We start from the raw sequence: 144179 nt of genomic DNA on the forward strand, positions 1-144179 counted from the left end.
CGCTGCAAGGGTTGACCAAATAACCCAGAGACCTTAAACCACTTGAAAAATTACAAGTTTATTGTTGAATTTTGCGGTTGTTGCAACGTTGACTTGTACACCCAATAGGCTATAACGATTTTGCTGGGAAACCTCAAGCCCTATCAAAATGGAACTAAAATAAGGAGGGGATACAGCCAGTACAATGTCCCAATTTCAAGTTCTATATCTTAAAACTGGTAAAACCTACGAAAATATCATAAAGGTCAATCTTGTAGAGAATTTTCACAGCTACAATATTTTCTTTAATCCCATTTCGATAGACCTTGCGGTATCCAAACAAAATCGTAAAAACCTAAAGAAACCCTAAAAATCTGAACTATGATCGCGATTTATTTAAAAAGCGCTCCGCCGATTTTTTTTATTTTTCTCATCTATAAACATTGTAGTTTCAGAATCCGCAAAAACTTCCGAGGTGTAAGCACCTTCCATTTAAAGTTGGTTCAAGAGCATCGTGTACATCGATATTCTAATTTTTATACCCTCAGCATTTATAATTTGGAGTCGATTTAGCATTGTCCTCCGTCTGTCTGTCTGTCCTGCTGGTTGGAGCGCACGATAACTCTCGAACGGGTTAACCGATTTGTTTCAAATTTTGGCTTTCGTAAAGTTCAAAAGTTCAAAATTCCTACCACAGATAATTCAAGTTCGAGTATGGACTATATCGATCCACTCCTTTAGGTACCCCCACACAAAATTGCGGAAAAGTGCAGTGTAGCACCTCCTCTCGAATCGTTAATTTTTGTTGTAGCAACTTGTATTCGCTGCCTCCATTACGACGGTACAAGTTTTTTCAGGGGCAATTTCATACTTCCTGTGGAAATGGCCCGAAAGATTAAAACAAGTTCTAAGATGGGCCACATCGGTCAATTCTTCTGGTATCTCCCCCACAAAAGTTCAAAACTTTTCCTTAGAATGGTGCGTACGATAAAACTCGAAGGCACATCGTAACATTTCTACGAGACATATCCGTTTAAAATATGGACTATATATGTTAACGCCTTCGGGTAGCTCCCACACAAAATTTCGGAAAAGTGCAGTAGGACCTCCTCTCGAATCGTTTCGATTTTTCTTGCAACATATTGAGAGATAGTACAAGTTTTATTGGGTGGCAAGACCATACTTCTTAAGAAAATGACACGAAAGCTGTAAAGAAATCCTAAGACCAGCATCGCACGACAACTCTCGAACCGCAATCCCACGGCAGCAGGTTCTTTCGTACCGAATTGACCCGGAACCATAGTGTTTCGGCCAGCGGCTGCCAACCCAGCATCTCAATTCTATGCTTCTACATAGGTTTTTATGCTGCTACAACAACAAAAACTCTCGAACCGAATACTGCGTTGGTCCATACTTCACATGTCGTAATATTTCTTCGAATATTAGATGAAATTTAAAGATGGTGCTTATAGGTTCAGTAAAACTAAAAGCGAATGAATTTTGTGGGTCATTAAATTGGTCTTTTCGGCCATATTTTCAAAAATGTGTCAAAAATCTCCTATAAACCGTGATCGTATCAGATCAGAATATTCTACAAGTTTGTTCGCCATAAAATTTGACTATAGATTCTAGAATAGAATCAAAACTCTATATCTTGATTTAACTCCAAGATTATGTAAAAATTAAAAACACCTTTTTGGGTTAAAGTCGTACCGTAAAGTCGGTATTAAATTATTTAGAAAACCAATAAATTTTCAATTAAATTTTGAAAATAGATTCCAGATTCCATTACATTTCTGACCATTTAAAAAACTATAAATAAGAACACCGTTGATGTTTGTTTAGTTTTATTTATTTATTATTTATTCTTTTGGCTTTCTTTGGTCTTGTTGTTCGTCATGGTTTGGGCGAGCGCAAGGATGACCGTGTGTGTTAAATGCCAAAATCAGGCAGTCTAACGCCTTTTATTCTTGTTTCTTCGTAACCTATTTTTTACACACAACACTCATTCTTGCCGATGCTTAAACGTGGTTAAATACAATTGAGTGGCTTAACTTATGTATAATGGTTTAGTGTTTAGAGATTCGACATTCGATGAGTTACACTCGCTTACAAACTATGAGTGGAATAATATAATAATGTACTACAAAATTAATAATTATGTTGTAAATGGCACTACATATACACAGTTTAGTTCAATGCAAAAAAATCACTTTTATACATTCGATATGAAAAATTTTAAAACAAATATTCATTCCATAGGCGATTTTTAAAAATATTTTAAGGAACAATATATTTTAAGCAATCAATTTAAAAACTCTCATTATTTTTGAATACATATTATAATAGTTTTATAAACGATTAAAATTTGAGATCACGAAACGTTTCAGGTAAATTTCCAATTAAACCGAATTACTGACAAAAATTATGTTTTTCTTTTATACATTCGACATGAAGAATTTAAAAAAAAAATATTCATAATTTTTAAAAATATTTTAAGGAACAATATATTTTAAGCAACATATTTAAAAACTCTTATCATTTTTGGATTTTTAAATAGGTTTATAAAGGACTAAAATTTGAGATCACTAAACCTTGCAAGTAAATTTCCAACGGTCTTTGGCCTGTTATTAAACCGAATTACTGACAAAAAATATATTTTTTCTTTTAAAACTCTACGCAGCGGGCTATTTATTATGAACAACATTTAAAAGCATTTAGTGTAAATTTAATTTTTTCGATTATTGGCAGGGTTTTTTCGGGAAATTTGGCAATGTGCGGTACAGCCTTATATACAGTACAACATGGACATATTAAGGAATGCGTTGTCAATTTTAACCTAAAATTCAAAAAGTTCCCGCACCGATGGAATATAAGTTGTCCATTACAGCTGTTTCCTTTAATTTGTCATTACGACGCAAAACCATTCTTATATAAGATATTTTTTAAAATAATTTTCCCCAACTCGGGATATTTTAGGCGTTTATCTAAATTTAAACGTTTGTTAAAAAGATTAAAATCAATTTTTTATAAAGCAAAAAAGATTATTAAAAAAGGCCTTATGAAACGCTTCGGTGCGGGAAGCACCCTGCTATACAGGTGCCATAGAATTCGAAATTTTTACATTCCAAACATTGATCTGGACCAGAACCCCAACAACCTGAGCTGTTACATTGATCGGAACAAACAAAGCCATATTTTTCTGTAACGAGAAATAGAGAGAGATAGAGAGTTTAGTTATTATACTCAAGGAGGATTTGGGTAATATACTTACTGCAATCTTCCTTGTTACGATTCATTTCCACCACAAATCCGCGTCCCTCTGATTTCTGCAGCTTAGTCCAATCAATGTCGTTAACGTAACACATCCTATAATTGTACCTTATGACCACAGAACCAGCATTGATTCTCTTTAGGGACTTCAATTCCAAACTTTGCAGCGAAGTCTTGACGATGGACAAGGAGGCGTAATAAAAGTCCATGACCTGGCGTCCATGTATCACCTCCAGATTACGGAAATATGAAAGATTTTTGAAATCCGAATGTGCCCCCTCAATGTCCAAGTAACCGGTGATTTCTTTAACTGTGGAAAATACCTCCATGCGATCAGGATGCATGCTTCTGTAGCGGGGACCCAAAGTATAATTTTTGTAAATATCTTGATATCCCGAAAAGGTTTGGTAGAGTACTCTTATGGAGCCATCAATGACAGTGCAACCTTTGTAGGAGTCGATGTTGCCGGAATTCAGAACTGAATGGCCTGGACAAGTTTTAGGACACGATCCATTACAGGGTATGCATTCTCCATCTTTGGCCATTTTGTAAACGGGACAGCGGCGAACACAGCCTCCATTCTCTTTGATTAGATGGTCGGGACACTCCTTGACACAGGTGGCACCATACGCATATTTGCCCTCAGGATTGGCCTCCCAAAGGTAGTTGGTGGGATTGTATTTCTGCATGGGTGGACATTCTTCTTTGCACACGCCATCATCATAGAAATTTTTACAGGCAATGCATTCTTTTTGTGTTGGTCCTGTACAACCTCCGGCACAAAACAAATGACAACATTCATGTGACCCGGGACCAAAACATCTACCCTGGGCACATTGGGTTGAACAATTGATTTTACTAAATTTCTGGCAATTATGGGGTCCTTCGCCCCAACAACCACCTTCGCAAGACTCGTGGCATTTGGGACATTGTCGCTCGGGCACGGTAAAGTTGTAGCCATGATGGTACTTGTACTTGTCTGGAGGTCCTGAAATTATTTCATTCCAGTCCAAGGTCTTGATCTGACACAAATTGAAGTTGTTGAAGAAGCCCACAGAACCCTGTAGAATATCACGCAAGGCTGGCATTTCCAGTGAAAAAGTTTTCGAATAGGTTACAAACAGGGCGAATTGTTCGTCCTGGTCATTGAGATTGAATAGGGTGCGACCGCGTATGATTTGGAGTCTGCAAAGTAGAAAATAACAGAAATTAGTTTTGTAGCTTGTTGTGGAAACTTGAATGTGTGTGGAAACTTACTTTGGAAACACAACTTGTTCAGTGTCCACATGACCGATCAATATATAACCGGTAACTTCTCGTATATTTTCCAAAAAACTCAAATCCAAATAGGGATCCTGCAGCCAGGTCAATTCTAAATTGCCATCCACATAGGTGCAGTTATTGTAACGATCCCTTAGATTGCGATAATGATGATTACGAATTGAAGGTAGGGATAAGCCGGATTCGGTACCAATACAAACTAAAATGAAAAGAAGGGAAATATATGAAAATTATTAAAATGCTGAAAAAACAAATCAAATGTTTTAATGAAGGTTTAATTAACTCTGAAATATGGTCTTGCCCCCGAATAAAATTTGTACCGCTTTAATATGGACCTAAAGACAAACTGTTGCAAAAAAATCCACAACTATCCAAGAGCAGGTTATAAACTGCACTTTTTTTGAATGTGCGGAAGATATCCCAAGGATTGGACCGATACATATTCAAACCTGATCTATGTATATCCGGAAGAAATATTACGATATACAAAGTATGAACCCAATCGAGAGATATGGCACTCACGTCTTTAGCGAAAAATTTTAAACTTTTGTGGTGGAGGTACTCGAACCAGTGGACCCATCTTCTAACTAGATTTATGTTTGGACAAAATATTACGGTTGGCAAAGTGTGAGCTAGATCTGTTGATCCTTTCGAGGGTCATCTTGCGCACTATTTTACCAAACAAATTTGGAACTTTTCTGGGGGAATTAAGAGAAATAGTGGACCGATATGGTCCATCGTCGAACTTCATCTAAGTCCATCGAAGACTAGGGTGGTATAAAATTTGGGCCAACTTTTTCGAAAGTTATGGTGCGCACCAGCCAGATAGACGGACGGACTGGTTGAAGCCAATTACAAATTGTCTAAAACTAATTTCGTCCAAACGCTCTTCTAGTCTAAAAGCATTACTTCGATAAGGCCCCAGCCTGTGTGAATTGAAACGTTCATCTATGGACATGTCGAATGCCGGCTACTCAACCAAAATCATTTTCCCAAAAAAATGTATTTAAGGAGTTTTCAGAATTTGTGGCACAGTTTCGACGTATGAACTAGACGACAAAAATATGGATTCGGATTAACGCTCAAAGGTGTTGCGTAGAAGGTACCTAAGGGAACGGAACGAATTGTTCGTTTTAGAAATGGATCATATTTTGGGAAATATTGGACTTGTCCACGTAAAACAGAAAATCGCTATAAACAGGATCAAAAGTAGTATCTTCGGTAAAAATTTTTCCAGAATTCTCAAAAATGTTTTTTGTGAGTGAGGTACCCCTGGAATGGATCGATACGGCCCATATTCAAACTTAAACTAAGTTTTGACAAAATATTACGAGATCCAAAGTGTGAACCAAATCGGTTGATCCGTTTATCAGACATTTTAGCGAATATTTGTGTACTTTTGTGGCGAAGGTACAGGAACGAGTGCACCGGTAAGCGCCATCTTTATCTAAATTCGCCGAAATATTACGATATATGTACAAAGTTTGACCCAACGCAAAGTTCGACGTCGTACTCACCAGCCACCACACGCAAAAAAATATATGTTAGAAATAGGTTTGGATCCAAACAAGCCTATGTTTGGGACTGGTTGCAAACAAATATATGTTTGGAACTGGTTACAAACAAATATATGTTTCCAACATTTTGTAACATCCCAGCAAACCAAATTTCGGATGTCCGACACGTCTGAACAATTTCGGAAGCAACGTCGTTCAGATTTCGTTCCGATTTCTAAACAATTTTTCGGAGCGGGAATATTTCAGATTTTGTACCGATTTCGTTCCGATTTCGGAACAAATATCGGAAAGAAATTTCTTTTCCGAATTTCCCAAGGATTTTCTTCAGATTTCGTTACGAAATCGGATCGAAATCGATACGATGTCGCTCCGACATTTCGTTCCGAAATTATGTCAACCACTTCATACAACTTCGTTACGATTTCGGATCAGACATCGGACTATCGTCCGAATTTTGTTCCGATTTCGTTAAGATGTCGGTACGATTGGTTTGCAGGGATGTCTCAATTTTATTTGTTTGGGTACCAACATATTTTTTGTATGTTAGAACATATTTTTATGGTTGAAGAGAGAGGATTTTTGTCAAAGAGTGTAACAACAGGACTCTCGCTTATTTTATAATAAAGAGCTGTGTGTACGGTGCGGTGCAATAGAAGACACAGAAGCGAAATTTGAAAAATGTTGTTTTTGCTTTGGTGGTGTGTATGCAGCCAAACGCTTGTGTTTCGTTCTGTATTGTTGTTGCGATTTATTCTTCCACAAGCAGACATTTTTTCTGTAACTCACAGTTAACCAACCTAGCAAGCGAAGAGGAAAAGAAAAAATGGTATGAATTATTTTTGTTGTTTTGCGAGAAAGGCAGAGAGCATTTTGTCTTCACTTTTTTAAGGCCATCGTTGAGTGAAGACGAGAAAGTAGTGAGTAAATAAATCAGTGTTTTGTGTTATTTCTTAAAGTAATGGTGCTTTTTAGTAAATTAAATACCCAAAACATTTTATAATTGGAAATTTTATTATTGAATAAAAAATGCGAATGGAAATATTTATTGGACAAAGAAGAAATCACATTTAATATTGCTAATAACGTTAACACATTTTGTTTGCACCTAAACAAATACTTGTTTGCAACCAAACATATTTTTGTTTACAACCAAACATATTTTTGTTTGCTGGACCCAAACATATGTTAGGGATTGTTGCAAGCATATATATGTTCGCTGCAAAATATGTTTGGGACATATGTTATAGAGGCCTTTATTACCTCCGTGTATACACCCGGTAGGTGGTTTTACAGCATTCAGGCAATTTCCTCTCTAAAAAAAATTTTGTACCGTCGTAATAGGGGCCCTGAGTACAACCTGTTGCAAAAAAATCAAAACGATTCGAACGGAGGACTTAAACTGCACTTTTGCGAAATTTTGTGTGGGAGGTACCAGAAGGAGTTGGAATATATGTATAATCCATATTTGAACTTGATCTATATCTCGTAGAAATATTATGATGTGCAAAGTATGGACCAAATCGATTACTCGCTTCAAGATTTATCGTGAGCACCATTTTAGCAAAAAAAAATAATTTTTGTTGGGGGAGGTACCCGAAGCAGTGGGCCGAAATGATCCATGTTCGATCGTGATTTAAGTTTGGACAAAATAATACGAAGGTCAAATTTATGACCGAAACGGATGATCAGTTCGAGTGTTATAGTGCGCCCCCGCCAGCTAGAGAGACGGACCGATATTGCTTAATCGTCTCCAAATTGCTTGAAACGGTTTTCTTCCGAAAATATTTGGGGTATAAAACCATGATTTCGATAAGAGACATTTTTGTAATATGAAAGTGCATATGCCCTCGTTAGCCTAAAGGCTATGGTTATAAAAATCGACCCCTCCCCTGTAGTGGAATTCTGTAACTCATATTTTAGTTACCGACAAAAATCGGTGCAATTAAAACGCAAAATTATGAATGAAAAGTGCTAATAAAAGTTGACAACATTGTTTCTACAAACATACATAACCATCGTGTCACCTGGTCTGACAAATGACGTTACCTGGCAACCCGTCATTTCCCTTGGATCAGACCATCTCCCTATAATTGTCACTATTAGCAGACCACCCGATTTCATTACCTCTGAACGCCGCACATTCGTCAATCATAAGAAAGCTGATTGGCCGGGTTTCAGAGAGTTCAGCAATCACCGCTTCAGAAAACTGCCCAATCCTTCTGATGTTCGGGTAGCGGAAAGGACGTTCCGAGACATCAGCACTGCTGCAGCCGCTCGCCATATCCCTGCTGGTCGAATAACCGCCGCAGATGCGACGGGATTAGCAAATGAGCGTGACGAGCTTCGCCGAACCAACCCCAATGACCCCAGTGTCAGGGAGCTGACACTGGAAGTTAACAGGCTGGTCGGCGAGCATAAGCGGAAAGGGCGTTCCGAGACATCATCACTGCTGCAGCCGCTCGCCATATCCCTGCTGGTCGAATATCCGCCGCAGAGGCGACGGGATTAGCAAATGAGCGTGACGAGCTTCGCCGAACCAACCCTAATGACCCCAGAGTCAGGGAGCTGACACTGGAAGTTAACAGGCTGGTTGGCGAGCATAAGCGGAACAATTGGTTAAATCATCTGAAGAGTTGCATCATTGGAGCTGGGAAAGGTTAATTGTGTGCAACGGTTAAGTCACTCTCGAACCCTGGAAGAAGGGAAGATAGGACCTCAGTCATGTTTGGCGACGTTACGTTGACTGACCCGAAGAGGTGCGCAAGTTATTACAATCGACGGTTTGTCGAGCACCCGAGAGTGACAGGGCAAAGAAAAGAGTATTACGTCGCATCAGATCTCCTCCTGCCGAGGAGGAACCATCACAGTTTACAATGGATGATGTTGCTAATGCCATCAGGAACGCTAAATCATCCAAAGCGTTGGGCCCTGATGGAATCTCCATGGTAATGCTGAAGAAGCTGGATGAGCCGGTAGTGAAGTATCTCACTAAAGTTCTCAACTTGTCGCTAGCCACCCTCGTTGTTCCCGAAGTCTGGAAAATGGGCAGGGTGGCCCCACTACGGAAGTCCGGCAAGGATGCCAGCAAAAGTGAATCGTACAGGCCGATTTCGCTTTTGTCGCCCGTAGCAAAGACCCTTGAGGCCTTAGCCCTCCCCAGTATCAGAAACAGCTATCAAGTTGCCGATCATCAGCATGAATTCCGTAAGCAGCACAGCACGACAACTGCGCTGCACGCCATTACCACAAATATTTGTCAAGGACTCAACCAGAGACGGCCTTGAATGGTCGACGGTAGCAGAATTCCGACCACAAACTGCCCCAAAATTTTAGGGGTCGCATTCGACACTACTTTCACGTCGTGCGCGTACTGCGACAAACTGAAAAGTAGGAACAAGGTCCTCAAGTCCCTAACCGGCAGCACTTGGGGTGCAGATAAAGAAACCTTGTTGGCCACATATAACGCGATAGGTCGGTCTGTGGTAAGCTATGCGGTGCCAGTCTGGTCCCCGAGATTATGTTATACGAATTGGAAAAAGATTTAGACTTGCCAGTATGCCGCCCTGAGAACAGCAACAGGGTGCCTCCTCAAATCTTCAGTGGACCATCTACATGAGGAGGCAAATATTCTTCCAGTAAATCAACACAATGAAATGCTTTCGTTGCAGTACCTGCTTGGATGTTACCGTGTGAGCCATCCCAATCACCATCTTGTGGGTAGGCCCGACACGTACAGGCAGATCAGGAAGGATATCCATGCTCTAGATGGAGAGGTCCAACGATACAGGAGAGAACCCTAGATCAACAAGCGTATCAAGCAGGCTTAAATAGTATTCACACGGATGCAGTTGCCAAGGCCTTAAGCTATTATAGTGTGAATAAAGTCTTCGAAATACATCCCCCATCTATTGCAGCTGAGGAGCGTCAGCTGCCACGACAAACTAGAGTAGTTTTGGCTTATTGGACGGAAATCGACCGCTCCGTGCAAGACATCTGCCCAGTATGTGGCATGGGCCCGCACGAAACAAAACACCTTTTCAACTGCCCAGCCAAACCTACTCATCTAACTCTAGTGTATCTGTGGTCACATCCTATCGAAGCAGCCACATTCCTGGAACTGGAGATAGACCCAGAGCCAGATTGAACAGAAGAACGAACATACAAACATAATAACAAACTCTGTTACAAAAACATTGTTGCTATCGGTTGGACATAGCGACAAATTATAAGTATTTTATTTGAAATTTTGCCTGTTAGGGCAAAGATCATTAAATTTTAATTATACCCTCAGCCTTTAGGCTAAAGAGGGTATTTACACTTTGATACAACCAAAGATGTCCCTCATCGAAATAATGGTTTTAGACCCCAAGTATGTTTGTACGATATCCGTTTCAGACAATTTTGAGTAGATCTAGCAATGTCCGTCCGTCTGTCTGTCTGGCTGGCTGGTGCGCACGATAACTCTCGAACGGATCAATCGATTCGGTTCAAATTTTGGGTATCGAAATATTTTGTCCAGATTCGATTTAAGTTCGAAGATGGGCCATATAGGTCCACTGCTTCAGGTACCTCCCCCACAAATGTTCAAAAATTTTCGTAAAACTTGTGCGCACGATAACTCTTGTAGGGAATAACCGATTTGGTCCATACTTTGCACATCGTGTAATTTCTACCAAACTAAGATGAGGTTCCAATATGGACTCAATCGGTCCACTCCTTCGGGTACCTCCCACACAAAATTTCGGGAAAGTTCAGTTTAGGACCTGGTCTCGCATCGCTTTGATTTTTGTTTACTCTAGTTGTATTCGCTGTCCTCTATACGACGCTGTAAGTTTCATTAGGGGCAAGTCCATACTTCTTGAGAAAATAGCCTGAAAGTTACAAAAAACCCTATGACACCGTGTGTAGTGGTTGGAGCGCAAGAACGGATATGCCGATTCGGCCCAAAATTTGATTTTCGTAATATTTTGTCCAAACTTAGTTCAAGTTCAAAGATGGATTATATCGGTCCACTCCTTCCGGTACCTCCCAGACAAAATTTCGAAAATGTTCGGAAAATTTGTGCGTACGATAACTCTTGAAGGGAGTAACAGATTTGGTCCATTCTTTGCACATTATGAAATTTCTACCAGACTTAGATGAGGTTCCAATATGGACTCAATCGGTAAACTCCTTCGAGTACCTCCCACACAAAATTTCGGAAAAGTTCAGTTTAGGACCTGCTCTCGAACAGCCTTGGATTTTGTTGTACCATCTTGTATTCACTGTCCCCTATACGAAGGTACAAGTTTCCTCAGGGGCAAGTCCATACTTCCTGAAAAAAAAAAAAATAACCTGAAAGTTGAAAAACAAACCCTATGACACCATGTTTATGGGTGAAAGCGCAAGATAATTCTCGAACGGAAATTCCGGTTCCGGCCAAAATTTGGCCTTCGTAATATTGTTTCCAAACTTAGTTTAAGTTCGTAGATAAGCCATATCGGTCCACTCCTTCAGGTACCTACCCCACAAAAGTTCAAAAATATTCGGAAAAATTGTGGGCACGATAACTCTTGATGGGAGTGACCGATTTGGTCCATACTTTACACATTCTCATAATATCTACCAGATATAGATCAGGTTCGAATATGGACTATATTTGTACACTCCATCCCGTACCTCCCACACAAAATTTTGGATTAGTTCAATTTAAGACCTGCTATTGAATCACTTTGGTTTTTGATGAAGCAACTTACATTCTCTGCCTCAATTACGATGGTAAAAGTTGTTTCAGGGGTAAATCTATACTTCTTGAGGAAACAGGCCGAAAGGTGTAAAAACCCCCTATGGCATCCCCATGGTCTATGTCGGTCCATTCCTTTAAGTACCTTTTCAGCAAAATTTTTGAACTTTAATCCTAATCAACATTTTTGTCGGTTCATACGAGACCAACATTTTTAAGTTTTTTTTTTAAGTTTTTTGTGAAAAAAAGTGTTTCAATTTGCACAGGCTGAGGGTATATCTCTGTCGGCAAAGCCGACTGATATTTTTTTACTTGTTTTTATTAATTTTCTCGTTGGAGTTGAACTGAATGATCGAAGAGTTTTTGCAAGTGAAAAAGGAAACATTCGAATCCACACAACAAATATGACATTACTGATACGTTTATTTTGACATTTTTGCTAGAATTTTTTGTGCAATTCTGCTATTTTTAGTTTATTTAATTTTTGAAATATTTTCATCGGAATTTTCCGCACGGAAAATAATTTTTAAAAGTAAAATTGTTTTAAAATCGACAACTTAAAACGTTGAAAACTACTGTAACAAATTAATTATGGAATATTCTCGCCGATTCGACAAAAATATTCCCTTTTTCGACCTAAATATCGAAATAAAAAATTGTGAAATTACGGAAAGAGAACAAATTTCACACGGAATTTTTTATCCATGATTGTCTTGATTATTGAAAATTTGCTTATTTGGTAGTTACCCACCAAAAGTTCTGGAACACACTAATGATCCATCTACATTAATGATCGTGGTCTATGATCACAATGACGTTGTAAATTTTAAATATGTATATGCATATCTTTAAGTTTTTGCCTTTTTAGGGGCGAATATCATTATTTATGAGCTTTTTAATTAATTTAATTATTAATCGAGCTGTATGACCTAAGGAGATTATATTGAAAATTTTATATCTAGCGAAGTCCTAGCAACAACAACAACATCTAATATACCTGCCCAGCAAACCAAATGTCGGATGTCCGACACATCGGAACAATTTCGGAAGCCAAATCGTACAGATTTCGTTCCGTTTTCTATACGATTTTCGTAGGCGAATTCGTATAGATTTCGTTCCGATTTCGGAGAGAATGTCGGAAGTAAATTTCCCTTCGAATATGCTAATGTTTTTCTTCCAATTTCGGCACGAATTCGGATCGGTATGTCGGAAACAAATTTCCCTTCGCACAACAACCACCTTTTGTATATATCTAACAAGCTACATTTTAGTTTGTTGTCGAAAAACAAAATGCTTGGTCATGAAATTCACATATACAATTTTTAAATATTTTAAATATGAATGCAACACATAAAAATTCAACCTAGTGCTGATAGACTCAACATATTCCTACACAAAGTTTACATTGTTCTACTATAACTACAAAATGATAACAACAGCAGTGAAAATCATTAGAAAAGTTTGAAATTACAATCTTCCAATAAAAACACAACAGAGAAAAATTTACCAATAAAAAAGAGGCGTCAGAGAAAATTTTTTTCCTTCGATATTCATACGACAATATTCCAAAATCGTTCAGAAATCTTTACGAAGATTCGGAAGATACCTCAGATTTTCATACGATATTATTACGAAATCGAGAAATCTGTACGAAAATTCGGAGAAAAAAATTCGCATTCCGAATTCCCAAGGATTTTCTTCCGATTTCGTTCCGAGTTCTGACCGAAATCGATCCGATTTCGCTCCGACATTTCGATCAGAAATTATGTCAAGCACTTCATACAACTTTCGTTAAGATATCGTTACGATTTCGGATCAAATATCGGACGTAACGTCCGAATTTTGTTCCGATTTCGTTACGATGTCGGTACGATTGGTTTGCTGGGTGATGATGTTAACCTAACCAGTTAACGAAACGATCGTATGCATATCTATTATCCGGTTATAAATGATCAATGAAGTCATACATTGCTGACATCTGTTTTTAAACATTACTGATAATACACTTTATTTTCGAACTAACATATAATTCGAACAACTGAAGGTCCCTCTGTTGCGATGATGAAATGTGATCGATCGAATTTACCACAGCAACAATTTAACATAACATCCTAAAAGTAGGCAAAAAATTGAACAAATATACAGACACAGATCTAGTAGTGGTTGTCTTTGCTAAATACAACAACAATTTCAAAAATATATTATATTTTTTTTTTTTTTTTCAAGACAAATATTTATTGATGGATCTGCCAAGCACAAACCTTTTAGTTTTTTTTCTTAATTTTATAATTAAGAGAAATTATTAAACTCTTAAAGTATGATGAGAGTCTTAACACTTCTCCACACAAAACTCTGTTCGCCTGTATTAATAATCGGCTTAGAAGAGAATACTTATTTATTCAATCACAAAATGAGATTCTCTTTTAGATTTGTTACCAATGACTTTTTCAAGAGAAACTCAAATATAAAAAGAGAAACTCAAATATTTTATTTTATTAAAAACAGAGCATTATTTTCCATACATTTTCAAAATTATTTTCAATGTTCTCTTTTCGTTTATTTAGAATCTTGACATATATGCTATATGTATTAAACAAAAAAGTGCTAAGATCAGCTTGAATAACGTCAAATGACTCTTGTTTAGCGATAATAATTTTGTTTTCGTTATTGGAAAGACAGACAGACTGCCAAACAGCCAGCCAGCCATTTAATGGTATTTTATTTACGAAAAACAACATCAAATTTACTTGGAAAAAATATACAAAAAAATGATCGCTTATCGTGATCATGTTGAAAAGGTTATCAAATTATAAATTAATGATACAAATAGAAAATATATATTATATATTTTTATATATGCACTGGAACTTTGGAAATGTTCTCCTCCAGACAACGACGAATAAAAATATTCCAAATATTAAAATTCCATTTAATAATGAGTTCGACAGTTTGACATTGATAGCAAGACGAGATCAGCATAATTAGCCAGTGTCTTTAATTGACAGTTAGACTGGCAGCAGCAGCTTGCTCCTTGTTTCTCTAAACTGATAGGGAGGGATTTAGAGATGTGTGTTTTTTTCTATTTTTTAAAATATTGATTATTTTAAATGAATTCTCGTGTTGCAATGATGTGTGATCATTAAAATTTCTTATCAAGAAAAAAATTAAAAGATGGTTTTAAGTGATATTTGTGCAATGAGAACAAATGCACGAAATTGAAAATTTATTTGACACCAAAAATTAAGTAAATGATTTATGTTTAATTTTTTAATATTGAAAATGGTAATAAACTGAAGATAACTTTTTGGGTCTACACTTAAAGAGTCTAAAAGGGAGAATTATTTTTTTATTTTTCTGAAATTTTGTGATAATTTGGATGATAAGCTTTTAGATGGATGTGAAACATTGCATTAAGTATACACATTATATTTTAAATGTATGTATATAATAGGTGTGTTCGTTTACTCAACAATTTGTACAAAATTGTACAAGTTCATAACTTCTTGTAATCGGCTAAGGTCTTTTGCATTGTATTGTAGAGTAAACGAACAACATCCAGTAACAATTTGTACAAATTTTGAGTAAACGAACACACATAATGCACATCAAAGTAAAGTCTCCACGTTGCACTTTAGTGACATGCAAACCAAATTAGGTTAGAGGTAACAGAGGTTCGGAATTCCGTTTCCTATTTGTAGTGCTTTATCGTCAAATATTTGTATTTATTGTATTTTACTGTATTTTTTAGATGGCATTCTTTTGTCTGATGATGGTGGTGACCATGCGTGAAGTTTCGTGCACTAAGGATACCAAACAAACAAGCCACCAAACACCGGACCAAACATTGTGGTTCTGTGGTGAAAATAACTTTGACTACGGACGTTTTCCACTTTTTACTAATTTTTTAACAATTTCATTCATAATGGTTGGTTACTTATTTGTATATGAATGGTGTTAGGACAGCCTGTGTAATGCCGACGATGATGGTGGTAGTGGTGGTACTGGTATTTGTTCTATGTGATATTAATGGTGCTGGCTTCGTCAAGTTTAAACAAAAGCCCTGAGTCGGGATTTTACAACTTTATAGTTGCCACTTGTTTTATTTTTGCCAAAAAATTTAAAACAACTGCTGGCCTAAACTTTCCACTTGGCGTAATTTCAATGTGTCGGCTCTACAAATATACTTCCCTTCCTCTCCTTCTTTTCTTCTATTTCAATATTTGAATTTGGCAAATAAAGGGCCAGCCATATTCAACAGCAAGTTGCTGCTAGTAACAATTGTTGCAGTTTTATGGTGGCATTTGGGGTGGGTGGAGTAGTTACCAACGACGCGTTACTTTTGTTTCGAAAAACAATTTTTAATCTTATTACTTGTTGATTAAGCTGGTATTTTTGGACAAACGAGGAAAGAAAAACTTTACATAAGTTATGAAAAATATGTCCAAGAATTTTTAAATTATTAAACCTAGCACTTTTGATGGGTTTAATGGGGAGGTAGCCCATTCCCATTGTTTGTTTAAATTGAAATTTGAAGCAACAAATGTTTCCAGCACGAGCCTCACTTTGTGGAATGCCTCTTTGCTGGGTCAAATCACTCATTTGCCCATTAAATCAAACAAAAAAGGAGTTCATTACTCTCGATTTTGTGATGTCTGTGGTTGTTTTTTTTTTTTTTTTGCTTCTTGCTGCTTTTTCTCCTCTTTAATAAATATTAAAAAAGTTACTTACATTGAGATATGATTCTTTCATTCTGATCGTCGTTTACTCTTCTTCCCTCAAGTATCTCAGAGCTTTTTTTTCTTCATTTTGCGGTTTATTATTATTCTTTGCTTCATTCTCAAGATTTCTTTCTTACCTGTAACGAAAAAAAGTGAAAAAGTAAATAAAAAATTGATGCAATAAGAAAGCATAATTAAAACAAAATAATAAAACTTGAGATGGCATTGCTGAGAGCTTGTACTACATATTCCAATGCTACTCGTGGAGTATTTAAGGTATAGTCCGGTCAAAATAGACATTGAAATAACAAAAATTCCCACAAAGCTGAATTTTGGTGGAGAGCTAGGGTTTGCCTTGTAGGTAATTTTTCTGTCTACAATATTTACTTTAGTCACTTTTTGATTAGATCAACCGTTTTCAAAAAATAAATCCGAAAACCTAAAAACCCTTAAATTTTGACCTTTGACCCCGAATAACTTGTTTTGCACACATGGGATCGATGGGGACTTTTAGGACGTTGCTTCTAATGGCCAACCCTAGCTCTCCACCAAAATTCAGCATTGTGGGAATTTTTGCTATTTCCCCCTTATACGCATGTCTATTTTGACCGGACTAGTAAATATGCCACAATAGAGTAAAAAGAGATGCCTATAAAGATGTGCTAAAATAAAAAATGATAGACAAAAATATCTGTCTACTTGACTTAATTCACATGATTTATTTTATTGTGAATACTAGGCTAGTTGGTAATTTATCATTAAGAAAAAGTTTAAGAGTACTGCTGCTGCCGCTGTCGCCGGCGTTTGCTTTTATTTTCAACGTGCTAAAGAACAGGAAACGGAAAGTATAGTGAATAATAATCGATTTTTTATGTTTTTGTTTGAGAAAAGACCCTAATGTTTCCTAAACATTCCATAGAACTATAAAAAGGGTTGAATGATGTTTGGCGGTGTTAACTAAAGTATACCGGGGAAGGTAAAAAATAAAAATTGTACAGGAATTTTTTGAGCTTTTGGGAGATTATCTCAGAAAAAAATTAAATTAATCATTTTAGATTGTTTGAGTGGAGTATTAATCATTTTAATATTAATTTTAATTATTTTCTCGTTGCAGAATGATTCGTATTTTTTTGCAAGTGAAAAAGGAAAGCCGAAGATTTGTGGTTGTGTGGGTTCGAATCTTCGGTTTTCCATTTTCAAAAATCATCGATCATTCAGCTCAACTCCAACGAAAAATTAATTAAAATACTTACATGTTCGGTAATTAACGATATTTTTCGTTAAGTTACGTACCAAAGAAAGATAAAAAGAGTGCTACAATCCTTTGGTCTGTTCCAGAACTGCAAGAATCTACTAATTAACAAAAACAAAAAAAAAAACATTGTTCCACAACATCCCATACGGGACAAGGGAGACTTCTCTCATATCAATGAGTGCACCCCGATTCATATTTAGCTCAATGATATGGGACCTACTGTTTATCGCCGATTCCGGCGTGTCTTAAGACACCACTTGTGGAGAAGTTTTTCAAGGCTGAAATACTCAGAAAATGTCGCCAACATTACTGAGGGGTGTTTTGCCACCGTTGAAAAATCTTTTGTACGGGCAAAACGTGCCTCATCAAAATAATGGTTAGACCCCAAGTATGTTTGGACGAAATGTGTTTCAGACAATTTGGAGTCGATTTAGCCATTTCCGTCCGTCTGTCTGGCTGGCTGAAGCGCACGATAACTCTCGAACGGATCAACCGATTCAGTCCAAAATTTGGCTTTCGTAATATTTTGCCCAAACTTAGTTTCAGTTCGAAGATGGGTTATATCGGTCCACTCCTTCTGGTACCTCCCCCACAAAAGTTCGAATATGTTTGGAAAATTTGCGCGCACGATAATTCTTGAAGGGAGTAACCGATTTGTCCCATACTTTGTACATCGTGAAATTTCTACCAGACTTAGATAAGGTTCCAATATGGACTCAATCGGTCCAATCCTTCGGGTACCTTCCACACCAAATTTCGGAAAAGTTCAGTTTAGGACCTGCTCTCGAATCGCTTTGATTTTTGTTGTAGCAACTTGTTTTCACTGTCCCCCATACGACGGTACAAGTTTCATCAGGGGCAAGTCTATACTTCCTGAGAAAATAACCTGAAAGTTTCAAAAAATCCCTTTGACATCGTGTATAGTGGTTGGAACGCAAGATAAATCTCGAACCAATTACAATCCAATTCGGTCCAAAATTTGGCCTCCGTAATATTTTGTCCAAACATAGTTTCAGTTCGAAGGTAAACCATTTCGGTCCACTCCTTTAGGTACTTGCCTCACAGAAGTTCAAAAATGTTCGGAAAAATTGTGGGCACGATAACTCTTGAAGTGGGTGACCGATGTAATCCATACTCTGCACATCCCAATATATCTACCAGATATACATAGATCAGGTTCGAATATGGACTATATTTGTCTACTCCTTCCGGTACCTCCCACACACAATTTCGAATAAGTTCACTTTAAGACCTGCTCTCGGATCACTTTGATTTTATACCCTCCACCATAGGATGGGGGTATATTAAGTTTGTCACTACGTTTATAACTACTCGAAACAATCATTGTTGACCCCACAAACTATATATATTCTTGATCAGCGTGAAATTCTACATCGATATAGCCATGTCCGTCCGTCTGTGGAAATCACTCTAGCGTCCGAACGGATTGACGTAGGTGGATGATCTATATCTATTATATGTACGTAGGAATTTTGGTATTGAAAGCGGGCTATGTAGGTCCACGCTTTCGTGTAGCCCCCATACAAAATGACGCGTGACGCGTCGTCGTTTTAAGGAATGTTTAAGATATTTGTCCCATTTTACCACCGAATTCGTTGTAAATTGGTATTTTGTGTCTCCAGAGGCCAAAAAACATTCCTACCAAAGTTGGTTTATATAGGTCCACGTTTTGGTATAGCCCCCATAAAACGCCGCATATAAAGTACGCGTCATTTTAATATATTTTGAATGTATTAGTCCCATTTGACAACAGAATCGGTTGTAACTTTGTATTTTGTGTTTCCAAAGGCTAAGAAACATTTCCACCGTAAAGTGTTTATATAGGTCCACGTTTTGACATAGCCCATATAGGACGATATCTCCCGATTTTCGGTATTTTGAAGGTTTTGGCCTGATTATCACACCGAGATGGCTGAAATAGGTATTTAGTCTTCGTTGGGGGTATAAAACTTTCCCCCAGAAATTTTTAGATATAGGTCCACGCCATCATATAGCCCCCATAGAACGGTACCTTCCGATTTTCGGTATTTTGAAGGTTGTGGCCACATTAAGCCACCGAATTGGCTGAAATTTGTGGTGGAGGGTATAAAAAGTTCGGCCTGACCGAACTTAACGCTTTTCCTACTTGTTATTGAAGCGATTTGCATTCACTACCTCCATTACGACGGTAAAAGTTTTTCCAGGACGAGTCCATATTTTTTTGGGAAAATGTCGCCATATGTGGCGGCCACGATAGCTCTCGAACTGTTCTACCGATTTGGTCCAACATTTGGTCTTCGTCATATTTTAACCAAACTTAGTTTCATGGGGCAATACCGGTCCACAACTTCCGGTACTTCTCCCCAATATTTAAAAATGTCACTAAAATGCTAGGGCGATATCACTTGAATGGGGCAACCAATTTGGTCCAAACGTTGGATCTCCTAATAGGTATTTTGTCAAAATTTAGTTTAACTTCTAAAAGGGCCCATATCGATCCTCCTCCCACAAAAGTTCAACATTGTGTCTTAGTGTAGTTAATTCCTAATCCACATGTTTGTCGGCAAGTTCAAATGTTCAAAAAGTGCCACAAAATTCTGAAGAGACCCTAAATACATTCGATCAGTCCGTAGATGAAAGTTTCACTTCACATTGAGAGCTGAGAGTATATCTCTGTCGGCAAAGCCGACTGACACTTTTTTACATGTTTTCACTATTTTTTCCGATAACATAAAGGAAAAAATGTTATCGTAGTAAAAAATAGTAGCTTGTTGCTGGTTCTGGAACAGAGCACTTTATTTGTAATTTTCATACATAAACGGAACAATCTTGGAGTCTGAAACCATTATTTTGAACGTATACCTCGTAGTCTAAAAGGCAAGGATAAAAAAAATGTTTAATTTGAGGTATAGATGGGGTTAATTATTAGAGTTGGGTAATCTAGTTCCTTGTACTAGTTCCAAAACGTATGAGTAACATCATGAAATGTAACGTGTGATATTAAGTATACGCAGTTTGTTCAAGTGAACTAGATAGTTCGATATAGTTCCTTTGGCACAACTCTATTAATTATATGTGGTGCAGTGGAATAGCTTCAAAACTAAGTTTGTAGTTTGGACCATGGAGTTGCTTCGTTCTTGTGTGACTTCGACCTTAGTTTGGACGGACCATGGTCTATTTAAAGTAGAGCTCCGATTTGCTTGATTTTGCTCGCGAGTGGGAGTACTCTAAAAGTACGAGTTTTATAAGAAGTTTGATCTCCGCTCTTTTGTTTTATGTGACAGCGCTCGCGAGTACTCCTGATTGAGTGGGAGGCAAAATGTTCGAAATAGAGTAAGAGTAAACATTTACAGGATTGAGACAATATGCACACTTACAAATAATAACACAACGGCGTGACAAAAAATAAAAGAGTACTCGACAAGATAGTATTTTACTCCCACACGAAAACTAGCAAAGCTTATGCACTCTTAATCGAATGGCATAGAAAATTGGAGTACACTCGATTTTGTTTTTTTTATTAGCTGGAATACTACTGCTTGAATTCGAGCGAATTGCACTGTTTACTCGAATTTGAACGAGCATTTGTGTGTACTGTGAATTTTAAGCTTTAAGGAAATCAGTAGGTCTTATGTACTGCCTTGTAAATGCACCATGGTTAGATCGATTTATACTATACAATAACTTTAATTTGAAATATAGATGGCGTTCCTTGTATAAATAGAACTAATTTACACTGATACCTAAAATAAGTTTTTGAGGCAAATACTTCATTTATTTGACAGATATTCTGTGTAACTGACAACTTAAATGACGCGTTTTAATGAAACCAAATCAAACTGCCTTTAGCTTCTTCATTCTTCGTTTTAACTTGTTCATCGGACAAATACTGAACTGTTGGTCATTCACCACCTTACAATTTTATCTCAGGTTTTTCACCACAATTGTAGGTGTTTAAGGTCTGGCTTTGTTCTTCTTTGGTCTGTTGAGTTTGCATCTGAAATGGCAGTTTAATCACTGTTGTCTTCACATCACAAATCAGATTTCGAAATACACTCAATTTTATTCCGTTAAAAATTTTCTTTTTGTGAATTACCGTAAAAATATTCGCAACTTTACTTTAGAATTTGTGTTACACGGTGCTCTTGAAACAATTTTAAATGGAAGGTGCTTACACCTCGGAAATTTTTGCGGATTCTGAAACTACAATGTTTATAGATGAGAACAATCAAAAAACAAAAAAAATCGCTGGAGCGCTTTTTAAATAAATCGCGATTTTAGTGGACATTTTTAGGGGTTGTTTAGGTTTTCGCGATTTTGCTTAGAAACCGCATTTCCTATCAAAATAGGACTAAAACAAATATTGTAGCTATGAAAATTCTCTACAAAATCGACCTTTATGGTATTTTCGTAGTTTTCACCATTTTTGAGATATAGAAGTTCAACTTGGGACAATGCGCTAACTGTACCGCCCCCTTACAAAACAATGTCATGTAGGGTGCGCCTTAACTAACTTTTGATGAAAACCGCTTACACAGGGAAAGTTTTTGTGAATTCTGAATCAGCAGTGTTCATAGATGAGAAAAATCCAAAAACAAGAAAAAATCGCTGCAGGGATTTTTAAATAAATCGCGGCCAAAATTCACATTTTTAGGTGTTTTTTAGGTTTTTACGATTTTGCTTGAAAACCGCAAGTCCAATCGAAATGGAGCTAAAGAAAATGTTGTAGCTGTCAAAATTCTCTAGACTTTATCATTTGTTCCCAGCTTGTACCATTTTTGAGATAAGGAAGCTCAGTTTACATTTTTAGTTTTTTTTTTGTTAGGGTTTCGCGAATTTGCTTGAATACGGTAAGTCGTATCGACATGTGACCTGAGAAAATCTTAAAGCTGTGAAAATTCTCTACAAGACTGGCTTAAGTAACTTATCCTTAGTTGTAACATTCTTTTATATATATAAGTTTAAGTTGGGAATTTGCAGTCATGACATTGTTTTATAAGGGGGCGATACAGAATTGAATTGAATTTGAATTGTCCCAATTTGAACTTCTATATCTCAATCTTGTAGAGAATTTTCATATCTACAACATTTGCTTTAGTCCCATTTTGATAGGAAATGTGGTTTCTAAGCAAAATCGCGAAAACCTAAACAACCCCTAAAAATGTCAACTTAAATCGCGATTTATTTAAAAAGCGCTCCGGCGATTTTTTTGTTTTTTGATTGTTCTCATCTATAAACATTGTCGTTTCAGAATCCGCAAAAATTTCCGAGGTGTAAGCACCTTCCATTTAAAATTGTTTCAAGAGCACCGTGGTTATTTTATAATAAAAGTTTGACATATATACACTCTTGTTATCTTTGAAGAAATTATGTCGCTGCTTGCAGTGATCTATAAACTGGCTTACTTAAAAAATATCCGTGTGTACTGTATAGAAGAATTACGAATAAAACGACTTCCATTTTTTTCTGGATATTCAATGATTCTTGGTTTACCGATATATTGTGATTCATTTGAAATATAGATGGCGTTTCTTAAGCTTTTGCGAATACTTAGTCAGTCACTCATATCTTACCAATTGTATATATTCATATACTGGTAATCTAAGTTTTATTTTGTAACCATTTCATAAAAGTTATAAATGATTTATTTTATGACAACGATTCTTTTGATTCTAAAACGTGACATCCTCACATAGTTTATGGTAAATTTATGTTATTACCTACTTTTTGCATATTTTATTGTTAATGTATAACTTTTAAAAGCCCATTATGTTGACAAAAGGCCTAAAACCTGTTTTCGCTATTGCTTAATTTCATCTCAACTTAGCTAAGATGAATAGATCTATCAACATTTATTAACTTAACGCTCATAAAATAAGCCTGTTTTCTTTTTTGCATTGAGAAACCAACTTCATTCACACTTCTCTTTAAACAAACCATGGCGTTTATCCAGCAAAAAAAAGAAAAACAAGTAAAAAAGCATTAAGTTCGGCCGGGCCGAACTTTTCATACCCTCCACCATAAAATATTCATTCCTGTCCCCAACTTTAAGTGAGTACGTTAAAATGTCAGATAATGTACATAAAATGCTTCATTCGGGAGGCCCTTTTTTATGGTGCCTATATCTAACTGTTGACAATTTTTGGTGGGCTAGAAATTGGGAGGTACTGTTATATAGGGGTTATAATAAAACATCGGCCTATGTTGACAGTTTTTGATGGGAGCATTTAATGTCAAATAACTCCTAATTCGGTAAAAAATTTAGCTAGAATCCTCAAAATATTGAAAATCGGTACATAACGTGGGAACTTCAAATACCATTAACAGCTAGTTCGGAGGTATCTGGGCTATACGAAAATATGAACTTAAATGAACAATTTTTGTTGCAGAATTTTTGTTGACTTTTAAATTTCAAATTACAGAAAGTTCGTCCAAAAAAATAAAGCTAAGGTACGGAAAATCGGGAGGTTTGTTTAGGGCTATACAAAAACATGGACCTACGTTCGGTTAAACATTTTAAGTAAAATCCTCAAAGTACCGAAAATAGGGAAGTATCGTTATATTGGAGCTATGTTGAAAATTGTTGATGCAGATGTGTGGTGACCACTACCACCTTCAAATTTCAAATTACAGTTAGATCTGTTAAAAATTGTAGCTAAAATTGCCAAATTACTGAAAATTGGGAGGTACCGTTACATGGGAGCTATATCCGAACATGGACCTATGTATGTTGACAATTTTTGATGGAGAGGTGTTGTGACCACTAAGAACTTCAAATGTCCAATTACTGCTTGTTCGGTTTAATATTGTAGCTAAAATCATCAAATTACTGAAAATCGGGAGGTACCGTTATATGGGGGCTTTCTTGACAATTTTTGGTGGAGAGGTGTGGTGACCACTAAGAATTTCAAATGCCAATGTTCAAATTACAGATAATTCGGTAAAATTCTCAAAATACCTGAAATCGGGCGGTAACGTTATATGGGGGCTATTCCAAAACATGGACCTATGTCCACTAGTTATATAAGTTTATTGACATTTAAGAACCCTAAATGTCAATTGATAGCTAAATCGGTCTGAAAATGTAGATAAAAACGTCAAAATGCCGTAAATCGGGGGTACCGTTATATGGGGGCTATACGAAAACATGGACAAAACTTTGTTATATAAGTTTAGTTACACTTAAGAACCCTAAATGTCAAATTATAGCTATATCGGTCTGAAAATGTAGCTAAAAACGTCAAAATACCGTAAATCGGGAGGTACCGTTATATGGGGGCTATACCAAAACGTGGACCTATGTCCACAAGTTTTGTCACATAAGTTTATTGACATTTAAGAACTTCAAATGTCAAATTATAGCTAAATCGGTCTGAAAATGTAGCTAAACCCTTCAATATACCGTAAATCTGGGGGTACCGTTATATGGGGGCTATACCAATACGTGGACCTATGTCCACAACTTTTGTTATATAAGTTTATTGACTTTTAAGAACCCTAAATGTCAAATTATAGCTAAATCGGTCTGAAAATGTAGCCAAACCCGTCAAAATACCGTAAATCGGGGGGTACCTTTATATGGGGGCTATACCAATACGTGGACCTATGTCCACAACTTTTGTTATATAAGTTTATTGACTTTTAAGAACCCCAAATGTCAAATTATAGCTACATCGGTCTGAAAATGTAGCTAAAAACGTCAAAATACCGCAAATCGGGGGGTACCGTTATATGGGGGCTATACCAAAACGTGGACCTATGTCCACAACTTCTTATTTATAAGTTTACTAACACTTAAGAACCCTAAATGTCAAATTATAGCTAAATCGGTCTGAAAATGTAGCTAAAAACGTCAAAATACCGCAAATCAGGGGGTACCGTTATATGGGGGCTATACCAAAACGTGGACCTATGTCCACAACTTCTTATTTATAACTTTACTAACACTTAAGAACCCTAAATGTCAAATTATAGCTACATCGGTCTGATAATGTAGCTAAAACGTCAAAAAATACCGTATATCGGGGGGTACCGTTATATGGGGGCTATATCAAAACGTGGACCTTTGTCCACAACTTTTGTTATATAAGTTTATTGATACTTAAGAACCCTAAATTTCAAATTATAGCTAAATCGGTCTAAAAATGTAGCTAATAACGTCAAAATACCGCAAATCGGGGGGTACCGTTATATGGGGGCTATACCAAAACGTGGACCTATGTCCACAAGTTTTGTTATATATGTTTGTTGGTACTTAGGAACCCTAAATGTCAAATTATAGCCAAATCGGTCTTAAAATGTAGCTAAAAACGTCAAAATACCGTAAATCGGGGGGTACCGTTATATGGGGGCTATACCAAAACGTGGACCGATATAGCCCATCATCGAACTTGACCTGCCTGCAAACAAAAGAAGCCTTTTCCCAAAATTTCAGCGTCCTATCTCTATTTTTGTGGATGCTAGAGTGATTACCACAGACGGACGGACGGACGGACGGACGTGCTCAGATCGACTTAGAATTTTACCCTGATCAAGAATATATATACTTTATAGGGTCGCAAATGAGTATTTCAATGCGTTACAAACGGAAAAACAAACTTAATATACCCTCCATACTATGGTGGAGGGTATAAAAAAAAAACACTGATTAATTGGGTGGTTAATATCACCAACTTTATCACTTTTGCTTTACTGTTGAATTATCAGTGACAGCAGCTGGCTTTTATAAATCCCCTTCTGCTCGATACGAAAGTGCTCTACTCTTCTGTAACATATGCTAAAATGTATTGAATCTGCTGCATTTTATGCATTCACACGCTGATCATACAACAACAAAAATGACAACAGCAGCCGCGGCATCGTTTGCCGCAGCTATTGCTGCAATAAAAACCAATGAATGAATAAAAACGCAAACAACAAAAAATAAAAAATAAACTATACAAAATAAAAACGTTAAAAGATAACATAAAAATTCTCACGACACTGAAAAAACTAAAGTTAGCTTAAAATGCAACTCGTTTGAGTGTTGGCAAAGATCTGTTTGTTCGGCTGTTTGTTTGGTTTCCCCAGCAAAATATTGAAAATAAACAAAAAATTACCAAAGTACAATTGGGGGTATTCAATCGAGGTATGCAACTTTTGAAAACTCAATAATATGGGTCTTTCTTTTGATCGGATGAGTTTGAAAGGTGTGTCGAGCATAGTACGACAAGACTAATGAAATAAGGGGTTTAAACACTACTGAAAATTTTGATATCCACAAATTTGAATCCATGATATTCTTTGGCATCATCATGTAAAAGGACGGAGCAAATTTTAATGTATTCCGAAAACGAGAGTTTTCTTAATTGACACTAAACATTAATTTTTCACATGGTACTTTTGGAATCGCATGTTCTGTTGACAACAAAGTGCACTAAAATCTAGGACCGAACAAAAGACTAGGAGAATCTTATAATTGTTCCACAAACATCCCATAAGGGACAAGGCAGACTTCTCTCATATCTATGAGATTCATATTAGCTCAATGATATGGGACCTACAGTTTATCGCCGAGTCCGAACGGCGTGTCTAAGACACCACTTTTGTAGAGAAGTTTTACATGGCTGAAATACTCAGGAAATGTCGCCAACATTACTGAGTAGGAGGAGAATCTTACAAATTACATATTCTATCAACACTGGATGCTCCATATCACCGCTGAATGAACATATGTTCTCAACATGAATACCCTTAATGGGTTACAAGTAAATCTTTCCATTGATGTCAAAGAAAATTTTATGCAAATATAACTGAGAGGAATAATGTGGTAGAAATATGAAAACAATGGAACATAAAAAAATTTTGAAGAAAGTTCCTCAAGTGTCCTTAGTCTCTAAGAGCAAACGAACAAATGAACAAAAAACATACCACAATTCAATATTTGTGGAGGATCATCGTCATTACGAACATATTGTTTGATGTTTTTCTCCTTTTGAGTTTCATTTCCCCAAAAAATACAACAAATATACAAACATATTCATCTACATATGTAAAATAAAATAATAAAGGCCATATATGTATAGTTAAAGCGAAATAAAAAACGCCAACCCTCCTAGTTAAAGCGAGTAATTGAAGATGTACTTTGTGTTAAAATCAACATTTGTTGTATTTTTTCTTAAATTGCAGAGTAAATTCCCCAAAAACGACAATGCACCATAATTTAACAAAAAAAAAAAACCGTCGTAGTAGCAAAAACAACAATATTTTGGTCATATGTTGTTGAAAAAAAAGACAAACTTCTTTACTACCGCCAACGATCTTGGCTGCTGGATGGATGGTTGGTTGCGATCATATGCCAAAAGTTCTCACGCATTTCAGTGGCTTTTTGTAGGTCTGAGCTGTGTTGTGCGAGTTTTGTAAAGAAGTTGAACGAATGAATGCCTGGCTGTTGACGTTAACAACCAGAAAAAAATAAAAAGAAGCTACTACAGAAACTGAAGCCATAATTATTTTCAATTCAATACGCACTCACATTGCCCAGACAGCAGACAAATATGTATGTAAGTATGTACAAAAACATACAAGCTGAAGTGGATCCATGTGGCAGTGGTATCGAAGAGCAGCTCACTGCAATTTCATTGTGTATCAAATGTTAAGCATGCATCCAAACATCCATCCATCAAATAAAGCTCTTGATTAGCGGGAATACTTTAAAAGTGTCATTGCTGATGGCCTGTTAAGAAAATGTTTAACACTGTAACATAGTTTCTGTTTATATATTTCCCAAACATTTGCTGGTGCCATTAAAATATATTTTTTATGTCTAATGATTTTTTTTTTGTTCAGAAAAAAAACTATTTTTTGTTGTTCAAAAAACTCATGTTTTATTGTAAAAATTTTTCATTTTCTTAAAGATAAGCCTTACTTTAGGTTTGTAATTACATTAAGTGTTGTGATCTGTTGTCTTGTCTGTCTTACGCCATGTCAAATGTTATCATTACACTTTGTTGTTATTTTTGTTTTTCAATATTATTTTCTGTTATAAATAATTTTATTTTTATAGAATAAATTGTACTGGGTGACCATCATTAGAAATTCTCTAGAGTATAGCGGGTTGTTGCTGGTAGCGCTGCCTGCTACTATCATCTATCCATCCATCACTCATTGCCGGCATGATTGACCCCTTTTTTCTTCTACTGCTGCTAAAGTTGTAGAAAATCTGGAATTTATATTTTTATGGCATTCCAAGATTAAATGACTTGCGCAATCAGTCAAGCGAATCACTCAACAATTGAATTGAATGCTTTCTTATAATCAAAACCAGATCAAAGCTGTAGGGCAATAACAAAAAGGTGACCAATCTGATAAACTATTATGCAGTCGACTATATCTAATTATATAATAGATTGTGGATTAAAATAAGTAGGCATATCTGACGAAATTCTTAAAAAAGGTCTCTCTAATATATGTCCCAAATACATTTTGCAGCAAACATATATATGTTTGGGTGCAAAAATATATTTGTTTGCAACCAGTCCCAAATATAAATTTGGTTTTTGCCTTTGAAAGTAACGAGTTTGTCGCGGAATGCTAACACGCCGTGGCAACACCTTTTTTCTTGTGTTTTTCGAGGGTGGGTTCAAACCTCAGCCTGGCTCAGTTGATTTTACTTATTTGAAAATTTTGCCGGCAAGCTCTAAGCGTTTGTCATGAAAGCACAACTAAATAGGCAAATATCCATTGTTTTTATACAAGACAAAAAATGCATTTGAAAGAAGAAAAGTTCGATGACAGAGAAGCCGCTCCACAGCCGATATGTCTGAAGACCTTCTGCCAAAGGCCAAACATGCATGCCACATAGTGGTGGTTGTATGGGTTCAAATCTTCGGCTTTCCTTTTTCACTTGCATCATTGGTCATTAAGCTCGATTCCAACGAGAAATTAATTAAAAATTTATGTTTACAGAATATGGTTGTGAGGCCAATGAAATAGTTGGGTTCCTAAAGTCTGACTATTTTTACACGAGGAAAACTCTGCTTTCGGATCGATAATTATTTTTGTGGACGATTGATAACCATATATTCTGGGTTTAACCATGCAATGATTATTATGTTCACTCAGAACAAATAAAAAATATGATTGATCGAACAATATTCGAAGAGCAAAATATGTATTGTAAATATATTTTTAGATTCCTTATGTAGTATTGAAACTCCAATAATCGTTTTTGTCAATTTCAACAACTGCTTTTGTCAAATCAAAAATTTGTTTTTGTCAACTGGACAATATTATTCTCTTTTCTTCGACAATTTTATTCTTTTCTTTCGGTATGCGATACCGTGGTGAAAAACATTGTAACATTCTAGATTATGATAGTTTCTACCATCGGCATTGTTAATGATTTTTATAATATTTTGAAAATTAGCAAGTTGTTTTACTTATTTATTTATTTTATTTTTTTTTTTTTTTTTTTGAAATTTTGCCTGTTAGAGCGGAGATCATTTTTAACGATTTTTATTGCAAGTGAAAAAGAAAAGCCAAGGACTCGATCCCACACAGTCAACAAATTACGTGAGGATGGCTTCTCTGTCCTAGAACTGTTGGTTTTTCAAATGCAAATGTGTTTTTATTTTTAATTTATTTATTTATCATTATTATTATTATTATTATTTTTATTATTATTATTTTTATTATTATTATTTTTATTATTATTATTATTATTATTTTTTTTTTTTTTTTTTTTGAGCAAATATGATATTTTTGGATTTGCAATTAATTACAAACAAACAAATTGTTGGAACAAAAATTGAACAATATTTTTTCTCTGCGTGTATCTGCCAATACAACAGCACAGCTTTCAACGGTGTTGAAACCCTTTGGGATCGGATAATTTTGATCATGTAAAACATCTTCCTACAAGCCGTCCGGACTCAGCGAAAAGGAGGCTTAATATAAGCTATTTTGCTCGAACATATCGGAAGGGACACGTTTAGACTTCCTTTTATTGTCAAGCCCTAGTTGCATGTCAAAAATAGTAATAGACACCATTTACGGAAAAGTTTTGTATGGCAGAAATATTGACGAGGAGGAAGAGTCACTACTGTTAAGAAGAGTCCATGTCTGTTACACAAAAACAGGTAAAAGTTGGAAATTTAACACTTTTTTCCAAATTTTGCTTCCAAGTCTGTCGCAGGTAAAAATTTTCCTTTCGGAACCGATAGCATCAAAGAAGTTTAAATACAAAGACAATAATACATTGTGATCTTTTCAACTTAGCAGACATTCGTACCGATTTCTGTTCTAATTCTGATAGGTTGATGTACTGGGTATATAAATACATATAAGGCGAAGAAGCAAATGCCTGAGCATATTAAAAGTAATGCCTACTTTTGGGCGCTTAAACCGAAATAAGAATCTTATTGAAAAACTATCATTATGAGTTCTAAAGGCCCCGGTACATAAGAGGCTTTATATAAGCAATTTTTCGCGAACATATCATTTTTATTGCTTTATTGTCACTCATAGATAAGTTGTATATGGGAGGAGTCACTACTGTTAAGATGTGTTGACTTGTCTGTAACTCAAACTCAGGTGCAACTGGGAAATTCAAAATTTTTTGCTGCAAATTTTGCGTCGATATCGCAGTAAAAATTTTCCATTTTAAACCATTCATCTCAAAGAAGTTTTAATACAAGGACAATATACAGTGAGAGTGATCTTTTCATACTTAGCAGACATTCGTACCAATTTCTGCTCTAATTCTGATAGGTTGATGTACTGGCTAGATACAGGCCGAACGAATTGTCGGAGCATATTGAAAGTAATGCCTACTTTTAGGCATATAAACTGAATTTAGAATCTTATTGAAAAACTATCATTAAGAGTTCCCTAGGTACATAAGCGGCTGGCAATCTTCCTACAGTTATTGCTAGTAAAAGACTAAATGGTAAAGAACGATCTAGTTTGAATTCGGCTCGACCGATCTTAATTCTTCTATTGGTAAGAATGTCATACTTCTTATGAGCAGAGAAACTCTGTTTTTAATTTTAAAAATGCAAACAGAATAACATATTCTATAGAGAACCATTGGTCATTCCTTATAATAAATTTCTTTCTTCCTATTAAAGGCATCGGTTCTTTCGCAGTAGAAACTCAAAGATAGTCTTTCACTTATAATAACAGAGAACCATTATGACTTCTCCATTATTCTCCCCTTTTTTGTTTACTTTTTTCTATGAATCTGGTCACCTCATCATTTTTGCTTAGAAGATCACATCACTTGTCAGCTGTCTCAAAAGTCTTAGATTTGTAAGAAATCTAGTTGATGATACGGCTGACAGTCAGTCTGTCTCTCTATGACTTGAAGCTGCCGTTGCTTTCTGGTTCAAAGGGACTAGAATTCATTATGAAACAAAAAAAAAAAACTTTTTTCAATATTTACACAAGACAAACATACACACAAACTACAAACAATCCACAGATATGACAGCATAGACTATTTATGAAAGATCTTACATTGATCAACAGACAGGAAAAAAGAAGACAAAATACAATACAACAGTGATGGCAAAGTACCACAGATAATGGACAAAGCTTATGATGCCACCACCAACCAAGACCCATGATGATGACAAGGCAAGACTTTCATTGAGATTTTGTTGGTTAACCACATAAAACCATAAATCTTTCTTGTCTCTGCTTAGGTTGATCTTCATTTCCACTTCTGCTCTGTGTATGCTGGGTTGCTGGCTTTTTGCATCATTGAATGGTGGTGACGTTTTTTAATTAAAAAAGCCTACTTGTGTGTGCGTTGTGCAGCAATTCATTGTAACCATTATGGTGATGGCCAAATTGACCATATTTAGTAGCATTCACATGCCAGGCAGCCAGCCTGCAAATAGAAGGAAGATATGGTAAGACATGACAATCGATTTCCCAACAGCAAAACATAGACAACTTTCCTAATTTGTCTTTCAGAAAAATAAAACACACAAACATCTTTCTTTGTATGTTTGACTGCCTGTGCGTTGTTCGGCCAGGACATTGACCATATTAAGGCAAAGATAGTAGCAACCACAACCAGCCAGCCAGTTAGGCTGCCATGGTTTAAAACAAACGTGTACAAGAAGTTTGCAAACCTTTTTAAGTAATGAACAACTGTTAGAAGACTACAAGAAAAATCCGTAATTGTTGCGAGGTGGGAAGGTGGTCTTTAAAATCTTCAGCATCAGCAAGAAAAAGCTTTTAGAAATAAATAAATGAAATGTAACGAAGCGGCACAAATAAAAAAGAAACTAAGCCAAACCACCCGAAAATTTGAAGAAGAAATGTTTCGTTTGTAAAAAAAGTTTGATTTTTAAGCAAAAAATAATAATTTAACTTCCGCTGTAAATTGTCTGCCAGGCATACCAAGTGACCGAACGGCCAGAGTCAAACGTCTTTAAGGTGCTCATTAGTAGTTTTGTTGCTGCCCCACAAAAAGCAACAGAGGGTTTTTGTTTGCTTCTTTTTCTTGTTATTATTATTTCGGGTCAATTTTATGTATTATTAGCCGGAGGTTTCTTTGGGTTTAGCTTCTTAGCTCTGTTGTTGTTGAAAAAATGGGAGCGTTCTTCATGGCACGCAACACCATGATGATTATTGTTGCTGTTGTAGTTCGGAATTGAAGTTTCCAACAGCGATCAGAAAAGATCAATTGGTATTTGCCTTTGGCTTGAACTTTGCTCTGTTATAAGCACAGAAAACAAAAAATAACAACAACAATAACGGAGGAAAGGAAAAAATATATTAACAAAAAAGAAACGAAACACGAAGTTAACTCTACATACATATGTAGCTGGAGCAATAAACCAAGGGTACACCATACCACTCCACCATTCCATATTCAATATGTGTAACGAGTTACGGGCTCTGAGGAGGGAAAACAACAAGATATCCACGAAAAAAAGAAAACTAAAGCGGAAAAAACTATTATTTCGAAACCTAAGCATAATTTTTGTAAACAGAAATTGTTTTTCACATCCACTTCATTGGAAATGGGGTAATGCAGAATAAAGTAAAAAATATGTAAAGCAAGCCGAACTTTGGGAGTATAAAATTCGAAAAAGAAATTGGAAATCGATTTTCATACTTAGCAGACATTTCGTACCGAAGAAGCAATTGTCTGAGCATATTAAAAGTAATGCCTACTTTTGGGAGCTTAAACTGAAATTGAAAAAGTATCATAAGGAGTTGTAAAGGCCTCGGTTCATACGATAATACTCAACAACATTTGTTTGCAAATGCTAATTCCAATTCTGTCACAGATAAAAATCTTCCTTTCCGAAGCGATAGAATCAAAAAAGTTTTAATACAAGGACAATATACAGTGTGACCTTTCTTTCTTAGCAGACATTCGTGCCGATTTCTGTACTAATTCTGATAGGTTGTTGTACTGGGTAGATACAAGGCGAAGGAGCAATTGCCTGAGCATATTAAAGGTAATGCCTAAAATTATCATCAGTAGTTCTAAAGGCTACGGTACATAAGCGACTTCACGAATCTTTGTGCACTACGACAATGTGAGCTCTTACACATCAATTCAAACCAGCGTCCTTTGGATAGGATAAAATGTCCTGACTTGGAACCCAATGACTTCATATGACTCCCGCGCATGCAAAAAAAAAAAGCGTGATCAACGATTTTCGTCGCCAGAATATGCTGTTGAAGCGTCCAAAAATCATGTTTTGGAGGTGTCTCATTTGGAGTGGACTAACTGCGCAAAAAAATGCAACCTTCGGAAGTTAAGAGTTTGACTCTGAACGTTAACCCGCCGTGACAACACTTTTTTATATGTTTTTCAAAGACGTGGGATCAAAGCTCATAACTTCCGAAGGCTGCGCTAAAAAGCGTTTGTCGTGGAAAGTCATACAGGTTGAATGAGACAACACCTCATCACTGTAAAAAACAACTTGCATTTGAGAAACGAAAAGTTTTATGACAGAGAAGCCATTCCACAGCTGGCGACACATGTCACATAATGGTAGTTGTGTGGTTTGAATCGTCGGCTTTCCTTTTTCACTTGCAGAAAATCATCGGTCATTAAGTTCGACATTAAGGAGAAATTAATTAAAAAGTCTTATTTCTTTTAGAATACCTATTCACTTTTTTCTTAAACTGTGCACCTAAATAATTCATACACAGTGTAATGAAATCTGAACTTATGTCGACCCTAAAAATATGTAGTATTTGAGGAAAAATGCAAACACCGCAAGAATTCCACCATCGCAATTTGCATGGAATTAACAATTTAAATGTTTTTTTTTTTTTTTTTTTTTTTTTTTTTTTTGAGGTTAAGCACTTTGTAACCACTTAACAGCGTTCTGTGCATTTTTTGCAATAAAATGGCCAAGCTAAGAGACAACCAATAACTTGGTGATTATTATATTTCTAGAAGACGATTCTGATTCTGAATAACTCGGCATGAACGAAAAATCAAAAACAACTTAAAAGCCGATGGTTGATAATAACAACTACCTATCTGGCACCACAAATTACTTCCGGTGCAAACGTGTTTTTTCTCCAGAAACCTAAGAAAAGTTCTCAATATCAAAGCTCAGTTAACAGCAAGTAAAAACTCTTCATTTACAATGTATTTAAGTATGTACATACCAGACTTACAACAGCAAATAATCAATGTTGCCATGTAAACTGCAGTATCCACAGCGACTGACCAAGAATGTTGCAGCACGTTTAAATGATTATTAACATCGGAGTCTTATGCCAAAGAACGAATGAATCGATAGTAGCTATAACTCCGAAGTAGTTACGCAACATCATTTTTATACATCCCCACACACAAACCTCCATTCACACAAATTTCATCTTGTCCCGGACTTAGTAAACTAAACGCAGGTCTATTATTAAGGCCTAAGCGAAATCATCTAAGGAATCAGTTTCTTCTCTCATTCTTTGAATGAATTCTTTCAAAGATTATTGTGGTGAAGCAGCTCTGCTCTGCTGTCGTTTTAGTTGTTTAATATTTTCCAACTATCACCATTTAACCGGATGCTGGAAAAAGGCTTTAAAGAAAATGAACCTTCTATTATTATCTACCAAGAAATTGAAGATGATGTGTGGAAGAGGAAGAAGTTAGCTGAAGATATGCATGCTGTAAAAAACTTTTCTCAACTTCCGGGTAAAAAACACAAAAAAATTGAATGATATATTTTCCGTAATTATAGCTGGTTTAGACTAGTTTTTAAAGGTGAGTCGGTTTGTGTCCAAAAGAGTTCCAATACCACCATTTTAATTGTCCTTCCTACACGCATGTGTCGGGTTTCCTTTCTTTGTTGTTCGAAAGCCAACGAAAAAATATGTTAAGATCGGCATGGGATTGCAACAAGTGTGGGTAATTAATTGACTAATATTTTATAAGAACACCACAAAAGAAAAAGAGGTGGAGTACAGTATCCATAGTTGTAATAGTGGCGTTCAATAGAGCCTATAATTTAATGATGCCAGTGATCGACGGATTTTCTTTTGAATTTTAGTTCCCTTGCCTACATTCTTAATTTATGAAAGCTCGGGGAAGAAGAAGTTCCTCAAATGAAACCTTTCTTATAAAATATATATTGTGGATTCAAGATACATATTCTTTGCAGAAGGAATATCTCTATAGAATTTGATATGGTCAAACACGTAAAATATCATTGCGGAAACAATGATGTAAAATATATTTTTATTGCTGAAATAAAATTACTAAAATTTCTCCATATACCGAGGAAGAATTAAGCCTTTAAATTTGGAACACGCAGAGAAAAAATATGATTGATCCAACAATATACGAAGAGCAAAATATATATTGTACAGATATTGTTAGATTCCGTATGTAGTATTGTGACCCCAACAATAGTTTTTGTCAATACCAACAATTGTTTTTGTTACCTGGACAATATTGTTCCCTTTTCTGCAAAAATTTTATTCTCTTTTCTCGGTATTCGATGCCGTGGTGAAAACACAATTTTGGTAAGTTTTGTTTGAATGGGTTTACATTTTTTTGTGTATTTACACCAGGGACGAGCTTCTTTGCTTAGATCGTATAGTGAGGGCGCCCACCCTGCAAGCAAAAACTATCGCGGAAGTGACCTAGGCGTGTCGCCCAGGGCGATGAAAACAGTCGCGGCGATAGTCGCAGAAGTCACCCTGAGGTGACCTCCGTTGTGAAGAAATGAACCACTCCGGCGTGTCGTCCTGGAAGTCACTCCAGCGACACTTCTGGAAGATCATTTCCGCGATAGTTCTAGAAATTACAAAAAAAAATATTTTTAATTTTTTTCTATTTATTTTTCAATTTTTATTTATTTTTTATTTTTTTTATTAATTTTTTTTATTTATTTTTTTTTATATCTCTTCTCTTTTAGAGAAATTATTCTTTGCAACTTCCGCCTATATTAATTTTGTCATTTTAAAAATGTGATGTTTTGTTGCCTGACTTAGGAAGCGAACCCGGACCTTCAGAGTGCAAACCGAGTGTGCTTACCACTGCACCACCGTCTCATATAATCATGAGAAAGAAAATGTTCTATATTTGTTCAAATGTGTTGAATCATTAAATAAATGTAAACAATCGCCTTGGAAGTCACTCAGAAGTCACTCCGAAGTGTCGGCATACGCGATAAAACGTAATCACAATAAGCCTATTGAAATTGTTTGTGTAATTCACCAACTATCTTCCTTGGCGTGTCTCCGGAGTGACCTCTTAGGCGAGGGAGTGCGAAACTCACTTCCAATTGCTGGCAGGGCACTGAGTTGTTTTTGCATTTGCTTCTCTCTCTCACGTACAGTGTAAATGAATGAAAACAAACAAAAACATAATGTGGTTGTTGCTTTTTTCACTCATACGTTCATACATGTCTTCGCTTTGGTTGTATTTCTGTGGTCGTCGCTGATTTACACAAACAATGAGATTATTGTTTATATTTGATTTTTTTCATTCTTGCTTGTGTTTTTGATTATTGAGTTATACCGGCACAATCTGTGAAGTGTTTTTTGGAAGTGTCCCTGGTCGTAAAATTTGTGTTTTCTTTCTATATTTGTTATGGTTTCTTATTCCTTATGTTGTACTGCAGCATCAGGCAACCCATAACAACGCACATCGTTGTTTGCATTAGTATTGGAGACATAACATGCTCAATACTATTAATAATTAATTAATACTATTAATAATAGTCATTTCGCTAAGGGGACGCATACACAAAACATAAAAGAAGCGACACACAACCTTCTTCATTACCTGCTCAACTGAGACTAAATCCAGGTCAGGCAATTAGGCGCCCGTGTGCGCTCATTTAACGTTGCTCTCTCCACACTACACACAAACCACTTTGAAAAAATTTTAAATTTTTTGTTAAAAAAATTATATCTTTAAATAAAAGCGATTACGACATTTTTACGATTCTAAGAATTGAAGAAAATTAGTGAGAAATAAATGTTATGTCAGTTTAATTATCTCAAGTGACTCTAAAGTTTATTTTCAATTGTATATCTGCTTGCAGTGACTTCAAAAAATTTGCCATAATTTTGATAAATTCAAATTTTGTGCGTGAGTTTTTTTCACCGAATCACCTTATAATTATGATTTTATGTAATCTTATGGCAAAACTCATCACGCTATGAGGTTGTAAAAAAGTCATAACCCTACTCTCCACATTTTGTATACGTGAATAAATCAGGGTCAGGCATCATACTTTTCTATTGCATACTTTACGGGGTGTCATTCTGTGAGTACATGCTTTTCCAATTGGTTGAATTGTGTGTGTGGAGAGAGCAACGTTCAATGAGCGCCCGTGGGCGCTCTCTCGCCTGACGCTGGAATAAATGTACGCTCCCAAAGAGCGTGTGTGCACCCTTTGCCTAATGCTGTTGTACTCAGGGATGCCAAGTTGGTGGTTTTCCCGCTTCTTGTGGAGATTTTTGACGTACAAAACCCACTTTTTATGAGTTGTAGCGATTTTTTTATTTTAAATCGCTACAGTAGCGATTTTGGCTGTTTAAGGTAGCGGTTGTAGCGATTTTTACACAACATTGTTTATTGTCATAAATTTTAAAGCAATCGAAAAAGAGTATTGGTTTCTTCCAGTACTGCAAGAATCTACTAAAAACATGTTTTCGTGGAGTTTTTTTGTCCTTAGTCAGTAGAGATTTGTGGTGGTTTTTAACACAACTTGTCTGTAGCGATTTTTACCTCGGAACAGTTGGCATCCCTGATTGTACTGGGTGTATGGATGAGCGTAATAGAGTAGTTCTGTTTGTTTTTGTTCGTCAGTAAAAGCAGCTAAACTAGACCATGTATTTTGTTCATCAATACGTGGCATTTATACCAAAGTTATGTGGAAAGTGTATATGAGAATTATATACAATTAAATCAAAAATTTCAATAACGTGTTTTCTGGACCGACAATTTTTTTTGTAAAAATTCTGAATTATGTTAGTTCTTACCATCGGTATTGTTAATGATTTTTACAATATTTCGGTATTTCAAAAGAAATTGTTGACACAAAACTATATATGTTATTCCAATAAAAGCGAAAAAAAGTTTTCCCTTAAAAATGTTCAAATACATTTTTTATTCCATTGGCAAAGACATTTTGCAAAAACACCCATCGATAGTTTTGATGAATAAACAAATGAGCAAAGGCTATAGTCGGGACGGGGCCGATACATAACAATTTGGAGTCGATTGCCCCTATCCGCTAGTCTTACTGGTACAAAAGATAGCTTTAGAACGAACGGATAAACAGATTTGGTCCAAACTTTACACCCATATTATTTTTTCGGGTACTTTCGGGTACCTCCCCCACAAAAGTTCGGAAACGTTCGGAAAATTTGTGCGCACGATAACTCTTAAAGGAAGTAACCGATTTGGTCCATAATTTGCACATCGTGAAATTTCTACCAGACTTAGATGAGGTTCCAATATGGACTCAATCGGTCCACTCTTTAGGGTAGCTCCCACATAACATTTCGGAAAAGTTCAGTTTAGGACCTGCTCTCGAATTGCTTTGATTTTTGTTGTAGCAACTTATATTTACTGCCCCCCATATGACGCTATAAGTATCATCAGGGGCAAGTCCATACTTCCTGAGAAAATAGCCTGAAATGTACAAAAACCCCTCTGACACCGTGTGTAGTGATTGCAGCGCAAGATAACTCTCGATCGAATCTGCCGATTCGGTCCAAAATGTGGCCTTCGTAAGTTTAAGTTCGAACTAAACTAAGTTTAAGTTCGAAGAAAAGCCATATCGGTCCACTCCTTCAGGTACCCCCCACAAAAAACTCAAAATTTTTCGGAAAAATTGTGCGCACGATAACCCTTGAAGGGAGTGACCGGTTTGGTCCATACTTTACACATCCTAATATATCTACCAGATATAGATCAGGTTCGAATATGGACTATATTTGTCCTCTCCTTGTGGTACCTCCCACACAAATTTTTGGATAAGTTCACTTTAAGACCTACTCTCGAATCATACTGATTTTTGTGGAAGTAACTTGCATTCGCTGCCTCAATTACGACAGTAAAAGTTTTTTCAGGGGCAAGTCCATACTTCTTGAGAAAACAGCCCGAATGTTGTAAAAGTTGAAAGTAGTGAGTGGGTGGAGGGCTCGAATCGAATACTGCGTTCGTCCACACTTTGGATATTATAATATTTCTTCGAATATTGGTCATAGCAACCGATTTGGTCCAAACTTTGTATCTCTAAACTTAGTTTATGTTCAAATTTTGGCCCTATCTGTCCAATTCTTATGGTACCACCCACACAAATGTTCAACATTTTTGTGTGGTTAAGGGTATGTTCGAGGATCCTTTGGACATTTTTACCGAAGGTTTTCCTAGTGGCCCTGTTTACAGCAATATTATGTTTTTCGTAGGCTAGTGTGATAAAAAAGGCCCTATCTATCTTTATCCCCGCAAATTTTTGAGCTTTAATCCTATCCATACCTTTGTCGGTTCATACGCCCAATATTTTGAAAACCCCCCTAAATACATAAGTCTTTTTGGGAAAAAATATCTCAATCCACACAGGCTGAGGGTATATCTCTGTCGGCAAAGCCGACTGATACTTTTTTACTTGTTTAACAAATCTTTACTTCCTAAGATAAAGGCCCAAAAGCTGTACAAAATCCCTATCCGCTCCTATTAAAATGACTGTTGGGCAAGATGACTTGCGCATTGAGTACTCGATTTGACATATTTCAAGTTCCAAGAAGGTCTATACCCTACAACATATTCAGGTACCTCCCTCACAGAACTTCAAAATTTTCGCTTAAGTGCAGTTTAAAGACTGTACGATGATCTCCCAAGGTACTCCTTGCGATCTTGTTTACAGCGATATAAAGGTTTCCTTTCTTGGACAAATCCATACTTCCTGAGATGAAGCCCCAAAAGCCGTACAAAAACCCTACCCGCACCTATTGAGAAGTCTTTTGGACTTTATGACTTGCGAAAGGAGTATTAGATATGCCCGAAACCTTCGACATCGTCAAATTTCTTCCAAACATAATTCAAGTTCCAGGAAGGTCTATATTAAACAACAACATACCTCCCTCACAAAAGTAAGACAATTTTCGCTTAAGAGCAATTTAAAGACTGTTCGGGGATATTTTTGAAATTTTCACCGATGGTACTACTTGTGATCGGTGTATCGGTTTTGGTGGGAAAGTCACTGCTTCCTGACACAATTGCCCAAAAGCTTTTAAAAGCTCTGCAGCAACCAACTAAAATGCTGATATTGATTCAACCTTTGCACATGGTAATATTTCTCTCATAATTAAATCAATTTTTCTACTCCCGATTACAGCGTTGTCCGGATTTTGGAGACTATACTGTATTTAATGTTCGATTGCAAAAATGGGTAATTCATTATTGACTATCATTTAAATATTCCATAGCAAATTTCAGTGCTCAAAAATATACAACACATCCCAAAAAACGCTGCTAAAATGACATATAGATGTCGTTCGTTATAAAATATTCATAATGAATTAAAAGATATCACACCTTCGCACGAAACCCTCGAAATTGTATTAACATAATCAATGGGTTGTCGAATGTGGTAAAAATTAACGGCATTTTTACCACAGACTATACCAAAACGAGCCCTAATTATTAGAGAGATTGTCCTAATCCATCTTAAGATGTAAATATTTGATACTTACTCCAAAGTTTGTTCGAAAATTTCACCAACAATTTAAAACATACCTGAAAAAATATAGAAATTAAATCTTTGTTAATTGTATGTCTTTTTTAACAAATTGCCTTAACAAAAAACTGTATTATTATAATTCCAAAGAAGGAAAAAAACTTATAAAAATTACAAATTAACACATTCTCAAACTGATGTAATTATGAAGAAAGTGCAAAAAACCCAATAGAGGAGAGAATGAACATAGGTCATCAAAATAAAAAAAACAAGTAAAAAAGCATTAAGTTCGGCCGGGCCGAACTTTTCATACCCTCCACCATAAAATATTCATTCCTGTCCCCAACTTTAAGTGAGTACGTTAAAATGTCAGATAATGTACATAAAATGCTTCATTCGGGAGGCCCTTTTTTATGGTGCCTATATCTAGCTGTTGACAATTTTTGGTGGGCTAGAAATTGGGAGGTACTGTTATATAGGGGTTATAATAAAACATGGGCCTATGTTGACAGTTTTTGATGGTAGCCTTTAATGTCAAATAACTCCTAATTCGGTTAAAAAATTTAGCTCGAATCCTCAAAATATCGAAAATCGGTACATGACGTGGGAACTTCAAATGTCATTAACAGCTAGTTCGGAGGTATCTGGGCTATACGAAAATATGAATTTAAATGAACAATTTTTGTTGACTTTTAAATTTCAAATTACAGAAAGTTCGTCCAAAAAATAAAGCTAAGGTACGGAAAATCGGGAGGTTTGTTTTGGGGCTATACAAAAACATGGACCTACGTTCGGTTAAACATTTTAAGTAAAATCCTCAAAGTACCGAAAATAGGGAAGTATCGTTATATTGGGGCTATGTTGAAAATTGTTGATGCAGATGTGTGGTGACCACTACAACCTTCAAATGTCAAATTACAGTTAGTTCTGTTAAAAATTGTAGCTTACATTACTGAAAATTGGGAGGTACCGTTACATGGGTGTTATATCCGAACATGGACCTATGTTGACAATTTTTGATGGAGAGGTGTTGTGACCACTAAGAACTTCAAATGTCAAATTACTGCTTGTTCGGTTTAATATTGTAGCTAAAATCATCAAATTACTGAAAATCGGGGGGTACCGTTATATGGGGGCTTTCTTGACAATTTTTGGTGGAGACGTGTGGTGACCACTAAGAATTTCAAATGTTCAAATTACAGATAATTCGGTTAAAACTTGTTGTTAAAATTCTCAAAATACCTGAAATCGGGCGGTAACGTTATATGGGGGCTATTCCAAAACATGGACCTATGTCCACTAGTTATATAAGTTTATTGACATTTAAGAACCCTAAATGTCAATTAATAGCTAAATCGGTCTGAAAATGTAGATAAAAACGTCAAAATGCCGTAAATCGGGGGTACCGTTATATGGGGGCTATACCAAAACTTGGACCTAGGTCCACAACTTTTGTTATATAAGTTTAGTTACACTTAAGAACCCTAAATGTCAAATTATAGCTACATCGGTCTGAAAATGTAGCTAAAAACGTCAAAATACCGCAAATCGGGGGGTACCGTTATATGGGGGCTATACCAAAACGTGGACCTATGTCCACAACTTCTATTTTATAAGTTTATTAACACTTAAGAACCTTAAATGTCAAATTATAGCTACATCGGTCTGATAATGTAGCTAAAAACGTCAAAATACCGTATATCGGGGGGTACCGTTATATGGGGGCTTTACCAAAACGTGGACCTATGTCCACAACTTTTGTTATATAAGTTTATTGATACTTAAGAACCCTAAATTTCAAATTATAGCTAAATCGGTCTAAAAATATAGCTAAAAACGTCAAAATACCGCAAATAGGGGGTACCGTTATATGGGGGCTATACCAAAACGTGGACCTATGTCCACAACTTTTGTTATATAAGTTTATTGATACTTAAGAACCCTAAATTTCAAATTATAGCTAAATCGGTCTAAAATATAGCTAAAAACGTCAAAATACCGCAAATCGGGGGGTACCGTTATATGGGGGCTATACCAATACGTGGACCTATGTCCACAACTTTTGTTATATAAGTTTATTGACTTTTAAGAACCCTAAATGTCAAATTATAGCTAAATCGGTCTGAAAATGTAGCTAAACCCGTCAAAATACCGTAAATCGGGGGGTACCGTTATATGGGGGCTATACCAAAACGTGGACCTATGTCCACAACTTTTGTTATATAAGTTTATTGATACTTAAGAACCCTAAATTTCAAATTATAGCTAAATCGGTCTAAAAATGTAGCTAAAAACGTCAAAATACCGCAAATCGGGGGGTACCGTTATATGGGGGCTATACCAAAACGTGGACCTATGTCCACGAGTTTTGTTATATATATTTGTTGACACTTGAGAACCCTAAATGTCAAATTATATCCAAATCGGTCTGAAAATGTAGCTAAAAACGTCAAAATACCGTAAATCGGGGGGTACCGTTATATGGGGGCTATACCAAAACGTGGACCGATATAGCCCATCATCGAACTTGACCTGCCTGCAAACAAAAGACGCATTTTCCCAAAATTTCAGCGTCCTATCTCTATTTTTGTGGATGCTAGAGTGATTACCACAGACGGACGGACGGACGGACGGACGGACGGACGGACGGACGGACGTGCTCAGATCGACTTAGAATTTTACCCTGATCAAGAATATATATACTTTATAGGGTCGCAAATGAGTATTTCAATGCGTTACAAACGGAAAAACAAACTTAATATACCCTCCATACTATGGTGGAGGGTATAAAAACCGCCACGAAATTAAGTGAAAAATATTTAATAGATTTAGGCCATGACAACCGGTTACTGTAATAAGCACCATTGTCCGAACGATTAATTTATCGATAATTTAAAACAGCTAAAATTATTCAATTCTGTTTAATTACTGCACTTAGAAACTGCTTACATTGGCACACAAATCAGAAATGCGAACAATGCTCGATCGATGATCTACGAGTATAGACGAGTTGACACTTAACTATCAACGAAAAAGAGAGACACTGACAATGACTGGCTGGCTAGAGTATAGCTGGATAATGACTGACGACTATGTGGAAATTCAACAACGATCTTGACAACAATTTACTGGCATGGAATGGAAAATCGAAATCAAAATGCAGTGCATTGATCAAAAATGTAAATTTCAAAACAACTTGAATATCTTTCAGCTGTTTGTTAGTTTGTTTCACAATTTGGGATGGAATTTTTCAATAAAATTCTGTTGAGAATAATGTACAAACAATTGTGAAATTTTTCAAAAACAAAAATGCGATTTGTCTCTCCCCTTTAGAATATGCATTGTGTATTTATGACGTGTTGTTGTCTTGCTAATTTATTTCTCTCTGTTTTGGAATATTTCTCATGCAAAAATTGTCTTTAAATATTTTGGACAATTTTGTAAAAAAAACAAAGGCGCGTGATCAATGCATTCTAATTCATGCATAGCATTTACATGTGAATTAAAGGTCATTTGACACAATCGATAAATATTTCAAAACGTATGGTGACAAAGTCGTTGTAAATTCAAAAGAAAACAAAAGTTAGATCCTCAATATTTGCTTATGGATTTAGGTTAGCTTGGAAACTCCCTCCTCCACCAAGCTTTGGAAAATTTCACTATGGGTCATCAATCATACCGCTTGGTGACGATGTGCACTTCATTAGAAATGTACCATGTGATGTGGGGGCTCTGTAATCATCAATTTATAGTTATTTACAAGCTTCGTATATTCGTTGCATACGTTGATATTCACAGGTTCCCGTCCACAAGTTACTGTACTTGACAGGTATGTGCTATTTCCATAGGTAAAATATACATTTTCTATTGTAACTCAAAAATACCACTATAGTACATGTTTATAGGGATGAAAATTGAGATACAGATGTGAATTTTTTTTTTTTTTATGTGGGGAAATTTACAAGTGCTGAAAGCTTTTCTAAATAATAAATAGTATTTTCCATAAAAAAGGTGTTTTAATATAAAATTGGAAAGTGATACTATATCTCTTAAGATAATCCAAAAGGTCTTCTTTATATGTACATATGAAGATTTCTGAGTGAAATCGGCTACTTTTTCAAAAAGTGGTGTTTGATTTCCTTCATTTTTTTTTCCTGTGGTAATGCTGCTCATCAGCAAACATTTCAGTATATTTTCAGACTTTTTTCACCAACAGTTCCAGAGATATAGCGCCTTGAAAAAGCCGAATTCTCTAAAAATTATATACAAAGAACTACTCATAACTTCTTTAATATTGGTCCAATTAAAAAACTATTTGTTTGTAGTTTTTGTTGTTTTATCGGATTTTTAATGAAATAATAGAAAAAATTATAAATAATAAAAATGGAAAAATTGCACAATGAGCCTGGACGCAATTTTGGCGATTTAATATTTAAAATAAATTTTTAACAATGATTTCAGCCGCATCATTGAGCTTAATAAGAAATCGGATTGAATTCGTTAATATGACGACATTTTTATAAAGACGCCTTCAAAGGTCAAATGTGTCATTGTTAGGGTATATTCTGAGACACACTTCACTACTCATTTCACACATCAATCATTTTGTTCAGCTAATTTACTCCTATTTTTTCTGGGGATTACATGGAGCTAAGATTCATTAGGGTATTTAAAAAGAAGAGTACACGCGGTGCTCTTTAACCAACCTTAACTAACTTTAAATAAAAACCGCTTACACCTGGCAATTTTTTGGGGATTCTGAAACTACAATGTTCATAGATGAGAAAAAAACAAATAAAAAAATCGCCGTAGCACTTTTTAAATAAATCGCGGCCAAAGTTGGGCTAAAGGAAATGTTGTAGCTGTCAAAATTCTCTAGAGGAGTGATCTTTATGATTTTTTCCTCGGTTTTAAGATTTTTGAGATATAGAAGTTCAGGTCACATTTTTAGGTTTTTTGTTAGGTATTCACAATTTGCTTGAAAAAGGGACTAGAGAAAGTCTTATAGCCCGCTACAACATTTTCTCTAGTTCCATCTTGATAGGACTTGCAAAATCGTGAAAACCTAAAAAAAACTAAAAATGTGAACTTTGACCGCGATTTATTTAAACAGCGCTCCGGTGATTTTTGTTTTTTAATTTTTCTTATCTATGAACATTCTTGTTTCAGAATCAACAAAAACTTCCCAGCTGTAAACTCCTTTCATTTAAAGTAGATTCAAGAGCACCGTGTATACCCCAGTCCGTCCAAATACTTGAAAAATACGGGTAAATTGGGTGAACAAAATGCTTGAGTCGTGAAGTGTGTCTCACAACATACACGGTTATTCGTCTTTTGTAACGTGACAAAATGGTCACGTACATAATACCAATAACAACAACGCCCCATAAACACATAATTGTTGAGGTGACGGCCCCTGGTCGAAGATTCCTCCGAGTCAATCCGGTGCGTAGAACCGGCCGTCGCGGGGTACAGCGCTGGCAGAGCAAATCGATAGCTCCACGTTTTGCGCGGTGAATGAAGACGCTCCTACGAGGATTAGAGGAAACTGCCACATCTCGCCAGATATCACCATTGTGGCACCAGGTCTGATAAATGACGTATCCTGGCAATTCGTCATTTCCCTTAGTTCGGACCACCTCCCTATCATCGTCTCCGTAAACAGACCACCCGACTTCATAACCTCTGAACGCCGTACTGTCCTGAACCATGGGAAAGCTGATTGGCAAGGTTTCAGAGAATTAACCAATCACCGCTTCAGACAATTGCCCACTCCCTCAAATCCTCGGGTAGCTGAGAGAACTTTCCGAGACATCATCACTAAAGCAGCCGCTCGCTACATACCTACTGGTCGAATACCCGAAATAAGACCAAATTTCCCAGCAAAGGCGACGGGACTAGCAAATGAACGTGATGAGCTTCGTCGTACGAACCCCGAAGATCCAAGAGTTAGAGAACTTACTCTTGAAGTCAACAGGCTGAAGCAATGCAACATTGGTGCAGGAATAAGTAAATTGTGGGCAACGGTTAAATCACTCTCGAGTCCGGAAAAGAAGGATGACAGAACGGCTGTAACTTTTAACGGCGTGACAGTAACTGACCCAAAGAGGTGCGCGTGTTATTTTAACCGGCAGTTCATATAGCACCCCGAGAGTGATAGGGCGAAGAGAAGTGTGCTACGCCGTATAAAAAGAGCTCTTCCAGCCGAGGAGGTACCACCACAATTTACGATGAGCGATGTTGCAGATGCCATCCGAAACGCTAAATCATCCACCGAATATCGATGGTAAAGCTTAAGCAGCTGGATGAACCTGGAGTTGAGTATTTAACAAGTGTTCTCAACCTATCGTTTGCCACCCATGTTGTACCGGATGCCTGGAAAGTTGGCAGGTTGGTCCCGCTACTGAAGCCTGGCAAGGATGCCAGCAGAGGTGAATCGTACAGGCCGACTTCACTCCTGTCGCCAGTAGCATAGATCCTGGAGGCGCTACTCCTCCCCACGATGAGAAAGTGTTTTCCAGTTGCCCAACATCAAAATGGATTTCGGAAAATGCATAGTACTACAACAGCATTAGACGCCATATCCACACATATCAGTAGAGGACTGAACCAGAAATGGCCGTGCGACCGAACAGTCATGGTGGCTCTTGACCTATCCAAGGCCTTCGATACCGTCAACCATGCCAAGCTGTTCAAGGATATAGAGAAAACTAATCTCTAGCCATGTTTGAAACGTTGGGTAATCAACTATATGTGTGCACGCCAGTCGTTTGTAGAATTCAGAAACAATAAGTCCAAAACCCTGTAGAGTGAAACAGGGAGTTCCCCAAGGGGGGGTGATATCTCCGGAACTATTTAACCTCTACCTTTCTGAAATTCCACACGGACGGCTGAGATGAGGCACCCACTGAACATATTGGTCGATGGTGCACTGATTCCGAACACTAACTACCCTAAAATACTGGGTGTAACGTTCGATAGCATGTTCAAGTCGTCCGCGCATGCCACAGCTATTTGCAATAAGATCAGAAGTAGGAACAAGGTTCTCAAGTCGCTGGCCGGCAGCACTTGGGGTGCTGATAAAGAAACCTTGTTGACCACCTACAATGCAATAGGCCGGTCTGTGGTAAGCTATTCGGTGGTAAGCTATGGTCCGCAAAGGTTAGCGCATCGCAGTGGAAGAAGATTCAAACCTGCCAGAATGCCGCCCTGAGGACTGCAACAGGGTGCCGATTTAATGGACAGGATCCCCCCACCCAGGCACGTCAGGAGAGACCTTCATGATCTAGAGAGAGAGGTCCAAAGGTATAAAAGAGAGCCGCTAGATCAACGAGCCTATCAGGCAGGCTTGCATCGCATTCACACCAACATAGTTGCGCAAGCAGTACGAAGATACAGTGTGAATGCCGTACTTGGAAACCATCCCCCATCCATCGCAGCAGAAGAACGCCAGCTGCCAAGGCAAACACGAGTGGTATTAGCTCAGTTAAGATCCGGACGATGCAACCGCCTCAATTCGTATTGGGCCAGAACTGACGCCACGATACCCAACACGATACTCCGTATTTTTCAACTGCCCAGCTAACCCCACTCACCTGTCTCCTCATTCTTTATGGACGCAACCAGTCCAGGTTGCAGAATTCTTGAGTCTGGATACAGAGGAACTTGATAACTGAAATAATACACGAACGAACATATATGCGTTGCTACAACAACAACGCCCCAACAACATCACAACTAGCCAACCAAGAACAAGGCACCCACTACCCAACAGCGTGCAGCATGCACTACTTTGTGAAGTGTGTGTTACAGTGCGATTGGAGGTGATCAACAGCATTACGACTACGGTGTAATTCTCAATCACTTTGTGTAACTATACACATATATACTTCAGTTTGTTGGGGGAAGGACAGACTTGCTACTGCAGGGTGCCAGCCATACGGTCTTAAGTACAGTTGTGTGTTCGTAGTCCGCCAACCGACACGGTAGTGCAGAGAGGTTGGGAAGTATTTTTGAGAGCTTTCCCTTTTGCGCGGTGGCTAATACATTCACTCGACCTTCGGGTGCTGTTCCACTCCACCTTCGGGTGTTGTTCCACTCGACCTTTGGGTGTTGTTCCACTCCACCTTCGGGTGTTGTTCCACTCCACCTTAGGGTGTTGTTCTACTAATCGGTACTCGTAGTATACTGTAGAGGTTAACTTAGAACTAACTAACGACGATCCGAACAACCGAGCCGAGTGTTGAATCACCGAGTGGCTGAACCCCTACAACACGAGAGGCGAGGGCCCGAGCAACCATACGAACATCGAGCGGCCGAACATCCACAACACGAATCACCAAGTGGCCGAACCCCGAACACATCCGAACCCCGAGTGTCCGAGCACCGAATCACCGAGTGGCCGAACATCTACAACACGAATCATCTAGTGGCCAAACCCCGAATCATCGAGTGGCCGATCACATCTGCACCCCGAGTGACCGAACCCCTACAACACGAGAGCCGAGGGCACGAGCCACCGAGTGGCCGGACCCTGAGCACCGAATCACCGAGTGGCCGAACACATACAAACTCGAGTGGCCGAACATTGTAACGTGGTTTTCTCGTCGGCTGGGGTAATCTCAGTCGCGTCCAAGGCCTCCATAAGGACCCACTAAACCTTACGAAATGAAAAGACTAGTATTCTCCCTTTCTTGGGGGGCTAAATCGGGGATTTATTGATTAAATACTAATTTACAATCTACTTGTGTTTAAATGCGATAAGAATAAATTCAATGGGTATATATTTGGATTAATAGTTTGCAGACTCGCTGGGGTTTGGCAGCTGAGGAGCTCGTGTTGAATTAGCGGGTTAGTCTTCGGGGAAAACGGTGTTGTTTGTGTTCGGGTGTGAATGATGCATTCGGCGTCCGGCTGTAGATGATCGGGAAGACGATGTATTCGGTGTTAGGCTGCAGATGATCGGGAAGACGATGAATTCGGTGTTCGGCTGCAGATGATCGGGAAGATGATGTATTCGGTTTTCGGCTGCAGATGATCGGGAGACGATGAATTCGGTGTTCGGCTGCAGATGATCGGGGAGACGATGTATTCGGTGTTCGGCTGCAGATGATCGGGAAGAAGATATGTTCGGCTGTTGATGTTCGGAAACACGATGGCTTCGGCTGTTGATGCTCGGGTATCGTTGTTCGGGAGACGATATGTACGACGTTCGGATATTGACGCGATAAATTCGTCGCTCGGGTGTTAGTTTAGGACTACGGTCTAGTTTCTACAGTGTACTACTATTACTCAAACAGTGGAACAGATGACCCGAAGGCCCTGTAGAACTGAAAACCCCGAAGGTCCAGTGCCGAATGGAACAGATGACTCGGAAGCTCTGTAGAACTGAAAAACCCGAAGGTCCAGTGCCGAATGGAACAGATGACCCGAAGGCCCTGTAGAACTGAAAAACCCGAAGGTCCAGTGCCGAATGGAACAGATGACCCGAAGGCCCTGTAGAACTGAAAAACCCGAAGGTCCAGTGCAAATTATTAGCAACCACAATTTAATGGGTAGCTTCCAAAAGGTATTCCCAACTAGGTAACACCAAGGTGTACGTTGGCGGATTTAGAGCAGTATTTAGTTCCAACCCGTGTAGCTAACTCCCTGCAGTAGCCAGCTCGCCATTTTCCTATAAAACTGAAATACTTTAATTACTATGAGTATGAAGCGAATGAGAATTATTCGCCCTAAGCTTAAATTACGATGGTTGCAAAAATACACTGGAGTTAAATTTAGCAGTGTGTGACCTGTGATGCCACTAGTGTCAGGTAGACAAGTGTAGTCGAAGCGATGTATGTGGGGGCGTTTCTTGGTAGTAGTTGTTGTATTATGTACGTGAACATATTGTCACGTTACAACATCTACCACACGAATCACGGACTGGCCGAATCCTGAATCACCGTGTGGCCGAACACATCCGAACCCCGAGTGGCCGAACATCTACAACACGAATCACCGAGTGGTCGAATCCTGAATCACCGTGTGGCCGAGCACATACGAACCCCGAGTGGCCGAACCCCGAGCACCGAATCACCGAGTGGCCGAAATTCTACAACACGAATCATCGAGTGGCCGAACCCCGAACCACAGAGTGGCCGAACACATCCGAACCCCGAACATCCACAACACGAATCACCGAGTTCCCTATTATCTTCAAATCGCCTACTACCGAACAACGAATCATTCCCGATTATCTTCAGATCGCTTGCTACCGAACGGTGAATCACCGAGTTCCCGATCATCATCAAATCATTTACTGAATCCAACTTGCCGATCCCCCAGCAGCCAATTATTCTTCGTATCGTATTTAAACATCAGTAGATTATAAATTAGTTTTACATAAATAAATATATGATTTAACCCCCCGGGAAAGGGAGATTACTCTTCTTATTATTCCGTAAGGTTTAGTGGGTCCTTATGGCGACCCTGGACACAACTAAGTCTACCCCAGCCTACGACAAAACCACGTTACACTTTGACATGTTCCTGTTTGTAGAACTTCCCCATTTTCCTGACACCTTTTACCCTCTTTGAACTGACATCCCTAACCAGCATTTTTTATACCCTCCACCATAGTATGGAGGGTATATTAAGTTTGTTTTTCCGTTTGTAACGCATTGAAATACTTATTTGCGACCCTATAAAGTATATATATTCTTGATCAGGGTAAAATTCTAAGTCGATCTGAGCACGTCCGTCCGTCCGTCCGTCTGTGGTAATCACTCTAGCATCCACAAAAATTAAGATAGGACGCTGAAATTTTGGGAAAATGCGTCTTTTGTTTGCAGGCAGGTCAAGTTCGATGATGGGCTATATCGGTCCACGTTTTGGTATAGCCCCCATATAACGGTACCCCCCAATTTACGGTATTTTGACGTTTTTAGCTACATTTTCAGACCGATTTGGCTATAATTTGACATTTAGGGTTCTTTAGTGTCAATAAACATATATAACAAAACTTGTGGACATAGGTCCACGTTTTGGTATAGCCCCCATATAACGGTACCCCCCGATTTGCGGTATTTTGACGTTTTTAGCTACAATTTTAGACCGATTTAGCTATAATTTGACATTTAGGGTTCTTAAGTGTTGATAAACTTATATATTAGAAGTTGTGGACATAGGTCCACGTTTTGATATAGCCCCCATATAACGGTACCCCCCGATTTGCGGTATTTTCACGTTTTTAGCTACATTTTCAGACCGATGTAGCTATAATTTGACATTTAGGGTTCTTAAATGTCAATAAACTTATATAACAAAAGTTGTGGACATAGGTCCACGTTTTGATATAGCCCCCATATAACGGTACCCCCCGATTTACGGTATTTTGACGGTTTTAGCTACATTATGAGACCGTGGTAGCTATAATTTGACATTTAGGGTTCTTAAGTGTTGATAAACTTATATATTAGAAGTTGTGGACATAGGTCCACGTTTTGGTATAGCCCCCATATAACGGTACCCCCCGATTTACGGTATTTTATTTATTTTAGCTACATTATCAGACCGTTGTAGCTATAATTTGACATTTAGGGTTCTTAAGTGTTGATAAACTTATAAATTAGAAGTTGTGGACATAGGTCCACGTTTTGATATAGCCCCCATATAACGGTACCCCCCGATTTACGGTATTTTGACGGTTTTAGCTACATTTTCAGACCGATTTGGCTATAATTTGACATTTAGGGTTCTTAAGTGTCAATAAACGTATATAACAAAACTTGTGGACATAGGTCCACGTTTTGGTATAGCCCCCATATAACGGTACCCCCCGATTTACGGTATTTTGACGTTTTTAGCTACATTTTCAGACCGATATAGCTATAATTTGACATTTAGGGTTCTTAAGTGTAACTAAACTTATATAATTAGTGGACATAAGTCCACGTTTTGGAATAGCCCCCATTTAACGTTACCGCCCGATTTCAGGTATTTTGAGAATTTTACCAACAAGTTTTAACCGAATTATCTGTAATTTGAACATTTGACATTTGAAATTCTTAGTGGTCACCACACCTCTCGACCAAAAATTGTCAAGAAAGCCCCCATATAACGGTACCTCCCGATTTTCAGTAATTTGATGATTTTAGCTACAATATTAAACCGAACTAGCAGTAATTTGACATTTGAAGTTCTCTCGATCCAAAAATTGTCAACATAGGTCCATGTTCGTATATAGCTCCTATGTAACGGTACCTCCCAATTTTCAGTAATTTGGCAATTTTAGCTACAATTTTTAACAGAACTAACTGTAATTTGACATTTGAAGGTTGTAGTGGTCACCACACATCTGCATCAAAAATTTTCAACATAGCCCCAATATAACGATACTTCCCGATTTTCGGTACTTAGAGGATTTACTTAAAATGTTTAACCGCACGTAGGTCCATGTTTTTGTATAGCCCCAAACAAACCTCCCGATTTTCCGTACCTTAGCTTTATTTTTTGGACGAACTTTCTGTAATTTGAAATTTAAAAGTCAACAAAAATTCTGCAACAAAAATTGTTCATTTAAGTTCATATTTTCGTATAGCCCAGATACCTCCGAACTAGCTGTTAATGACATTTGAAGTTCCCACGTTATGTACAAATTTTCGGTATTTTGAGGATTCTAGCTGCAATTTTTAACCGAATTAGGAGTTATTTGACATTAAAGGCTCCCATCAAAAACTGTCAACATAGGCCCATGTTTTATTATAACCCTGTATAACAGTACCTCCCAATTTCTAGCCCACCAAAAATTGTCAACAGTTAGATATAGGCACCATAAAAAAGGGCCTCCCGAATGAAGCATTTTATGTACATTATCTGACATTTTAACGTACTCACTTAAAGTTGGGGACAGGAATGAATATTTTATGGTGGAGGGTATGAAAAGTTCGGCCCGGCCGAACTTAACGCTTTTTTACTTGTTCTTCTTCTTATATTAATCGTTTTATGGTCATTTGTCTCAAAAATTTTACTTTGTAAAGTAGTTTCCATATTCATGGCAAGTAGAGGCGACGACAGAGAGAAAACCTTATAAGAAAAATTCGATCAAGCATTAAATTTAAATGTTTTTCCAAGACTGTGTTGCCAGTTTAATTCACTAGAATAGCAGTGGTGATTGCAGTGCTGCGCATAGAATGCAACAAGAACTGTTGGAGAATATTCGTAGATTGATGTACGTACGCGTACGAGTAGCTGACTGTATTCAGCATTACGATCACGTACTGTAACTGCTGGAATACAAATGTAAAAACACAAGACACCGAACATAAGAGACGCATGCTACTGAATTGTTGGTGGTGGTGGAGAGGGCCACAGCAATGTTTTGACTTGTTCTACAAAGAGTAGAGTGGAGCTATTTTGAATTGTATTCTGATGCCGTTTTTCAAGATTGTTGGAGCTGGGCTCATTTTGAAAATTTTGTTTGTTTTTCAGCTGCTTGCCCAACTCGCTTATAAAGTTCTTAAGATGGGCTTGGTTTATTTAATGTTTGTATTGGAATGTTTTCGATTTCTTTCGAGGGGGGTTTCTGTCTGCTGGTATCTGTTTGTATATTATTAATGTTTATTGCTTTGTAATGTAAGCGTTCTTTTGCGTTGCCTTATGCGCTTGCGCATTTGAATTAAAAGTTTTAATGGCTTAATGGCGTTTCATGACATTGCTGGTCGTGCGAATCACATGGCCGTATCGCCTTTGACCTTTTTTCAGAATTCAATTCTGCCCGTAAAATAAACAATAAAAATAAAAAACAACGGAATATGACAACTTAACAGAAGTAATACGTTATTTGACTTATTTGGAAGACAATTCGAAAACAGTCTAAAATATTTAAGGAATTTCCTGTAAGTGTCTCAGGTGAATTGATGTAGCCTTTTAAGGGTTCATTAAAAATTAAAAAAAAAATTAATTATTATGGGATTTTAAACAAAAGAAGGTAATCAGTGAGGGAGGGAGGGACTACAGAAAGAAGAAGATGGGCCTTATTCACAGAAAACTAAAAGTTATTTTTCGTAGAAAACAAAATGTACTCTTGCTAGAACAGCAATAAGTATTACAAAAGTTGTGCAGTTTAGGGGCGCTAAAGTGAAAATTATATTTGAATTCGCTCACGTATCCCTTTTTAACAAATATTTTAATTTTTTAGAAAATACATATATATGTATATGTATTTGCCTTTTGTTTCACATAAAATTCTATTTTTCATACAGAAAATAGTTGTCATTAATTCTTTTAACTACTCCAAATACCAACACGTTCCCTGTGTTGTTGCTGCTGTTGTTATTGTACCGGAAAAAGTGCATTGCTGCATTTAAACTCCATCGATGATGAAAATGTTGTACCCATAAATACCTTCGAATGTTGGCGAACTCTGTGGTCGAGTTAAAACGTGTATCCTCTGTTGCATGTTGTCTGTCACACGAGTGACTGATAACCACTCATCTTCGCATTTGGCCATTAGGTTTACATATTGGTGGAACGAAGCCCCTCTTTGAAATGGCATTTCTAAATTGATATGTAATTTCGTTGTAATTTTTTCCGTTTTAAATAATTATAACAAACTCCACACTGCCACTATAAATGAAAGAGAACACGTGCGACATTAACAAACGGTAAAGTTGTACATAGTTTGTAAAAGAAAAGCTTGCAACTCCCTCGACGTGATCTCTCCCCCACACTTCCTCCCTGTCACCCTCTCAGGGAGTTTTAAAGTTTTATTTTGTTTTGTTATTTTTTCGGTTTCAAATGTTTTCACATGGTTGAGTGAATTCAGAAGCAACAAGCAACCACCAGTAGCTGCAGCATGGGAGGGATATCCTTGATATTGTTGTTGTTTGTAACATTGTAACCATGGTGATCATGGTTATAGCCTGCGTGTGATGATGAATTGTTTACAAAGCACAATACCCTTGGAACTGCAGCCACCATACGTTATGTAAGGGAACTTTTTTATCTGCAATGGGAGAGGGGTAAGGAACGGGTAACTGATCCCCTCCTCAATCATCGCGTCTTCTTCAAAGAATATCCCAATACTGATGTTCAAACAGGCCCGTAAAGACGTGATGTTACATAGATTTTGTGTCGTTACTTTTGTCATCTGCAATGTAGGGATCGAATCTGCTAGTAGAAAGAAAAGACGGCGAGCGATGATCGTCGACCAACCATTCTTTGTTGTAATGTTATACGACGATGTTTCGCTGTATCACCATCAACAACAAAACAAAATGAGGTGAGAACATGTCATTTTGTGCTTAATGTTGTCATTTTTTTCAAAAATTCATGGTGCATTGCCAAAGTGTAAAGACACAAAACAAAAGAGATATAAAAAGAAGAAACAAAACAAAAATACAGATACAAATGCACACTGTGCGCTACAAAATTAGGGGAAGACTTGTGATACCGTGTTTTATGGTAATATCTTCAAAAGAAAAACTCCAAAAATGCAGATTATAAATTATTCATGTTTACATGTTAATCTGATATTCTTTTTAATCTTCGTTGTTCTAAATCTCTTTCCATACGAAATACACATGGATAATATTGTATTTGCATAGGAAGTTGATAGTCTCATTAGGTGTGTACGATAACTTTTCCACCAATAATTACTCAGCAAGTTCCAGCAACCTCTCTCAATGAATTTTACTCTCACAAGCAAGAAAAATTGCAGGAAGTTATCGAACAACATTCTGTAAGAACTTGCAAGGAAGTCAGCTGTTTCCGAAAATGTATGAAAATTGTTTTTGTTTCCTTTGATATTTTAACATTTTACTTATTTAAAGCCAGGTCAGGCACCAACTTTTCTATTGCATACTTTACGGGGCGTCATTGTGTGAGTGCATGCTTTTTCAATGGGTTGAATTGTGTGTGTGGAGAGAGCAACGCTAAATGAGCGCACACGGGCGCCTAATTGCCTGACCTGGATTTAAAGCACAACGCTTTATAACAGCCAAGATCATCCATATAAGCATAGATGGGCTTTCTTGCACGCCAGCGTTGCTATGTTTTGTTTCTCTTTTTTGTTGTTACAACATAAATAAACATTTACGGGTAATTTTGCACATTTGTTTTTAATATAATAGTTTTTTGGACTTGTTAAGATACCGTCTGTGTTTAAAAAATATTAAAAAAGCAAACAAATTTTAACAAAAACCCCGTTCAAATTATCCCTTAAATTCTATTTAAGAGAAATGTTGCCCATCTATGCATATAAGTTAAAGTGACTACATCATTGATGCTCAAAATAAAAAAGAGAGTAAAGTAGTGAGAGAATCACAAGAAAATTTGTATCAACATTTAGTGGTTGCTACCCCTGTGACCAGTAAACATGTGGCGGGTGTGTGCGGTTTTGCTCAGTGTCCCCACTAAAATTATGCGTATATCCATGCACATGTTTACTTGTCGGCTGCTCAACGACGACTGATTGTTATTCTCACATACGTTAACGTATATGGATGATCTTGGCTGGACTACATGATACGTGTACTCACAATGAGAATAGCAATCAGTCGTCGTTGAGCAGCCGACAAGTAAACATGTGTATGGATGTACGCATAATTTTAGTGGGGACACTGAACAAAACCGCATACACCCGCCACATGTTTACTGGTCGCAGTTCTAACAACCACTGAATGCTGATACAAACTTTCTTGTGATTCTCTCACTACTTTACTCTCTTTTTTATTTTGAGCATCAATGCTTTATAACAGACTCTGTTAAACAGAGTGAGGCAGAGAACATTTTTGGGTCTCTCTTGTGCTCTCAATGAGCGTAAATTTGTTGTTGTTCACAACGTGTTAGCAACTACACATGCTGTGAGCGATAACAAAATTACGCTCACTTAGAGCACATGGGCTCTCTTGTGAGTCACAATGCCTCCTCCTGCTTTATAATCTACAAAAATGTGCAATGTGAAATTTTCTTGGTCAAAAATGTTAACATATCAAGTTGTTTACATTGAACAGCTGATTGATGTCGGCTCCATGAAATCTGGTTGTTGGTGACAGTTCGTAGGTAATCGGGAGTTTGATTAGTGGGAGTCCGCTATGAGTGTCGAGCTGGCTGCCAGCATGGATCGTCCAAACCGGCAGGAGTTTGCCAAGCGGCAAGAACTTGATTAGAGCATGATGCGTGCTTAGCTTACAAGAACTTTGTGTTTTCTAAGACATGGAACGTGCTAGAATCGATGACTTGGCTGACAGGTACCAGTTACCGAGAATGTGGACGAGCAACACGTCTATTTTACTTGTACTTAGTTTGTCGGAGAAAATGGACTCTTTATTTGGTGTTCGAAAACATCGGTGAGTAAAATTGGAATACATATTTGGGAAGGAACACGAAGTGAATGAAATCTATTTCCCAGGCACCTACATCGAACCTAAGACATGGTCTACGACAGTTGCAGAATGTTGAGTATATGTAAGGTGAGTGAGTAGTACTGCGGGGATACGAAGGGGATGTAAGAATTCTATGGAACGGTCACGATACAGGCTCTTGGCCCAAATGATCCTCTAACAGCTCTTAAACTGCACTTTTAAACGGTCATTTTGAACATTTGTGAGGGATGTACCTGAAGTTATTGTCCGATGTAGACCTTCCTGGAATTTGAAGTACGTTTGGAAGAAAATTTACGATCTGCAAAGTTTCGGTTAACTTCGGTAAAAATTTAAAAATGATCTTCAAGCAGCTCTTAAACTGCATTTAAGTATAAATGGAATACTCCAGACATAAGCAATAAAAATTTAACTTTTGTGAGGGAGGTACTCGAAGGTATTGTCCGATATACACCTATCTGGAATTTGAGGTACGTTTAAAAGAAATTTTACGATCTGCCAAATTGGATACTCAATTCGTAAGTTTCACTTTCATCGGTACCGGGAGGACTTTCGAGAGCTTTTCGATGATTATCTCAGGAGTTATGGATAAACTCCGTCTTAAGGAAAGCAGCGAGGACAACCTACTGCAACAAATCTAAAAACAAGCCAAACCTTCCTTAGCATTTTCGCGGACGAGAATGTCAGAGCATTCAAGTTTCAAAATAAATTCAAAGCAAAAAATAATTCTGTGTATTTTTTGAATCTCTCTGAATTTTTGCGACCTCGAACGTCTTAAACAGCACTTTTCCGAAACAATTTGAAATTTGTTTAACTCGAAGGGACCCGAAAATGGTCCATCTTCGAAGTTATTTTAAGTTTGCACAAAATAATACGAGGAAAAATTTTGGTTCAAATCGGCTGATCGGTTCCGCTAAGAAAACATTGAGGTACGGACAGGGCAAAATCGGCTCCAGATTGCTGAAACGGATTTGGTCCAAACATACTTGGGGTAAGACGCTTGTGAGCCTAATGGCTTAGAGAAGTGCTGGCTGTAGGAGGCCATACCTTGAAAGTAGAAGTCTACAAGAAAAAAGCTTGCAGTTGTTATCAGCACCACAAAGATTATAATAATTATAATTGTTCCACAAAAATTCCAGACGGGACAAGGGAGACTTTTCTCACATCAATGAGTGCACCCCGATTCATATTAGCTCAATGATATTGGTCCTACTGCCGTGTCTTACGACACCAATTTGTAGAGAAGTTTTTCTCAGGAAATGTTGCAACCATTACTGAGGGGTATTTTGCCACCGTTGAAAATTTTTTGTTGCCTGGCCGGGAAATCGAATCCACTACCTTTAGCGTGCAAGGCGGGTGTGCATACCATTGCACCGCGGAGGCACCCACTACCAGATCTATAAATTTTAGTACGATTTTAGAAAAGGGTCCAAAATACAATTAAGAGAAGTTTTTGAACTTTTGTGGGGGAGGTACCAAAAGAAGGAAGGTGCCATATTCGAATAGTTTGAAGGAAATATTATGATGTCCAAAGATTGGACCAAATCGGTTATTCCCTTCTATAGTTATCATGTGCACCAGTCAGATAGACGGTCGGATGAACATATGTAGATATTTCAGTTCAACCAACAGTCGCTCCAAAAACTTTTGATACCAAGAGAAGTCTAAGTTCTGAATACACATCCTGCGTAAATGAACCTTAATCTAGTCTATTTAAATCTTCAACGGTGTCTATGGCCAATGTTACAAAAACCTCCAACCTCGTCCATGGATACAATAGCATCACATGGCGGATACAATGAAAATGCATTGTTGATTTTTGTTGAGATCTTGTATTCCATTCTCCAAATGACAGGGGTATTAAAAAAAGCTCAGCTTCGAGTTTTCAACATTTATGGAGTTTTGGTGTTGATATGTGACTGCTGCAACTCTTGGTTGGTACTTGGTTGTTATTTACCACAACCCCAGCAGTAGCTGCAGCAACAGAAAACCATCACACATGCATAGCTCACATAAGCAACAATACAGCCAAGCCAGCAAGCTATGTGGCTCGGCTAGCTAGACGCCAACAAACAACAGCTGGTGGTTGCTGATGTTGCCATTTAGAGTTTAAACAAATGGAACCACTGACCATAATGGTGTGGAACAGGAGAAGCAGCAACAGGCTTCTATTTAATACATTTGTGTCTTTTTCAGAAAGTTGTTCGAACCGTATACGATCGGCTGGCTACAAGCAGAGTATCTTCCTTATAAAGTGATAATAGTTTAAGTTGCGGGTGATCTTTTGTTATGGCAACGATGGACAACGAAGATGCAACTTTGAAAAAGATTGCTGTCAATAAAAATTGAGGCATTTGTGCAAAAACAAAAGAAAACTCAAGAAATGGGGATCTCAAATAACCCAATTAAAGACAGCTGTTCGAAATGCTACTTTCTGATCTTTTTCTTGGTGATTTGAGTGTCGCTACCAAAATGTGGAAGACATAAAACATGATCACAACAGCAACAAAGTGGTTGTTTCTGAAAAATTCTCACACTATACAAAAATAACTAACGGTAGTTGGATACGTCCAACAGAAACAGCGGCAACAACAACAATATAGAGATTAACCCTTCAAATAATTTGCGTGGGATCTTTTTACACACAAAAAGATGAGCTTTTAACATAGCTATTAACAAGGTTTTATTGAAGATTAACCGCAAAAAAATCTGGAGTAGGTTACATCTTTTAAATTGCTATGAAATGCGGTAGGTCACAACAAAACAAAGAGATTCTTAATTAAACACCCCGAGTGAAACATTTTAAAGATTTTTTTGAAGCATTAAAAGGCAGCTATGAAGTCCTTTTTCGTCGCGAAATTAATCAAATTAGCGGTAGTCACTGGATATTGAGTGAAAACCAATGAATGTAAACAAACAAAACGATTCCCGTACCAATCACACAAAGCCACAAACTTTTCAGCTTCTCTGAATCGTTTCACTCTCACATCCAAAACAAAACCACAAACTTTTCAATGTAAAAAGATTAAAACCGTACGATTGTTCAAATGTACTTCGGTTATGCTTTGCCGAGTTGTTTCATTCACCACCGGAACAAAAAGAATTTTTGGCAAACGTTTGCCGTAGTCAATAACACACTCAGGCACACACACATGTGATTGCTTAACAACCCTATAAACTAACATCAACATACCACAGTGAATATTTTATCAACCACCAAACGTTTTTGATTTATTCACATGTGTTTAGTACTATTTCGTTTTCTATCTGCTCTTGTGGAGTTGAGTACTTTTCGCTTATCGTTTTGTTCGCACTCACGAATGTAAACAAAACGAAACTAAACAGCGAACTCCGCCAGTTTTGGTTATGTTTCGTTTTGTATTGTTCCTATGGAAAATACCAAACGAAACGATTGGAAATGTTATTTAAAGTATTTTTACGTACGCTGGTGAAAAAACCCAGAGGTTTTTTTATTATTAGGGTAAACAGTATGCAAAGTTCATATTCGTACACCCCAAAAAAATGAATAAAATCATTATTACGTATTTTGTATATACGAAACAGTTGATGGGAATTACAAAATTTTTTTTTTAATTTATTCCGTCATTTAGGTATAGATGCGCCTGTGTGGGTGGCAGTACCATCAGTTTTCACTGTCGTCATTTCGCAAATATTGATGGCTGTCAAACTGTCCAACAACCACAAAACATTTTGTGATTGCCTGATGACTGGCAAAAATGAACGGCCATAATAGCAAGCAACTGATATTTTAGCAAAAATCGACAGTCAAAACTGGTGGTATGTAACTCGCTTAAATAACCATGTACAGCTCTACTTCCATAAATCGATCAAAAGATTTTTTGTGTTGAAAGTTCGATGCAATCAGGAAATTGACTTTTTGTGATTGACTTTATTCTAAGAACATTTTACTTTAATTTTTTTTTATTATTATTTAAGATTACAATCTGTTCTAGAGAAACGAGAATTCAATGGAAATCTTAAGAAATCGTCACCCGCAAATAATAATAGGGAATCTAAAAGCAATTTTGTTCTTAAAACATTCAAATTTGCTCTCAAAATAATGAGATTGTTTTTTATGTTAATTTTCACGTGCCAATTAGACTGAATTTTGCTTTCCTAATTTTTTCAGAACAATTCTATAAACTGTTGCCAATTTGATTAATTTCATGGCTGATGGATTCTTAGTATCCCAATTAGCATTTGCATCGATCGAAAACCTTGTTCTTGTGAAATCGATTGTAATCCAAAATAATTAGAATCCACTTGGTGTATAATTTCTTCGTGGAACAAATTGTTTTTGGTTCGGAAAATTATAATCACACACAGATTTCAGATTTCCTAAGAAAACCCAGCAACTTTTAATTTGTCCAGAATTTTTTGTTTAAACAAATTTCATAGTTCATTGGCATTTCTCAGTTCTTTTTTCTTTTTGAGAGTTTTTACTATTAAAATTTCAAGTTATTCTACTGATCCCCTTCTTACTTCAAGAGGCACATACAAAGTTTATGTAAAGCCGGACGTTAACATGGAAGCAGTAACAACAAAACAAGACACAAAAAAGTAGCAAAAGCAGGGCCACGATCAGAAGAACAAACAGAAAACATCTTTGTTAAGTATATTCCAAAGGTATTAACGAACATGTAAAAGAAGAAGACAAAAGGTGATAATGGACTAAGGTCGGCCATAAGAAGAAAATGATCTAAAATTTGCATTTGAAAGCCAACATTAATTGCGAACAAGTAATTTGAAAAAAAAAATAGTAAAAAAGAAAAATGATCATGGCAGTGATCTTGTTTAAATGAATCTGAAATAGACTTACACACAGGTACCCTGAAGATGATGATTCCCTATTTAACTTTAATAGAGCACAGAAACAAAAACAATAATATCTTTATTCAAAACTATAGAAAAACAAAAAAATATTACTGTTTGTAATCAGGGGTCATGTGTTGCTTGTGATCTTGATTGTCATGCAAAGAAAAATACAAACAGTTTGTGAATCATCTCTCCATAGAATTGTTCATATCATTCATTGATTTGTTTTTTCGGAACGTCATAAATGTAACACTTTTAACCTTTATATCCCCTGCTTGAACACAATAGACCGACCAAACCCTCCCCTCCTACCACATTTACCAAAAAGCATTGGCATCATCACCATCATCGATGGGGCTGATGTTAGTTATTGATAAACATGTTTCATGTGTTACAAATAAGTCATATGTTCATATGTAATTCATACATTGTTCTAATGTATAAAGTGGAGAGTAAGTGAAAGAACTTTTGGCAAAAATATGAGAAACAAAATTGAGTCCCCAAAATACATCAAAAATCTCTACAAACAAATTAAAAAGAGCAGAAAAAATATAAACCACAAAATACCTTCAAAATCGGAATTTAGAAGTACCCCAGCAAAAAAAGTCATTACTAAGTAATGACTTTATTCAGTAAAATTTGGCAGTAGTAACTACTTACAAATATACCGTAAAAGTCATTATTTTTACATGGGGATGTCACACAGTGTTGCCTCAGTGGACAAAAATCGAAAAATGTGTTATTGACTTTTTTATAATTTTATGGTTTTATTTTATTGAGAACACTTCAAATAGGACAAACCTCAAATATGTTGTCGATATTTGACGTTACTATAAAGTTATAGCTCGTTAAACATAGAAAATTTTTCGTATGTGACATTTACTAAAATGTATTTAAAAAAGAACCCCATATTCATGGAAATTTTTTAAAGAAGTTATTGACATATTCCCCAACTTTTGAATAGGGAATTAAAGAGTGGTCGATAGTCTTGCAATTTATACAAAAAAAAGTTTACATATAATGTGTATACATAAAGTACCGTTATGTTGATTGAAACAGTAACGTGTTATACAAAACTCACGAATTTCGCTTCTTTCATGGAGTGTATCTAAAAATTGCAGCAAATTGCAGTTTCGACCATTTGGTACATGAAACAGACATCCCTTTCGAATTAAAAAATGCAAAGTTTACATCCTATAAAATCCGATTCTCGGAGCCACAACCATATCATCATAAACATATTAAATTTGAAGGCGGTTCCATTAAAATTGGCTCAGTTATAGCAGAATCGGACAAATATATATGGGGGCTATATCCAAATCTGAACCGATTTTTAACAAAATCGGTAAAACTGATCAGAGGCCCAAGCAAATATCGCATATTAAATTTGAAGGCGGTTCAATTAAAATTGGCAGAGTTATAGCAAAATCGGGGAAATAAATATATGTGGGGGCTATATGGAAATCTGATCCGATTTTAACCAAAATCGGTAAAACTGATCAGAGGCCCAAGCAAATATCGCATATTCAATTTGAAGGCGGTTCAATTAAAATTGGCTGAGTTATAGCAAAATCGGGGAAATATATATATGTGGGGGCTATATCGAAATCTGATCCGATTTTTAACAAAATCGGTAAAACTGATCAGAGGCCCAAGCAAATATCGCATATTAAATTTGAAGGCGGTTCAATTAAAATTGGCTGAGTTATAGCAGAATCGGAGAAATATATATATGGGGGATATATCCAAATCTGAACCGATATGGACCAAAATGGGAATTTTTCATTCTTATGCCCGCATAAGTACTTGTATAAAAATTCATCGACCTAGGTCAACTCCTTCTATTTTTGTCCACGTTTACAAGGAAGCGGCAACACTGTGTGTCATAGGGAGGAAGTACTTCCTTAAATATGTTTTTTAAGTACATACTTAACCACATACCGGCAGTCGAAAAGGAGGTAAAAAGCAACGTTCTATTTTTAAAAAAAAATGAGGTGAAATTATATTCAAATCCAACACTACACATTTTTTTGTTTTTTTTTTCTTTTTCATTCGATACCTACTAGTTTTGAACACACGAACTTCTGATTTGTAGCCAAACACACTACACACTAGGCCACTCGCACAAACAACAAGGGTTGGTTTAACTCATCCCCAGCAAAAATTTGGTAGGCACATGCCATTACTTTCTGCATTACCAGGTAATGAGTACTCATTACCCTCCGCATTATCAGACAGTACATATATAACAGTTTACACATAACTAGTTACTTCCTTACTTGCTACTTACTTACTAAGTAATGAGTATGGTGGCACAGAGCTAGTGTGTCCGACTACAAATTCTAGAGTTGTGTGTTCAAAGCTCAGCGTCGGCATGGGGGTTTTTTGTTTACAAAATTACAAAAACAGGTTGATGTACATAGATGAGTTAAACCAACCCTTGTTGTTTGTGCGAGTGGCCTAGTGTGTTCGGCTACAAATCAGAAGTTCGTGTGTTCAAAACTAGTAGGTATCGAATGAAAAAGAAAAAAAAAAACAAAAAAATGTGTAGTGTTGGATTTGAATATAATTTCACCTCATTTTTTTCTAAAAATATAACGTTGCTTTTTACCTCCTTTTCGACTGCCGGTATGTGGTTAAGTATGTACTTAAAAAACATATTTAAGGAAGTACTTCCTCCCTATGACATCCCCATGTAAAAATAATGACTTTTACGGTATATTTGTAAGTAGTTACTAGTGCCAAATTTTACTGAATAAAGTCATTACTTAGTAATGACTTTTTTTGCTGGGTCTATGTACATCAACCTGTTTTTGTAATTTTGTAAACAAAAAACCCCCATGCCGACGCTGAGCTTTGAACACACAACTCTAGAATTTGTAGTCGGACACACTAGCTCTGTGCCACCATACTCATTACTTAGTAAGTAAGTAGCAAGTAAGGAAGTAACTAGTTATGTGTAAACTGTTATATATGTACTGTCTGATAATGCGGAGGGCAATGAGTACTCATTACCTGGTAATGCAGAAAGTAATGGCATGTGCCTACCAAATTTTTGCTGGGACACTATTCCACAACAGTAATATTTATTAAATGTGGATTATTTCATTCAATAGGGTTAAAGCTTGATTTGGTGGTATACTGCAAATCACAATCCCAGAATTCACTTTGCATCCAAAAATGCACTACAATCACTTCATCATACATGTTTTCTACAAGAAGATACGTAGTTAGGTTGCAATCCGTTTTGCTTCTTAAGAACGCAGAGCATTTGGAATTTCAGGTAGCTCCTCAACAAAACTTCAACCACTTTGCGCTTTAATCCAATTTAAGGCCACTTTTTCGGATTGTGTTGAAATTTTAATAGATTATAGACCAATGCTGAGCAACATAATAAAAGAGAGTATTTGAGGGAGAATTAATATTAAATTTTTCTTAATGTTTTATTCCTTTTTTTTAAGTTATTTGTAACATAAATATTGTCTAAAATAATCCATGATACAAATTATAAAAATATGTATAAACGTTGATATTTTTGAAGGTTTCAATAAACAAAGAGAAAATCCCTACAACTTGCTTATGTGCTAGCACACAGGCGTGCTCAGCCCTTGTATGGACGTTGTGGCTCATTGCTAAAACATTAAATTTTTTTGCTAGTGGACGCCAATATTTCCTGAGATATGGACCACGAAATACTTTATTATTTAAGTGCACTTCTTGATACACCTCTGACAGTAAAATTTTTAGTAGTCTTTGTGTTATTTGCTACAACGCTATATGTTTAAGTTAGAAACTCTATATTGGTATTTTCACTACAAATCTCCAGGGAGCCTTTGTTCGCCTAGTTCGGATCGCAGAGAGTCCTCCCTTCCTTAAGTGTTCTCTATAAACCCTCTCTGAAACTATGTTCGCTTACGGCGGACCGTAGGGTGATATTTCCAATCATTGCCCTACAAATCTTCTCAGAGACTATGTTCGCTCAGCGCGGATCGTAGAGAGTACTCTCTTGGTAGTGGACTATCTCTGCAATTTCTCCATGGAACTGTATTCGCTCAGTTCGGATCGTAGTGAGAACTTTCCAATAAGCAGTGATTGCCTCAGCCTTGATTCACTTTCGGTTTTTATACACAAATCACTTATTAGTCATCTCTTCACCAGTACGGAAGTACTTTTCGGTTTATTGTAACGCGTCTTACCCACACCAGGTAAAGTCATCAGCACTTTTCGCCTTAATAAATCACCCACACCAATATTATTATTCATACAAACTAAAAACATTTGTGTTTTATTTTCCTCTCCTTTTATTTATCGGTAACACTCGGGTTTGTATCACCTCTTGCTCATCTCCACAAACAACAACTATTCTCTGCGGCCTTTCTGAGCTATCACCTAAACACTATATTTTATACTTATCTCGAAAATAGCCCGTGTGTTCCAAAACCACGCCCAAATGGTTTTCTTGCATTGTAATCAGGTTTTTTGTTGTGGACTGCGTTGATTGGGAACTGCGTTGATCATTGGGATAACACTATGCAACACTGAAAATGCAAACAACTTCTAGTATGCATTTTAGACTACAAAAACCCTAGTAGGGTTTTGTCCTGTCAGATCCAGTTCGTATTTTATGGCCTCATCTAAACCCGGCTAAATCTACACTTGTTTGCCTTTATCTCAAAAACGAATAGGAATCTGGCCTTGCTGCCTTTAGCAATATTGTAGCTCTAAACTAGTAGAAACCACATAAAAAAACTCCATCTAGGGCATCAAAATCTATAAAATATAGAAAATTTTACATAATTGCTGAAATTCTGGTCAGTATCAAATAAACTATTGGGAGTTGAACCAAGTGACCTTCTACAAAAATCTTCCAAATAAATAATTCTTCAATAATTCTTTAGAACGTTCTGAAACTCTAAAATGCTTACTTCATATTGTTTCAGCGGTATTTTGCATCATATCTTTTACAACACGTTCACACCAACAGTTTATTCACGCATTTCGGGTTTCACTACATTATTGACACATTTATTAAATCGGTTTTGCAGATACGGTGCCAAATGTATAAAAATTGTGGAATTTTTGCATATATTTTGAAATTTGAGGCAATAAATGTAGTTTTTCGAGTTCATTATTTCTCCAAATATTTTGTTCTTGTCCTTATCTACAAATTTGCTTCAGAGGTCAGAAGAAGGTGCGCATTGGTTTCAGAGATATAGCCGTGAATTTCTTTAAAAACTCAATATTTAACCATGTTTAGATGGGGCCATAAAATCCGAGCTGGATCTGACACAACAAAACCCAACTAGAGTTTCTTGTCGTCTGGGTCTGTACTTTCAAAAAATCCTCAGTTCGAATTGTTTGCACAAGATCACCTTAAAAATGTTGCACAGTGTAATGAAACCTAAAAAAATACCAAAAAATTTCGTTGGAAATTTCCAAAACTTCTGTTGTCACCTACGAAATGCTATTCACTGCAAATAAGGAATCTATTCATAGTAGATTTAGGTCCTCCAATCCTCTGACTGGTATTTTACAGTCTTAGGTTATTTTACCTCCGACTGATTTTTTTATTTATTTTTACTTTACATATTTGCATTTAAAGTTAAAACCAACTTTTATGAACCAACAAACATTATTGGTGGTCTTAACTACTTACCAATCAGAACACTAACCCATTATTATCCTATTATTTCAACATGTAAATGTAACCGGAAGCAAGTGCATGCCTTATATCCAACCCCACTGTTCCATAGGACACAAGAATTAACGTGGAGATATGTTTATGATTTGTAACAAAATAGAAACAAATATCTCATAACTCATACACATGAATGGTAATTGTGTTTGTTGTTGCAATATGGAGGTATGTATCTATCTGGCGGACGGGGCAGTAATTATTGTGCACTGTGTGAGTATGAAGTTGCCCGAAAGCTGTTGAATTTTAACAAACCAAGAACAATGAGATCGCAACCAATACCACTTCAAACGGAATGTAAAGATACATCCATTAGATCCGTCTAACCAACAATGTATGCAACCGTCCATCCATCGAGTCATCCATCCATTTAACCATCTACAAATTTATGAGCGGGTATTGTGTTATTTCTGTTTCTTCTTCTATCTGTTTGTATGGGTTACCCTATAATACATACTTTTTGCAGTTGATGATGATCGCAGTGCATGGCAACGTTTGGTAATTTCGATGCTATTGATGACGAAACTTTATAAGTTTTGGCATATGTTTTTTGTGCTCAATACTTGATACATACATGGAATTCTATTCTTGATGCCATAGTATTTGAGTATTGAGCAGTAGCGGTTAGCAGACGCTTTCAACAGAAACATTTTGTTAATTAAAAACAATTAAGCTTCAGGGCAAATGGGTGTCATGGCAGATTCTAGTCACTTTGGAATGCCTTTGGTTGCAACCAGCCACTATTGATGGCAATTTTCCGTCCACCCATCCTCCCTGCACCCCACACAAACGTCACAACGCCGCCTAAGTGTGATGACGACGATCATTACTACTACATTGAAGGGTGGCAATAATCAGTCTTACAATTTGTAAATTCATTTATGGTTGGTGTTATTATCAAGAAATGATCTCTCTTGAAAAAGGGCTGCTGTTGCTTTGATGCTGTAATAATAAAGGTTTTGTGGCTGCTTTAATGTAACCCGTATTTACCAAAATCATTAAGAATTTCATTGGAAACAAAGTCAAAAGCGTGCATTTAGTGGCGGTCCCTTTTTACAACAGTAGTGGCGTGGCTGGCATCAGCAGCAACAATTGTTTGTTGACACATTAATCGAACAAGCGGTGCTTGCAACCAGCCAACACATTTAGTTGAGAAAATGAATTGAAGAAAATTAATAAAAATTTTAAGAGAAGAAGACGATCGTAAAACCAACATACAATTTCTGTAAAAAAGGGAGTACACATGAGACACACACCCTGGATTTTTGTGACGTTCAAAACACAAAATGATACATTGATAAATGGTTGGTTGCATATGAACGGGTTATTAAAATGGATCCGATGGAATTTCGATTTATGGGCAGTTTGTGTTAAAACCCCAATTCCCTAAGGTTAAATCTGAAGCTTTTGACATAGTCCACCAGAGCCAATATCTCCAAGATCTTTTAATTATGAACATTGTGTGAGCGAGTAGACACCCAGGATTTTTATATCCCCCTCAATAACCCAGCCCAAGCAAAAAACGCAACATAAATATTTTGGTTGTGAATGGGTTGGTGACGCCAAGCATTTGAAATGGCAAAAAAATGCAAGTTTTTCAATTCGTCTGCCTGCCCCGGCATATGCGACTGAGTAAATAGTATCGACTATGTCTGCTGCAAGTAACTGTAGAACGACCCATAATATTAATAGCGGTTAATTGGGATTAACATGCAATATGTGGTGCTTCAACACATACAGACACATACAAACAGATCGTTAGAAGAATGATTTTTATCACAACAACAATAAAGCTAGAGTTTAGAAGAACAAAACATGAAATAAAAAAATTAAAAGTGTCCTTATTGCACACAAGCCGATCTTGTGCCAAACAACTCCCTCTTCCTGCATTGGACCTTAAGTCATTTGTGGTCAAAGAGTGTTCCCATTTTTAAAAATCATATTTTTTAATTTTTGGGTGATGGTTCAATCTGGGTATTCGAAGGGGTATTCAGTTCAGTTAGTTGTTTACATTCATTTTAACTATTGTCCTCTTCGTGTCGGCTTTTTAACCGTTCTCTTTGTTTGGAAAGACTTAACGTTTCTTTTTAGTATTTTTACTTGGAGTTTTTTATTTTTTGCCACAGTCCACTTTTTTTCTTTTTTTTGGTTTAAAATTGTTGTACGTCTACTGTCTTTTTTTTTTTTTTTTTTTTTTTTTTGTTGTTTGAGAAACTCTTACAGCCGGTTCGATTTCCTGTTGTTGATTTAGTTGGTCGTTTATAAGACAACACTCGCACATTCTGCCAGCAAGTCTCCTGCCTACTTGCTGGCCATCGAAGGGTTCACATTAATAACTATATGAACTGCAAACAAGGTTTAGATCGGTTTTCTCTTAAGAGAGTTTGAATGAAATTTCCTTTCTATAAGGAAAATGGATTTGACTGAGGTTATATATCAAATGTAATGAAAAGAAGTTATGACCTTTGTGATGAGATCTTATAATGAAAAGGTTATATAAAAATAACACTGTGCGACTACAAAAAAATGACGAGGTAAACTGAGTAGATTGTGAAAGTAGAGCAAAAAATATGAGATATGTGTATCGGCGCTTTTAATGTTTACATCGGAAAGAAACCAAAGTAGGCGAGGCAAGTTCCGCCCATTTCTAGTTTTTTTCGAGATATTCGAGTTAAGATATTATGGAAGATATTATGATGGGAGTAACTCTTGCTCTGGTGACATTTACGGAATTAATCCTAAAAACAAGACATAAATGGCTTTTGTGGGCCAATTTTGAATAAACTCATATGAAGTCCGACTTTAACATTAAAACGTGTTTTTCATTTTTAGAGATTTCTGGCGATTATATAAGATTTACAGATTTGGTGTATTCTGAGACGTATAGTAATATTTTATGGCGAACAATTTTGTAGAATATTTGGATTTGAAATGATCACATTTTAAAGGAGTTTTTGAAAGATTTTCGAAAAAAGGACCAAAAGGACCCCTTTAATGAACCGCACGAGGGTTAAAATTTTTAACAAAAATATTGCCCACATCCTCCTCTGTAAAGTTGCCAAAGACACTGTATACCTAAAATGCAAGGATATTATATCTTAACTCGAATATTTCGAAAAAAAAAACTAGACATGGGCGGAACTTCCCCGCCTACTTTGATTACTTTCCGATGTTAACATTAAAAAAGCCGATACGCTTGTCTCATATTTTTAGCTCTACTTTTATAATCTTCTCGGTTTTTCCATCATTTTGAAAAAAATTGAATTGCACAGTGTAATTAGGTGGACACGATAAAATCGTGAAATAAAAGCAAACAAGCATTTTGGATATTATTACAATAAAATACATACCTTAAAGGTTCAGAACATGGACATTTGTCTGCTGAAACAAAAAAAAAAAAAAAAAAACTCTCAAAATTTCAGGTTATAATACCGATTGTGTTGCATTGGATGACTTTACATTATCTTCATAAGTTTAGGTTTTATCCGATTTCAGAAATTTATATACGTTTGGAAGGCATTTTACGATATTTTATTTTTTATATTTTATACTTTATGTTTAGAGCAGTTCGGAAACTTCTTAGCCTAGCACAAAAAGCGCGGTATAAACAGAAAAAAGTTAAGTGTTTTGGAAACTTCCATCTCTGTTATGAACACATGTTAAATTTTGTTTCGATCTGGCAACTCCTTCATATAGAAACAGGTGTTCAAAAAAGACGCATCCGCAATTTTTTTACAATGGAAAAATTAGAAATGCGTGCTGTCATTAAATATTTACATAAAAAAGGTTTATAGGGACAAGAAATTCATAATGATATGGTGAATGTAGTAAAAAATTGGGTTGCTGAATTTAAACGTGGTCGTACAAGCATTGAAGATGAACCACGTAATGGACGTCCAAAAACAGCAACAACAACAACAGAAATTGTAGCCAAAGTGCATGATATAGTATTAAATGATCGACGAATAAAAGTGCACGGAGAGAAAAAAATATGATTGATCCAACAATATTCGAAGAGCAAAATATGTATTGTAAAGATATTGTTAAATTCCAAATGTTGTATTGTGCTTCCAACAATTGGGTTTTGTTAAATCCAAAAATAGTTTTTGTCAACTGGACAATAGTTCTCTCATTTCTTCGAAAATTTTTTTCTCTTCTCTCGCTATTCGATGCCGTGTTGAAAAAAATAATTATGGTGAGTTTTATTTGTATGTTTTTGTGTGTATGTATACCAACAATGAGACTCTTGTTTTTATTTGTTTCTGTTTTATTTCATTCTTCTATCTTCCTTGTGCTTTGAGGTTTGGTGTTATACCGGAGTTTGTTATGGTGTTTAATTATTCCTTATGTTGTGGTGGGTGCTTGTGGCTTTTTGTTTGTCTTTATTGTCAGCCAATGCAGCAAACCATGTATTGTGTTCATCAATGATTGCAATATACGCGACATTTGTATCCAAGTTATGTGAAAAGTGTATATGAGAAGTATATACACTCAAATCAAAAATTTCTGGGCTGGTTTTCTGGGTTGACAATAGTTTTTGTAAACAAAATTAGAGTATGATAGTTCCTACAATCGGTATTGTTAACGATTTTTACAATATTGCGGAAATTCGAAAGTTATTTTTGTTTTCTATGTTTGGAACAAAAGATGGTATTTTTGGATTTGGATTACAATGTTTGAACAAAACAAATACATTTTTGGAACCAAAACAGATATTTTTGTTCCAACAAAAGCGAAAAATATTTCTGCGTGTGCGTGAAATTGCTAATATCATGGGCATCTCAAATGATCGAGTCCATTTAATTTTGCATGAAGAACTACAGATGAAAAAGCTTTCTGCAAGATGGGTGCCGCATTTGTTAACAGTCGATTAAGAACACATAAGAATGAACATTTCTCAAGCTTGCTTGGAACGTTTTAAGCGAAATAAAATGGATTTTACGCGTCGTTTCATAACTGTTGATGAGACATGGATCCACCACTATACTCCAGAGACAAAAGAACAATCCAAACAATGGACTGAAGCTGGAGGAAGTGCCCCAAAGAAGGCAAAAACAATTCAATCGGCTGGTAAGGTTATGGCAACGGTTTTTTGGGACTTCAAAGGTATTTTATTGATTGACTATCTGCAAAAGGGTAAAAAAATAAATTCAGAGTACTATTGCAACCTTTGGAAAAACGTCCTGGCTTACAACACAAACAAATAATTTTTCATCAAGACAACGCACCAGCGCACAAGAGTGTTTTAACAATGGCTAAAATCAACGAATTAAAGTACGAGTTGCTTGACCACCCACCTTATTCTCCTGATATAGCTCCCAGTGGCTTTTACTTGTTCCCAAATCTAAAAAAATTCCTTGCTGGCAAGCGTTTTACCTCAAATGAAGATGCAATTACAGTTGTAAACCACTATTTTGAAGACCTTGAGGAAAACTATTTTAATCAAGGGATAGAATTGCTAGAAAAGCGTTGGACTAAGTGTATTGAAGTTTCAGGAGATTATGTTGAAAAATAAAAATATTTTTGAAAAACTAACTATTCTCTTTCATTGATAGGCTAAGAAGTTTCCGAACCGCCCTCGTATATTATATTTTACATTTTTATTTACTTTTTATTTATTGTGTATGCGACTCTGTTCGATTGTAGTGTTTCTCTTTATTTCGCTCTTGTTAAAATAATAGGTAGCCTTCATCTTCCCTTAGACGTCGGTCAATAATTGAATACTCGCCCTTTCAGCCTCATGTACGAACTCAAAATTTTCCCTATTTTGGGCCTACCAGTAGTTTAGTTGTATTACATTAGCACACCCGCCTTGCACTCTGACTATTCTAGTCTGATTCCCAGGAACCCTCAACGTAATATTGGCGACATTTCCTGTCAGCCATGTAAAACTTTTCTACAAGTGGTGTCTCACAACAAGCCGTTCGGACTCGGATATAAAAAGGTGCCATATCATTGAGCTAATATGATTTCGCATTCGCTCATTCCCAGCAAAATGTTTGCCTCCAAAGATGCAGTTAAATGATATGTACAAGTGATCTGGATGTGCATCAAATTATGCATTTTCACTGATGATTTTTACAAGAGCGTGACTACTGAAAGATGCACTCCAAAGCACTGCATTTTAACTAACCCTTTGGCACTGCATTTTAACTGACCCTTTGGCATTGCATTTTAACTAACCCTTTTGCACTGCATTTTAACTGACCCTCTGGCACTGCATTTTAACTAACCCTTTTGCACTGCATTTTAACTGACCCTTTGGCATTGCATTTTAACTAACCCTTTTGCACTGCATTTTAACTGACCCTTTGGCATTGCATTTTAACTAACCCTTTGGGGTAGAATAGGAGGCAGTCCAAAGCACGTGTTTGGTACAGGCATTCTGCGGAAATTGTGCAAGCCATTACAAAATATGCCAGAACAAATAAAATGCATTTATTATTTGTGCAAAACAAAAATATTAACAACTTTATTACATTAACACAAATGATGAAAATTCTCCATTGTATTCAATCGCAAACATGCGTGTTTCCTCCGCTTGCATTTGTTCCAAGCTGAACTGTTTTTGCTTCATTTGCTAAATGGGTTGTCTTCCCATCACCAGTTAAGATTTCGACACGTACTCCAACAGCACTCCATTCGGAAATTTTCTTCTGGTGAGTTGCCGGAAAAATGTTCACAAATTAAATATTATTTAAATATTAATTATTATTTAGTTTGTATTAACAAATGTTTGGACATGTTAACACGCTTATCTCTTTTTGGAAAATGAAAGCCGCTGCCTGTAGAGATGTACAATCTGATTTATGTTCATATAGGGATCTCTAACAACTGCTAATAAAATGTAGCGAACGGAGTGCCTTTTTCACGACTCCGTTTGGACTGCATCCGGATGTTGTTAAAATGTGACAAGTGGATGTGATTCTTTGGATTGCATCCAAATGCGGTTAAAATGTGAGGATTGGAGTGCCTTTTTCACGACTCCGTTTGAACGGCATCAAAACATGCCGTGATAGAAGCAGTCTACATTGCACTACTTCCAATTTATTTTGCTGGGTTGATATGAAAGAAGTGTCCTTGCCCAATGGAACGAAGTGGACTGGGAAAAACCTAATGGTCAAGCATTTTTTGTTTTTAAATAGAATACAAGTAATTTCAAATTAGTTATTTGTTGCTTCCACGTTAAGCCTCATAAATAAGTAATGAGAGCAGCAGATAATGACAATTCTTTTTTCTTCTAGAATGTTTTTTATTTATTTATTTATTTATTTTTTTTTTTGAAGCAAAACCCCTATTTGGGATTTGTCCTGTCAGATCCAGTTCGAATTTTATTGCCTCATCTAAACCGGACCAAAATTATTTTTTGCATTTATCGGGCTTTTATCTCAGAAACTAATAGGAATTTGGCCTTGGTGTCTTTAGCAATGTTGTAGCCCTAGCATAAGAAAAACTCCATCTAGGTCATCAAAATCGATAAAATATAGAAAATTTTACATAATTTCGGTAATTTTTAGTCGGTATCAGCTAAAGTATTGCGAGTTGAACGAAGTAAACTGTTGCAAAAATCCTCCAAATAATGTTCTCAACAATTCTTCAGAACATTCTGAAACTCTAAAATGCTTAATTCATGTTGTTTAAGCGGTATTTTGTATCATATCTTTTACAACACGTATTTCAAACACTGTTCACACGAAGAGTTTATTTTTTATTTAGTTTATTAACCACATTTTCGACATATTTTTAGATATATTATAAAATTTGAGACAGTAAATGTAGTTTTTCGAGTTCATTATTTCTCCAAATATTTTATTTTGCCCTTATCTACAAATTTGCTTTAGAGGTCACCAGAAGATTCACATTGGTTTCAGAGATATAGCCCCGAATTGCTTTAAAAAGTCAATATTTAACCATGTTTAGATGGGGCCATAATATCCAAGCTGGATCTAAAACAACTTTCAAAAAATCCCCAGTTCAAATTGTTTGCACAAGACTACCCTTAAAATGTTGCACAGTGTTATTAGAAAAAAAGAAACAATACATTTCAGTTGGTATGACAAAGTTTTTCTTATTTGTTGCTTCTTTTCGATTTCCTAGAGGAAAATGCAATCTACGAGGAAAGAGGAAAACAAGTGAAGGAAATAAGAACATACTGACTATCTCGGTATACATGGAAAATTTCCCACAATAATGAAAACAAGCTTGGGCCTACATTGAACTCCGTCAGCTAAAGATAAATGGAAAGGTAGGTTGGTTGCTTTTGTTGCCTTTTTTGCTACAGCTTTAGCGCAATGGTGTTAATTTCCTGGGAAATATAGCGAAAGTTTTTTTTTTTTTTTGCTATGAGTTTTCAGTAGCTAGCCAACATAAAAATCTGCTACTGTTTAACGTTGACCATATCAATTAAAAAACAAGTGAGCAAAGGCTATAGTCGGGACGGAGCCGACCATGTGATACCCTACACCACTACCCTGTGCATAAGCTTTTCACTGGTAAACATTTCTTTTAGGAAATATAAACCGACTACCACCAAAAATAATATGCCTCTTTGTCTCTGGGACCCCCATAAGCAACCAAAATTTCGTGACCATCCGAACAAAATTACGAACTGTAGCTTGATTGCAAAAAAATTGAATATTTGGATGCATTACCGACTATTGTGGTATCTCCCTTGTTTGACCACCTTCGCCAACCTACTTTACACCAATGTAAAGGTAATATTTTCTTCTTCCATTGACAGGCTTTGTCGTTGGAATACCCCTACTAGAAGCCAATATATTCACAAAGAATAAAACTTTGAATTTGTCTCCAAATGAGTTTTTCCCCATTCCGACCCCTAAATATTATCCGGCTATCACCAAAATCAATAGGCTTCTTCCTATGTGGGACCCGCATCAACTCCCAAAAAATTCGTGACGATCCGATTAAAATTGCGACCTGTAGCGTGGTTACAAACAAATCGAAAAATGGGATGCATTACCGACTATTGCGATATCTCTGTTTTTGAGCAGCTACGACAACCTACTTTACATCGTTGTAAAGGTGATATTTTCTACTTTCCTTGGCAGGTTTTGCTTTTGACATACCTCTTAAAGAAACAGAGATATTGGCTTTGAAATAAAACGTAGACCTTTTCTCCAAATAAGTTTTTGCCCATTCCGACCCCTGAATATTATCCGACCATCTGCAAAATCAATAGGCTTCTTCTCTTTGTGACCCCCATTAACCCCCAAAATTTCGTGACGATCCGATCAAAATTGCCACCTGTAGCGTGATTACAATACAATAGGAAAATGGGATACATTATCGGCTATTGCCATATCTTTGCTATTTGACCACCTACGACAACCTGCTTTACACCGTTGTAAAGGTGATATTTTCTACTTTCCTTTCCAGGTTTTGCTTTTGATATACCTCTTAAAGAAACAGAGATATTGGCTTTGAAATAAAGTGTTGACTTTTCTCCAAATAAGTGTTTGCCCATTCCGACCCCTAAATATTATCCGACCATCACCAAAATCAATATGCTTCTTCATCTGTGAGACCCCCATTAACCCTGAAATTTTCGTGACGATCCGATCAATATTGCGACCTGTAGCGTGATTTCCAAAAAAATGGAAAAATGGGATGTATTACCGACTATTGCGATATCTCCGTTATTTGGTTACCTACGCCGACCTAGTTTGCATCATTGTAAAGGCGGGATCTTCTACTTTCATAGTCAGGCTTAGCTTTTGGAAAATTTTCAACCAAAGCTGTGACATTTGTCAATATAATTAAAATCGCAAAAATGAAAATTGGGGTTTTATTTGCTACTATTGCCATCTTCGTTGTTTGACCACCTACGAGCACCTACTTTACATCATTAGAAAGGTGATATTTTCTGCTTTCATTGTCAGGTTTTGCTTTTGGTATACCCCATATAGAAGCTGAGATATTGGCTTTGGAAAAATACGTTGTCTTTTTGCCCACCTAAGTTTTTTGCCCTTTCCGACCCCTAAATATTATCCGACCATCACCAAAATCAATAGGCTTCTTCCCCTCCGGGACCCCCATCAACATACAAAATTACGTGACGATCCGATCAAAATTGCGGCCTGTAGCGTGATTACAATGTTTAGATGGACAGACGGACAGACGGACAGACGGACGGACGGACGGACTGACGGACACACATAGCCAGATCGATTCAGCTCGTCGAGACATTCATTTTGATATATATAAGTATGGGTCTACGACCATTATTTCGATGTGTTACAAACTTTTTGGCCAAAACCAACTTATAATACCCTCCCCACATAGTGGTGTAGGGTATAACTAAATTCATTTTCTGCTCCCTACTCGCTCCTCCCATAAGCATGGTGAAGTATGCATCATAATTCTCCAAAGAATGTTATTGATTTATAATTGATGAAAAATTCTTCTTGATTTCTTTTAAAATTGATTTCCCTGGAAATTCATTTGTGGCGTTGGACTTCTCCCTTCCTTTGCTTCGGCCACCATTTTAGTTACTTCTTGAATTAGTAACGCTTATGTTCATCATCGTTTATTCAATCAATAGATTGAATCTTAGACAGATATAAGATCTGAAAGAAGCCTTTTATAGATGGGAAATCTAAAAACGACTTCTATAAATAAAAAGCCTTAAGGAGGTCTATGAGAGATCTTTTGACATACTTTTACATATAGAAGACCTGAAAGGGACATTCAATAGATAGAAACCCTTAAAGAGTATTTATTAAGATCGAATATTTATTATAATTTCAGGTATGTGATGAAAACCGAATCGACTCGATTTGCAGAATCGAAATGGTATATACTAGGAGTGCCTTTGATGATATATATATGTAGTTTTGCTTCGCAAAATATTTTTAAAATCCATTTTCAATTTCATTAAAATGTTCACCAAAATTATAATATACGACTTCAATTTATTGTTTATTTTTTATTTATTTGAAATATTTTTTATAATAAAAATTACAATAAAATTATATAAAAAAATAGCGTTAGTATCTAAGGCTATCGGCTAAATGTCCCATAAACAGAAAATATTGGAAAAGATTGTAGTCTTCAATGATTTATGTTTCATTTATAAAATCCATTAAATTCTCATAATGGATGTTTATAATATTTCCCCAGAGAATGAATGAACTTAGTTTCCATTCTTATCCCCCATTCCAAATGCTGTTGTTTACATGTGGCATCTCAGCATTATAGGGAGTTCGGTAATGCAACACACATTTTGCGTTTATCGTTAGGGGATGCTGGGAAGGAAAATGGGGAACATGAAGATCGTTTGGTCAATTGAAATGTGAAAAGTGGGTGAGAGTGTATTAGTAGAATTCGTATATAACGGTAGCCACAGAGGCAAATACACATGATTGGCTATTGGTTGGGCTGGAGAGGAAAATAATTAAAACAAAAACAACAAAAGTAAAAGTGATGAGGAGTAACAGTACACGAATTGGAGGGAATCAAAATTACCCACCTCTCCCCCACCCAAAAATAAAATACAGACACACCACATGGTGGTGCATCAGTATTTAGCGATGATAATGAGAGTATTGAACACTTTGAAGAATTATTATTGTTGCTGCCACTGGATCATCAACAGCTGCATTTTGTCGGTGATGGCATGAAATAAACATTGGTGTTGATACTTGTGGCTACTAGCTGTAGCTGTAAGGGGAGGAGGGGGAGGCGGTATTTGACCTGAGAAAACTTTCTTTCCATTTTTCAGAATTATTATTTATTCCTTTTGGGGGAAAATATCAATGGAAAAAATAATCGATTAAGACAAACGATAATGATGATGTTGTATAAATAATTCTTGGGAACAACAAATGGCCACGAATGGCTGGTTGGCTGCTGATAAAAATACATACATACCTACATGAAATTAAACACACTTCTTTGCTTGTTTGAAGTACAAATAACCAGGAAGGTAAATAAACCCCTTTAAGGGTAAATTGAGGAGGAAACAACAACAAAACAATTGTCTGTAAGTGAAGATTATTTGTTATTAAAATCATATTTTTTTAATGTCTAGTCTTGTCGCCCGCCATCAGACTGCTGTACGAAAGATTGGTGGAAGATTGTTTGTTATTAAAACCATATCTTGCAAGAAAAATGACTGTCTGTCCCCAGCCATCATACTAGAAATGCACTGCACTTACATGCGGCAAGTACTGGTAGTGGTAAAGGATGCAGTGGGTAAAACGCCAACCGGAAATAATTTTTTGTCCAAGTGTTTTCCGATAATTAACGGTATACCATCTAAGAATACCTTCATAAATACTTAGGCAGCAAAAGATTACAACAACAAAAATACAAGACAAAAACACATTATCATAATAGACTCAAGTGCTTTTAAAGTGCCCACTTGCACACATCCCACATACATATGTTCCATAGAGAGAACCTTATCTATCAATTTCTTGGTAGTCCAACCCTCCCAAAACGCTCACTCTACACCTCTTCCTTGAAATCACATACATATGTGGGCTTAAAATGATTTTGTTGTAAGGACATACAATCCAATATGTGTATTTTCGGCTTTGCCATGTCACACGTTTCTCTTTTATTGTCCAAAAATTATGAAATTTAATATCCTAACTTGCTCGCTGAGGAACACACACATACAGCCTTGTATAAAGGTAGTACACCTGTTCTTTTGTACTAAATTTATTCTCTTTCAAATAGGACATAAAGCATATCCAGCGAAAAGGCATGCAAAACATTTGTAACAGATTTTTTCTCTTCTTGTAAAAAAGAATATTCTACAAGGACGACATTCCTTTTTCGGCTATTGTCAAGTGCATGGAGTTCGTCTCAAGTGCAGTACTTAATATTGGGTAATTGGAATTTGCTTATTTGCCTTCCGTTCTTAAAAAGGAAGACACTTTTATAAACTTATGTGCTTTTTGTACCTTAAGGACTGTTCAAGGAAGTCACAAAAAACTTATAATTCTAATTATGGGAAATAATCTGTTACTAAGGGCTGGAACAAAAAAGAGATTATGACCACCACTTCAGGATGTTGATTTCATTAAGGACTTACTGAGAGTTTTTGTAATTTCAGGGGTTACCTCTACTCATAAATTTTAGAAAATAGGAAAAAATCGATCGCAGCAGAATTGGCTGAGATATGACCGTTCAAAATGATGAACCCGTTGTGTTGCATTTTCACGAATATTCTCTAAAGTTCGCAATTATGGACCAATCAATGAAAAACTTTGCCACTTTCTTGTTGTGGCTTAAAAATGAATCCTAGAATCGTATCGGATTTTCATATAGTTTCATTATTAATATTTGGCCGATTTTGAGTATTTTGAACCTTATATAGCCATTAACTAATCGTTTATGGATTATTTTAAATTTTTTGAAGAAGGTTGCACTCGCAGCTCCTATTGCAATAATAGAATTTTTTCAAGGGCAAATCCATAATTCCTCAGATAATGCACAGAAGCAGTAAAACACCCTTCCGATCTAAAATGACTGAAAAGTACGATAATTTACGAATTTAGTATCCGATTTAAATGATACTTTGCCTTCATAGTATTTTATCCAAACTTAGGTTAAGTTGAAAGATAAGCCATATCGGTTCACTCCTTCAGGTACCTACCCACAAAAGTTCAAAAATGTTCGGAAAAATTGTGCGCACTATAACTCTTGAAGGGACGGACCGATTTGGTCCATCCTTTACGTATCCTAATATATCTACCAAATATAGATCAGGTTTGAATTTGGGCTATATTTGCTCATTCCTTCGGGTACCTTCCACACAAAATTTCGGATAAGTTAGACCTGCTCTTGATTAACATTGATTTCTGTTGAAGCAACTTGCAATCGCTGTCTCAATTACAACGGTAAAAGTTTTTTCAGTGGCAAGTCCATACTTCTTGGGATAACAGCCCGAAAGTTGTAAAAAATCCATATGGCACCATATGTAGTAGTTGGAGAGCACAATAACTCTCGAACTGATAGACCGAATTGGTCCAAAATTGGGCCTTCGTCATATTTTGTCCAAACTTAGTTTAACTTCTAAAATGGCCCATATCGGTCCTCTCCTTATGATACCTCTCCCACAAAAGTTCAACATTTGTGTCCAAGTGTAGTTTAGGGTCTGTTCGGGGATCCTTTGGGAATTTATACCGAAGATGTACAGCCATATTATGTTTTCCGTGGACAAGTCCATGTTTCCTGGTATACTGGTCCATCAGGTGTACGATAACCCACTGAAATGACTAGTGGGCGCGATATCTATCGAAAAGATATGACTCTCAAAATAAGATCCACTTCCAAAATTGACTATGTCAGTCCATTCCATTCATTTCCCCAAAATGTAAAAAAGGTCACTAAATACCATATGCACGATATCCATTGAACGGGGCCACAAAATTCTGAAAAGACCCTAAATACATTCGATCTGTTAGAAGATGAAAGTTCCAATTAGGTCTTCTTTCAAAATCTGCCCGATTTTTCCTGTAATTATTTTCTTAATCGATTGATAATGCCGAAACATTCTTTATAAAGAAGAAACACAAAATTTTAAAAATCCAAATCTTTTTTCAATTCTTCACCAGAGTTATTTTCCAAAAATTCATAAATATAATCTCACCTAATTTAAATTGATTTCTCTGAAATTTATGAAGTCGTTTGTTTCTTCGCGGAATGCATTTTTCGGTTGGAATATAAATTTCAATTAACAATTTTTCAACTCCAATAATTTATGGGTTCGAAAATTTTGGATATCCAAGCGAAAGTAAAATTATAATATTTCTCCCCCCAAAAAATATTCATTAAAAATACATAGGGATTACACCTAATACACAGCACGTATTTTATTTTAATATCTCATTCCGTGAATCACATTACAAAATTGAACATTTCCTTAGCTGTAACTTAGATTCCAAAATCACTCCCCTTCACTAAGAATAGGTGAACGAATTCTCGTTAGTGACGTTAATTTATGCTAAGATCTCTCCCATGTGCAATGTTGCGTAAATTTCCAAATAAAATCTTTTCAAGGATAAAAATGGTGCGTGTGAGAAAGCAACAACAATAAAAATACAAGGCCAAGTACAGCTACGTCATTAAAAGATTAGCCTTATCTTTTGCTTATCTTGTAAACAACATCATTGAAAAAACGAAAATCTTTGCAGAGCAGGTTGAAAGGCCGGGGAAAAACGTTGCAAAAGCAGATCTTCTTACGGAAAGTGCAACAAGGCGGCTGAGATTTATGTTGCAACAAAATCCACAAGGATCATCCTTTTGAAAACCCAATTTGTGCGAGACCAGAAATGCACAATCAATGGCATTCATTCACCATGAGATGTCTTTCCCTCTTTGCTGTTTGGTTCCGCAGCCTTCCAAGACATGAATGGCTCATTCGTTGTGTATTCATCGGCAGGCTAAACAATAACTTGGTTTGATACCCAACACACAGAGAATGAATATCAGCAAACACAGAGAGAAGCGATCATGGGCACATTTGCAAAGCGATCATTGGGCCGTTTGTCCGTCCCTTCAAACACACTGAGACTTTAGACAGGTAAACTTCAGGTATGCAAAAAAATACTGAATTAAAACTGTTTTGAAATTTAAATGTTTTGTTTAAATTCGTCGGTAGGGCTAAGGCAGCATGGTAAGGTACCAACGACAACGACGATGAGGTTGATGACGGTGAAGGTGGTTGTTTTTCCACTTTTTTGTTATAGGCTGTGATTCCAATAGTCATGGTCGCAGGTAGCCCGAAAAAAGGAACTCTAAAACAACCGTTTTCATTATTACTTGTCTTTCTAGCTGCTTTTACCTTGACAAGACACAATTGCACCATGGGAATTTACGCTGAAAACCTGTTCGCCACTGATCAAGGAAAAATAATTTCCTTTCCTGCTGTCATCTTTGCCAGGCTTGTTAAGGAGCAGAGAAGAAGGAAATCAGCCTTTGGAATGAATGGCTGGCTGTTTAAAAAGATATCCAAGAAGAAGATGATGATGAAGAATGAATTGTTTGCCATATGAACAGATGTTTGAAATATTCTCTTCTCTCGGGGTAACTGATTTGTTATTCCTGGTTCGTTAGTGTGAGGGTGGAGAAGGACATTTCTTTGATTTATTTATTCGCTGCAAAGAGAAGATGGAAGAGAGGGACAAATATCGTATGTTTTTGATAAAATTTTGTTTTGTTTATAAGTTTCCTATGAAGAGGATATGTGAAAGTAATTTTGGGAGCAGAAGTTTGGGCTTGTACTTATAACGGAAATTATAGTTAAATGGTGAGTCGATGTTGTCAAAAGACAAATCTATAAATCAACATAATCTATGTTCAAGTCTGAAGAAAGAAGCTAGGAAAGGGCATGGGTCACTCTTTGAATTAATTCATTAATGCGAGAGATGTATAAAGGAGTGGCACTAATTATTAGGTAATTTTGGAGCCCATATCGCAGGATGTATTGCCCTCCCTAGCAAAATGACTACACGCTATTATTTTTTTAGAGGTCATATTCCATCTTGGAACTAGTTCTAATTTTGAGGGTTATGGTGCCATTTAGAGCCTTTTGTCTGGAAACATGAAACTGTCTACGGATAATATCATATCGACTTCCTTCCCCTAAACTGCACTCAAGCAAAGTTTTGAATTTTAGTGAGGAAGGTACCCAAAGGTGTTGTTCGATCGAGACATTCTTGGAACTTCATGTACGTTTGAGAGAAATATTACGATATGCAAAGATTGGGCCAATGTCAGCCATTCCTTTCGTTATCGTGATCACCAGCCATTGTAGTTGGTTATCCTACGACTTTTAAGAACTTTTGTTTCATTATGTCTGGAATAATGGACATGCCCACGAAAGGAACCATGCCGCTGTATATAGGACCACACTGGACAACTGCACTCAAGTGAACATTTTGAAATTTTTGTGAGGGAGATACCCGAATATGTTGCCCGATATTTGTAAGTAATCATGCTCATCTGTCATTTTATTTGGTGCCGGCAGCAGTTTTTGGAACTTTTGGGTCATAATCTCAGTTATGAACTTGCCCCCGAAAAAGGTTATTGTCGTAATAGTGACCTGAAGGACGACATACTGCGAAAAATTGCAAAAACAATTCGAGATATGCCCTTAAACTGCTCTTTTGCGAAAATTGTTGATATTATGTGTAGTAGGTACCCCTAGGATATTCGATGTCTGGTAGAAATATTGCGATGTACAAAGTTTGGACCAAATCCAACCATTTTACCGAAAATGTTTAATTTTTTGTGGGGAAGGTAACCGAAGGAGTTGAGCGATGTGGCCCATCTTCGAACTTAAACTAAGTTTGGACAAAATATTATGAAGTGCAAAGTTTACATCAAATCGTATGATCTATTGGAAAGTTCTCATGCGCACCAGCCAGACAGGTAGACAGAACGACACACAGACGGACGACTCCAAATTGTCTGAAACAGATTTCTTCCAAAGATAGGTGCGTCATTTGGGGATAAAACCATTATTTTGGTTAGGCCCATTTTTATCGTATCAATGTGTATATACCCTAGTTTGCCTAAGGGCTAGGCGTATAAAAAGTACTGTACTTCCAATAACTTCTAGACTATACTGTATTTCCCTTAAGTCCATCACCTAAGAAATCGATCCACACATCTAATAGGCAGCTCCAAGTGTCAAGACACGCACTGCTGCAAAAACTGGGTCATTACAGAATGCTTTGTAACAGCAAATTTTTTTCCTCCCTTATATGGGAAATCATCTGCCTCTGGTCATTTGAAGCACAATCTGTTGGATATTAAATTGTTTTAAAAGTTTGTGGTATTGAGTAGTTTTATTCTTGTTATGACGTTTACAACTTCTTAAAAGTGGAAAAGCTAAAAAGTCGGTCCGTATCTTCTTCCCTTTCGTATAGATCTTTATCAATCGGGCACTTCAATTTACCTTATAGTTTTCCATCTAATGTTGTACCTAAAAATAGAATCATTGATACTTGGTCTTTATCATTGCTTCCTACCTTCGCCTAGAAATCTAGTTAACCTTTGGACTGGACGATCGACCAACGACCACAATATAAAATAGGTTAAGCAAAGCATGCTTGCTGTGATAAACAAATAAGCACACACAACAAAATTGCCACCATCATATGTTATGAAAACAACAACAACAGTTCAGGGATACCCTCCGCTTATGGATACCATTACAACTTGTCAATTGCAATACTCCATTGTGGATCGTAGTGAGTAACTTTATGTTATTGTTTGCCTTCTGCATGACATGAACGTCAAGTTTACGAAGCCAAAACATAAACTTCTTATTTCGTTCGACAAACTGGCTGGATGGATGGGTTAAAACAAACTTGATGTTGTTGCTGTTCTTTTGCGGCTTGCCACCATATTTTCCAGGCAAAAGAGATATAAATGTTCAACATGAGGCAAATAAAAAACAACTTAAAACAGCAACAACAAAATCAACGAAAACCAAGAAGTTGCCACTATATTGCCAATAAAAAAGAAGCAAAACCAAAACACTCAAGAAGTGTATAAAACAAACCGGTTCCATAGGTCCCAAAACAATGGTTGGTTCTTCAGAGACACGCTTAAGTATGTATGCTTTTGGCATGAATATTTCTAAAGATATACAAATGTATGAAGATATGTATGTACATATGCATGCTAGTATAGCTTACACAAACCTCGCAAAGTTATACGAAAAGTAATACAAAAAACCAAGAAAAATGTTGCATCAACATAATGCAGAAGGCAAAATCCACAGTGGACCGGGAAGGGATGTTTTTTCAAAAAAGAGAGTTTGTAGTGAAGGTCTTTAAAATATCCTAGACTTTAATAGACCTCAAAAAACTTTAAAGGAACCAACCAGGCTCAATAATTAGCATTCAGAAAACTATATATGTAGATATGTACACATGTTTCCACAAACATCCCCGAAGGGACAGGACGTGGTGTGATTAACGTGGGTACCTGCCTTTCAGCCTAACCCCACGGTGTCCTCACAACACTGGACTGGTTACAAGCGACCAATAAGCGCCCCTTGCACCGTAGTGAGGTACCAATTGCGTTCAGGTGTTTGGCCCTGTTCACCACCTTGGTTTGGCGCGGAGCACCATCTAAAACTCCTGTCTTTTTATGGCGCAGACAGCCGGTAGAGAATGCTACCCCATTCGAGTTCTACGAACTCTTCCCGCGATTTTGGGCAACCACAGCCACCACGATACTCCCCGAAGGGCCGCACCAACTACCGGCCCCAGTCGGAGACTGCATTCCCGAAGAAAAGTTCTACAAGGACCAGGGGGCTTGCCGGCACCCGTGGTCCCAGAATTAAGTCTCTGGTACGACCTCGTACCCATAAAGGCTACTACCAGTTGGTCCCCAAACGGAGCCGGGACTGGTGGTCCGGCCCGAAGGGACAATCCCTTCTTTCGTATCAATGTGTGTTACGCCGATTCACATTACCTTACAGATAGCCGAGCCCGAACGATGAATTTTAAGACACCGCCTATAGAGAAGTTTGCCAAAAAAAAAGATAGCAAAATAGAAAATATCACTTCTTATCCTCAAAATAAGGCGATGATATTTTTTATTATTTATTTATTTCTCTTTCGAGTTGAACTATTAAGACTAACCCCCATTATTATAAGTCTTCTTTTGTTATAGTTTGGATTTACCGAACAGATTTATAGCGTTCCGGTTAACTTAAAGTTAAAAGTGATGATTGAATTTCAAAGATGTGCTGCTCAAAATTAACTTTCAATGTAAAAATTATATTTTTAATTCCTCCAAATTGGTTTATTTTGCGTTTTGAAATCCATCAGATAGTAAAAGAACACATATAATAATGGCCCTAAGAGGTACATTGAAAAATTTGTAGTCTACCGACCTTTATGCTACGTTTTATGGATGGTTAAGTCTGATCAGCGGGCATATTAGATGTTATTATTTATGTCGGTAGATGGTCAAACTTGGAAACTACCATTTATACGCCATCATTTGTCATCCAAATTTTACCTAAAGTCCGACTTGAGAAGTCTTTTTTATGTTCAAGCAAATACTATGGTAAGTTTTATTTCTTCTTTATTTTGTATGTGTAAACGATTTTTTAATTATCTCTCTCTCGAGATGAGCTATTAAAACCAAACACTGAACAATTTGGAGTCCACCAAAGTTCCACAAATTCAACTATAATGCTACGTTTTATAGGTGGTTAAGTCCGATCATCCGGTATATTAGATATTATTTTAGTGGGTAGACGAAGATCATTTTTAATTAATTGTATATTTATATATTTATTTTTCGAGTTCAGCTTTTTGCTATTTTCGTTTTAACCCACTGTGCAGGCATGTACTGCATTACAGCAAGAGTTTCATTGCAACTTTATTTTTTTTTCTCACACACTGGTTTGCATTGTTATTGGTATGGGTTTAGCTGGTGGCTGGCTGTGTGACGACTATCAGTGTGTCTGTCAGTCAGCACAGTATCTATGGCTTTGTTTACATAAAACGCTATCATATTTGATATCGCATCATAGCAAAGTGGCAGCAGCATTACTGGCACCAGCAAGTGGAATAATAATAATGGCAATAACTACGTTACAGCTGAAATAGGCCTAATAAAAGATGCTCCAAAATACAGGCAGGGAAAGGAGATCCAATGAAGAATAGCACACACAAAATACTATAGCCCAAAGGGGTTGGAGATGCTGCAGAGTTCACACAACTATTTTATATGTAGCTCAGCTGAACTGAGTAACCTCACGGATGAATGCAGTTTAGTTGTGAGTCTCTACAAAAACAACAATAAAACAATTGCAGCGATAATCGCAAGTGCAGGTGTAATTGTTGTGAGAAAGGGAGTGAGAGTACACAGAAAAAATCTCTCTGTTTCTTTTGCTAATAAAGCAGATTTTTTCATTTCATTGTGTTTTTTTTTTTTGCAACATTTCACCTAACCTGCCGAAATTGAGGCGATGAACTTATCTTTCTATAAAAATATTTTTATGTAAAACTTCTGTTCTTCGAATAATAAAATCTTGATGAAAATTATCATTTATCGATAACTTAATTTCTTCGTATTATTAACTAAATGACTAAGTTTATTCTTTTTTTGCTGCTTTTCGCTGCAAATGTTAACAACAAGATGGGCTTATCATAATAAGCTCAGACAACACGTTGGTCGGAGAGTTTTAAATTTCGCATGATAAGCAGTATAAAGGTGAATGATATAAAAACAACTGCAAAATGTGTGACGTTATTAACGTTGTCAATGTTTATTCGCAAGAAATTTATTTAACAAAAAACTTAAACAAAATACCTATATAATAAAACAAATTTAAAGAGAAAACATGGCAAAAATACAAACAAACAGCAACAATGACAACAACCAAATTAAAAACTGTAGCGCGAAATGCAATCCAATGTAATTATCGTTAACAAATAATAATAACAATATACATACATATGTATATAATTTTGTCATTTGAAGCGTATCATTTGTGAGTTAATTCTAATAAACAGCTGTGAAATTCCCAGAGAGAATTTCAAAGCTTGTTCTAGCTAATTGCTTATATGTAAGTTTATAGGGTTCTACAGCATATTAACATTGTACTGGATTTAGAAAATCCAGTGGATTCAAATTGTAAATACGATTGCATAAACGCCAAATAAATCCTTTTAAATATGTTAATCCGGTGAAACCGAAAAGCAGCTCGAAGGACCAGAAGTTCAAGACAAATCATTTAATTTGTTTTAATAAATTTTCACCGCGCTAGTTTACAGCTAACATTGAGATTTTATACAATTAAGATATAGTTTTAAAATAGCTCGAAGCAACAGTTTAAAACTGTAAAATTATCAAAGATATTACGCAACAATTTCGCATAATGATTTTTTAATGTATAGGATTTTTTTAACATTTGATCAAAAAGAGCTCGAAGGACCAAAAAACTCAATAGTGAATACCCGATTAAGAGTTTGCCAAAAATAATCTCCAATTCTGACTTTTTAATTTATAAGATTTTAGCTGACCTGTTGCCGAGCTCAATTTAAAATACTACTTTCAACTGTCCGAGTCCTAGTAAACTTAACACGTTGAATATTGATTAAAACAACTTAATTTAAATACTCGTAAAGCCAAATTCACATACCATTTTTATTAAGTCGACAGTTGCCGTTCGTTATAGCCCATTATTGAGTCATGTCTGCCAGCGATTCAGGACTAATTTCTTTGTGTAAAAAGTCATGATTTTTACAAGGACATGGTACGGCTAGGATGTAGTCTATTTCGCTTCTTGACTCTATGAAAGTTAATAAAGAAGTATTTGTTAAAATGTTGTTCAATGTCTAGCGTTATTTTTATTAGAGTTGAAATAATCGAATAATTGAAATAACTTTTAACAAAGTAAAGTTTTTTCCATAAGCCCTCGGTACATCAGCGGCTGGTACAAAAACTAAAAGGCAAAGGGAACTCTAGTTCGAATTTGGCTCGGCCATTCTTTCTTCTGCTATCTGAAATGAATGCTATCATATTTTCTATAGGGCAGAAAATACATTTTATAAATACATTTGACTTGTTGTGATCCTCTACAAAAACGATTTTAATATATATATATTAGGGTTATGACTTTTTGACATTTTTCCTCAAAAATGATTTCCTGTAGCAGGGATGAATGAACTTTTGCCTATTAATCACTATGCTATCGTTTATTCCATTGAAATATAAAAAAAGTTCACGCACAAATCGATTTTAAAAAAATAATTTTTTGAAAAAAATATATGAAATGAAAAAAAAATTTTTTTCAAAAAATAATTTTTTGTGCACGAATGAATAAATATAAGCCTACTTATAACTATAATAACGTTAATTTCATTCAAATATTAAAAAGTCGCGAAAAAAGTCACTTTGAAAAAATTTTAAATTTTTTGTTTTTTGTTAAAAAATTATATTTTTGAATAAAAGCGTTTACGACATTTTTACGATTCTCAGAATTGAAGAAAAATAGTGAGAAATACATTTTATGTCATTTTAATTATCTCATGTGGCTCTAAATTTTATTTTCAATTATATATCTGTTTTCAGTGATTTCAAAAAATTATATATAAAATCCATAATTTTAATGAATTCAAATTTTAAAATCATTTTGTGCGTGAGGTTTTTTCACCGAATCACCTTATAATTAAGATTTTATGTAATCTTATGGCAAAACTCATCACGCTATGATACAGGGATATGAGGTTGTAAAAAAGTCATAACCCTAATATATATATGTGATAGAAGGTAATAGTGAGTACTAAATGTGTAGAAAATTTGATGTCCGTATGGATCCGAAAACTTATAGAAAAATACTTACAGATAGCGTGGCACTTAAAAATGTGAATATTTTTATTTATTAGACTAGGTTGGGACTGGACGATGCTCAATATGACACAAGTCGCCAAATTTTATAGTAATCTTATCAGAGTTACACCAAGCATTGAAATCTTCAATATTCTAGATCTTTAAATTTTATAACTGGTACTACAAACACTTTCTAAATTTCAAGATCTTAACCTGTAATTATAAAGTTTTCAAATAACGGACGCGAACGCGGTTTTCTACTTCCAAAACATAAATTAATGATAGAGGTCACAATTACTATTGTTTTCTCGTATACCAATGCGTCTAATAATCTCTGAGATTTCGCGTTTGGCTAAAACGCACCTTGTGGGGGAGGTCCCCCACCCTCTCCATTTTTCGGTATAAAAAGTACCATACGATCTATTTTCAGACCTTATGAATCTACAAACAAAATTTTATCAAATTCGGTCCAGCCATTTCAGAAGATTTATAATTCGAACATCATGGTATACCTGAAAAAGTTTCTATATATATGTAGATATATATCTGAACCGATCAGAACCAAATTTTCAGGACATGATTCTAAACTGAACAGGATTTACCATATCAAATTTTAAGGCGATGGGATGCAAATTGTGACCTTTGTGGGGCTTAAATATTAAATCGGATGAAACATATATATGAAAACTAAATCTATATCTGAACCGATTCTTACCAAATTTTGCAGAAGTACTTTTATGCCCATTATAAACATTGGAACGAAATTTGGTAGCTCTAGCTGCTTCCAGTGACTTGTTGCCTCAAAAACCTGTCATTGGGTCCAATGTGCACTGATTTATTCACTCATTTTACTGTCTTTACTCAACGATTGTATTCAGAGAACTGAAGAAAAAAGAACAACATAATGAATACCATTTTTTCTTTAGCTCTTCGCTTGCTACGTTGTTACTCCCCTTGAAAAAATCCTCTCTCCACCCATAAAAAATATGTTCTAACATAAAAATATATTGGTACCCATACAAATAAAATTGAGATATGTTACAAAATGTTGCAAACATATATTTGTTTGGGCACAAACAAATTATGTTTGGATACAAACATATATTTGTTTGCAATCAGTCCCAAACAAATATTTGTTTGGATCCAAACATATTTCTAACATATATTTTTCTTCGTGTAGAACCATACACTTACCTTTTGTATCGCCATGATCAACATATCCTGGTGTTCCGCCAATGGTTAAATCCAATAATACGGCAAGAAATAATAAAATGCTCAACATATATTCCAAAATCTTTATAATCGCCATGTTGTTGTTTTTATTGTAAACGATAAAATTGTGTAGTCTAATCAATAAAATTAAATCGTTGTCAAATATAACTTTTTGTTGTTTATCACTGACAATAATAGTAGGTGGTGTATTTGTTGTTGCTTTGTAGTTATTATTTGTTTTTTTTTTATCGAATTTATAGGTTTCTTGTCAACAATCACTGAAGCGTAACACAAGTTTACAAAAAACATGAATGAACGAAAAATCACAGGGGATTGCAATAGTTGTTTCTTACTTTGGCAAATTCGTAAATCAATGTAGCGTAAAGTAACAGCTTGTGACAAAAGTATTTGTTGTTGTGATTATACAAATTATAAAAGTTCCAAGGTATGATGACCCTTTTAGATGGGCGGTAGGTGGTTAGAAAACCAAATTATCGAATTTTTGTTGCACTAAAATGATTTGTAGTATTTTCAGGTAGTTTTCTTATTATCAATGAGAAGTCATGTTAGAACTTCTGCAAAGGTATAAGGATGCAGCTTTCGCCAGACAAGTCTTGCTGTTTAGAGTCATTGTTATTTAAAGTTATTGGAGTGCAGCTCAATCGGGTTTTTATAATTGTCAGCAATGTAAGGTAAAGTTTTACAATACATGCATTTTAAAGGTCCATGCATATTCATATTCATCATTCACCTGAAACCACTATGGGTCCTCACGTTCCATGTAAAGACCAAACGATGACCGGTTTAAACTCCCTTTTGTTATTACCAGTCTTGGTTGTTTTTTGTTTTGATTATTGGGTACAGCGACGTTTCATGGTAATGTTTTTTTTTAACTTATTGTTGTTGTGTTTGCTGACTTCTTCTTCTTCTTCTTGCCTATAGAAATGCATTTGTTATTGTTTTACACCTGTTGATTATCATATCCATGGCTCTCATTTACATGACTTGCTTGCCAGAGTTTCGTTTTGCACCTACAACTTTTTCATTTCTCTTCAGCTCTCATTGGTTGGTTTTTTTCTCACTGTTTATTTTTTACTATTTTTATCTTATTTTTATGATTCGTTATTTATATTTTTTAATTTTAGAAAACAAATGTTTCATTTCAGAAATTTTGACGCTGCTTTCCTCCGCAAGAAAAAGAAACTGATGACCACCTCATATGATAATAAAATTGTGGGGTAGTTTTGTTTATTTTTATTTCTTTTCTTTTTTGCAATATTCTTCGCTTTTGCACTCGTACCGAATACCGAACTCAGCGTAAACAATGCTTATTAAGCCGAATATAAACAACAATAGAAAGAGGCGAAAGCACGCAAAGTAATTGGAACCCACTTTAGATACTATCACACCAAATCAAAACAGAGATCGGTTATTAACAAATTCCATGATTTACTTGTAATTGACATTCCAATATCATTCTCCTTAATAAAACAATATGATTTCTAATTATTTTTAAAAAATAATCATTAATATTGTTTCTTTTTTAACTGAAAACAAACAAGTCAAAAAGAATCGAACCGCGATCTCACACATCCGTTTACTTCAAAACTTCGTTGACGAATGTTTTGTTATTTGGTAAAGAAGAGTGAGCAGCAACAACCAAAGCAGCCGCACAGAAGCCCGTTTTGTTAAGTAAACAAAAATGAAAATTGAATGGAAGAGAATGAAGTGGTAAGTGAGAGCAATTTTAAAAGAGAGTGATCATTGTGATCGTTAAAGAGAATATGAAACGATTTTCGAATATTTGTCTTCGAAAATTGTTGGATTTGTGTCTTCGCTTAAAGACTGTTTCGAATTTGGAAATAGAAAATATAAAGAAAACGAATGCTTTAATTTTTCTTAACCTAACAGATGTCGCACAAAAAGATGTTGGGGCTAGTTATTTGGTTCAAACCAGAGTGTGGCCGGAGAATTGACTCGACTTACCCGGTGCTTATGAAGCAACTTTAAATGGAAGGTGCTTACACCTGAGAAGTTTTTGCGGATTCTGAAACTACAATGTTCATAGCTGAAAAAAGTCAAAAACAAAAAAAAAACGCCGGAGCGCTTTTTAAATAAATCGCGATTCAAGATGACATTTTTAGGGTTTTTTAGGTTTTCACGATTTTGCTTGGAAACCGCAAGACCTATCGAAATGGGACTAAGGAAAATATTGTAGCTATGAAAATTCTCTACAAGTTTGACCTTATTGATAATTTCGTATGTTTTACCGTTATTGAGATATAGAAGTTCAAATTAGGACAATGCATTGACAGTAACGCTACGTTATAAAACAATGTTATACAACAATGTGCGCCTTCTTGAAACAGCAACGATCATAAGTGAGAAAAATCCAAAAACAAGAAAAAATCTCTGGAGGGATTTTTAAACAAAATCGCGGCCAAAGTTCACTTTTTTATGGATTTTTTAGGTTTTCAGATTTTGCTTGGAAACCGCAAGTCCTATCGAAATTGGACTAAAAAAATGTTGTAGCTGCAAAAGATTGGCCGCATAATATTTTCCTAGGTTGTACCATTTTTGAGATATAGAAGTTCAGATCAATCATTCAGATTTTTTTCTCAGTTCTTCAGGATTTTGCTTGAAACCCGCAAGTCCTATCGTAATGGGACTAAAAAAATGTTGTAGCTGTGAAAATTCTGTGCAAGACTGTACTTTTTCCTAGGTTGTACCATTTTTGAGATATATAAGTTTATGTTGGGAAATTGCAGCCATTGACATTGTTTTATAAGGAGACAATACTAGATATATTGTATTGTAATGTATAACAAGTAAAAAAGTATCGGTCGGATTTGCCGACAGAGATATACCCTCAGCCTGTGTGGTTTCAAATACTTTTTTTCCAAAAAAAAAAAAATGTATGGGCGTATGAACCGACAGAAGTATGGACGTATGAACCGACAGAAAATTTGAATATAAACTAAGCTTGGACAAAAAATTTCGAGATCGAAAATTTGGACTAAATCGGTTGCTACGTTTGTGAGATATTGAGCTTATCATTTTAGCAAATATTTTCAAACATTTGTGGGAGTGGTATCGGAAGCAGTGGATCTATAAGCACTACCACCGAATTTCATCTAATATTCGAAGAAATATGCCATAGGGTTTTTTTACAACTTTCGGATTGTTTTCTCAAGAAGTATGGACTTGCCCCTGAAAAAACGTTTACTATCGTAATTGAGACAGAGAATGCAAGATGCGTCAACAAAAATCAAAGTGATTCGAGAACAGGTCTTAAAGTGAATTTATCCAAAATTTTGTGTGGAAGGTACCCGAAGGATTGAACAAAACAAATTTAGTCCATATTCGAACCTGATCTATATCTGGTAAATATATTAGGATGTGTAAAGTATGGACTAAATCGCTCACTCCCATCCAGAGTGATCGTGCGCACAATTTTTCCGAACATTTTTTAAACTTTTTTGGGGGAGGTACCTGAAGGTGTGGACCGATATGTCTTATCTTCGAACTTAAACGAAGTTTGCACAAAATATTACAAAGGCCACATTATGGACCGACTCAGTTCGATAGTTATCTTGCGCTCCAACCACTACACACGGGGTCATAGGGGTTTTTTTGCAACTTTAAGGCTAGTTTCTCAGGAAGTGTGGACTTGCCCCTGATGAAACTTGTACCGTCGTATGAGGGGCAGTGAATACAAGTTGCTAGTAGCAACTTGCTGCAACAAAAATCAAAGCGATTCGAGAACAGGTCCTAAACTGAACTTTTCCACCTGAAGGGGTGGACCGATTGAGTCCATATTTGAACCTCATATTACTCTGGTAGAAAGTTTACGCTATACAAAGTATTGGCAAAATCGGTCACTCCCTTCAAGAGTTATCGTGCGCACAAACTTTCCGAACATTTTCGAACTTTTGTGGGGGAGGTTCCGGAAGAAGTGGACCGATGTAGCTCATCTTCGAACTTAAACTAAGTTTGGTCAAAATATTATGAAAGCCAAAATTTGAACCGAATCGGTTCATCAGTTCGAGAGTTATCGTGCGCTCCAGCCAGCAGGACAGACAGACAGACGGACGGACATGGCTAGATTGACTCCAAATTGCCTGAAACACATTTCGTCCAAACATACTTGGGGTCTAAAACCATTTTTTCGATAAGGCACATTTTCATCGTATCAAAGTGTATATACCTTCTTTAGCCTAAAGGCTGAGGGTATAAAAATGGCAAAACCTACGAAAATACCATAAAGGTCAATTTGTAGAGAATTTTCATAGCCACAAAAAGCGCTCCGGCGATTGTTTGGTTTTTTGATTTTTCTCATCTATGAAAATTGTAGTTTCAGAATCAGGAAAAACTTTCCAGGTGTAAGCACCTTCCAATTAAAGTTGCATCAAGAGCACCGTGCTTAGAAACCAATTTATTTATTATCCTATAAATTTTCCGACTTTATAATGTTATTTAAAATTAATTATGTATGCCATTTTTTGGTAAGCAAATAGTTCGTAAATGTTTGCACTTTTAGGAGTTTTCGTTCGAGTGAATCAAGTGGCAAAGTCCAGGATTTATCTTGGTCACTCTTTCATCTCAAGTTGAAACTGACCTCCCCGCGGTGTCACCTGGGGTAGCTGCCTTTAACTTCCGTTAAAGGTAGTGAGCTAAAATGTGCCGCGCGCTCAACCATAAGAACGATAAAACATGGGTTTGGGCACAGGGTTAGTAACCCTCCCCTAGAAAAAGCAGCCTACTATGAAAAAACAAAAGAAAAGAAAAACAAATCCCTCTAAAGTTGACGACCACCACAAACGTTTTAAGGACCATGAACTAGGAATCTGCACATGGAATGTTCGCACTTTTTATAGAGAAGGTTCAGTTTACGCATTGGAGATGTACTTGAAAAGTACAAGGCCGATATTACTGTCATACAGGAAATACGATGGAATGGGAAAGGCGTCACAACAACACCTAAAGATGACGCACTGTATTATAGCAGCCATGACATAAAGCATGAGTTTGGTTGTGGATTTGTAGTTGGTCGGAGGTTAAAACACCTGATCTCCAGCTTCACACCAGTGAATGAAAGACTTGCTACAATTCGAATAAAAGCAAAATTCTTCAACATCAGCTTTATTTGCGGTCATGCACCCACTGAAGACAAGGACGATCTGACCAAAGATATATTTTATGAGCGCTTAGAAGAAACATATGTCCGTTGTCCTGCCCATGACATTAAAATCATTCTAGGCGATTTTAATGCCAACATTGGAAAGGAAAATATCTTTGGCCCAACAGTCGGAAAATTCAGTCTCCACAGTGAAACATCTGACAATGGTATGAGGCTGATAGACTTCGCAGCGGCAAAAAACATGGTAGTTAGCAGCACCAGATTTCAACATCTCGACATCCATAAGGGCACCTGGCTGTCTCCAGATCAGAAAACAAGAAATCAAATTGATCACGTTGTGATAAATGGAAGACATTCATCGATCGTGTTGGATGTGCGTTCGTTCCGAGGAGCAAGCATAGACACGGACCATTACCTTGTTGCAAAGGCAAAGCACTCCTCATCCCGATAACATATAAGAGCAATGGCAAAGTATTGCCCACTTCATGCAAACAGCCGCAAAATCCATACTTGGATACCAGAGACCTCCACCAAGGAATCCATGGTATGGTATGATCAGGAGTGTCGTGCTGCTACCGAAGAGAAAAATGCGGCATATAGGGCTACTTTACAATACGTAGCAACGCGTAGCGCACGAGAGATATCGGGAGAAAAGGAGAGAGGAGAAACGTATTTTCCGCAGTATAAAGAGAGAGATGGAAAAGCGGGATTGTGAAAAAATCGAGATGTACAGGAACCAGAATGAAGTCCGAAAATTCTACCAGAGAGTCAAGCATCAAACTGATGGCTTTGGTACAGGCACATTCTCCTGTAGAGACCAGCAAGGTTATTTGGTAACTGATACAGATAGTGTGCTCAGGATATGGAAAGAACATTTTTCAAAACTGTTGGTATCCAATAGCAGCGAAGACGACGAAGATACCATAGACCCAATCCCAGAAGATGGTATTGAATGTATACCGCCCAGCCAAGATGAGGTAAAGACAGCAATAAATCGGCTGAAGAATAATAAGGCAGCAGGAGCCGATGGCTTACCAGCCGAGCTGTTTAAAACCGGAGGCGACACACTGATAAGGTGTATGCATCAGCTAGTTAGCTCCATCTGGCAGGAAGAACGCGTACCCGACGATTGGAACCTGAGCATCCTGTGTCCCGTCCATAAGAAAATAGATAAGACTTTATGCTCCAACTATAGGGGCATAAGTCTACACCCTACTGCCTACAAGATCGTGTCAGGTATATTGTGCGAACGACTAAAGCCTATGGTCATCGAGATAATTGAACCATACCAATGCGGCTTTAGACCTGGCAAGTCCAGCTATTTACCCTGCGGCAAATCCTGGAGAAGACCCAAGATATGCAGATCTACACCTACCACCTTTTTGTCGATTATAAAGCAGCCTTCGACAGCCCGCTGCGTTCAAAGGTATTCCAAGCCATGTCTGAATTTGGTATCCCCGCAAAGCTCATACGGCTTTGTAAAATGACTTTAACTGACACGAGGTCCTCATTTAAAATAGGAAAGACCCTCTCCGAAGAGTTTTGTACCAAAAGAGGTTTCAGGCAAGGAGACAGCCTTTCGTGTGATCTTTTCAACATCCTGCTGGAAAAGGTTATACGAGAGGCAAACGTCAAAAGAAGTGGCACAATCTACACCAATAGCCACATGTTACTTGCTTATGCTGATGATATAGACATCATGGGACAATCAGTAAAAGAAGTAACTGATACCTTTATGAAGGTCGAAGAGGAATCTGCTAAAGTGGGTCTGGCGGTAAACGGTGAGAAGACAAAGTTAATGGTGTCGACGCTTCCATTGAGCTCGGACCAACTGTGGAAGTTAGTTCCTATAATTTTGAGTTAGTAAAAGACTTCGTCTACCTCGGCACAGACTCACGCTTGAACAACGCTACGAAATTATCCAAATTTACTTTGAAAATCAGTCGTCGATTCGCGCAACTTATAGACGACTTCGTTATTTGTATGGCGTACATAATCGTCCATCTGAACAAGCTATTCGTCGAACTGTGGATAGATTTCGTACCACATACTCTCTAGAGGATGCAATAACAGACCCTACAGACTCCATTACATCCAGAAAAATGCACCGTATGGTGCGGTTTTCACGCTGGTGGCATCATCGGACCTTATTTCTTCAAAAATGAGGACGGAGCTCGCGTTGCGGTCAATGGAGATCGTTACCGCACCATGATCAATGATTTTTTGTTTGAAAATATGGATGACATTGATCCGGAGGAGATGTGGTTTCAACAGGATGGCGCTACATGCCATACGGCGAACGCAACCATCGACTTATTGAAATCAAAATTTGGCGATAAGTTGATTTCGAGAAGTGGACCTGTCAATCGGCCTCCAAGCGATTTGACACCTCTCGATTATTTCCTGTGGGGCTACGTGAAGTCACTGGTTTATGCTGATAAACCAGCAACAATTGATGCCTTGGAGGCCAGCATTGTTCGTGTTATTCGTGACATACGGCCAGCAGTGCTCGAAAAAGTGGCCAAAAATAGGACGTCCAGAATGCACTTTGTCAAGAAGAGCCGCGGTGCCCATATGCCCGAAATCATTTTCAAATGTTAATGTCACGTGTTGATCTTTCGAATAAAAAAAATTTTTGATTACAATTTAATTTTTTGTGTTATTTTTACAATTTCAAGTTCTATCGGGCTTAAAAAAACACCCTTTATTAGCCAACAGATGCTACTTTGGTTTAAGTAAGCAATTTAAAAGCAAAGCCACATCTCGTCAAACAAAAATAACGCTCTACAAAACGTGCTGATGTATGGCTCCGAAGCCTGGGTACTTGAGAGAAAAATTCTTCGAAAGATCTACGGACCAATCTGCGTTGACGGTGAATATAGGCGTCACATGAACCACGAGCTGTATCTGCTATACAACGACATCAATATAGTTAAACGTATTGAGATGCAGCGATTGCGTTGGCTAGGTCATATCATAAGAATGAGCGAAAATGAACCCGCTAAAAAGGCGTATAAGTACGGACCGATTGGCGGTGCACGCAGAATTGGCAGGCCAAGGAATAGATGGCGCAAACAAGTGGATGAAGAGATGAAAAGGCGCGGTATTCCAGAGTGCGAAGCAACAAATAGAGAGAAATGGAGATCTTTTCTTATTTCGGCCTATGGAACAAATGTTCTGTAATAGGCCAGCTAAATAAGTAAGTAAGAATCAATGGTGTTCACGCAAACCATCAAAATGCGTCAACGACATCTCTTGTATAAGAATTTTAAGTTGATGAGAGGCGTTCATTGACTTTACATCTTTTATTATTTTTCTATTGCTTACTTTAGGGGGTGACGGTGCGCCTGGACCAACTTTGGAATGGAAGGTGCTTACACCTGGGAAGTTTTTGAGGATTCTGAAACTACAATGTTATTAGATGAGAAAAGTCAACAAAAAAACAATCTACGGATCGTTTTTGAATAAATCGCGGGTTTAGGGTGTTTTAAGGTTTTCACGATTTTGCTTGGAAACCGCAAGTCTAATAAAAATGGGATTAGAAAAAATGCTGTATCAGTTTAAATTTTCTACAACATTTTCTTTAGTCCATTTCGTTTCCAAGCAAAATCCTGTAGTTCCTCCTCCCTGTTCTTGCTCACGGACTGTTTCATTTGGATCACACTTGATAGATTGATTTGTAATCACTTCTAAAATGTAGAATGAGATGTTATAACATCGAAATGCCTACTAGACTTTGCTATTATAGGCGGGCGCAATGTAATAATTCAATTTCCTTCTTGCTTTTTAAAGACAATTCTAAACAAAACATTTTATATGGTTATTGCCAAAATTTTAATAAAAACGTTATATTCCTAATTAATATTACAACTAAGTTTGGTAAAAAATAATATTTTAATGAACAATTTAATGATAGAAGAACCCATGATTTGTTTTTGATTGATTTATTATAGTTTGTTGTCGATGTATTACGAATTCACAGCACATACGATAAGTGTACAAAGTGCCATTAAATAATACTATGCTTCATTCATTCAGTGTGTGGTGCGGGTATCGAAAATATCTGTACGTACATACATACAAACATACGCACATATGTATATATGCTAGTAAAATTAACTAAATCCCAGCAAACCAAATGTCGGATGTCCGACAAGTCTGAACAATTTCGGAAGCAACGTCGTTCAGATTTCGTTCCGATTTCTAAACGATTTTTCGGAGCGGAAATAGTTCAGATTTTGTACCGATTTCGTTCCGATTTCGGAACGAATGTCGAAAATAAATTTCCTTTCCGAATTTCCCAAGGATTTTCTTCAGATTTCGTTACGAAATCGGATCGAAATCGATACGATGTCGCTCCGACATTTCGTTCCGAAATTATGTCAACCACTTCATATAACTTTCGTTAAGATATCATTACGATGTCGGATCAGAAATCGAACGTATCATCCGAATTTTGTTCCGATTTCGTTAAGATGTCGGTACGATTGGTTTGCTGGGATGTTTTTATACCAAACACATGTAGCAATTAGTTATGTACATATGACTGAATTGTAAATACAACTTTATTAGTAATTTGGTTAATATTTAGTTGTTTGTTTATCGCTGTTTGGAGTTGAACTGAATGATCAAAGGATTTGACAAAAATGTAATATAGAATGTCGCTGATCATGCACATTACGGTGACCAAAAAACAATTTTTTTTTTTTATTTTGGAACTCTTACTGCCTAAATGTTTTCCATTTGACTCAAAAACCTTATTTATGAAATTTTATGGCGATCGGTTAATGTTAACCCGTGCTACCCGAACGATCATTGTTTCCATAGTAATTTGTATGGGGGCAAGGTGCTTTTTCACAATCATTTTTAAAAGGCCGCAATTATAGACCCATCTATGAAAAACTTTACCAGTTAATTGGTGTGGTTAAAAAACGAATCCTATAAAATTTGTGAAAATCAGATCGTATTTTATATAGCTTCAATATCCGTCTTTAGGTATTTTGGGCCATATATATCTATATCGAAATTAGAGGGTAGGTACATTTTGTAACACAAAATCATTGCAAATCCTTTTGATCAATTACCCAAAAAGTTTTTTTTCAATGCTTCTTGATATCTACTCTAGCAGCCGTTTCTTTTATCTTTACCTAAAATTGTACAAAATACGGGTTTCGGTTGCTGAACATATCGACTACGGCATTTCCTTGGTTACCATGCATGTCCAGCAACGCTTCTGCCTAACATTGTCTTATTCTCATCAAAATATTCAATATCCTTAAAATAGCATCGCAAAACAATCTACTATTTGTAAAACTTTATTAACAAGTGTTTTTTAAACAAATTATTTCAACAAAATCAAATTCAATTACGACAAACACAAACACCCTTTCCATTACAGTAGCCTCCACGATTACCGCGCAACAAACAATGGGCCGCACAGGCAGAATGATTGACCCCAGTACCGCTCAACAAATCACAAGTGGCTCTCTTGTAACGGCCATGTAACTCCGGTTCAAGTTCCTTTAAGGCTTCAGCTCCATGGGCGAATTTTGCTTCTTCTGCAGGAGATGCTTTAGTCTGGGTTGCCAGGCAGCAAACTGCTACAAAGATTACACCGAATACCGTGAAGAATTTCATTTTGTTGAATAGGTATTTCTCCTTGAGTAGCTCTCTTGTCTGGGATGTTTGAATGATTGTTTAGACTTGTTATCATTTGCATCTCATGCAATCTGCTTTTATAGGAAACATTTGTTATTGGTGCTCATCACTTGTTGGTAAGTTTATCGCTATGGTTACTGGGGAATACCGTGCCATTTTTGTCTTTTGTCTAAGGGGATTTACTTGTATTTGAGTGGCATTTTAAATATAAAAATAAAATATAATTTTTTTATTATTATTGAAATTCTTAAGAAATTGCAGATGTATCGATTTCTGTTTTTACTTCAGTATTTTACCTATAGGAAAATTTAATTTTCCCCTCAGCCAATAGCTTAACGAAGGTACATACACTTAGGTACTACTAAAACTCTACTTCATCGAAATCACGGTTTTACGCCCCAATTAAGTTTTGTTTCAAAAAATTTGGAGTTGAATTAGCTTTGTCCGTCCGTCTGTATGTTTTTATACCCTTAGCATTTATGCTAACGATGGTATATACACTTTCATACGGCAAATGACGAAATGTGTTTCAGACCATTTGAAGTTGCTTTAGCCCTGTCCGTCCATCTGTCTGGCTGGCTGGAGCGCACTATAACTCTCGAACGGATCAACCGATTCGGTCCAAAATTTGGCTTTCGTAATATTTTGTCCAAACTTAGTTTAAGGTCGAAGATTGGCTACATCGGTCCACTCCTTCCGGTACCTCCCCCACAAAAGTTCAAACATTTTCGGAAAAATTGTGCGCACGATAACTCTTGATGTGAGTGACCGATTTGGTCCATACTTTACACATCCTAATATATCTACCAGGTATAGATCCGGTTCGAATATGGACTATATTTATCCACCCCTTCGGGTACCTCCCACACCAAATTTTGGATAAATTTACTTTAAGACCAGCTACCGAATCACTTTAGTTTTTGTTAAAGCAACTTGCATTCGCTGCCTCAATTACGACAGTAAAAGTATTTTCAGGGGCAAGTCCATACTTCTTGAGAAAACAGCCCGAAAGTTGTAAAAAAACCACTATGGCATCATATGTAGTGTCTGGAGAGCTCGAACCGAATACTGCGTTCGTCAACACTTTGGATATTGTAATATTTCTTTGAATATTAGATGAAATTCGAAGGTGGTGCTTATAGGTCCACTCCTTCCGGTACCTCCCCCACAAAAGCTCGAAAATAATCGCTAAAATAATATGTGCGATATCTCATAAACGTAGCAACCGATTTGTTCCAAACTTTATTTATATTCAAATGTTCAACATTTCTGTGGTTTATGGTCTGTTCGAGGATCCTTTGGAAATTTTTACCGGAGGATTTCCTAGTGGCCCTGTTTACAGCGATATTATGTTTTTCTTAGTCAAGTATGGTACAAAAGCACTATCTATAGATATGCCAATTTTTGAGCTTTAATCCAATCCATATTTTTGTCGGTTTATAAGCCCAAAATTTTGAAAACCCCACCCAAAATACATAAGTCTTTTTGGGAAAAAGTGTTTCAACAAGCTGAGGGTATATCTCTGTCGGCAAAGCTGACTGATACTTTTTTACTTGTTCTGTGTAAATCTACGAATTCCATTCGAAACATTGCCACAGTCTTCAGCCTGTTCAACCGGCATATTCACAGTTGCCGTTTCGTTGGGCGCTATCTGTTCTTAGTGTACTAATTTTCATTTGGATGCGCTACACTAGGTCGTTTAGTAAAGAGGAGACTCTTTCGCAGTGGTTCTCCTTTACTTAGCACCAATTGTATAAAATTTGTTTTTTTGTGGTATGACCGCTATTTGATATTTAGATTCTGCCCTTGGACAATACATGCTATCTTCCCGCTTTGACTCTCCTTTCGACGTTAGACCTGGTAAGTCGTTGAGACTCTTTTATTAACACTTGCTATATAAATTGTCTCATCGTTAGATCTTCTTCCGTGGGCGACAATTTTGTAATTCGTTGGATTGGTTCTATTCGATTTAAATTTGATTCACTTGAAACATTTTGGATCACCAGTTTACTACCTTTTACTGAAGCTGGTGATGCGGATCTGAATCTTTTATGGGTCTTTACACATTCTTGGGCAATGTTTTTAGCAAGCCTTTGGTTAACTTCTTTAATTCTTTAATGCCTTAATGATTGTTCACATAACGCAATATGGATTTTAGCCCTCATATACCTCGTTTAGACTAGGCTTGTTTAGCAAATCCAGTCGATTTATGTATGTTAACTAAATCTTGATAATGCACTTAATCGTATAATTAATAATTATAGGATTAAGTGCATAGTCTGAACTAAGTGTTAGGTCTACGACCATAAGTATTTTGGACGAAATCCATTTCGGAACATTTGGTGGCAATTTAGCCCTGTCCATCCGTCTTTCTGGTTGGTGCGCACGATAACTTTCGAACGGATCACCCGATTTTGTCCAAAATGTGGTCCTTGTAATATTTGGTTCAAACTTAGATCAAGATGTGCCAATCAGTCTACGTCTTCAGGTATACACGAAAACTCTCAAACGATACAAAATTGGTTCGTCGTAATATTTCTTTCAGACATAGATCAGGTTCCTTCGGTTCCTTAGCATACCTCCCACACAAAATTTCAAAAATGATAGCCTAACCCCCATTATTAGAAGTCTTCTTTTGTTATAGTTTGAATTTACAGAACAGATTTATAGCTTTCCGGTTAACATAAAGTTAACAGTGATGATTGAATTTCAAGGAGAAGCTTCTTGGCAATAACTTTCAATGTAAAAATTATATTTTTAATGCCTCTAAATTGGTTTATTTTGCGTTTTCAAATCCATCAGATAGTAAAAGAACACATATAATAATGGCCCTAAGTGTAGTTTTAAGACACAGTCTCATTTTAGAGCGGTCTAATTTTTTCGGCGGCAAAACTATACGTCCTATCATAATGGTCCAAATCTTTAAACAACCACCTAAACTTAAATGACTGATGTGTATCCGATTTGGCTGAAACTTTACACATTTATTCCAAACTTACATCCAGTACCCAGAAGTTCTATATTGTACAACACATTCGGGTACCAAGTTCGCAAAAGTTTAGAATTTTCGCTTATGTGCAGTTTAAGAGCTGTTCAAGGATATTTTTGAATTGTTCACCGAAGATGCTCCTTGTGGTCCTTTATACACTCATTTAATGTTTTTCGTGGGCAAGTCCAAAGGAGTGATACAAACTTTTTCGAAGATGGACTATCTCCCCCCAAACGTGCAAAGTTTTCGCTTAAGTACAGTTTAGGGACTGTTCGATGATTGATTTTTAACTTTTCATCAAAGGTAGTGCTTGTGATTCTGATCACAACGATATATTTTTTATACCATCAGCTTTTTTGCTAACGAGGGTATATGCACTTTCATACGGGCAAAATGTGCCTCATCGAAATAATAGTTTTAGACCCCAAGTATGTTTGGACGAAATCCGTTTCAGACAATGTGGAGTTGATTGAGCAATGTTCGTCTGTCAGTCTGTCTGGCTGGCGCACGGTAACTCACGAATGGATTAACCGATTTGGTCCAAAATTTGGCTTTCGTAACATTTTGCCCTAACTTAGTTTAAGTTCGAAGATGGGCTATATCGGTCTACTTCTTCCGCTACCTCCCCCACAAAAGTTCAAAGATGTTCGGAAACTTTGTGCGCACGATAACTCTTGAAGGGAGTAACCGATTTGGTCCATACTTTGCCCATCGTGAAACGTGTACCAGACTTAGATAAGGTTTCAATATGGACTCAATCGATCCACTCCTTCGGGTACCTCCCACACAAAATTTCGGAAAAGTTCAGTTTAAAAATCGCTTTCATTTTTGCTTTAGCAACTTGTATTCACTGCCCCCATACGACGGTATAAATTTCATCAGGAGCAAGTCCATAGTTCCTGAGAAAATAGTCTGAAAGTTGCAAAAAAACCCCTATGCCACCGTGTGATATGGTTGGAGCGCAAGATAACTCTCGAACAGGTCTGCCGATTCTGTCCAAAATTTGGCATTAGTAATATTTTGTCCAAACATAGTTTAAGTTTGAAGATAAGCCATATCGCTCCACTCCTTCAGGTGCCTTCCCCACAAAAGTTCAAAAATGTTCGGAAAAATTGTTCGTACGGTAACTCTTGAAGGGAGTGGGCGAATTCGTCCATACTTGACACATCCTAATATATCTACAAGATATAGATCAGGTTCAAATATGGACTATATTCGTCCACTCCATCCGGTACATCCACACACAAAATTTCGGATAAGTTCACTTTAAGACCTGATATGGAATCACTTTGATTTTTGTTGAAGCAACTTGCATTCGCTACCTCAATTGCGAAGGTACAAGTTTATTCAGGGGCAAGTCCATACTTCTTGAGCAAACAGCCCGAATGGTGTAAAAACCCCTATGGTACCATTTGTAGTGGCTGCAGATCCATTCTTTTTAGTATCTCCTCCGCAATACTTTTGATCTTTAATCCTAATCAACATTTTTGTCGGTTCAAACGCCCAAAATTTTTAAAATAATACATGCGTTTTTTGGGAAAAAATATTTTCAATATACACAGGCTGAGGGTATATCTCTGTCGGCAAAGCCGACTGATACTTTTTACTTGTTTATATATTTTTTCGTGGGAAAGTCCATGCTTCTTGACTTAATGACTGAAAAGTTTTAATAAACTCTCACAATGACAAATTTAAATGGCTGGTTGGAACGATAACTTTCAAAAGGTATAGATCAGGTTTCAATATATGGACGAAATCGGTATACTCCTTCGTGTGCCTCCCACACAAAATTTGGAAAAGTACAGTTAACAGCTCGAGTTAGTCCACACTTCCTAAGATAATGATCCAAAAGCTCAAAAAAGCCTGCCGACACCAACTAAACTGTATAATATAACCCTCGAAAGGAGAAACAGATTTTACCCAAACGTTGTACATCACATTATCTCTTACAGACTTGGATTATATCCAAATATTGACTACACTCTTTCCAATACCTCCCACACAAAGTTTGGAAAGGGTACAGTTTGAGAACTCGTCTGGGATCTTTTTTACATTTTTGGCAGCATGTTGTGTATGAGGCTCTAGTTACGACGGTACAACTTTTTTCGGGGGCAAGCCCATACCTCCTGAGAAATTAATCCAAAAACTCAAAGAAGCCTTACCCAGCAAAAAAACTTACTAAATAATGGGTTTTTTATAGTACTTTTTGGTAGCCTTAACTACTTACAAAACCCCCTATTAACCCATTATTTTAACAAGGGCATGTCGCACAGAACTACTAGTTTTTCTGTGACTAGAAGTTGAAAAATAAGCTAAAAAAATCTATTTTCAGAACAGAGGAAAGAAATAGATTTTTTAAGCTTATTTTTCAACTTCTAATTTGTAGCCGAACACACATCACACTCGGCCACGCGTATGAACAGTAACAACAAAAAGTAAAAAAAGTATCAGTCGGCTTTGCCTAAAGAGATATATCCTCAACCTATGTGAATTGAAACTTTCATCTACGGACAGATCGAATGTATTTAGGGTATTTTCAGAATTTTGTGGCCCTTTTTGAACATTTTAACTTACCGACAAAATTTGGATTAGGATTAAAGTTCAAAAGTGTTGCGGAGGAGGTATTTTTGGACCAGTATGCCAGGAAGCATGGACTTTTCCACGGAAAACATAATATCGGTGTAAACAGGATCACAACGAACAGCTTCGGTATACATTTCCGAAGGATCTTTGAAACGGCCCTAAACTGCACTTAGACACAAATGTTGAACTTTTGTAGGGGAGGTACCCTAAGGAATGGGCCGATATGGAGTATCTTCGAACTTAAACTGAATTTGGACAAAATATTACGAAGGCCAAATTTTAGATCGAATCGGCAAATCCGTTCGTGAGTTGTCTTGCGCTCCAACCACTCACTACACACGTTGTCATAGGGTTTTTTTGCACCTTTCAAGCTATTTTCTCAGGAAGTATGGACTTTCCCCTAATGAAACTTGTACCGTCGTATAGGGGACAGTGAATACAAGTTGCTGCAATAAAAATCAAAGCGAATCGAGAGCAGGTCCTAAACTGAACTTTCCGAAATTTTGTGTGGGAGGTATCCGAAGGAGTGGGCCAATTGAGTTGATATTGGAATTTAATCTAAGTCTGGTAGAAATTTCACGATTTACAATGTATGGACCAAGCGCACAAATTTTCCGAAAATTTTCGAACTTTTGTGGGAGAGGTACTGGTATGAGTGGACCGATATGGCTTATCTTCGAACTTAAACAATGTTTGGACAAAATATTACGAACGCCAAATTTTGGACCGAATCGATTGATCCGTTCGAGAGTTATCGTGCACACCAGCCAGACGGACAGGTGGACGGACATGGCTAAATCTACCCCAAATTGTCTGAAACGGATTTCGTCCAAACATACTTGGGGTCTAAAATCATTATTTCGATGAGGCACATTTTGCCCGTATGAATGTGTATATACCCTCGTTAGCATTAATGCTGTGGATATAAAAAGCTCGCGTGCCTACGGTGTGCGTTGAACACACATCCCTAGGTTTTATAGTGAGACACACATGCTCTGTGCCACCGTACTTAAAACTCAGTAAGGAGTAATATAAGTAGTTGTTTTTGTTTACATTGCTTGTAATGTGTTACATAATGACTAACGGATCCGAATTTTTTTCTGGGTACAGACGTCAGAAGTATTGTGCTAATTACCTCTTTTCTTTAGGTTCGAGGTAGTCGGCACAGCAGACTGCCACCTTCTTACTTATTATCCTTATCTAAGCATAGATACATATAAAAATTAAATAGTTTTTCAAACTACTGACTAGTATTATAATACAACCAACCACAACTGAACATCACCCACCCCTTCTACTAAAACACATATGTACATATGTATTTTATGCTATACATATTTCATTTATTAAGACATAATTAACAATCTAAATAACAACACTTTAATTACGACAAACACAAACACCCTTGCCATTGCAGTAGCCTCCACGATTACCGCGCAACAAACAATGCGCCGCACATGCTGAATGATTGACACCAGTACCGCTCAGCAAATCACATGTGGCTCTCTTGTAGCGGCCATGTAGCTCAGGTTCAAGTTCCTTCAAGGCTTCAGCTCCATGCACGAATTTTGCTTCCTCAACAGGAGAAGCTTTGGCCTGGGTGGCCAGACAGCATACTGCTACAAAGATTACAGCGAATACCGTAAAGAATTTCATGTTGTTCAATATTTCTTCTGAAGTTCCAATCGTGTCTTAAGACGTTGAAAGATTGCTAAGGTATGTTATCAATTTAATCTCAAACAATCTGCTTTTATAGTAAGCTTTTGTCGTCTTCTTATTGTCTATGCGGTTAGTCAGCTTATCGCTAAGGCTACTGGGGAATACCGTGCCATTTTTGGTTTTTGTCTGAGGGGAATTACTTGATGTTGAGTGGCATTTAAATATTAAATAAAATAATTATTTATGTATGTTTTTTTATTGAAATTCATGAGAAATTGCACATACATAAATCAATTTTTTCCATTCATAGTACATTTCCTAAACAACAGTTACTTTTCCTTTTAACTTTTTAATGCAATTTTTATTTTCTAATTAACAGTAAAAATATTTTCAAAATCTTCTTACACAAATTTTTAACTAAAAAACTTTGTCCCAAGAATATCTCCAAAAGAACAAAGGAAGACTTCTCTCATATCAATGAGAGAAGCTCGATAATATGGGACCTTGCTTTTTAGTGCCAATTGCAAATGGCGTGTGGCACAAAGTATGCCAAAACCCAGCTAACACTTTTTGTCGAGGCCTCTGATATGAGATTTTTTCCGGGTTTCTCTGACGTTTGATTAAAAAATTTACCGATTTCTCCACAAAACTTTACGATTACGCAAAAGTTTCCGATTTCACTGGACACGTCCGTACAAATTTGTATCAAATTCGAAACGAGTTCCACAACTCGTCCATAGGTTCGGACCGAATTTGGAAAGAACTTAGAGGGTTAACTTTATAAAGCAGTTATGCGCGGCCGAAATACTTGAAAAATAGGGCTATAATTCTTCTGGTGGGTTTTCATGCAAGGCAGAATTGTTGCTGGCTTGCCTAGAATTCGAACTCAGTCATGCAGTTTCAAGTAATCAACTCCGTTTAGCATTACCATTGAGATTCCGTGTTGACAAAATACTTTAGAAGATTTAGCTTTGGGATAACATCTGCAATGTCGCCCATAGCAAATTGTGGTGGTACCTCCTCGGTTGAGAGGGTTCTTACACAGTGTAGCACACCCGCACCTCTTCCAGTTACCCGCACCTCTTCGGATCTGTCACTGGCACATCTATCAACGTACACAGAAATACATTTTGGGGGGAGCCCACTGGACCAAATTTGTTTTTTGGTAGCAAAATTTTAAAACAATTATGAAAAATGTTCATTTTGTGGGTGGTCCGTGCCCCCTTAAAAACACCTGCCTACATCCCTGGTCACATCGTTAAATGTAATCTCCATTCTGTCCTCTTTTTTCTCAGATTAGAGAACGATTTAACAGTTGCCCAGAGTTTATTCAATATTGTACCAATGTTCCTCAGGTGGTCCAGCCACTTTTCCATTTGTACTCCCCTACTAGGGTTAGTTCGACGAAGTTCATCACGCCCATTTAATAGTCCCATCAAGTTTTCTGGAAAATTCGATCTAATTGCATATATCCCACCAGCAGATATATAGCAAACGGATGCACCTGTGATTATGTCCCTGAAATTTTGCTCAGCTACCTGAGCATTTGAGGAACAAGGCAGTTCTTTAAACCGGTGACTGATAAATTATTTGAACCCTTGCTAGTTATCTTTCCCATGTAATACAGGCGGGTAATGTTAACGGAAACAATGATAGAATGAGGTCTGATCCAAACGAATTGAAGCCAGGAAACGTCATTTTTTAGATCGGGTACAACAATTGTGATGTCGCCTCACCCAAGGCCATCTATACTGTTGATTTTCAGTAAAACTTTTGATTTCCTATCTTGCCTCTAAAAATAGCTGCATGGAGTTGGCTCGACTGTCATCCAATCTCATCACAGATATTTTTTTCCGTAGATAGTTTTCGTTAGGATATGACCGATCAATGACCAAATAAGAATGCCTTCTAAACCCCTGCATTCTCCATAGATAGTTGGAGGATTTATTTCAACGGCTCTATGAGAGAGTATGATCGCATAAGAAAACGCTTGAGAATTCGCGTTTCTCGAAGTCCTTAATTTTTGAGCTTCACATAGAACTGGTGTAGCCTTTAGTTGTAGTGGACGCATAGATTCTCCAGATTTGAATTCCTTTATACGTCAAACTATTCCCTTTTTTTGTATCTATATGAACTCCAGTTTTAACCGGTATCTCGAACTTCAGCATCAGGTGAATCTCTTCATGAGCAATCAACTGCGAATGCTTATTTAGCTACGGTTCTTTTCAGCGGACATTTTGAAGGATTTGCATCCGTTGCTGCTTTTATCAACCATCCCAGAATAAGCCCCTCTCTCCTAAGTTTTAAGAGATAAGAAAACAAGAAAAAAACGGATCGGTCGGCTTTGCCGACAGAGATATACCCTCAGCCCGTGTGAATTGAAACACTTTTTTTCCAAAAAACCTATATATTTAAGGGGGTTTCAAAATTGTTGGGCGTATGAACCGACAAAAATATGGATTTGGATAGAAGCTCAAAAGTTTTGCGGGGAAAGTGTCTAAAGGAATGAACCGACAAAGTCCATTTTGGAAGTGGGTCTTATTTTGGGTGTCATTCCTCTCGATAGATGTCGCGACCACCTGTCGTTTCAGTTGGTCACCATATAATTCAGAGGTTTTGGGCATTTATATCAGGAAGCATGTACTTACCTACGAAAAACATAATCTCGCTCTAAACAGGACCACTAGGTAAACAATTTCAAGGTATCCTCGAACAGACCCTCAACCGGGTTTCTCTCTTTATGAGATATCGCGCGTAGCATTTTAGCGATTTTTTTTCGAATTTTTTGTACAAGCACTACCTTCGAATTTCAATTTCATCTAATATTCGAAGAAATATTACGATATGCAAAGTGTGGACCAATTCAGTATTTGGTCCGAGAATTGTCGGGCTCTCCAGCCTCTACATATGAGGCCAGAGATGGTTTTTACACATTTCGTGCTGTTGTTCCAAGAAATATGGACTTGCCCCTGAAAATACTTCTACCGTCGTAATGGAGGTAGCGAATGCAAATCGCTTCAACAAAAATCAAAGTGATTCGAGAGCAGGTCTTAAAGTGAACTTATCCAAAATTTTGTGTGGGAGGTACCCGAAGGAGTGGACAAATATAGTCCATATTCAAACCTGATATATATTTGGTAGATATATTAGGATGTGTAAAGTATCGACCAAATCGGTCACTACCATCAAGAGTTATCGTGCGCACAATTTTTCCGAAAATTTTTTAACTTTTGTGGGGGAGGTACCGGAAGGAGTGGACCGATATAATCCATCATGGAACTTGAACTAAGTTTGGACAAAATATTACGAAAACCAAATTTTGGACCGAATCGGCAGATCCGTTCTAGAGTTATCTTGCGCTCCAACCACTACACACGGTGTCATAGGGTTTTTTTGTACCTTTCAGGCTATTTTCTCAGGAAGTATGGACTTGCCCCTGAAGATACTTATAGCGTCGTATGGGGGGCAGTGAATACAAGTTGCTACAACAAAAATCAAGGCGATTCTAGAGCATGTCCTAAACTGAACTTTTCGGAAATTTTGTGTGGGAGGTACCCGAAGGAGTGGACCGATTGGGTCCATATTGGAATCTCATCTAAGTCTAGTAGAAATTGCACGATGTGCAAAGTGTGGACAAAATCGGTTACTTCCTTCAAGGGTTATAGTGCGCACAAATTTTCCGAACATTTCCGAAGTTTTGTGGGGGAGGTACCGGATGAAGTGGACCGATATAACCCATCTTCGAACTTAAACTAAGTTTGGAGAAAATATTACGAATGCCAAATTTTGGACCGAATTGGTTCATCTGTTGGAGAGTTATTGTGTGCACCAGCCAGACAGACGGACGGATATGGCTAAATCAACTCCAAATTGTCTGAAACGGATTTCGTTCCAACATACTTGGGGTCTAAAACCACTATTTCGTTAGCATAAATGCTGAGGGTATAAAAAGGTTTCCCGAGTTAAGCATATTTTCTTTCACATGTCTTCAACATTTTAAGTTTCTTTGGAATTCCTCGGAAAATTAGTTTTGGACACCTCGTTAGGATGCTTTGCACATAGTTAAATTTCTACCAGACTTAAATGAGGTTCCAATATGGACTCCATCGGTCCACTCCTTCAGGTACCTACCACACAAAATTTCGGAAAAGTTCAGTTTAGGACCTGCTCTCGAATCGCTTTAATTTTTGTTGTAGCAACTTGTATTCGCTGCACCTATTAGGACAGTACAAGTTTCATCAGGGGCAAGTGCATACTACCTGAAAAAATAGCCTGAAAGGTGCAAAAACCGTGGATCTTCTAATATTTTGTTTAAATGTAGTTTAACTTTGAAAATGTTCCATATCGGTCTCCTTCTTAGGGTACACAAAACACAAAACACAAAAGTTCAACATTTTTGTTTATGTGAAGTTTAGGATCTGTTCGAAGATCCTTTGGAAAATTATACCAAGCCCATGCTTCTTGACAAAGTGGTCCAAAACCTCTAAATTATATGGTGCCCAACTGAAATGACTGGTGCGCGCGATATCTATCGAAATGAAAGGACTCATAAAATAAGATCCACTTCCAAAATGGACCATGCCGATGCACTCCTTCAAGGTACCTCCTCCGCAACACTTTTGAACTTTAATCCTTATATATGTACTTTTGTACAAAACGGAACCACAAAATCTGAAACCTCATAAATATATAATTATTGGGGAAAACGATTTTGATTGTGTAACCGATAGTTGATCTGGCCATAGATGTAAGTTTCAATTCACAGACGCTGAAGGTACATCTCTATCACCAAAGCCGAGCTCAACATCTACTGCCTATGTAAAGACGGTCTATTGGTAACCGCTAATGATTTATCTCCTAAGAGAAATGTAGATTGTGGATCCTATATGACATCCCATACTCTGTAAAGAAGTCACATCTCTATCTGCTGTTGCTCATCTCATAAATTTATTAATGTGCATGTGTAAAGGTATACACATTAAAAAAAAACAAGTTTTTGGTAATTTTCTAAGCTATTTTATGTCGAACTGCAGGCATGGTAGAATAAATACAAGGTAAAGTTAATACTACAACAAATACAACTCGAACAACAACCACAAAGGAATTTGTTTTTGTTTGGAACGTTAGTGTCAAATATAAATGTAAACAAAATAAGGAAATGTCTATAAATTATTGGAATTTAAAAAACTAATAATTTTTCACATTTGATTGAATATTTTGAAAAACATGAATGAAAACTGGTTAGATTTTCAGTTTGAATGTTTCCGTATCATTCCACTAAATACACAATATCACGCAGGAAGTAGAATTCTTGCCAAAATGTTTGGGGTCGCTCGTAAGTCATTGAAAAAAGAGAAGCTGTTTCAATTTTTTGTTTTTGAAAACAAAAAGCACATGTTTATTAGGGCTTTATTATTTTCAAGTTTAATAAAATACCACACATATTAACAAATATTGTACCGCCTCTATAAGTGGTGTTTTAGTGTGCGACATGTCGTTCGGACCTGGAGGAGGTTACATGTCATTGATATGAAGGAGTCTTTATGGGAAATTGTTTTTATTTCAGATGAATAATTTTTTTCTTCAAAAAATATATATCCCTATTATACATCGAACATAGAAATAAATATATAAAATGTCGTATGGAATTTGACACTAACACTACAGCCCAGTTCAGTCAGCTGGGTATTGCTGCTACCTTTTCTTGTTCTACCATGAACTGCAGGCCTAAAATAACTAGTCAACATCTGCCGCATTCTAAACTCTAAAATTAAACAAAACTTCAAAAAACAAATTGATTGTAAAAACCTTTAACAAATAAAAATATTTAATCTATAATTACAAATTATAGTTTATGGTGCCACTATCACGAAATTCATTTAAAAAAAAATGATCACGCTTTCAGCTGTAGATATATTTATCGCCGCATATAAATACTGTGAACCGACAAGAAGTAAACATCACATCGAAAAAGTCTATTTCTTCATAGTTTTTTTTTGTTATTCTGATTTTAAAAATGAAATCGTTTGTGGGATTCGCCGCCATCGTCCTTGTGGCCCTTTGTTTGGTCATCAATACCACCAGTGCCATGCCAGCTCCCGAGGAACATCTCCGTCAAAAGAGAGTCACTTGTGATGTGCTCAGCAGTTTAAATGTAGGCGACACCGCCTGCGCTCTCCATTGCTTAGCTCTTGACAAAAAAGGAGGCTATTGTAACGACCAGTCGGTTTGCATTTGCCGTAACTAAAACTGTTGGTCGGTTAACCCTTTCAGTCTCAAAAATGATTATTTTTAATAATAATTACGCCCATGCTATCAGCAGCATAAGATACAATTCGGCAACGACACTGAAAGGTTTAAGGAGGAATACGAAAATAAAGCAAATAAAATTATAATCAACTTTATTATGTTGTAAAAGATTTAAAAGACGCTGTTTTATTACGAAATTAGAAATTTTACAACGAATAGACACTATATTTCCATTCCAGCTAGCTTTTACATACAAAGTTTTTTGCCAGTACATGTTGCTAAATTCTTCTTGCCAAATTTGGTGATAGAGAATAGGAATATAGAGCGCCTATTTTGCTTATATTCTCTAGTTGCTAAAGGTTTAGTCGACTTGTGGGATAGTGTTTAATGTTTTTATAGGATGTAATCTTTAAAGTCCTGATTACATATGCATGTTCCCACAAACATTTCCAAAGGTTCAACAGAAACTTCTCTCATATCAATTAGTGCACCTCCATTCATTTTAGCTCAATGATATTGGATCTATTAATTTTTTATTAATTTCTCGTTAGAAATCGAGCTTGATGATCAACAATGCATCTGAGAAAGGAAAGCCGACGCACATACGGGTAATATAGGCCAAAATTTGATCAAAACTCAACATATTGCGCCATTCTGAAATAATCTCATTTTTATCAACTAAAACCATTGAAATATTTAAATATGGAAGTATTTAAGAAAAACATTTACAAAATAGAAATATATTTTGGTTCCAGCGTTCGCCAATCTACTTATTTTATTTTTACTCATGTGTATTAGAGCTCATAAAAATCGCCAAAGATAATTGTTTTTGCAACTTCACTATTAGTTTATTGTGATACATCCCGTCATTCATAGATATCTTTTATGATAACTCAAATTTCAATGGTGAAATACTACAAGATGCGAACATTTGCGGACCAAAGTTACTTTTGATGTTTTATGCAAGATTCTGCAGATTATGCTGATTCAAAGATAATACGCTACGCATAGTTGCGCCAATCTGAAATAATCATATTTTTCTCCACTGCAATCATGAAAACCTTTAAATTTGTTTCTGCAGTTAAATTGGAATAATTTGTGTAAAAAAAAATTAACAAAATATTTTGTTTTTCTGAAGTAAAATTGGAATAATTTATGTAAAACAATTTTAACAAAAATTAAAAAAATATTTTGGCAACGTTTGCAAACACTAATTTTTGATCTGTCTTATAGCCGGGGTTCTTATTTATCAGACTAAATCAAAACTTTTGATAAATGTTTGCGCCATTCGGAAAAATCACGTGATTTTCTGAGGTAAAATTGGAATAATTTATGTAAAACAATTTTAACAACAATTAAAAAAATATTTTGGCAACGTTTGCAAACACTAATTTTTGGTCTGCGTTATAAGCGGGTCTCTTATATATCAGAATGTATCATAACTTTTGATATAAGTTTGCGCCATTCCGAAAAATCACGTTTTTTTCTGAAGTAAAATTGGAATAATTTATGTAAAATAATATAAAAAAATATTTTAGTAACGTTTGCCAACACTAATTTTTGGTCTACCTTATTAGCGGGGCTCTTATTTATCAGAATCTATCATAACTTTTGATATAAGTTTGCGCCATTCCGAAAAATCACGGTTTTTCTCATATAAAAGTGGGATAATTTAGAAATAATAATATAAATAAAAAATCGAATGCATCGAACTATATAAATCTGAACCGATTTGAACCAAAATTGACACACTGTTTTCTGGTCTCGTTCTGGATGCATGTACCAATTTTTGATCGGATGTATATTGCGCTTTTAGTGCATTATTTACCTCATATCCGATGCTAATATATATGGGAGCTATATCCAAATCTGGACCGATTTTCATTATTTTCTACAAAAATAGTCCTTGGACCAAAGATATGATTTGTGCAAATAGTATATCAATCAGATTATAAATGAGGTTTTTAGGAGTTTTAATCAACTTTTAACATACATTACTCCTATGTGCGACGACACGAACCCACACACCCACCACTATTTGACATGACATGTTTCGCCTTTGGTAATGAAGGCTCCTCAGACATATCGGATGTGGGACGGCTTCGCTATCATCTAACATTTACTCCTTCAAATGCAATTTTCTTTTGTACAGTGCTGAATGTTTTTTTCGTCATTGTATGGCTTTCATGACAAACGATTAGCGTAGTCTTTGAAAGTTATGAGTTGGACGTATTTTTATATCCGAGTCCGAAGGGCGCACGGTGGTTCAGAAATCGATTTTCCTGGCCAAAACCCCAATGTTTTGTCGTCACCGATTGTCAATTTTCAAATGGGATTCGATAGTAAACATATTGAAATTAAAGAAACCAATAACATAGGTCAAAATATTGGAAAGTGTGGGCGTGGTGTGCTCCTAAATAAATTTCTGGAGAAGGAAATAGCCATTTCTCGGAAACTATAACATATATTGTGTTCATTTGTTAGGTAGGTAGGATTGTTGTCTTTAAGAACCGTTTCAATAAATTACCATAGGGTTTACACGAAGTGAGCTATTTGATTTTTTTCAGGTACTAAATTTTAGTGAAAATCCATATTTAGTTTTGACAGAATGATGCCTGAGATTGTCCTCTTTCAGTCCATATATACTTTTGCACCCATCTGCTTAACCCATATTAGAATTTATTGAAATTACATGGGTAAAAGTGTGTGTTTTTATATCCTCAGCATTTATGCTACACTTTCTTACGGTCAAAATGTACCTCATCGAAATAATGGTTTTAGACCCCAAGTATGTTCGGACGAAATCCGTTTCAGACAATTTGAAGTAGATTTAGCAGTGTCCGTCCGTTTGTCTGTGTGGCTGGCGATTTCGTCCAACATTTGCCGTTCGTGATATTTTATTCAAACTTAGTTTAAGTTCGAAGATGAGCCATACTGGTCCACTCCTTCAGGTACCTCAACCTAAAAAGTTCAAAAATGTTCGGAAAAAATGTGCGCATGATAGCTCTTGATGGGAGTAAACGATATGGTTCATACCTTGCACATCGTGAAATTTCTACCAGACACAGATGATGTTCTAATATGGACTCTATCGGTCCACTCCTTTGGGTACCTCCCGGAAATTCCAGTTTAAAACCCTCTCTCGCTTTGATTCTGTTTGAAAACACTTATATTTGCTGCCCCCAATTTTTTAGGGGCAAGTCCATTCTTCCTGAGAAAATTGCCCGAAAGCTGTAAAAAGCCCTACGGCACCATGGGTAGTGCCTGGGCACACAATAATGGTGCGCACGATAACTCCCGAAAGGATCGCAGATTCGGTCCAAAATTTGGTTCGAAGTTCGAAGATGGGTTATATCGGTCCACTCCTTCCGGTACCTCCCCCAAAAACTTCGACGATGTTCGGAAAATTTGTGCACACGATAACTCTTGAAGGGAGTAACCGATTTGGTCCATACTTCGCACATCGTGAAATTTCTACTAGACTTAGATGAGGTTCCAATATGGACCCAATCGGTCCACTCCTTCAGGTACATCCCACACAAAATTTTGAAAAAGTTAAGTTTAGGATCTGCTCTCGAATCGCTTTGATTTTTTTGTAACAACTTGTATTCAATGTCCCATATACGACGGTACAAGTTTCATCAGGGGTAAGTCCATACTTCCTGAGAAAATAGCCTGAAAGATGCAAAAAACCCTATGACAGCATGTGTAGTGAAGAAGGGAAGAGGAGGGAAGATAACTCTCGTACGGATCTGCCGATTCGGTGCAAAATTTGGCCTTCGTAATATCTTGTCCAAACTTAGTTTAAGTTCGAAGATAAGCCATATCGATCCACTCCTTCAAGTATCTCCTCCACAAGAGTTCAAAAATGTTCGGAAAAATTGTGCGAACGATAACTCTTGATGGGACTGACCGATTTGGTTCATACTTTACACATCCTGATATAGCTACTAAATATATATCAGGTTCGAATATGGATTATATTTGTCCACTCCTTCTGGTACCTCCCACACAAAATTTCGGATAAGTTCACTTTAATACCTGTTCTGGAATCACTTTGATTTTCGTTGAAGCAACTTTCATTCGCTGCCTCAATTACGACGGTAAAAGTTTTTTCAGGTGCAAGTCCATACTTCTTGAGAAAACAGCCCGAAAGGTGTAAAAACCCTCAATGACACCATATGTAGGGGCTGGAGAGCACGACAACCCTCGAACCAAATACTGAGTTGGTCCACACTTTGCATATCGTAATATTTCTTCGAATATTAGTTGAAATTCGAAGGCGGTGCTTGTAGTTCCACTGCTTTCGGTACCTCCCCCACAAAAATACGAAAATATTCGCTAAACTGGTACGCGCGAAATATTTTTTTTTAATTTTTTGCATTTTTATTGTTTATTTATTTTAATAATTAGAACATATGAAAAACCCAAAAGCACTCATATTTTGATGCAAAATATGAAAAAAAAAAATCAACATTTTAAATTTGACCTTGAATTCCTCTGCAACAACTAGACCGAATTTGAATGTTTTTAATGCATCGGAAAGCAAAATTATGAAAATATTTCTATCCGTTCAAATGTTTGGGGGTAGAATTCCCGCCGTTGAAAATAAGTGCTATTCCCTAACTCTATTTTTGAGTTACCGAAAAAATCGGTAAAATAAAATTGTTTATAATTTCAGTAATTAACGATATGTTTCGGTAAGTTAGCGTCCTAATAAAAGTAGTCATAAAGTTATACCCAAGAGTGCTGTCAATTTTTTTGTTTGAACTCTTCATTCATAATTTTGCCTTTTAATTTTACCAATTTTTGTCGGTAACTCAAACAAAACAATAGTTAGAGAATAGCGTTACTGGCCTGGGAATTGAACCCGGACATTCGGTGTGCATGTCGGGTGTGCTTACCATTGCAAGGGTAAATTTTTTCTTGGATAAGTTCCTACCTCCCAATATACATATAGGAACCGGAAATGTTCAATAATTCACAAAATAATTAAAAACGATGATTTTAATATAATTTTAAATATTTTTTATTTCACATCACTATATACTAAACATAAATACTTTATTTACGACAAACACAAACACCCTTGCCGTTGCAATAGCCTCCACGATTGCCTCGCAACAAACAATGGGCCGCACAGGCTGAATGATTAACCCCCGTACCGCTCAACAAATCACAAGTGGCTCTCTTGTAACGGCCATGTAACTCCGGTTCAAGTTCCTTTAAGGCATCAGCTCCATGAACGTAGTTGGCTTCCTCGTTGGGGGTAGGCGAAGCACTTGTTTGGCTGACGAAACAGGCAGCCACAAAGAAAATAGCAAAAACCATAAAGAATTTCATTGTTGTTGATTGACTTGTGCAAACTGATGAATGAGGTGTTGTAGCTGAGATATGCTTGCGAACTGTTGTCTGCTCTCATCGCAGTTCGCGGTATTTATATACGGTGTGGCTTGTTATGTTTTTTTGTCTTCTTTATACAGCTCATCTTTGTGGCTAAGTAGGGGATTTTTTTAATTAATCATTATTTCTATTGAATTCGGAAAAGGGGAATTACGATTCATGGGCATTGTTGTTTTGGAAAATAGTTTTGGAGTTTCAGGAAACCCAGCGGGACTTAAAGTTTGCCAAAGAAATAATGGTCCTAGAAGTAAAATCGAGACAGGTTACTTTATCGACAAATGTCTATACCCTCAGCCTTTAGACCAACGAGGATATATACACTTTGATGCGAACAAAAATGTGCCTCATCGAAATAATGCCTTTAGAGTCCAAGTATGTTTAGTCGAAATCCTTTTCAAACAAATTGGAATCGATTTAGCCCTGTCCGTTTGTCTGCCTGACTGTCATGCACACGATAACTATTAACGGATCGAACTAATTGACCCAAACTTTGTACCTCCTTATATTTTGCCTTTGTTCCAAAATGGAACATATCCACCACTCCAATACTTCCAATAGTTCAACAATTTTCGCACGATAACTCTCGAATGTATTAATTTGGGAAAAATTCTGTACATCGTTATATTTCTTCCAGACATAGATTAAGTTCGAATAGAGACTATATCGGTTCACTTTTTCGGATACCTCCAACACAAATTTTCGCAAAAGTGCACATCCAAACTCCTACTTGTACCTATCCACTACAAAATTATATTATTTTTCGCTAGGGGACGCCAATACTTCCTGAGATATGGACCCCAAAATTTCCACAAATTTAGGACTACTCCTAAATACACATCTCGCATTAAAGTTTTGTTGTAGTTTTTGTTCTTTCTTTTGTGTAGACTGCGTTGATTGGAGCTGTCTGTGGAATAATTAGACCCTCTGTTTATGATACTAACCCACATATATTATATTATTTTATTATACCCTCAACATTTATGCTATATCTATGTTATAAAGTTATAACGAGGGTATATACATTTTCATACGGGCAAAATGTCCCTCATCCAAATAATGGTTTTAGACCCCTAGTATGTTTGGACGAAATCCGTTTAAGACAATTTGGAGTCGATTTAGCAATGTCCGTCAGCCTGGCTGGCTCGTGCACCATGTGTAGTGGCTGAAGCGTATGATGAATCTCGACCGAATAAACCGAATAGGTCCAGAATTTGGCTGTCGTAATATTTTGTACAAACTTAATTCAAGGTCTAAGATGGGCCGTATCGGTCCACTCCTTTATATACCTACCCCACAAAAGTTCAACACTTTTCACTAAAGTGGTGCACACGATAACTCTCGAAGATAGTAACCGATTTAGTCCATACTTTGCACATCGTTATATTTCTCCGAGACATAGATCATATTTGTCAACTACTTCGAGTACCTCTCACACAAAATTTCGCAAAAATGCAGTTTAAGGCTGCTATCGAACCGCTTTGATCTTTGTTGTAACAAATTTTATTCGCCGCCATTACGACGGCATAGTTTTTTCTGCTGTAAATACGGTCGATATTATGTTTTTTGTGGACAAGTCCATGCTTTCAGACCAACAGAAATGACTGGTGGGCGCAATATCTACACGCAGAAAAATTTATGTTAGAAATATGTTTGGATCCAAACAAATATATGTTTGGGACCGGTTGCAAACAAATTAATGTTTGGATCCAAACATAATATGTTTGGGTCCAAACAAATATGGTAACATGGGGCGCCTTCGCCACGTTTTTGTTCAAAATGTTCTCATACCGACACCGTTAAAGTTTTTTCAAATATTATTTTTGGTACAAATATTAGCGTATCTTGACTATAAGTTTTGATATATAATTGGTTATAATTTTGTTTTTAAAATATTATTTTTGTGAATTTACAAAATGTCTAAAAAGTGGCGAAGCCTCCCCACCCATGGGGCAGCTTCGCCATCGAAATTAAACATTTTCCAACGGACTCTAAAACTGTAATTTACCATACTTTTTCCTTAAATATCAATATTATGCGAAAAAGGAACATGTTTCTATTGAATAATAAAAATGATTCTAAAATTCACAAATAGTAACCGATTCTAGCGGTTAATTGAAATAGGTTCCTTGAATTTAGGTACAAAAATCATAATATAACCAAAACAAGATACGTTTATGATACTATTTGATTTTAACTTCACATTATAGTCTGGTATATCTATGGCATAAAGAATTGAAGTTAAACATGACAAAATTCTGACATTAACCCACCACACCCCTATCATGGCGTAGGCGCCCCACCCCCAACATATCTCATAATATGAATATATTGACATTTGTTATTGTTTTTTTCATGCAAATTATTGGGATTTCTATTCTTCAGTAGTTGTCTTCTAACGGTATAAAATATGTTTTTGATATCACAAAAGGTAAAGAAGATATCACAAAAAACATCTACCACAATTATTTTTCCCAATACCCTCAGAACACAAAACCGCGTGCTTCCGCTATCATACTTATGACACAACTGCCAACTTTTGGGAGATGATAGATCTTCATTAAACTCACAATTTTGCGTTTAACGGATTTTTTCTAGCACTTGTATTTTGCGAGAAAATCGGCGATGGCATACCCGCCCCAGTGGCGAAGGCGCCCCATGTTACCATATATGTTTGCAACATTTTGTAACATATCTCAATTTGATATGTTTGGGTACCAACATATTTTTTATGTTAGAACATTTTTTTCATGAGTGGAGAGAGGATATTTGTCAACGAGAGTAATAACAGTGCTCTCGCGACTGTGGATTGCTGTTTTATAATGAAGAGTTGTGTGTATTGTATAATACATGACGTAGAAGCGAAGAAGGGGGCTTTGGTGGCGTGTATGCGACAAACTCATGTGTTTCTTGTTTTGTTGTTGTTAACCAACTTAGGAGGAGAAGAAGAAAAGAAGAAATGATATGAATTATATTTTATTTCATTCTTCAGTGTTTTAGATGCCTTTGTAGAGTCAAGACGGTAAAGTGAGTGAATAAATCAGTGTTTTGTGTTTTCTTAAGAAATTGTGCTTTTTAGTAAATTAAATGCCCAATACATTTTATAATTGAATCGGAAATTTGAATGGAATTATTTTATTGGACAAGGAAGAAATCGCATTTAATATTGGTAATTACATACATACTTATGTATGTATATTTGAAATATGGCATATCCATATTTATTTATTACATTACATAATCATTTGATTCTAGATGCCGATTCCCCGCTGATGATTTCAACTATGAGGACAATTTGTTTTATTTCACAACAAAGGAGAAGCGTTCAACTACGTTTCTATATATTTTTTCTTTTTAAAAGTGTGACTATTTACAAATTATTTCAATCAGTTTTTCTTTTATTAAATTGTGTTATGTATTTCTTTGGAATTTTGTATGTACCTATGTGTTTGTTGTTCTTTTGCCTTCCAATAAACAACCTCAACATTTGTGTGTATACTATGGAGATAGCCAGTGAGTTCTTACTGAGAGCAAGTGAGCACACATTTTAAAGTGTTTTACATTGAATTTTACGCTCCCTTGCTCTTAGTAAGCGCTCAATGGTGCATGTGTTTGTTTTTTTTTGTGCCTTTTGGGTTTGTATTTTTTGCACCCAAACATATAAAATGTTTGCACCCAAACATAAAATTGTTTCCACCCAAACATAAAATTGTTTGCACCCAAACATAAATATCTTTGCACCCAAACATAAATATCTTTGCACCCAAACATATATATGTTTGCACCCAAACATATATTTGTTTCCACCCAAACATATATTTGTTTGCAGACCCAAACATATATTATGTTTGGGACTGTTGCAAACATATATATGTTTGCTGCAAAATATGTTTGGGACATATGTTAGAGAGTCCGATTTTTTTTGCGTGTATCAAAAGGAATGACTCCCAAAATAATATCCACTTCCAAAATGGACTACGTCGATCCATTCCTTCAAGTACATCCTCCGCAACACTCTTGAGCTTAGGCCTTCTTAAAAGAAAGCATACATACCAGAAATATATTTTTGCAACATTATCTAAGTCATCTGCATTTTGTCACTTACTTAGTTTAGCCAATTGTAAATCCCCTTATAAAAATATGCTCACAGTCCACAAGAATCGCAGTCACCCACAAAATGATAACCTCAAAAAGTACACAGCAAATAAGTTCCGAGTATAAATACTGCAAGCTGAGCACAAAAAAGCAACAATTAAAAGACTGATCTCAAAGACTTCAATATATTCCACACAAAACACACTCCGAGATCAAAAATGAATTTCCATATCGCATTCGCTATTTTGTGCTTGATGGCTGCCTGCTTTATTACTCAATCGGTCAGTGCAGATGAAGAAGAAATCAAGTTCGTCCATGGAGCCTCAGCCCTGAAGGAACTTGAACCCCAGCTACATATACGTTATAAGAGAGCCACCTGTGATCTGCTAAGTGGTATGGGAGTTCAACATTCGGCATGTGCTGCCCACTGTTTGTTGCGTGGCAATCGAGGAGGCTATTGCAATGGCAGAGGTGTTTGTGTTTGCCGTAACTGAGTTTATTTGGAAAAAATATGTAGTTTATATAATAAAAAAAATTAAAAATAATTTTTTATTGTTTTTTTTTTTTTTTTTTAATTAGAGTTGGGTTCGAGTACATATTACATAATAATTACATGAGTCTCAGAAGAGTTTGGAAACATAAGTAAGTAGAATTTACGCGACGTGTACCCAAAATACCAAATTGCAACATAATAAGATTCAAAGTGAAGTGGTGGGTCTATAATAGACCATTAAATTGAAAAAAGGGATTTCGTTATAGGGCTTCAATATTGTTAATTCAGTTTACGGACTCTCCATTACATAGTTTACCATAAGTTTCCTCCCTCTTGTTCTATCGCAATATTCCGTCCAGTGCGACACTATGTAAAATAACCAGTCCAAAATTAAAACAAATAATTTCATCCTAAATATACAAATTTGTAATCTAATTTTCTTAAGGAAATAGTATAACTAGATATATGGTTTATTCCAAAACTCAGTGAAATTTTGTGCAGAATTTTTCTTCTTTTGACACTTTTCACCTAGATCCAAGTTTCATAATACTTTCATGCATCAATTCGAAAAAAGTCGGAAAAAAATCATCAAAAAAAAAATGGGAAATGTTTTCAGGTTTCAGGTTTAATATCAGTATCATTTTGCTGAATAATTGATACTGATATTTTCATGATATATAATGTGATAATGAAATTCGACGAAGATTATTTTTGTTTTGAATAAACTCAGATGAAGTCCGTGTTTTTCATTTTCAAAGATTTCTGACGATTAGATACGTTTTACAGATTTGGTGTATTCTGAGACCTATAGTAAAATTTTGACGAACAATTTTGTAGAAAATTTTGGATTTGATATGGTCACATTTTAAAGTAGTTTCTGAAAGTTTTTCGAAAAAGGGACCAAAAAGACCCCTTTGATGAACCGGCTCAGTAAAGTTACTAAAGACACTATATACCTAAAGTGGAAGGATTCCAAGATATCTTAACTTGAATATTTCGAAAAAACTAGAAATGGGCGGAACTTGTCCCGCCTACTTTGGTTACTTTCCGAAGTAAACTTTAAGAACGTCTCATATTTTTAGCTCTACTTTCATACATAATCTAAACGGGTTTTCCCATCATTTTGAAAAAAATTAATTTTGTTGCACATTGTAATTGTTCCACGAACATCCCAGCCTGGACAAGGCAGACTTCTCTCATATCAATGAGTGCACCCTGATTCATATCAGCTCAATGATATGGGACCTACAGTATATCACCAAGTCCGAACGGAGTGTCTTAAGACACCAGTTGGAGAGAAGTTTTACATGGCTGAAATACTCAGGAAATGTCATAGAGGGGTATTTTGCCACCGTTGAACATTTTTTTGTTGCCTGCCCGGGGAATCGAACTCACGACCTTCGGCGTGCAAGGCGGTGGGCATACCATTGCACCACGGTGGCACCCAGTATAGGAATTAAGTAATTCAGAAATCAGGTCCCTTGAAAATATATTTTTTAAACGGCACTTCCCTTAAAAACATTTTTTAAAAAATTTGAGTCCCTTTTTCAGCTTTTTTTTGTGATGGTTCCTAGTGAAAATCGAGCTCTTTAAATATCGAGTATTTTCATGTAAATAAAGAGTTGATACTTACCTCTTCATTTCCAAAAAAAAAAAAACGCTAAAAAAGCAATCCAATTCACGTCCCTTAAAAATATTTTTAAAAAGACGTTTTTTTAAGAGACCTAATTTTTTTAACCCCACGTCACTTAAAAATATTTTTTAATTATATCCACTTTCCTTAAAAATCCACGTAACTTTAAAATATTTTTTAAAAAATTCACGCGCTTTAAAAAACCCCCACGTCCCTTAAAAATATTTTTTTTTAAATAAAACAAATCCACGTCCCTTAAAATATTTTATACAAAAGCCACGTTCCTTTAAAATGTTATTTAAAAACTCCACGTCCCTTAAAAATATATATTTTTTAAAAAACATGACCCTTAAAGTTCCTTAATTTTTTTTTAAAAAATCCAAGTCCCTTAAAAATGTTTCTTTTTAATATTTGACCCTTAAAATACTTTTTTTGAAAAAATCCACTTCCCTTGAAATTTTTAAAAATCCACCTCCCATATCCACCTAACATATTTTTAACAAGATACAAATTCTTTAAAAATATTGTTAGTAAATCCACTTTTCCTAAACATATTTTTTTAAATCGTAAATATCACACCCCTTCCCTTAAAAATATTTTTGCAAAAAATCATAGTTCCTTAAAAAACTTTGTTTTTTTTTTTAAATCCATGTTCCTTAAAATATTTTTTAAAAAAATTCACGTCCCTTAGAAGTATTTTTTTAAAACATCCAATGTCCTTTAACAACGTTTCTTAAACTATTTTTTAAAAAATTCAACCTCCCACAGTAATATTTTTAACAAAAAATGTTATTTAAAAGGCCCAGCCATCAAAATTTTTTTTTTTTTTAAAATCCACTTTCCTTCATAATATTTGTAAAAACATCCACGTTTCTTAAAATATTTTTCTAAAAAATCCACGTCCATTAAAAAAATTGTTTAAAAATCCAGCTCCCTTAACAAAATTGTTAAAAACTCAACGTCCCTTAAAAAATTTATAAAAAAATTACATTTCTTATTTTTTTTAAAATCCACATTCCTTAAAAATATTTTTAAACAATCCACGTCCCTTAAAAATATTTTTTTTAAAGAAACCACGTCCCTTAAAAATATTTTTTTTAAAGAAACCACGTCCCTTACAACATTTTCTAAAAATCCACGTCCCTTAAAAACATATTGAAGCGGATCAACTTTTATTATTAAAATTTATCTTATGTACATATTTTATTTTACTACTTTACGTATACGTTTTCACTAATTCAATTAATATTACGAAACATATGCTTAAATATTTGAATTTAACAGCTAAAAATGCAACCATGTACATATTTTGTAAATAGTACTACTAATTACATCTTTGATCTTAGTACCATTTTGTGCAACTAATACTATTCGCGTCTCATCCTAAGCACTTAAGTAAATCGAAATTTCAATAAAATCGCTCTCATTCTTTAGCTAGAGTTGAAGGCTTAACATCAATACCACGCTTGCCCAAGTTGATGGACCTAGATGTTTTGCTGGAAATAATAGCTAAATGGAGAGTCAAGTACAATTTTAAATTAATTTCGTTGTTTTGTTCTTTTTATTGACGCCCAACTCGTGGCCATGTAACACGACCACTCTATCGTAAACAGCCGAGGACAACAACAACATTGAATGCGAAGCGTACGTATCTGGTGAAGATCAGTTGGCACAGTTTACAAAACTTATCTAGACAAGCGTTATGATGGTAATCCCATGCGTTTTGTACTAGGCGATCCCAGAAACATAGAGATGTGTCTGTTGTGTATCAGTTTTGAACAACATCCATCGACAATCATCCGGATTACGCAAGCAAATTTGTGGATTGGCGTAAACAAGAACGTCAACTCCTTCGATCAAGCAAAGGCATTGATCAAAACACACATTTACGTACAAGTATGAATGCAAGCAGCCAAGACGACACAGGCACATTCATCTGTATGAAAATGTGGGTTGAAAAACAACATTGTGATGATGTACTACAACAACCACACACAAAACATCAAGAAGAAAACGCACAATGGTGAACCGACGCACATCAAGCAAGAACAACAACGTCCGCACACATCAGCTCAAAATGTGCGTAACGTTCAGCCGAGTAAATCAACGCTTGCTGTGTTTGTCGTGCATATTGTGTTTACAAGCAGAACATCAATAACGCGAATATTAGAATCCCAGCAGAAAGATGTTTATCCAGGCAATTTGTGACAATTGTAACTGTGTACTTACTGTTGAAGAGATTATCGCTGTATTTGGACAACCTTAGCAGCCAGAAGATTCGCAGTTGTTATTCAAGATTCTGTTGACTGCCAACCGATGACCTTAACATATCATAGCTTTTTCCGACGAGTTTTACCAGGTTGTTTGGAGAACCAACAATTCGTGGAGCAAAATTACTCTAGAAGGAGATTATGAGGAGTTTTACCAGCTTGTTTGGAGAACCAACAAGACTTGCGCAGCTTTACTCCAGGGGGAGATTTCGATGACAGCCCGTTACATAGTTTGGAAATGCAACAACGACTTCCTCTACACACCATTATTGCAGTGCTATTGAGGACATACCCGATTCAACAACCCATAAAAATCATGCAGTTTACCGCAGCAGATTCAACAACTCATTGTTTCTGATGCTTAATCGGGACGATTGGAGCATCAGAAGGGGGAGACTGAAGCGGATCAACTTTTATTATTAAAATTTATCTTATGTACATATTTTATTTTACTACTTTACGTATACGTTTTCACTAATTCAATTAATATTACGAAACATATGCTTAAATATTTGAATTTAACAGCTAAAAATGCAACCATGTACATATTTTGTAAATAGTACTACTAATTACATCTTTGATCTTAGTACCATTTTGTGCAACTAATACTATTCGCGTCTCATCCTAAGCACTTAAGTAAATCGAAATTTCAATAAAATCGCTCTCATTCTTTAGCTAGAGTTGAAGGCTTAACATCAATACCACGCTTGCCCAAGTTGATGGACCTAGATGTTTTGCTGGAAATAATAGCTAAATGGAGAGTCAAGTACAATTTTAAATTAATTTCGTTGTTTTGTTCTTTTTAATATTTTTTTTTAAAGAAACCACGTCCCTTACAACATTTTCTAAAAATCCACGCACTCAAAAAATATTTTTTAAAAAATCCACATCCCCATTTTTTTTTTTAAATCCACATCCTCAAAAAATATTTTTTAAAAAATACACGTCCTCAAAAAAATACAAAATCCAACTCTTCAAAAAATATGTTTTTAAAAAATTCACGGCGCTTCAATCTTTAAACCTCTCCCTCAAAAAATAAATTTTAAAAAATCCACTTCCCTTCAATATTTTTTAAAAAGCCACGTCCTCAAAAAATATTTTTTTCTTAAATCCACGCCCTCAAAAAACAAAAAATTTAAAAAAATCCACTTCTATTTAAAATATTTGTTAAAACATTCACGTTTCTTAAAATTATTTTTTTTTTAAGTATCCACGTCCCTTAAAAAGTATTTAAAAAATCCAGGTCGCTTAAAAAAATTATAAAAACATTACATCCCTTAAAAAATTGTTTAAAAAATCCAAGTCCCTTAAAAATTTTCTAAAAATTCCACGTCCCTTAACAATTTTTAAAAAATTACATTCCTTAATTTTTTTTTTTAAATCCATATTCCTTAAAAATATTTTTTAAACAATCCACGTCCCTTAAAAATATTTTCTTAAAAAAAACACTTCCCTTAAAATATGTTTAGTTTTCAGAAAATATTTTTTTAAAAAAAACCACGTCTACAATTTTTTTTAAATCCAAGTCCTCAAAAAATATTTTTTAAAAAATCCACGCCCTCAAAAATTTATTTTAAAAATCCACGTCTTCAAAAATATACAAAATCCACGTCTTCAAAAAAATTCACGCCCATTCAATTTTTTTAAACCACGTCTTCAAAAAATAATTTTTAAAAAATCCACTTCCCTTAATTTTTTTTAAATCAACGTCCCCAGAAAATGTGTTTTTAAAAAATGTACGTCCTCCAAACAATATTTTTTACAAAATCCAAGTCCTCAAAAAATGTTTTTTTTTTAATCTAAGATAACATAGATAACATGGATAGATAACATGGATAACAAAATATTGCGAACATAATAAAATAAAGCTATATTTCAGATTTAATTTTAAAGAAACATGTATTTATTGTTATTATTTAGTTATCCTCTTCGTTATTATTTTTGTCATTCATAATTTTTTTTTAATCCACGTCCCTTAATTGTTTTAAACATCTTCTTAAGAATTGTCGCATTCACAAACACCTCTGTCATTGCATTTTCCTCCTTTACCGTTGAGCAACATGCATTGACCATTGCATGCCGCAACTCCGAAAGCTCCACTACCAAAACTTAGCAGATCACATGCTATGACATGACGACGATCGTATTTATCCGTTTCGGTTTCGGTATTTAAGGTAAGCTCCCCTTGTCCAGGATTCTTTTGGGCAGCACATGCTTCGGTAACAATTGCGGCCAATAGTAGCACCAGCGTAATGGAAAATATTGTGAAAACTTTCATGGCGACTAAGTTGTTTATGTTGTTAAAATGTAGATTCCATGTTGTGACTGGGGATTGTAATTTGTGGCTATATTTATATTAAATAGCAGTGTTAGGTAAAAATATCCGTTATCTTTCGATTGGTTTGTTTGAAGATACAAATTTTGAGAGTTTTTAAAATGAGCATTTTAAGTATATTTTGCAATTCAATAACAAACACGTGTAGACGAAATATTGCGACAGAATAAGACGGATTAAACTCATTGTAAATTAAGTAATCGAGAGGCCGTAAACTGTATTAACAATAGTATAGTAAGGCACTGATATAACGAAATCCAATTTATGACATTTTGTGGTCTATTATAGGTGCACCACCTCATTTTGCATCTTATTATGTTGTACTTTGGCATTTTGGGTATACGTCGCAGACCATTGTCATGTAAATTATCCTTACTTATGTTTTCAAACTCTTCTGAGACCCAAGTAATTGTTTTTTAATGCTCTAACCCAACTATAATTATAAAAAATATTAAAAAATAATTTGTCATGTTCTTATATAAATAAAAATGTTATAAAAAACTATGTACATATTTTTCGAAGAAAAAATTCAGTTACGACAAACAGAAACACCTCTGCCAGTGCAATAGCCTCCTCGATTGCCACGCAACAAACAGTGAGCAGCACAAGCCGAATGTTGAACTCACATGCTGCTTAGCAGATTAAAGGCGGCTCGCTTATAAGGAATATGCAATTGTGGTTGGTTCAAGTTCCTTCAGTGCTGAGCCTCCATGGACTAAATTGATTTCTTCTTCTGCACTGACTGATTTATTAATAAAGCAAGCAGCCACCAAGCAACAAATAGCAAATGCGATATGGAAATTCATTTTTTTTTGTTTCGGAATGTGTTTTGTGCGAAATATGTGGAAGTCTGTGAGAGCAGACTTTTAATTGTTGCTTATTTCATGCTCAGCTTGCAATATTTTTACTCGCAACTTATTTGCTGTGTGTTTTTGTTCGGTACTTTTTGAGGTTATCATTTTGTGGGTGACTGAGCTTCTTGTGGGCTGTGAACATGTTTTTATAAGGGGATTTACAATATGCTTTGTTAAGTGTTTGTCACAAAGCCGATGACTTAGATACTTTTTCAAAATTCTATTTCTGGCTTCTATACTTTCTTTTAGAATGCCAAACATATGCAAATACAATTAGTTTGTATGTATGTATCAATCAAATCGTAAGTGTATGTATCTATGAATCAAATCATAAGATATCGTTCACATCAGATATTTCAGTTGGGTTTTTAGAACTTGTGGGATATTATCTGAGGAAGTATAAACTTGCTACGAACAAATTGTACCGTCGTAATAGAGGACAACAATTCAAAACAAAACAATTTAAAACGACTCAAGAAATGCAAATAAATGTAAATAAATAAATAAAAAAAAAGTGAGAAAAGGCTATAGTCGGGACGGGGACGACCATGTGATACCCTACACCACTACCCCTGTGCATAAGCTTTTCACTGGTAAACATTTATTTTAGGGAATAATCCGACTACCACCAAACATAATATGCCTTTTTCTTCTGAGACCCAAATAAACAACCAAAATTTCGAGATCATCCGATCAAAATTACGACCTGTAGCTTTATTGCAAAAAATTGAAGAATTGAATGCATTACCGACTATTGTGGTATCTCCCTTGTTTGACCACCTCCGCCAACATACTTTGCATAAATATAAAGGAGATCTTTTCTTCTTCCATTTTGGAATAGTCCAACCAGAAGCGGAGATATTCGCATAAGAAAAAAATTGACTTTCTCTACATAAGCTTTTTGCTTATTCTGACTTCTGAATATTGTCCGACTATCACCAAACTTAATAGGCTTCTTCCTCTGTAGGACCCCCATTAACCCCCAAAATTTCGTGACGATCCGATCAAAATTGCGACCTGTAGCGTGATTACAAAAAAATTGAAAAATTGGAGGTATTACCGACTATTGCGATATCTCCGTTATTTGGCCACATAAACCAACCTACGCTACATCATTGTAAAGATGGGATTTTTTTACTTTCATAGCCAGTCTTTGCTTTTGGAAAGTCGCCAACCAAAGCTGTGATATTCGTCATTATAACTAAAATCGCAAAAAGGAAAAGTTGGGTTTAATTTGCGGCTATTGCGATGTCTTCGTTGTTTGCCCACCTGCGACAACCTCCTTTACACCATTAGAAAGGGGATATTTTCTGCTTTCATTAGGTTTTGCTTTTGGTACACCCCTTATGGAAAACTGAGATATTTGCTTTGGAAAACAACGTTGACTTTTTCTCCAAATAAGTTTTTTGCCCATTTCGACACCTAAATATTATCCGACCACCACCAAAATCAATAGGCTTCTTCGCCTCCGGGACCCTCATCAACACCCAAAATTTGGTGATCGGATCGGATTAAAATTGCGACCTGTAGCGTGATTACAAGGTTTAGATGGACAGACGGACGGACGGACACACATAGCCAGATCGACTCAGCTCGTCGAGACAATCATTTTGGTATATATATGTAAGTATGGGTCTACGACCATTATTTCGATGCGTTACAAACTTTTTGGGCAAACCAACTTATAATACCCTCCCCACATAGTGGTGTAGGGTATAATAAATAAATAGGAAGGAGTAACCGAAAAAGACCGTCTCCGAACTTGATCTAAGTTTGGACAAAATAATATCCGAACAAGTTAGAAAGTATCAGTCAGACGTATATAGGGGTTTCTTGAATTTTTGGGTTAATTTATTAGGAATTATGTATTTGCCCCCGAAAACTTAACTAGGGCCGCATACACAACGTGTTGACAAAAAATTAAAGACGACCTCTTAACGACGAATCCTTAAACTGCACTCTGATGTAAGAAATAATGTGATGTACAATGTTTGGACCAAATCGGTCTCTTCCTTCTAGGGTTATCTTACGTGTAGATGGTGTAGATGGTACCAGAAGGCTTTTTTTAGAGATTGTGGGACATCATTTCAGGAAGTATGGACTTGCCCCCGAAAAAAATTGTACCGTTATAAAGGGCCCGCAAGAACAACTTTTTGGAAAAAAATCAAAACGATCCGAGATTAGCTGTTATACTGCAATTTTCCCAAATTTTGTGTGAGAGGAACACGGATGACTCGGTGAAATAATACTATGTGCAAAGTATGGACTAATCAGAAACTCCCTGTGAGAGTTATCATGCGGATTTGCCATTTTAGTTGATGCCGTCAAGGTTTTTTAGAGCTTTTAGGCCATTATCTCAGGAAGTATGGACTTGCCCCCAAAAAATTGTACCGTATTAAAGGGGGCCGCAAGAACAACCAGCTGAAAAAAATTCTATACCAACCGAGAGGAGCTCTTAAACTTCACTTTTCCCTAATTTTATGTAAGAGGTACCCTAAGGAGTGGACCGATATAGTCCATATTCGAAACTCTTTTTTTTCTAAAGGTAATATTACCATATGCAAAGTTATGAACAATTTGGTTACTCCATTCGAGAGTTATCGTGCGCACCATTTATGCGAACATTTAGCGGAAGATATGGGTAACGTTCAAATAAATATTGGGTTCCTTTGAATGCGGTATAATCTTCAAATAAAACAAAAATAATTTGAGATGCGTGTAAATCGCGAAATCCTCAAAATCGCTTGATGCGCATGCGGTTTATCAATACGGCGAATTCTTCTCTTTTAATTTGTACACATTTGCCAGGATTTACTTTGGCCGCTAAGATGTAGCGTCGTCTGCAGTTTAGTGTGCAACAATCTGTATAACGCTTATAATTTGCACAAAGTGCATACACTTTTTATGCGCATCCGATTTCACTACCAACCGTGGAAAAATACATCGATCTAATCCTATTTCGATCAAATCTATTTTTGGGATAAATCGGATAAAGCTCCCATGTCACTAAATTTTTTAAACCGCTGTTTTCACAAAACTGCGAGTGATGTGTCACTTATTTCATTGACAAGAAAACGATCCACAGAAAATGCAACTAAATCCGCGATATTTTCAAAAACATTTTTCGCGCATTTTTCGGTTTTTGCAGTTGCTGTTTTCGCCGTTCTAGGGGATGCATTTTCACGATCTATGATTTATATGATCCGGACCGCCGAAAAACTAAAATATCGCGGGGTACCAGCACACTCAAAAGGATATTGTAAATACTGTACCCAAAAAATATGTTTTTTAGAAAAAATATCGCACTAAATTTTGGCCTTTGGCAGTAGATTACTCTGCTGCTGTGTGGGCTACACATGAAATATACGTAATGTAATATAGCTATTACTGGTAAATTGTAATAGTTCGCGTATTATAATAGTGCAAACATTTTTTGATATTCACTCATATACCTTATTTAGGGTACACACGGTGCTCTTGAACCAACTTTAAATGGAAGGTGTAAGCATAGATGAGAAAAATCAAAAAACAAAAAAATCGCCAGAGCGCTTTTTAAAAAGATATCGCGATTCAAGTTGACCTTTTTAGGGTTTTTTTAGATTTTCACGATTTTGCTTGGAAACCGCAAGTCTTATCCAAACGGCACCAAAGAAAATGTTGTAGCTATGAAAATTCTCTACAAGATTAATCTTCATGACAATTTCGTAGGTTTTACCGTTAATCAGATAAAGAAGTTCAAATTGGGACAATGCATTGACTGTATCGCCTCCTTATAAAACAATTTCATGACCGCAATTTCCCAACTTAAACTTATATACTTATATAAAATGGTACAAAAAATGGTAGGAAAAAATTAAGAAATTAGTCTAATTTCGATAAGACTTACCATTTTCAAGCAAATCGTGAAAACCTAACAGAAAAGCTAAAATAGTGACCTGAACATCTATATATCTCAAAAATGGTAAAACCTGGGAACAAATATCAATCCTCTAGAGAATTTTAACAGCTACTACATTTTCTTTAGCCCTATTTCGATAGGACTTGCGGTTTCCAAGCAAAATCGCGAAAACCTAAAATAAACTTAAAAATTTTAATTTTGACCGCGATTTATTTAAAAATCCCTCCAACGATTTTTTCTTGTTTTTGGATTTTTCTCATCTATGAATTGACTGTTTCAAAATCCGCAAAAACTTCCCAGGTGTAAGCGGTTTCCACTTAAAGTTAGTTAAGGCGCACCATGTATGACATTGTTGTATAAGGTAGCGATACAGTAAATGCATTGTCCCAATTTGAACTTCTATATCTCAATAACCGTAAAACCTACGAAATTATCATAAAGGTCAATCTTGTAGAGAATTTTCATAGCTACAACATTTTCTTTAGTGCGATTCCGATAGGACTTGTGGTTTCCAACCAAAATCGTGAAAATATAAAAAAACCTTAAAAGGTATCGAGATTTATTTAAAAAGCGCTCCTGCGATTTTTTATTTTGATTTTTCTCATCTATGAACATTGTAGTTTCAGAATCCGCAAAAACTTCCCAGGTTTAAGCACCTTTTATTTAAAGTTGCTTCAAGAGCACCGTGTACAGTAGACTGAGGGTATAAAAAATATCTAATGTGTGGAACAAATGGGTTAATCGGTTTGAGAGTAATTAACTCCTACTGCCGTGACATGTTTGATCATTGGCTGAACTTGATCAACTTCCGATACGGAACAGTAGGACCTTTTTGTGCTTAAAAGCTGTGTTGTTCCTTTAGGGCTTCTTGGTCACGAAATTACCACGCTAGAACCTTAAATCCTAAGTTTATTTTTCGTAAGTTGTTTGTAAGATTGGGCTTTGGATAGTTCGACTATATTATCAGCAATGATATTTGGAAGAAGGTTTTTCAGTCCCGCACTAGCGTAGAATTTGCCATGCCTTACGAAGTTTACAGTCCATATTGTATATTAAATAAACACATTCCGATTTTTTAGCTTCCTTTAGGAGCTGAATTTTTCAAGTAGTTTTTCACTATCCACATTGCAGTGAATTGTTCTAAATGTTGGTCATGTCTTATCTTTATAAGCCATCATGCCCTGTCAATGTTACGATCCGGTTTTCAATTTTTATACCCTACACCACTATGTGGTAAGGGGTATTATGTGTTAGTGCATTTGTATGTAACATACAAAAGGAAGCGAGATAGACCCATAGTTCCTTCTAGGGATATACATAGAATCACTTTCTGAGTCGATTTATGCATGTCCGTCCGTCCGTTCGCAACATACAGGTCGCATTTGTTGACCGATTTCGCTGAAAATTGTGGAATATCATTTTTTTAGCCGTCGGAAGATCAAGTTCGAAGATGGGCTATATCGGTCCAAGTTTTGGTATAGCCCCCATATAACGGTACCTCCCGATTTAAGGTATTTTAAGGATCTTAGCCGCATTTGTTGCCCAAACCAGCTGAAAGTTTACATTTGAGGTTCCCAATGGCCGCGAAATTGCTCCACTAAAAATTGTCAAGATAGGTCCACGGTTCGGTATAGTCCCCATATAACGATACCTCCCGATTTAAGGTATTTTAGGGATCTTAGCCACATTTTTTGCTTGAACTAGCTGAAATTTTACATATGTGGCTCCCAGTGGCCACGAAATTTCGCCACTTAAATTGAGCCAAATTATATCGAAATCGGTTCAGATTTGGATATAGCTCCCATATATATGTTCGCCCGATTTCACGTATTTGCTGCACCAAACACGTTATATACGTCCGATTTTGATGAAGTTTGGAATGTTTGACTGAATTCGGTCTAGAAATAAGTGTGCCAAATTATATCGAAATCGGTTCCGATTTGGATATAGCTCCCATATATATTTTCGGCCGATTTCACGTATTTTCTGTACCAAACACGCAATATATTTCCGATTTCGATGAAATTTGGAATGTGTAACCGAATTCAGTCTAGAAATAAATGTGCCAAATTATATCGAAATCGGTTAAGATCTGGATATAGCTCCGATTTATATTTTACATATTCACAGTGGTGTAGGGTATTATATAGTCGGCCCCGCCCGACTTTGATCCTCTCCTTACTGGTTTTCTTTTTTTTTTTTTTTTTTTTTTTTTTGTAGAAATCGTTTTTAGACACAATAATAGTTGCCAATTTGCCACAGATTGGCAGCTAGAGAATTTTAGTGAAAATGCACCTTTGGCCCCATACAAATTACTATGGAAACAAAGATCGCTAGGTTGGCACGGGTTGACCTTAACCGATCGCCATAAATTTCATATATAAGGTTTTTGAATTAAATTGAAAAAATTGGGGGGGGGGGGGGGCGAGTCCAAAAAAATTGTTTTTTGGGTCACTCTAATGGGCATACAAAAATTTTGGATTGGAAACCGAAGGGACAAGGGAGATTTCTCTTATAGCAATGAATTACATCTGGCAAACTATCGATAGTCAGACTATCATTTTGATCGCTGTAGTAAAGCTTTGTTTATGTCGGACTCCAAAACAATTATTTTTTAAATAATTCGCGACAGATAATACAAAAAACATGTTTAGGTGACTGACGTAATCATTGTTCTACGAAAGCAATCAACACGATAGTCTGACTATCGATACTTTGCCAGCTCTACAATGAATGCACCCTGGTTCACCGACGTAGCCAGGGGGGGGGGCCCGGGGGGCCCGGGCCCCCCCCCGAAATGATTTTCGATCCCATAGGATATTAGCTTATGCTACACATTTTTTAATTTTTGAATACAATTTTAAAACGTATTAAATTGTTCAAGAAATATGTAAAGTAGTTGGAAGTATTACAGAGAATTTTTTAACTACATTGGTATACTTATTGTCCATCATATTTGAAAGTATAAAAATAATGAGCAAGTTAGGCTTATTGAGCAATTTTATGCATAGTTCTTGTTAAGTTTTAAGGTGTTGTTTAAGCGTTTAATTGGAATTTTAGGCTGACTGTAAGTGTTACTGAGTTCAGAACGAAACGTTTATTTGTATTTATTGAACGTTTGTAACATATTACGTCCAATACTTTGGCTAATAAACAACATGCAGAAAAAACATTTTTGCGATATTTTGTTTTTGAAATTTTTTATAAGAGCAATTCAACAATAAAAGATGAAACCTTTGCTTAATCTTTGTGGTTTTAAGTGTTTGTATATTTTCTTTAACACGTTTTTATAATGAACTATTTTGAAATTCATAACATTTACAAATCTATATATATATATATATATATATATATATATATATATATATATATATATATAAATTGTGTAAAAAATGTATAGTAATTCATAAAATGAGAACGGCTAGGCCGATTTCTGTAAAATTTTTTTGTCATTTATTCGTATTTTCGAGGAGAAGGTCTTTACGGAGGAAAATTTTGGAAAATCTCTCTGGAAAAGTCGGAAAATTGGAAAAATCGAAAATTGAGTTTTTGTATGAAATTTTATTCCTTAATAGCGAGACGAAGTTCTCCGGGTCCGCTAGTTCTTTATAATGTTTGAAATTTGCAATAAAAAAACTATATCAACCATTTTTTATGATACCCATAATTTCTGTTCCCTCGCAGTGTCGTAAATGTCAAAAGGATTTTTCTGTCGAATTTTTATGTTTTGTTCGACCATTCGAATGTTAATAATATCAAGATTATTGAGCTTGAGGTCAATGTTTATATTTTACTAGCTGAACAAGAAGCGCGCTACCCCGAATAAGGTAAAATATAGTTAGACAAATTTATTTGTAAGCTAATTTTCGTCACTCATTCCAACTTTCATTAAAATCGGGTATATAAAGCGTGTTTGGTCCATCAAATACATGAAATCGGACGAAAATATATATGGGAGCTATATCCAAATCTGAACCGATTTCAATATAATTTGGAAAATTAATTTCTAGACCCAATTCCGCAACACATTCCAAATTTCATTGAAATTGGACATACATAATGTGTTTAATGCTTAAAATACATGAAATCGGTCGAAAATATATATGGACGCTATATCCAAATCTGAACCGATTTCAATATAATTTGGCAAATGTATTTCTTGACCAAATTCCTGAACACATCCAAAATTTGGTAACAGATAATTACCATTCTATATACATTTGCATAAAAAATCTAATTTTTTTAGCAGGTACCTCCGATTCTCATGATATATCTCCGGATCAACGCGGAATTTCAGAAATTTGTATAGCCTATGTTACTTTCAGGCCATGTAGTGATATACTCTAAAAATTTCTGGAAGATCAGTTTAGCGGTTTTTGATTCCATAAACTTCAAACAAATAAACGTACAAACATTTTTCTACTTATATATATCACCAATATTTTTTAAAATTTAACATAGCTGAAGCCAAGGTTTACCCTTTTAGAACACGCGACTTGTGATTGTATATTATACAAATTAAATATATTTGGATAAAATGAAATGTTTTTGGACGTGGCAAAAAAATATTG

General features: G+C 36.3%; 5 protein-coding genes and 1 long non-coding RNA gene across 8 annotated transcripts; 1 reads left to right on the forward strand and 5 right to left on the reverse strand.

The window, feature by feature from the left end:
* Nucleotides 1-1815: 1815 nt before the first annotated feature.
* LOC141387109 (epidermal growth factor receptor-like) lies at nucleotides 1816-95974 on the reverse strand. 3 transcript variants are annotated; one of them, XM_073956260.1, is made up of 6 exons: nucleotides 94602-95974; nucleotides 94335-94464; nucleotides 4510-4732; nucleotides 4371-4437; nucleotides 3254-4313; nucleotides 1816-3181 (listed from the first exon to the last, which is right to left on the reverse strand). In XM_073956260.1, the coding sequence occupies exons 1-6, from the start codon at nucleotides 94659-94661 to the stop codon at nucleotides 3039-3041; spliced, it is 1683 nt and encodes a 560-aa protein (XP_073812361.1). In that variant the 5' UTR covers nucleotides 94662-95974; the 3' UTR covers nucleotides 1816-3038. The 3 variants fall into 3 exon arrangements, with proteins under 3 accessions (XP_073812361.1, XP_073812363.1, XP_073812362.1); XM_073956262.1 differs by having other exon boundaries at nucleotides 3254-4437; XM_073956261.1 differs by having other exon boundaries at nucleotides 3254-4437; nucleotides 94335-95968.
* LOC141387111 (uncharacterized) lies at nucleotides 28811-44994 on the reverse strand. The gene is made up of 3 exons (XR_012408482.1): nucleotides 44859-44994; nucleotides 41926-41968; nucleotides 28811-28945 (listed from the first exon to the last, which is right to left on the reverse strand). It is a non-coding gene; the product is annotated as an uncharacterized lncRNA (long non-coding RNA).
* A 16069-nt stretch (nucleotides 95975-112043) lies between the features above and the next one.
* On the reverse strand, nucleotides 112044-112452 carry LOC141405225 (phormicin-like). Its single transcript, XM_073989321.1, has one exon. It carries the CDS (start codon nucleotides 112376-112378, stop codon nucleotides 112103-112105), a length of 276 nt encoding a protein of 91 aa, XP_073845422.1. The 5' UTR covers nucleotides 112379-112452; the 3' UTR covers nucleotides 112044-112102.
* An 11183-nt stretch (nucleotides 112453-123635) lies between these two features.
* On the reverse strand, nucleotides 123636-124053 carry LOC141404665 (phormicin-like). The gene has a single exon (XM_073988206.1). The coding sequence runs from the start codon at nucleotides 123971-123973 to the stop codon at nucleotides 123695-123697; it is 279 nt and encodes a 92-aa protein (XP_073844307.1). The 5' UTR covers nucleotides 123974-124053; the 3' UTR covers nucleotides 123636-123694.
* Nucleotides 124054-128296: 4243 nt separating this feature from the next.
* Nucleotides 128297-128670, forward strand: LOC141405209 (phormicin-like). The gene has a single exon (XM_073989299.1). It carries the CDS (start codon nucleotides 128344-128346, stop codon nucleotides 128617-128619), a length of 276 nt encoding a protein of 91 aa, XP_073845400.1. The 5' UTR covers nucleotides 128297-128343; the 3' UTR covers nucleotides 128620-128670.
* A 5847-nt stretch (nucleotides 128671-134517) lies between these two features.
* LOC141406136 (sapecin-like) lies at nucleotides 134518-134799 on the reverse strand. Its single transcript, XM_073991247.1, has one exon. The coding sequence runs from the start codon at nucleotides 134797-134799 to the stop codon at nucleotides 134518-134520; it is 282 nt and encodes a 93-aa protein (XP_073847348.1).
* Nucleotides 134800-144179: the final 9380 nt, after the last annotated feature.

Source organism: Musca autumnalis, unplaced genomic scaffold, assembly GCF_047663935.1.
Source record: "Musca autumnalis isolate F117 unplaced genomic scaffold, ASM4766393v1 scaffold_5, whole genome shotgun sequence".
Taxonomy (NCBI): Eukaryota; Metazoa; Arthropoda; class Insecta; order Diptera; family Muscidae; genus Musca; species Musca autumnalis.

Bases quoted from the DNA above. Each gene is read 5' to 3' on its own strand.
- LOC141387109 (XM_073956262.1), bottom strand. From the start codon at position 94,661: ATGTTTTTTGTAAACTTGTGTTACGCTTCAGTGATTGTTGACAAGAAA. The intron at 4,733-94,334 runs GTAAGTGTATGG...TTTTCATTTTAG, and splicing joins TGATCATGGCGATACAAAAG to TTTGTATTGGTACCGAATCC. The intron at 3,182-3,253 runs GTAAGTATATTA...TTCTCGTTACAG, and splicing joins TCGTAACAAGGAAGATTGCA to AAAAATATGGCTTTGTTTGT.
- LOC141405225 (XM_073989321.1), bottom strand. From the start codon at position 112,378: ATGAAATTCTTTACGGTATTCGCTGTAATCTTTGTAGCAGTATGCTGT.
- LOC141404665 (XM_073988206.1), bottom strand. From the start codon at position 123,973: ATGAAATTCTTTATGGTTTTTGCTATTTTCTTTGTGGCTGCCTGTTTC.
- LOC141405209 (XM_073989299.1), top strand. From the start codon at position 128,344: ATGAATTTCCATATCGCATTCGCTATTTTGTGCTTGATGGCTGCCTGC.
- LOC141406136 (XM_073991247.1), bottom strand. From the start codon at position 134,799: ATGAAAGTTTTCACAATATTTTCCATTACGCTGGTGCTACTATTGGCC.